This window comes from Panthera tigris, chromosome E2 (assembly GCF_018350195.1).
Source record: "Panthera tigris isolate Pti1 chromosome E2, P.tigris_Pti1_mat1.1, whole genome shotgun sequence".
Classification (NCBI taxonomy): domain Eukaryota; kingdom Metazoa; phylum Chordata; class Mammalia; order Carnivora; family Felidae; genus Panthera; species Panthera tigris.
The window spans coordinates 2749143-2888816 of NC_056674.1; the positions used below are offsets into that span (position 1 = coordinate 2749143).

Consider the following 139674-nt stretch of genomic DNA (forward strand, 5'->3'; position numbering starts at 1 on the left):
TACACAAGTCACAGTCCAAATGCTTTTTTCCCCTGCCAATCTGAATTGGGAAGAAAGGGGCAATTTTTACCTTCTTTTTCAATTGGACACTACAAGAAGAGATCTTGGAGAAGGATAATTTTCTCCTCTATTCATCTTGAGTTCTTGGTTGAAGTTCTGTAATAAATGACAGATTAACAAGAAAAAATAACACACATAATAACATGTATATCTCCCATACACATGGGAGAAGCTCAGGTATGAATGACTCAAAGAGAGTACTTAAAACTCAGGTTTATGTAGAATCTTCAACCAGGAACAATAAATTTGTAGAGGAATAACAGGAGAAAAAAAATGGTTTTAGTGATCCAAGGGCAACAAACTATAGGAAGGTAAATATATAGGATACAAAGGTAGATAAATGTAGATTCCTCTAGTGCTGTCTCTAGGCAGATATAAGGGTCTAACGTTGACTCTGATGGTTAACTTTTGCCCTCCCTGATAGAGAAGGGATGAGGGACACATTTGAACATTTATTTCCTGCTTTTAGGCAAATAGGGGAGGGTAGAATTTTGTATCTGATACTTAACTGTCTTTAGTTCAAATTAATCCTTATGTCAAATTGGTATAATTTGGGATGGCGTATTCTGGTTTACTTCGGCTTTAGTCTTTGTTACCTCTAGATTTTGAATCCTACTGAACAAAGTCTTCTTCCAAGAGGAAGCTAAACAGGAATTTATTCATATTGTCTTCTCATACATGTACAGTTAGTTTTCGTATACTTAGATCACTGATCCACTATTCTTAGGTATTGTGTAATAAATATAATTTTTCCAAATGCATACCAAGTTGTTATAGCACTTTTATGAATGAGCCTATTAAAAAAGTAAATCCCTCCCTCAAATAAGTAAGAAAGTAAATTCTCATCACATACTCCCTTGCTGGCAAAGATACCAGTATCATGTGAAAGGATGGGTATTAAAGTCCCTAGGTGGTAGCTACTTCAAAACTCACTGGACACAGGGGCTCCTGGGTGGCTCAGTCGGTTAAGCATCCAACTTTGGCTCAGGTCATGATTTCACCGTTCATGGGTTTAAGCCCCGTGTTGGGCTCTGTGCTGGCAGCTCAGAGCCTGGAGCCTGCTTCAGATTCTGTGTCTCCCTCTCTCTCTGCTAATCGACGCTTTCACTCTGTATGCATGTCTCTCTCTTTCTCTCAAAAATAAACATTAAAATTTTTTTAAAAAACTGAATACTTAAGATTTAGGAGCATTTAAACATCTTAAATTTAAATGGCAAAAATGAGTTGTACCAGTGTTTCTTGGCACATGGAAAAGTTCATCTTAAAATGATTGCATAAATCATCAACTTCTGGAGGGATGGACTTGGTTTTATTCCTTTTGCCACAAAATGAAACTCATCCCCCCCCCCACACACACACACTGAAGGAATGGCAATTAGTATTCCTGGAATATGGCTATGAAAAAATAATCCTTTTCATTTGTTCTCTTTTCTACCTATGACCACAGTAAATTATGATCTTGGTTTGATGACACTCTTGCATGGATGGAAAGAGGCATGGGGTTCTTTGTACTAACATCCTATGAAGAATTCCAGAGGGTAATTCTCTTTCTCTGCCCCTCTGAGAGTCAGCCATATTTCCCTCTCCTTTCCTAGATATCTCTTCCCTTCCTCATACAAAGACATTCTTGGGAGGTAGTGGTTAAGAGCTGGACTCTCAGAGTCAGGCTGCCTGCCATTGGCTGGGTAACCATTAAAGGTTCTTAACCACATTTGCCTCAGTATCTTACTCATCAAACTGGGTAACAATAGTTACGGGCTTATTGAGCTGTGAGAATCAAGTGAAAAGAGTCTAGACTAGGGTCTAGCATGGTGTATGTGTTTAATAACAGCCACATCATTACTACAGATGTATATTTCTTCCAATGGTTTCTCCAATTTTAGGATAAGGCAATCTCAAGGATTTAGAATGGCATCCTAGCACTTCTTATTCTACTTCTGTATTTAGGCACATTCTTCAACAGCACAGTGTGTGCTTATTACATGGAAATTATTTCCACACAAAGCTGACTCCAACCCGACACCTCCCACATCTCACCATCATATACCATATGTACATAGACACCTTTACTCATTTCCAACTTGGGGACCATACACAATTAGATTGACTCTAGGAGTGCCAATCTAGGCAAAAGCTATTCCACATAAACTTTCAGACATTGGTCCAGGTTAGATTTCTCAAACTAGAATTTCCAGAAGAACAGGTGATGTTGAGGGTGTAGACAGGAATGAAGCCACTGTAGACTATATTACATGCAACCATTCTAGTGCCCATAACAGTAGCCAATGTACATCTACCTTTCCCTGTATCATAGGTTCTTCTGTTAACCAATCTATACCAATCTACTTGAGTGGCAGGGTTGGACAATAGATACCTGGAATTTCAAGTTCTCTTTCACAATGTAGAACTGTTGCTAGAAAGTAGCTGCCCATGTAGGCACTACATTTCCCAATCCCTCTGCCTCCATATGGGGTTATGTGGCTTGGTTTGGCCAATGTAATTTATCTATAAAAATCTGGTGTCACTTCAAGGCAGAATGACACAAAAACAGGATACTTCCCCCACCCACTAGTGGAAAAGAGAGAAGTATCCATACATGGAGTATAGAGCCTCAAAATAGCGGGGAAGGGGGGGGTGTTGGACCATAAATCATATTAAGATGTATGCAATTAGCAGAACCCCCACTAGATTCTATGTGAGCCATGAAAAACCGTGCTAAATGTTAAGTTCACAGAAATTAATTATATAAGCTACCTTCCCTGATAACATCTTCATAACCACCTTATGTTGTAGGTACTTTTGTAACTTGAATTTTACAGACTTGAAAACTGAAGCATATATAACATTAAAGAATTTCAGAGAGTTACCCAGATGTTAATTGTTCAAACTTAATTAGAACTAGAAAACCACTTGCGTAATCAGTGCTTGTAACCACTATCTGCTGACCATGTTTTATTTCTCCAGGACCTTGGGGGCAGTGTAGAGAAGAGTCATCAATTCCTTGGTTGAGAATGGAAGCCTGAAGCACTACTAAGTCAGTCCTCCAAAAACAGTTCCTTCTCACAACAAAGAAGAACAAAATGTCCAGCTATGTCACAACTGTTAGTGCTATATTGGGCTTCACTAAAGCATCAATGCTGAAAAAGGGTGACAGGGTATGGTTCTGGGGCTCCAAGGTTGTATCAGAGAAATTGTTTGGTTCTATGTCTCGTGTTTTATAGGAATGTCAAAGATATGTCTTGACTGACCCATATTCAATGTTTGAGGCAGTTCGTTATTTTCAGAATAAAGACAAATGGGCCTCACAGCACCATGGGAAGGAAGGATCAGAAATACATAGCTCACCTTTTCCTCTGAATAGTAACTACCCCTGCTGAGGGCTCAGAGAACCCAGAGTATTAGGAACTTCCAGCCTATCTTGGTTAGTTAGGTGCTCTGGATTATCCATCTTCTTGTAACTTTTTTTATTTTGGAGTAATATATAACTGCTCCTTATCTACTTTTCCCCAAAGACTACATCCTTGTAGCTATAGTACAACATCAAATATAGGAACCCAGTATCACAAAAATCTATAGACCTTGAAGATTTAACTTTACATGAATTCATTTTTTTAATATGAAATTTATTGTCAAATTGGTTTCCATACAACACCCAGTACTCATCCCAACAGGTGCCCTCCTCAATACCCATCACCCACCTTCCATCAACCCTCAGTTTATTCTCAGTTTTTAAGAGTCTCATATGGTTTGGCTCCCTCCCTTTTTTTTCCTTACCCTCCCCCATGGACTTAAGTTTCTCAGGATCTACATACGAGTGAAAACATATGGTATCTTTCTATTTTTTGACTTATTTCACTTAGCATAACACTCTCCAGTTCCATCCAGGTTGCTACAAAAGGCCATATTTCATTCTTTCTCATTGCCATGTACTATTCCATTGTATATATAAACCACAACTTCTTTATCCATTCATCAGTTGATGGACATTTAGGCTCTTTCCATAATTTGGCTATTGTTGAAAGTGCTGCTATAAACATTGGGGTACAAGTGCCTCTATGCATCAGCACTTCTGTATCCCTTGGGTAAATTCCTAGCAGTGCTATTCCTGGGTCATAGGGTAGATCTATTTTTAATGTTTTGAGGAACCTCCACACTGTTCTCCAGAGCGGCTGCACTAGTTTGCATTCCCACCAACAGTGCAAGAGGGTTCCCGTTTCTCCACACCCTCTCCAATATCTATAGTCTCCTGATGTGTTCATTTTAGCCACTCTTACTGATGTGCGGTGGTAGCTCACTGTGGTTTTGATTTGTATTTCCCTGATGAGGAGTGACGGTGAGCATCTGTTCATGTGCCTGTTGGCCATCTGGATATCTTCTTTGGAAAAGTGTCTATTCATGTCTTCTGCCCATTTCTTCACTGGATTATTTGTTTTTTGGGTGTGGAGTTTGGTGAGCTCTTTATAGATTTTGGATACTAGCCCTTTGTCCGATATGTCATTTGCAAATATCTTTTCCCATTCCGTTAGTTGCCTTTTAGTTTTGTTGATTGTTTCCTTTGCAGTGCAGAAGCTTTTTATCTTGATGAGGTCCCAATAGTTCATTTTTGCTTTTAATTCCCTTGCTTTTAGAGATGTGTCAAGTAAGAAATTGCTGTGGCTGAGGTCAGAGAGGTGTTTTCCTGCTTTCTCCTGTAGGGTTTTGATGGTTTCCCGTCTCACAATTAGGTCCTTCATCCATTTTGAGTTTATTTTTGTGAATGGGTAAGAAAGTGGCCTAGTTTCATTCTTCTGCATGTTGGTGTCCAGTTCTCCCAGAACCATTTGTTAAAGAGACTTTTTTCCATTGGATATTCTTTCCTGCTTTGTCAAAGATTAGTTGGCCATACTTTTGTGGGTCCAATTCGGGAGTCTCTATTCCACTGGTCTATGTGTCTGTTTTTGTGCCAATACCATGCTCTCTTGATGATTACCACTTTGTAGGAGGGGCTCGAGTCTGGGATTGTGATGCCTCCAGCTTTGGTCTTCTTCAATATTACTTTGGCTATTCGAGGTCTTTTGTGGTTCCATACAAATGTTAGGATTGCTTGTTCTAGCTTTGAGAAGAATTCTGGTGCAATTTTGATTGGGATTGCATTGAATGTGTTGATAGCTTTGGGCAGTATTGACCTTTTAACAATATTTATTCTTCCAATCCATGAGCATGGAATGTTTTTCCATTTCTTTGTATAACTTTACATGAATTCAGATATGTGTGTATTTACGTGAAATTTTATTATATATGTAGATTCTTATCACCACAAATGTCTTCCTTATGACACCTCTTTATATTCATACCCACATCTCTCCCAGCCCCATCCATAACTCAGTGATCACTAATGTATTTAACATACTTATTTTGTGATTGAGAATTTTATATAAATTAAGCAATGTAGAATGTACCTTTTGATATTGGCTTTTTTCACTCAACATAATACCCTTGAGATGCTTCCAAATTTTTACGTATATCAATTGTTCAGTTTTTTAATTGCTGAGGAGGATCCCATGGTACAGATGTATCACTCTTTATTGATCTATTAAAAAGATATTTGGAGTGTTTACTCCTTTTTTTGCTATTACAAATAAAGCTACTATTAATCATACAAGGTTATTTATTTAGACATGTATTTTTTCAAGTATTTAAGAGCGACTGAATCCCAAGCAGGCTGCATGCTGTCAGCACAGTCTGATGTGAGGATCCAACTCATGAACCATGAGATCATGACCTAAGTCGAAATCAAGAGTGAACTGCTTAACCAACCAAGCCACCCAGGCACCCCAATTTGGCCATGTGTTTTTTTTCTCTGGGTAAGTGCCCAGGAATACAATTGCTAGTCATATGGTAAATGTATGTTTTTCAATTCTTCAAAAAGAATCTAAATATTTGGAGGGGCTATACCATTTTGTATTCCCACTAGCCCTAGATGAGGGATGGTCTTCAGAGGTATCATTTATTCACCAAAAATATCTCATGTCCAGTGTCATGCTTTTGAGTACATGGGTATTTGGTTAAGAAGAATGCAAAACATGATATATATCATAAATGCTTATCATCTTACTTTAGAGTTCTCATCCTATTTTTGATGGCATCCTTGATCCTATCATCCAACCCAGATGTTATTGACCATTCCTAGACTTCTTCCCATGTTTTTTAAAAAATTTAATGTTTATTTTTGAAAGAGCAGGGGGAAGGCGGGAGAGGAAGACATAAAATCTGAAGTAGGCTCCAGGCTCCAAGCTGTCAGCATAGAGCTCATTGCAGGGCTCAAACCCATGAACAGCGATATCATGACCTGAGCAGAAGTCGGACATTTAACTAATGGAGCCACCCAGGTGCCCCAGTCCTTCCTGTATTTAACATTTACCTCCATTTTTGACTTATTAGTCCATTCCTGGACTACCTTCATATTGAAGATTCGTTCTTCTATCTCTACCAAGTTATTTCTCCTTTTCTAGATTAACCTAAGTGGTGACAATACCCTTGCATAGTAAGTGTGATCCAGGTGATAGAGCCAGGTCATTTTCAGAAAATAAAGCCTGATTTACTCTTATTCATAAACCCAAATGTGGGGTTGAGGATATAGCTGCAACCTCTTCTAGCTCAATGGCTGTAGAATGAAATACAAAATGAAATATCTCTCTTGATATAAAGCTTGCAATCCAAACCAGTCTTGAGAGAAAAAGAACAAAGCAGGAGGTGTCATGATCCCAGATTTCAAGTATAATAATTAAAACAGCATGGTGCAGGCACAAAAATAGATAAATGGAAGAGAACAAAGAGCCCCCAAATAAATACATGCTTATATAGTCAATTAACCTATGACAAAAGAACTATTTTTAAAGAATCGCACTATTTTTAAAGAAATCCTAGAGCTAAAGATTGAACTGAAAAATTAAACAGAGGCGGTCAACAGCAGACTAGAGAAATCATTTTCCAGCTAACTCCAAGACAGGTCATTTGAAATTATCCAGTCAGAGGAGCGAAGAGGGAGGGAAGGGAGAAAGAAAAGGAATAAAAAGAAAGGGAAGGAAGGAAGGAAAAAAAGGATGGTGAAGGTTCCTTAAGGGACTTAAAGAATACTTCAAGGGCACCAATATATGCATTATGGGAGCACCAGAAGGCACAAAGAGACAAAAAAAGGACCTGAAGATTTATTCAAGGAAATAATGGCTTAACATCTCAAATCTAGAGAAAGAAATAGGTATCCAGATTCAGGAAGCCCAAAATACCCAAAGATACTCACAGTGAGACACATAGTAATCAAATTGTCAAAAGTCACAGGCAAAGGAAAATTTTGACAGTAGCAAGATCAAAGTGACTTGTCCCATAAAAAGGTAATACCAATAAAACCCTTAGTGAATTGTCAGCAGAAGCCTTGCAGGCCAGAAAAGAATGGGGTGATATATTCAAAGTATTGGATTAGGGTCAGGTCAGGTGGAGTCAAACAAGAATACTGTACATGGCAGTTGTGTATACTGAAAACTATTAAGCACTGATGAAAGAAAAATTGAAGACATAAATAAGTGGAAAGCTATTCCACGTTCATGGATTAGAAAAATATTAAAATTTCCAAGCCACAGAAGACAGACTCAATGCAATCCCTATCAAATTTCCAATGTCTTTTTTTTTCACAGAAATAGAAAAAAAACCCAAAACAATTCTAGCATTTATATGGAACCACAGAAGACCCCAAATATCCAAAGACATTCTGAGTAAAAAGAACAATGCTGGAGGCATTTCACTTCCCGATTTCAAATTACATTATAAAGCTACAGTTATCAAAACTGTATGGTACTGGCACAAAACAGAGCAATGGAACAAGAGAACCTGGGCGGGGGGGGGGGGGGGGCACCTAAGCATATACATTCAAATAATTTTCAACAAGTGAACTAAGAAAATTGGATATCCACATAGAAAATTAAACTGGACCCATATTTTACAGAATACACAAAAATCAAAGCAAAATAAAGACAATGAAACCCAACACCATAAAACTCCTAAGGGAAAACAGAGAAGAAGATCTTTGACAGTATCCATAGCAATGATTTTTTGATGGGACACCAAAAGAACAGGCCAAAAATGCAAAAATGAACAAATGGGACACTAAAAAGCTTCTGCATGGTGAAGACAATTAATTGACAAAGGCAATCTACAGATTGGGATGAAATATTTGTATACTGTATATGTGATAAGGGTTTAATATAAAAATATATAAGAAATCCTAGAACTGAGTAGAAAAAACAACCTGATTGAAAAATAGACCAAGGAACTGAACAGATTTTTTTCCAAAGGAGACCTACAAATGCACAACATGTATATGCAAAGATGCACAATATAACTAAAAACCAGGGAAATTCAAATCAAAGCCACAACAAGGAATCATTTCATACCTGTTAAAGCTGCTGCTTTATAAAAATAAAGATAACAACTATTGATGAGGATGTAGAGAAATTGATACCCTTGTATATTATCTTTAGGAAGGTAAATTAATGCAGCCTCTATGGAAAACAGTATGAAGTTCCTCAAAAAATTAAAAATAGAATTTTCATATGATCCAGGAATCGCAGTTGTGGGTATATATCCAAAAGAATTGAAATCAGGATCTCAAAATGATGCCTGCATTCCCATGTTCATTGAAGTAATATTGACAATAGCCAAGATATGCAAACAACTTAAACATCTTTCGACAGATAAATGGATAAAGAAAAAGTGGTATATACTTACAATGGATTATTCAGACTTAAAAAGGAAGGCAAGTCTGGATATGGGACAAGGTGGATGAATCGGAAGGACATGCTAGGTGAAAAAAGCCAGTCAGAGGAAGACAAATATCGTATGGTTCCACTTTTATGAGGTATATAAAAGAGTAAAACTTGGAAAAACAAAGAATGGCAGTTACCAGGGCTGTGGGGATGGACAAACTGGAAGTTACCGTGTAACAGATATAAACTTTTAGTTATGCAAGACAAATAAATTGTGCCTACACCTAACGTACTATATTATACATTTTTAAGTCTGTTGAGGTTTTGGGGGGAGATACTGGAGTAAGAGGATCCTGAGCTTACCTCATCCTATGGACACAATGACATAACCACATCTATGCAACCAACTCTGAAAGTGACCTGAAAACTGCAGGACAGATCTTCCACAGCTAATCAGAAGGTCACATTGAAAAGGGTGGAGGGTCAGAGATTCCATTGGGAACTAAAACCCCAGCACAACTAGCCACAGGTGGGAGAGACATCACAAGCATGGAGGAGTGTATCTGACCCCACCCCAGCTACCCCAGGCAGTGGGGACCCACACTGAGAAGCTAAGTACCCATAACATTTGGCTATGAAGCCCAGCAGGCTGACTTTTATTCAACATAGTACTTGAAGTCCTAGCCAGAGTAATCAGGTAAGAAAAAGAAATACACAATCCAGAGAGTGAAGGCGAGAGAATATTGTAAACCCTCTGTCTGGTAAGAGGTTAATATTGCATATGTATATGTATATGTATATGTATATAGCATATATATGTATATATGTATATATATAGCATATATATGTATATATATACATATATACATACATATGTATATATGTGTATATATATTGCACATATGTATAAATATATATAAATATATATATTGCACATATAAAAGAACTATAATAGAAGAGAAAAAAATACCCAATTTAAAAATGAGCAAAGGAACTGGATACATATTTCCTTAAATCATACACATGGCCACCATGTATCTGAAAAGATACTCAACTTCACTCATCATCAGGGAAATGCAAGTCAAAACCACAATGAGATATCACCTCACACCTGTTAGAATGACTATTATCAAAAAGACATGTGTTGGCAAGGATGTGGAGAAAAGGGAACATGTGTGCACTGTCATTAGGGACGTAAATTGGTGCAGTCACTATGAAAAACAGTATGCAGGATCCTCAAAACATTAAAATTAAAACTACCTTATGGATTTAGCAATTTCACTCCTGGGTTTCAATCAAAAAAAAAAAAAAAACACCTAAAAAGAAATAAGTTCGAAGAACCCAGTCACAAGAGGTTGAGGAGAAGATGGAGGTGTAGGAGGACGCTGGGCTCACCGCGTTCTACTGATCACTTAGATTCCACCCACATCTGCCTAAATAACCCAGAAAACTGCCATAAGACTAGCAGAAGGGACTCTCCAGAGCCAGGCATAGACAAGAGGCACACGTAAGAGGGTAAGAAGGGTGGAGAGGCGGTGCGCACTACACGGACTGGCAGGAGGAAGCTGGCGCAGTGGATGGGGCAGGCCACACTGCAAGGCAGAGCCCCCCAAGTCTGGTTTGCAAAAGCAGAGGGGCCAGACTCCATAAGTTCTGGCAGCCAGCAGGACTTAACATCTGGAACGTTAAAAGTCAACAGCTCTGCTCAGAGAGCGGGAGGACAAGAAGACACCAGGAGGGAGAGTTGTTGAGCCCCAGAAGACAGAGCTCAGCTCAGCGGGGAACAAAGGTGCTGGCCAGCACCATCTCCCTCACCCATCTCCCAGACGAAATCCCAAAGGGAACCAGTTCCCATCACTGAACTTGCTTGCACCGCACAAACGCCCAACGCTGTGCTTCTGTGGATCCATCATTCTGATGGGTCTGCCTGCCTTCCTCCCGGTGCTGCAGGGCCCCTCCCGCAGGGCACAGCAAAGCAAGCTGAACCTGCCCCTCCCGCCCCTGTGCACCTTGTGGATCCACCCCGGCTAATATGCCAGATCCCATCGAGTCAGCACCATGAGCCTGGCAGTGTACAAGTAGCCCAGACAGGGGCCACACCACTCCACAGTGAGTGCTGCCCCTGGGAGAGGGAAAGATAAGGTACACCAGTCTGACTGTGGCCCCAGCAGTGGGATGGGGGCAGACATCACGTCTGACTGTGGCCTGCCCACCAACACAAGTTACTCCTGACAGCACAGGGGAAGTGCCCCCACAGTTCCGCACCACTCAAGGGACTATCCAAGATGACGAAATGGAAGAATTCTCCTCAAAAGAAACTCCAGGAAGCAGTGACAGCTAAAGAATTTATAAAAAACAATTTAAGCAATATAATGGAACAAGAATTTAGAATAATAGTCATAAAATTAATCGCTGGGCTTGAAAAAAGTATAGAGGACAGCAAAGAATCTATTAATACAGAGATCAAGGGACTAAGAAACAGTCATGAGGAGATAAAAAATGCTGTAAATGAGGTGCAAAATAAAATGGAGGCGACCAAGCTCGGATTGAAGAGGCAGAAGGGAAAATAGGTGAATTAGAAGATAAAATTTTGGAAAAAGAGGAAGTTGAGAAAAAGAGATAAAAAAATCCAGGAGTATGAGGGGAGAATTAGAAAACTAAGTGATGCAATCAAGTGTAACAATATCCGTATAATAGGGATTCCAGAAGAGGAAGGGAGAGAGAAAGGGGCTGAAGGTGTATTTGAACAAATCATAGTTGAGAACTTCCCTGATCTGGGGAAGGAAACAGGCATTTGAAATCCAAGAGGCACAGAGAACTCCCTTCAGACATAACTTGAATCGATCTTCTGCATGACATATCATAGTGAAACTGGCAAAATACAAAGATAAAGAGAAAATTCTGAAAGCAGCTAGGGATAAACAGGCTCTAAACTACAAAGGGAGACCCATAAGACTAGTGGCAGACCTATCTTCTGAAACTTGGCAGGCCAGAAAGGAATGGCAGGAAATCTTCAATGTGATAAACAGAAAAAATATGCAGCCAAGAATCCTTTATCAAGCAAGTCTGTCATTCAGAATAGAAGGAGAGATAAAGGTCTTCCCAAACAAACACTGAAGGAATTCATCACCACTAAACCAGCCCTACAAGAGATCCTAAGGGGGATTCTGTGAGTGAAATGTTGCAATAAACACAAAGTACCAGAGACATCACTACAAGCATGAAACCTACAGACATCACAATGACTCTAAACCCATATCTTCCTATAATAACAGTGAATGTAAATGGACTAAATGCTCCAACCAAAAAACATAGGGTATCAGAATGGATAAAAAAAAAAAAAAAAAAACAAACCAAGACCCATCTATTTGCTGTCTACAAGTGACTCATTTTAGACCTGAGGACACCTTCAGATTGAAAGTGAGGGGATGGAGAACTACCTATCATGCTACTAGAAGTCAAAAAAAAAGCTGGAGTAGCCATACTTATATAGACAAACTAGACTTTAAATTAAAGGCTATAACAAGGGCATTATATAATAATTACAAGGTCTATCCATCAAGAAGAACTAACAATTATAAATGTCTATGCACCAAATACGGGAGCCCCCAAATATATAAAAACAATTAATCACAAACATAAGCAACCTTATTGATAAGAATGTGGTAATTGCAGGGGACTTTAATACTCCACTTACAGAAATGGATAGATCATCTAGACACACAGTCAATAAAGAAACAAGGGCCCTGAATGATACATTGGATGAGATGGACTTGACAGATGTATTTAGAACTCTTCATCCCAAAGCAACAGAATATACTTTCTTCTCGAGTGCACAAGGAACATTCTCCAAGGTAGATCATATACTGGGTCACAAAACAGCCCTTCATAAGTATACAAGAATTGAGATCATACCATGCATACTTTCAGACCCCAATGCTAGGAAGCTTGAAATCAACCACAGGAAAAAGTCTGGAAAACCTCCAAAACCGTGAAGGTTAAGAACACCCTACTAAAGAATGAATGGGTCAACCAGGCAATTAGAGAAGAAATTAAAAAATACATGGAAACAAATGAAAATGAAAATACAACAATCCAAACACTTTGGGATGCAGCAAAGGCAGTCCTGAGGGGAAGATACATTGCAATCCAGGCCTATCTCAAGAAACAAGAAAAATTCCAAATACCTAATCTAACAGCACACCTAAAGAAAATAGAAGCATAACAGCAAAGACACCCCAAACCCAGCAGAAGAAGAGAAATAATAAAGATCAGAGCAGAAATAAACAATATAGAATCTAAAAAAACGTTAGAGCAGATCAACGAAACCAAGAGTTGGTTTTTTGAAAAAATAAACAAAATTGATAAACCTCTAGCCAGGCTTCTCAAAAAGAAAAGGGAGATGACCCAAATAGATAAAATTATGAATGAAAATGGAATTATTACAACCAATCCCTCAGAAATACAAGCAAGTATCAGGGAATACTATGAAAAATTATATGCCAACAAACTAGACAACCTGGAAGAAATGGACAAATTCCTAAGCACCCACACACTTCCAAAACTCAAACAGGAAGAAATAGAAAACTTGAACATACCCATAACCAGTGAAGAAATTGAATCAGTTACCAAAAATCTCCCAACAAATAAGAGTCCAGGACCAGATGGCTTCCCTGGGGAATTCTACCAGACATTTAAAGCAGAGATAATACCTATCCTTCTCAAGCTGTTCCAAAAAATAGAAAGGGAAGGAAAACTTCCAGACTCATTCTATGAAGCCAGTATTACTTTGGTTCCTAAACCAGACAGAGACCCAGCAAAAAAAGAGAACTACAGGCCAATATCCCTGATGAATATGGATGCAAAAATTCTCAGTAAGATACTAGCAAATCAAATTCAACAGCATATAAAAAGAATTATTCATCATGATCAAGTGTGAGTCATTCCTGGGATGCAGGGCTGGGTCAACATTTACAAATCAATCAATGTGATACATCACATTAATAAAAGAAAAGAACCATATGATCCTGTCTATTGATGCAGAAAAAGCATTTGCCAAAATTCGGCATCCTTTCTTAATAAAAACCCTCGAGAAAGTCAGAATAGAAGGAACATACTTAAACATCATCAAAGCCATTTATGAAAAGCCCACAGCTAACATCATCCTCAATGGGGAAAAACTGAGAGCTTTTTCCCTGAGATCAGGAACACGACAGGGATGTCCACTCTCACTGCTGTTGTTTAATATAGTGTTGGAAGTTCTAGCATCAGCAATCAGACAACAAAAGGAAATCAAAGGCATCAAAATTGGCAATGATGATGTCAAGCTTTCACTTTTTGCAGATGACATGATATTATACATGGAAAACCTGACAGACTCCACCAAAAGTCTGCTAGAACTGATACATGAATTCAGCAAAATCGCAGGATACAAAATCAATGTACAGAAATCAGTTGCATTCTTATACACTAATAATGAAGCAACAGAAAGACAAATAAAGAAACTGATCCCAATCACAATTGCACCAAGAATCATAAAATACCTAGGAATAAACCTAACCAAAGATGTAAAATATCTGTATGCTGAAAACTATAGAAAGCTTATGAAGAAAATTGAATAAAAATACAAAGAAATGGAAAAACATTCCGTGCTCATGGATTGGAAGAATAAATAGTTAAAATAGCAATACTACCCAAAACAATCTACACATTCAATGCAATCCCAATCAAAATTGCACCGCATTCTTCTCAAAGCTAGAACAAGCAATCCTAACATTTGTATGGAACCACAAAAGACCCTGAATAGCCAAAGTAATATTGAAGAAAAAAACCAAAGCGGGAGGCATCACAATCCCAGACTTTAGCCTCTACTACAAAGCTGTAATCATCAAGACAGCACGGTATTGGCACAAAAACAGACACAGACCAATGGAATAGAATAGAGACTCCAGAATTGGACCCACCAAAGTATGGCCAACTAATCTTTGACAAAGCGGGAAAGAATATCCAATGGAAAAAAGACAGTCCCTTTAACAAATGGTGCTGGGAGAACTGGACAGCAACATGAAGAAGAATGAAACTAGACCACTTTCTTACACCATACACAAAAATAAACTCGAAATGGATGAAGGAACTGAATGTGAGACAGGAAACTATCATAACCGTAGAGGAGAAAGCAGGCAAGAACTTCTTTGACCTCAGCTGCAGCAATTTTTTTTTCGGCCCATCTCCAAAGACAAGGGAATTAAAAGCAAAAGTGAATTATTGGGACCTCATCAAGATAAAAACATTCTGCACTGCCAAGGAAACAACCAACAAAACTAACAGGCAACCAACAGAATGGGAAAAGATATTTGCAAATGATGTATCAGATAAAGGGCTAGTATTTAAAATCCATAAAGAACTCACCAAACTACACATCCAAAAACAAATAATCCAGTGAAGAAATGGGCAGAAGACATGAATAGACACTTTTCTAAAAAGACATCCAGATGGCCAACAGACACATGAAAAGATGCTCAATGCCACTCACCATCAGGGAAATACAAATCAAAACTACAATGAGATATCACCTCACACCAGTCAGAGTAACTATAATGAACAAATTGGGAGATTATAGATGCTGGTGAGGATGTGGAGAAATGGGAACCCTCTTGCACTGCTGGTGGGAATGCAAACTGATGCAGTCACTCTGGAAAATAGTGTGGAGGTTCCTCAAAAAATTAAAAACAGGATAGATAGGAAGATGGCGGGGTAGGAGGACGCTGGGCTCACCGCGTGTCCTGCTGATCACTTAGATTCCACCTACACCTGCCTAAATAACCCAGAAAACCACCAGAGGATTAGCAGAATGGAGTCTCTGGAGCCAAGCGCAGACTAGAGGCCCACGGAAGAGGGTAGGAAGGGCGGCGACGCGGTGCGCGCTCCACGGACTGGCGGGAGGGAGCCGGAGTGGAGGGGCAGCCTGCCGGCCAAGCAGAGCCCCCCAGTCTGGCTTGCAAAAGTGGAGGGGCCTGACGGACTGTGTTCCGACAGCAAGCGCGACTTGGCGTCTGGGAGGTCATAAGTGAACAGCTCTGCTCAGAAAGCGGGAAGGCTGGAGGACAAAGGAAGGGAGAGCTGCTGAGCCCCCGGAGGACAGAGCTCAGTTTGGTGGGGAACAAAGGCGCTCGCCAGGGCCATCTCCTTCGCCCATCCCCTAGCCAAAATCCCAAAGGGAACCAGTTCCTGCCAGGGAACTTGCTCGCTCCACGAAAACACTCAACTCTGTGCTCCTGCGGAGCCAAACCTCCTGCAGCGGATCTGACTCCCTCCCGCTGCCACAGGGCCCCTCCTGAAGTGGATCACCTAAGGAGAAGCGAGCTAAGCCTGCCCCTCCTGCTCCCGTGCACCTTGCCTACCCACCCCAGCTAATACGCCAGATCCCCAGCACCACAAGCCTGGCAGTGTGCAAGTATCCCAGATGGGCCACGCCACCCCACAGTGAATCCCGCCCCTAGGAGAGGGGAAGAGAAGGCACACACCAGTCTGACTGTGGCCCCAGTGGTGGGCTGGGGGCAGACATCAGGACTGACTGCAGCCCCGCCCACCAACTCCAGTTATACACCACAGCACAGGGGAAGTGCCCTGCAGGTCCTCACCAATCCAGGGACTATCCAAAATGACCAAACGGAAGAATTCCCCTCAGAAGAATCTCCAGGAAATAACAACAGCTAATGAACTGATCAAAAAGGATTTAAATAATATAACAGAGTGAATTTAGAATAATAGTCATAAAATTAATCGCTGGGCTTGAAAACAGTATAGAGGACAGCAGAGAATCTCTTGCTACAGAGATCAAGGGACTAAGGAACAGTCAGGAGGAGCTGAAAAAACACTTTAAACGAAATGCAAAACAAAATGGAAACCACGACGGCTCGGCTTGAAGAGGCAGAGGAGAGAATAGGTGAACTAGAAGATAAAGTTATGGAAAAAGAGGAAGCTGAGAAAAAGAGAGATAAAAAAATCCAGGAGTATGAGGGGAAAATTAGAGAACTAAGTGATACACTAAAAAGAAATAATATACGCATAATTGGTATCCCAGAGGAGGAAGAGAGAGGGAAAGGTGCTGAAGGGGTACTTGAAGAAATAATAGCTGAGAACTTCCCTGAACTGGGGAAGGAAAAAGGCATTGAAATCCAAGAGGCACAGAGAACTCCCTTCAGACGTAACTTGAATTGATCTTCTGCACAACATATCATAGTGAAACTGGCAAAATACAAGGATAGAGAGAAAATTCTGAAAGCAGCAAGGGATAAACGTGCCCTCACATATAAAGGGAGACCTATAAGACTCGTGACTGATCTCTCTTTTGAAACTTGGCAGGCCAGAAAGGACTGGCACGATATCTTCAGTGTGCTAAACAGAAAAAATATGCAGCCGAGAATCCTTTATCCAGCAAGTCTGTCATTTAGAATAGAAGGAGAGATAAAGGTTTTCCCAAACAAACAAAAACTGAAGGAATTTGTCACCACTAAACCAGCCCTACAAGAGATCCTAAGGGGGATCCTGTGAGACAAAGTGCCAGAGACATCACTACAAGCATAAAACATACAGATATCACAATGACTCTAAACCCGTATCTTTCTATAATAACACTGAATGTAAATGGATTAAATGCGCCAACCAGAAGACATAGGGTATCAGAATGGATAAAAAAAACAAGACCCATCTATTTGCTGTCTACAAGAGACTCATTTTAGACCTGAGGACACCTTTAGATTGAGAGTGAGGGGATGGAGAAATATTTGTCATGCTACTGGAAGCCAAAACAAAGCTGGAGTAGCCATACTTGTATCAGACAAACTGACTTTAAATTAAAGGCTGTAACAAGAAATGAAGAAGGGCATTATATAATAATTACAGGGTCTATCCATCAGGAAGAGCTAACAATTATAAATGTCTATGCACCGAATGCCGGAGCCCCCAAATATATAAAACAATTACTCACAAACATAAGCAACCTTATTGATAAGAATGTGATCATTGCAGGGGACTTTAACACTCCACTTACAGAAATGGATAGATCATCTAGACACACGGTCAATAAAGAAACAAGGGCCCTGAATGATACATTGGATCAGATGGACTTGACAGATATACTTAGAACTCTGCATCCCAAAGCATCAGAATATACTTTCTTCTTGAGTGCACATGGAACATTCTCCAAGATAGATCATATACTGGGTCACAAAACAGCCCTTCATAAGTATACAAGAATTGAAATTATACCATGCATACTTTCAGACCACAATGCCATGAAGCTTGAAATCAACCACAGGAAAAAGTCTGGAAAACCTCCAAAAGCGTGGAGGTTAAAGAACACCCTACTAAAGAATGAGTGGGTCAACCAGGCAATTAGAGAAGAATTTAAAAAATATATGGAAACAAACAAAAATGAAAATACAACAATCCAAACGCTTTGGGACACAGCGAAGGCAGTCCTGAGAGGAAAATACATTGCAATCCAGGCCTATCTCAAGAAACAAGAAAAATCCCAAATACAAAATCTAACAGCACACCTAAAGGAAATAGAAGCAGAACAGCAAAGGCAGCCTAAACCCAGCAGAAGAAGAGAAATCATAAAGATCAGAGCAGAAATAAACAATATAGAATCTAAAAAAACTGTAGAGCAGATCAATGAAACCAAGAGTTGGTTTTTGAAAAAATAAAATTGACAAACCTCTAGCCAGGCTTCTCAAAAAGAAAAGGGAGATGACCCAAATAGATAAAATCATGAATGAAAATGGAATTATTACAACCAATCCCTCAGAGATACAAACAATTATCAGGGAATACTATGAAAAATTATATGCCAACAAACTAGACAACCTGGAAGAAATGGACAAATTCCTAAACACCCACACTCTTCCAAAACTCAATCAGGAGGAAATAGAAAGCTTGAACAGACCCATCACCAGCGAAGAAATTGAATCAGTTATCAAAAATCTCCCAACAAATAAGAGTCCAGGACCAGATGGCTTCCCAGGGGAGTTCTACCAGACGTTTAAAGCAGAGATAATACCTATCCTTCTCAAGCTATTCCAAGAAATAGAAAGGGAAGGAAAACTTCCAGACTCATTCTATGAAGCCAGTATTACTTTGGTTCCTAAACCAGACAGAGACCCAGTAAAAAAAGAGAACTACAGGCCAATATCCCTGATGAATATGGATGCAAAATTCTCAATAAGATACTAGCAAATCAAATTCAACAGCATATAAAAAGAATTATTCACCATGATCAAGTGGGATTCATTCCTGGGATGCAGGGCTGGTTCAACATTCACAAATCAATCAACGTGATGCATCACATTAATAAAAAAAAAAAAGAGAGAAGAACCATATGATCCTGTCAATCGATGCAGAAAAGGCCTTTGACAAAATCCAGCACCTTTTCTTAATAAAAACCCTTGAGAAAGTCGGGATAGAAGGAACATACTTAAACATCATCAAAGCCATTTATGAAAAGCCCACAGCTAACATCATCCTCAATGGGGAAAAACTGAGAGCTTTTTCCCTGAGATCAGGAACACAACAGGGATGTCCACTCTCACCGCTGTTGTTTAATATAGTGTTGGAAGTTCTAGCATCAGCAATCAGACAACAAAAGTAAATCAAAGGCATCAAAATTGGCAAAGATGAAGTCAAGCTTCTGCTTTTTGCAGATGACATGATATTATACATGGAAAATCCGATAGACTCCACCAGAAGTCTGCTAGAACTGATATATGAATTCAGCAAAGTTGCAGGATACAAAATCAATGTACAGAAATCAGTTGCATTCTTATACACTAACAATAAAACAACAGAAAGACAAATAAAGAAACTGATCCCATTCACAATTGCACCAAGAAGCATAAAATACCTAGGAATAAACCTAACTAAAGATGTAAAAGATCTGTATGCTGAAAACTATAGAAAGCTTATGAAGGTAATTGAAGAAGATATAAAGAAATGGAAAGACATTCCCTGCTCATGGATTGGAAGAATAAATATTGTCAAAATGTCAATACTACCCAAAGCTATCTACACATTCAATGCAATCCCAATCAAAATTGCACCAGCATTCTTCTCAAAACTAGAACAAGCAATCCTAAAATTCATATGGAACCACAAAAGGCCCCGAATAGCCAAAGTAATTTTGAAGAAGAAGACCAAAGCAGGAGGCATCACAATCCCAGACGTTAGCCTCTACTACAAAGCTGTAATCATCAAGACAGCATGGTATTGGCACAAAAACAGACACATAGACCAATGGAATAGAATAGAAACCCCAGAACTAGACCCACAAACGTATGGCCAACTAATCTTTGACAAAGCAGGAAAGAACATCCAATGGAAAAAAGACAGTCTTTTTGACAAATGGTGCTGGGAGAACTGGACAGCAACATGCAGAAGGTTGAAACTAGACCACTTTCTCACACCATTCACAAAAATAAACTCAAAATGGATAAAGGACCTGAATGTGAGACAGGAAACCATCAAAACCCTACAGGAGAAAGCAGGAAAAGACCTCTCTGACCTCAGCTGTAGCAATCTCTTACTCGACACATCCCCAAAGGCAAGGGAATTAAAAGCAAAAATGAATTACTGGGACCCTATGAAGATAAAAAGCTTCTGCACAGCAAAGGAAACAACCAACAAAACTAAAAGGCAACTAACGGAATGGGAAAAGATATTTGCAAATGACATATCGGACAAAGGGCTAGTATCCAAAATCTATAAAGAGCTCACCAAACTCCACACCCCAAAAACAAATAATCCAGTGAAGAAATGGGCAGAAAACATAAATAGATACTTCTCTAAAGAAGACATCCGGATGGCCAACAGGCACATGAAAAGATGCTCAACATCGCTCCTTATCAGGGAAATACAAATCAAAACCACACTCAGATATCACCTCACGCCAGTCAGAGTGGCCAAAATGAACAAATCAGGAGACTATAGATGCTGGAGAGGATGTGGAGAAACGGGAACCCTCTTGCACTGTTGGTTGGAATGCAAATTGGTGCAGCCGCTCTGGAAAGCAGTGTGGAGGTTCCTCAGAAAATTAAAAATAGACCTACCCTATTACCCAGCAATAGCACTGCTAGGAATTTATCCAAGGGATACAGGAGTACTGATGCATAGGGGCACTTGTACCTCAATGTTTATAGCAGTACTCTCAACAATAGCCAAGTTATGGAAAGAGCCTAAATGTCCATCAACTGATGAATGGATAAAGAAATTGTGGTTTATATACACAATGGAATACTACGTGGCAATGAGAAAGAATGAAATATGGCCTTTTGTAGCAACGTGGATGGAACTGGAGAGTGTGATGCTAAGTGAAATAAGCCATACAGAGAAAGACAGATACCATATGGTTTCACTCTTATGTGGATCCTGAGAAACTTAACAGAAACCCATGGGGTAGGGGAAGGAAAAAAAAAAAAAAAAAGAGGTTAGAGTGGGAGAGAGCCAAAGCATAAGAGACGGTTGAAAACTGAGAACAGGCTGAGGGTTGATGGAGGGTGGGAGAGAGGGGAGGGTGGGGGATGGGTATTGAGGAGGGCACCTTTTGGGATGAGCACTGGGTGTTGTATGGAAACCAATTTGACAATAAATTTCATATATTGGGAAAAAAAATTAAAAATAGAACTACCCTATGACACAGCAATAGCACTGCTAGGAATCTACCCAAAGGATACAGCAGTGCTGATGCATAGAGGCACATGTATCCCAACGTTTATAGCAGCACTTTCAACAATAGCCAAATTATGGAAAGAGCCTAAATGTCCATCAACTGACGAATGGATAAAGAAGATGTGGTTTATATATACAACGGAATACTACTTGGTAATGAGAAAGAATGAAGTCTGGCCATTTGCAGCAACATATATGGAACTGGAGGGTATTATGCTAAGTGAAATAAGCCAGGCAGAGAAAGACAGACCTCCTATGTTTTCACTCATATGTGGATCTTGAGAAACTTAACCGAAGACCATGGGGGAGGGAAAGGGGGAAAAAAGTTACAGAGAGGGAGGGAGCCAAACCATAAGAGACTCTTAAGGACTGAGAACAAACTGAGAGTTGATGGAGGGTGGGGGAGAGAGGAAAGTGGGTGATGGGCAGGGAGGAGGGCACTTGTTGGGATTAGCACTGGGTGTTATATGGAAACCAATTTGACAATAAATTACATTAAAAAATAAATAAAATAGAAATAAATAAAATAAAAATAAAATAAATAAATAAATAAATAAATAAATAAATAAATAAAATAAAAACAAAACAAATGAAAGAACAAAAATTAAACCTGAGGAAATTTTCAAATATTTATTTATATCTTCAATAACTTTAAATTCATTCCATTTTAACATAAAAAATTTTATGTAGAATAACTGTTTAAAAAAAAATTCAGGGGTGCCTAGGTGGCTCAGTTGGTTAAGCATCCAACTTCAGCTCAAGTCACGATCTCATGGTTCATGGATTCAAGCCCCACATCAGGCTCTGTGCTGAAAGCTCAGAGCCTGGAGCCTGCTTTAGATTCTGTGTCTCTCTCTTTCTCTGCCTCTCCTCCACTCACCCTCTTTCTCCTTCCCTTCCCCCCATAAAAACCTTTTTTAAAATCATGGTAAATAGTATTATTTTATATTTTTACAAATCTCTTTAATGTCTAGCTAAATATAAGCCATGTGGATCCTGATATCTACTTCACATTCAATATATTGTGATATTTTGTTTTGGTTGAAGTGAATGAAAAATTTCAAGCCTCACACAACTATGTATCCAGTAAGACGAGGGGCATTTTAAATTTTCTTTTCAGGTAATTTTGGATAATCCTCTTTGCTATTACACCAACACTTGAAAAATGGTAACTTCATCATGGTTACTTAAAATGTAGAATTGGAAGTCAGATCAGTGATCTCTGTCAGGTAAAATCTATAGGGCTATCCTGTATTTGAATAGAATTTTTGCTCATGGACAATTATATGACATCTGTATTTGTCATTTGGAAAATATTATTTCACATAGTTATGCAGACCTTCTGAATGTTTTCATATTTTGTACAATATTTTTAAAGCTACTCATATTAATATCATCATTTTTCCCCTTAAAAAGTCAGTATTCAGAAAATACAAAGCACCGAACGGTGGATACAAGTTTTCCAGTTACCACTTTGGCTTGAAGACTCCAATTTTATCATTGGCAAAATAATATTGTCCATCGTTCTGCTTGAGATGACAGACTCCATTCATTTTCAAGTAAATGTGTGCCAAACACTTAACTCTGAATGACAATAGCCTGTTGGCAACTTATTCAAGTCAAAGTGATGTTCCATGAAAGTGACTAGCACTGTTCACAACTCAGTCATGAAGTGCTTTTCCTGCCTTTGAGAGACCAGGCTGACTAGCTATCTGGATACCTTCCATGTATGTTTGTAGGTCTCTCACCCCAACATTGTGTAGATGTCCTGTGCAAGCCAGGACCTTGTCCCTATCCCTGAAGAGCTCTGATTGATCAATTATCTGCATCCATTTCTGGATCAGTTTTTCAATGGGGCATGCACAGAAGGATTATTTTCCCCTCCTATGGGCTAGGTTTACCAGCTGTCTGAGGTGTGTGTGTGTGTGTGTGTGTGTGTGTGTCTCCATGTACTAGATGTTGGGGAGGCGAGACTTTGTTCTAGGCCTCTGATCTTTGTGTGGAATTGAAGTTTTCTTCCCACATGTAAGGACTTCAGATATGGCACTAGGTGGGTATGGGAACCTCAGGGGGCCTGGGTCAGCCTTCTGTTCAATTCAGTCTCTGTCTTGCCTCTCTCCATTTCACTCTGTTTGCTCTCTCCATGTCTGTCTCTCCATGTCACTGTCTTACACGCTTGCTCAGTCTCTTTAGCTTTCAATCTCTCTCTATCACTTTGTCTCTCCTCCCAATCTCTCTCTCCCTCCCTCCCCCCATCTCTCCCAATCTCTCCCCCTCTCTCAGTCTCTCCCTCTCTCATACTCACTCACAAGATGTTTTATGAGGCTCAAGTTGGTGACTCAGGTCACTGTTTGAGGGTGACTTGGTTGTATTGTGAGAGAAAAATTTGCATCCAGTGCTAGGTGGGTGAGAAGGCCTAGTCTCTGTCTATGCAGCTCCAAGGATGCTCAATGACTGGACTCAAGAATTCACAAGATGATAAAACTGGGAAGTTGGTCAGATGCTAGTACTGGTGGGATGGCCAAATGTCCCAACTAGACGGCGCTTCTGAGGGCTGAATTGGCCACATAGTCATCCCAGCAGTGGGACTGATGGACCAGAGATAGCAGTAGGTATGAAGGTTTGCTACAGGCAGACTTCAGACAAGTATGGTGAGGAGCACCCGGAACAGGAGTCCAACCAAGCAGGACTCCAGCATAGTGGAGAACCATGGCCAGGGTAGGCACGGAGCCTCCCTCAGCTCTGAAATTCTGCGGCCCAGGAAGTGGGTGGGGTCTGGGTGGTAAGTAGGACGGGACAGGATTCCTCTCCTCCTCAGAGTTCTCCCCTCACCCCACTGTCCCCCCCAAGATCTCCCTGGTACCTGAGCCCTGCATTCGGACATCTCAGCCCCTTCTCCCTCCATAACTTTTCTTCTTCTAAATCTTTTCATTACTAAACTTTTTGCTTTCCACTCCAGAGCCATGAGAACATTATCAGTATGTGGTCATTCACTCAGGAGGCCCATATTCTATTCTCCCATCTCCTTACATTTGCCACTATTTTAACATTTAATAAAGTTTATCTATTCTCAAAGAGTGTTTGATTACTGAAAAGTCACAAGATGGTAAGGTCACAGTCCCTGACAGGGTTGGGACACTGAAGGCCTGCCCTAAAATGTTTTCCAATTCCATCTGCTGGGAGATCCAGGGTACCCTCCATAGGCATCCCCTTTTGGATCAGGAGGTCCTCTGATCACCTGAGCACCAAGCTCTAGTTAAGAGTGTGGGAGATGGGTCCAGCTTTTTCCTATTGTTCTTCAGGTGTGCAAACAAGTGTTTTCTTTGTTTTTTTTTTTTTTTAATGAATTCCTTCTTTTCTCCACTGATTTGAGATCTTTGGAAAGAAATTAAGTGCTCACAGAATAATTGGAAAAGCTATTAAGAGGGCTACTTTTTAGTGTTCCAAGAATGATTTTCAGTGTAAAATGCAAATGAACAATCAGAACAAACTCTCCTCTGGGTCAGGTATTACAATAATTGATTCAATATCCTATTTGCAGCTGTCTGTAAAAATTACAAAGATAGAATCAAAAATGGGATGCAAGCTGTTGCAGCCACTCTGGAAAACAGTATGGAGATTCCTCAAAAAACTAAAAATAGAACTACCCTACCACCCAGCAATTGCACTACTAGGTATTTACCCAAGGGATACAGGTGTACTGTTTCAAAGAGACACATGCACTCCCATGTTTATAACAGCACTATCAACAATAGCTAAAGTATGGAAAGAGCCCAAATGTCCACCAATGGATGAATGGATAAAGAAGATGTGGTATATATATACAATGGAGTATTACTGGGCAATCAAAAAGAATGAAATCTTGCCATTTGCAACTATATGTATGGAACTGGAGGGAGTTATGCTAAGAGAAATTAGTGAGAGAAAGACAAAAATCATATGACTTCAATCATATGAGGACTTTAAGAGACAAAACAGATGAACATAAGGGAAAGGAAACAAAAATATACAAACAAGGAGGGGGACAAAACAGAAGAGACTCAAATATGGAAAACAAACTGAGGGTTACTGGAGGGGTTGTGGGAGGCGGGATGGGCTAAATGGGCAGAGGGGCACTAAGGAATCTACTCCTGAAATCATCGTTGCACTATATGCTAACTAATTTGGATGTAATTTAAAAATAAAAATAAATTTTAAAAGTACATGTACGGTTTTTTCAAAAGTTTGCCTTCTGTATATCTCTTTTTAATATGTAAGTTGATTTGAAAATATTTTTTGGAGATGTTCTCTAACACAGACCTTGTAATTTGACTTGGAATAAATATGAAATTTTTAATATGAATACTTTTTTAAAGGCAAAAACTCTAGGGGCGCCTGGGTGGCTCAGTCAGTTAATCATCTGACTTCAGCTCAGGTCATGATCTCACGGTTTTTGAGTTTGAGCCCCGCATCGGGCTCTGCGCTGACAGCTCGGAGCCTGGAGCCTGCTTCAGATTCTGTGTTTCCTTTCGTCTGTGACCCTCCCCCACGTGTGCTCTGTCTCTCAAAATAAATAAAAATGTAAAAAAAAAAAAAAAAAAAGAAGTTAAAAAAAAAGGCAGACTCTATTAAATATATTTAGGCATTACCCAGCCTTGAAATTTTTTTTCTCTCTCATCATGAATAAGACATAAATGTGAAGGTTGTATTTTTAGTAGCAGCTGCATAATTTCATTACAGATAGGTCTTTGCTTTTCCCTTTTATTTAAAATAGAAGAGAATGTTTTCTTTCCAAGCTATGAGTACAGTTATTTTATAAAGTTATTTTTCTCCATGTTATGAAAATACAGTAAAAATACATGAGTTATAGAGTGAATATCAAGTATCTTAGTTTTTAGTATAAAACTTTTATTGACGTATAACTTACATGTAATGATATGCTCAGATCTTAAATGTACCATGTAACCAACTTTTACAAATTTGTTACAAATGAATTCTTTCATGTAACCTACACCCCATCTACATAAAGAAATTTTCTGTCAAAAACAAAAAGATGGAATCAAAAAGCACTACTATCACTGATGCTGCACCCAGAGACCTTGGACTTGGACAAAGACATATTGCTGTAGGAAACACAACACCTTTTCATAGCTAAAACCTCAACAAATCAGGTATAGAAAGAACATGCCATAACATGAGTAAGTCCATCTACAACAAGCCCAAGCTAACATTATACTCAATGGCGAAAAAGTGAAAGCTTTTCCTCTAAGATCAAGAGCCAGACAACTGGGGGCACCTGGATGGCTCAGACAGTTAAGCATCCAACTCTTGGTTTTCGGCTCAGGTCCGCATCTCACGGTTTGTGAGGTTGAGCCCTGTATCAGGCTCTGGGCTGGCAGTGGAGCTTGCTTGGGATTCTCTCTCTCTTCCCTTTCCCCCCACCTCATGCACACACGCTCTCTCTCTCTCTCTCAAAATAAATTAATATTTTAAAATTTATTTTTATTATTTTTTTAACATTTATTTATTTTTGAGAGATTGAGAACATGAGCAGGGGAGAGGCAGAAAGACAGGGAGACACAGATTCCAAAGCAGGCTCCAGGCTCCCAGCTGTCAGCACAGAGCTCGATGCAGGGCTCAAACCCACGAACTGTGAGCCAAAGTCGGACTCCCAACTGACTGAGCCACCAGGTGCCCCTAAAAATGCTTAAAAAAGAACAAGACAACTGTGCCCACTCTCACCACTGTTATTTAATATAGTCCCAGCTAGAGCAATTAGGCAAGACAAAAAAAGAAAGGCATCCAAATTGAAAAGGAAGAAGCAAAACAGTCATTATTTGCAGACGACATGATCTTCTATATAGAAAATCCTAAAGACTTAACAAAACTGTTGGAACTAATCAATGGATTCACTAAAGTTACAGGGTGTGAAAACAACAAACAGTTGCACTTCTATACACTAACAGTGAAACCTCTGAAAAAGAAAACTATCCCATTCACAACAGCATCAAAAATAATAAAATACTTAGGAATACATTTAACTAGGAAGTGAACAATCCATACAATGAAAACTACAAGACCTTGATAAAAGAAACTGAAGACATAAACAAATGGAAATATATCCTGTGGTCATGGAAAAATTAATAAATTGTCCATACTACCCAAAGCCGTCTATAGAGTCAATGAAATCCTTATCAAATTTTTAATGGCATTTTCCCAGAAATAGAAAAAAATTCTTCAACTATGTATGGAACCACAAAAGACCTTGAATAACCAAAGCAATCATGAGAACGAAAAAGCCAAAGGCATCACACTTCTGATTTCAAAATATACTACTAAGCTATAGAAATTTAAAAAGTACATTACTGGGGCACATGGGTGGCTCAGTTGGCTAAGCATCGGACTTTAGCTATGGTCATGATCTTGTGGTTCGTGGGTTCAAGCCTCGCATCAGGCTCTGTACTGACAGCTCAGAACCTGGAGCCTGCTTCAGATTCTGTGTCTCCCTCTCTCTCTGCCCCTCCCCTGCTCGTGCTCTCTCTCTCAAAAATAAATAAACACTAAAAAATATTGTATGTACATTACTAGTATAAAAATATCCACATAGCCCAATGAGACAGAGTCCAAAAATAACCCCCCACATATATGGCCAGCCAATATTTGACAAGGAAACCAAGAACACTCATTGAGGAAATAGTCTCTTCAGCAAATGGCTTTGAAAGATTGGGTAAAAGCATGCAGAAGAATGAAATTGGACCCCTTTTCCAATCACAAAAATCAACTCAAAATCAACTTAACTTTATGTTTAAAGACTTAAACATAAGACTTGATGCCATAAAACTTTCAAAAGAATATGTAGGAGAGAATCTCCTCAACATTGGTCTTATCAATATTTTTTTTTTGTTTTTTAATAAGACTCCAAGAGCAAAAGCAATAAAAGCATAATCAACAAATGGTACCACCAACTTAAAAGCTTCTGCACAGCAAAAGAAACAACAAAATGAAAAGGCATCCTATTTGCAAACCATACGGGTTAAGGGGTTAATACCCAAAATATATAAACAATTCCTACATCTCAATAATTTTTTAAAAACCCAATTTAAAAAATGGACAGAGGAACTGAATAGACATTTTTCCCCAAAGAAGACATCCAAATGGCCAACAGGTACATGAATGGATGCTTAATATCATTAATCATAAGGGAAATACAAATCAAACCCACAAGGAGTTGTCACCTCACACCTGTTAGAATGGTTATTATCAAAAAGAGATAGCAAGTGTTGAGGATTTTGAGAATATGGAACCCTTGTGCACTATTGGTAGGAATGTAAACTGGTATAGCAACTATGAAAAACAATATGGAGTTTCCTCAAAATATTAAAAATAGAATGACAGTATGATCCAACAATTCTAATTATGGGTGTGTGTGTATGTGTGTATATATATGTGTGTGTATATACATATATATGTATATATACATAGGCATATATGTTTGTGTGTGTGTGTGTGTGTATCCAAAGGAAATAAAAAACAGGAACTTGAAAAGATATGCACTCCCATGTTTATTGCGGCATTATTCACAATAGACAAGACATGGAGACAACCTAAGTGTCCAACAGATGAATGGATAAAGATGTTGTGATACATATACACATAATGGAGCATTTCTCAGCCATGATACAGAAGGGAATCCTGCCATTTTCAACAACATAGATGGATCTTAAGGGCATGAATGCTAAGTGAGATAAGTCAGACAAAGAAAGACAAATACCATATGATGCCACTTATATGTGAAATCTAAAAAAGCCAAAGTTGTAAAAACATAGAATAGAATGGTGGTTAACAGAGGCTGGATGGTAGGGAAATTGGGGATATGTTATTTACAAGTACAAACTGAAAACACATAGATAAAGACGTCCTGGAGAGCTAACGCACAGCATAGTGATTATAATCAACAATCCTGCATTACAAATTTCAAAATTGCTGAGAGATTAGATCTTAATTGTTCCCACTATGAAGGAAGAAATGATAATTACATGATAGAGGTGTTAGCTAATGCTACCTTGGTAATCATATTGCAATATGTAAATATATCAAATTTACATGTTACACATCTTAGACTTGCATAATGTGTCAATTATATTTCAATTAAAGATATAACGATCATTGTGTATTTTATGTTAAAAAAAACTGGTAACTGGTGTTCAGGGAATGATTTACTGAACAGTATAATCATGGCTATTGTTGAAGCTGACTTCTATAGATTTAGATTCTTAATAGCCATTTTCAACATTCAAGAGTGGAAATTCGGAACTGTAGAATCCCTAAGGATCAGCAGTAAGAGACAAATAGTAGGAGAACATGAAGCCAAAGTATGAGAAGTATACATCAACCATAGGTAAGAGCCTACTAAAGTAATGATATAAAAAGCAAGAATAGAATTCAGCATGTAGAAGACAACAAAGATGGCCACCAGCATCACGATGGCGTGGGCAGCTCTGGTCTCTGGTGGGCATTTGTGGTAGCCTTTGCAGTTATGAATATACTGTATTTTCTGGTGGTGCCTGTGCAGGAGTGGCACCATGGAACCAGTGGAACAGACTATGAGCCCAATAAAGATGGAATCAGAGACGGACAACAAGAATAAAAAGCCTGGGGTGCCTGGGTGGCTCAGTCGGTTGGGTGTCCGACTTTGGCTCAGGTCATGATCTCACGGTTGGTGAGTTGGAGCCCCGTGTTGGGCTCTGTAGCCTGCTTCAGATTCTGCCTGCCTGCCTGCCTGCCTGCCTCTCTCTCTCTCTCTCTCTCTCTCTCTCTCAAAAATAAAACATTAAAAAAAAAAAGACAACTCCTGTAGTAGGTCCTATGGATGAACAAAACCATTTGCCTTGGGTATAGTTTTATGTGTCCTGTGAACCAGTGATTTTCACAGGAACATAGATATTAATTAAGACACTGGAAATCCAGCAGGTTCAAGAGTAAAGACCAAGGACCTTGGGGGCTCTTCCTCTGAGCATCATCCTCCCTGCTCTCCTGGGGAAGAGAGGGACACACTGAAAGGTGCTCAGGACCCAGGTGGAGCACAGGGAGGTGGTGCGATCCATTTGGCGGGTGTAACAGACAAGTTTACACCCAAAGGTGGACAGGGGTTGCTTTAAGACAAAAGATGCCATAGCATGTGGAGTCCCAGTGGAAAGAAGAGCCAAGAGATTGGCTATAGCCATGTGGGGGAGAATCATGTTGGGGAGCCTCCGCTGGTGTCCACACAAGATTGGAGATATGTTATGACATTGGTAAAAGACCCAACTCCAATCTATACCACAAAGATGGTTTTCAGAGCCACTTCCCCTGTGGTTCTTAGGATATTGTTCTGAAAAGACATTGTGAGCACTTCAGAGTGGCCTGGAGTGAAGAGTAGGCTCATTGGTGGCTCTTCGTAGTTCTATGACCTTGTAAAGGGATCCTATGGCTTTTCTTCTTCTGACAAGGGACATGTGACCATATTCCACAGGCAACTCAACCTGGATGACATACCACGGACACCAATTTCCCAATTTCACGTTATTACTTTGTAGTTATGTCTCTTTAGTTTCATGCTCCGACCCCCTGCCCAAATATAAAATCCATGAACGTAAGAAGCATGCCTGTCTTGGTCAAAAATATGGTTGACACATAATGAGTATGACATAAATGTGTACTTTGTAAATAAACATGTGAAAGGAGACAACAAGAATGTTACTGTAGGGTCTTTATAATTCATTATCATCCTGTCTGCCATTATAATACATTAATAAAGTTAAATGGAGGGGCACCTGGGTGGCTCAGTCGGTTAAGTCTAGCACTTCAGCTCAGGTTATGATCTTGCAGTCTGTGAGTTCGAGCCCTGCCTCGGTCTCTGTGCTGACAGCTCAGAGCCTGGAGCCTGCTTCAGATTCTGTGTCTCCCTCTCTCTCTGACCCTTCCCCACTCATACTCTGTCTCTCCTTCTCTCTCAAAAATAAATAAACATTAAAAAAAAGTTAAATGGAAATGCAAAAACAATACACAAATTATAAGATTATCTAAAAATTACAAGAATACACATTCAACTTCTGAGAACTCAGTATTATATATTAAAGCAATTTTCAAAAAAATCAGTAGTCACCTGAATACACAACATGTCCCTGAAACGTCCTCAGATCCGCTACTCAGTATAGAAAATATCCCTAGTGGCCAAAGAATTCTAGTTATTAATAATTCCACAGATTGTAACTTGTTGAGAAGTCTGTTCCTGGAGAGCTTTTTCAGCACACCTCAGTCCACACCAAAAAGTAAACACTACTCAAAACAGCCGATCAAAACATCAAGTTGTACACCTTCAGTAGAGACAATTTTGTTAGTCAATTATATCTCAGTAAAGCTAGTAAAAGAGTATCATTAAACCATTGCACACACAGATTGCTTTACATCTTCAGTAGTTTTTGAGTTCCTGCATTTTGTCTGACTCTTTAGTTGGTTCTGGATTTTTTTTTTAATTTTTTTTAAGAGAGAGAGCAGGAGGAGGGGAGGGGGCGCGAGAGGAGGGGAGGGGGCGCGAGAGGAGGGGAGGGGGCGCGAGAGGAGGGGAGGGGGCGCGAGAGGAGGGGAGGGGGCGCGAGAGGAGGGGAGGGGGCGCGAGAGGAGGGGAGGGGGCGCGAGAGGAGGGGAGGGGGCGCGAGAGGAGGGGAGGGGGCGCGAGAGGAGGGAGAGGGAGGGGGGATGGAGATGATCTCAAGCCAACTCCACACTCCACACAGAGCCCAACGAGGGGCATGACCCTGGGATCACGACCTGGGTTGGACGCACAACCGACTGAGCCAACCACGCGTCCTCGTTCTAGATATTATAAACGAGAATCAAAATAGGTACTTGAGCTCAAAAGCAACCATAGCACACATTAGGTGGTGCATTAAAATAAAGACTGATCTGAAGCTTTATGAGTGAAAAAGAAGACTCTGTTACCTACAACAGAAAAATAGATTTATTCCAAGAAAAGGTGTGAAGCCTTCTAAAAGCAATAATCCTAATTATTACTGCAGAATTGAGAACCCACTGTCAGAAGGTAAAATAAATTTTTAAAAATCCCTGAGGTACTAATCCTTCTTTCTCTAGGGGAAAATTGGGACCATGTTATGGAACTACTGTGTAAAAAAAAAAAAAAAACAGCACAAGAAGCCACACCATGAAAAGTTTGTTACCATCTGCTTTGGATTCACCCAGTTCAGGTCTTATCTCTTATTCCCCAGTCATCAATGGTAATTAATGGTGCTGGGACATGAGAACACAGCCTTGAGCTCTGAGAACCTGTTCCATCATTGGGGATATGGGAATGACATAACCTTGGGTCAGAGGCTTAATCTCTGAGTAGAGGAAGATTCCAAACTCTGCATCCTAGAAGCTCTTATGGTGTGTTATAATTATCCATTTATGAGCTTAATCCCACCTGGGGAGCATCACCCTCTGTGCATCTGTTTTCTCACTTAAAAGTAAAGTTTGGGTGGGGCACTTGGGTGACTCAGTCAGTTGAACACCCAATTACAGCTCAAATCATGATCTCATGGTCCATGGGTTTGAACCTTGCGTTGAGATCTGAGAGCCTGGACCCTGCTTCCGATTCTGTGTCTCCCTCTCTCTCTGACCCTCCCCCACTTTGTGCTCTTTCTCTCAAAAATAAATAAACATGAAAAAAAATTTAAAGACTATAGAAAAGTAAAGTCTGCATCAACACAGACCAGCGCTCGTAAACCACATGTAGATATGCAAGGTCAATTTCATGTCTGAGATCACAACAGGTAGAACAAAGTTCTCAAGTGGTGGTAGGAACTATTTTTATGACAGGTGTTATTTGTTCCCTTGTTTTAATTTCCTGCCACAGCGAGGGATAGGAGGGAAGAATAATAACATGGAAAATGCAATGAACAGATCAACTATACTCCAACACTCACACTATTGTGTGAGACTGGAAAATGAACCAGAGTTCATCTCACTAAAATTTTCTCTCTCCTCTTCCTGCACCAAGTTAAAGGTAGAAGGGCCCTTTTCTACTCATTTAGAGTATGAGCAATGCCCCCACGTTCCTCAGTGGATAGGTCACCAGACAGAGTCTCAATTAGAAGCATTGCCCCCAGAGCTCAATACAGACCAGCTAGACCTACAGATATCCTGACCACCTGCCCACAGCAGCAGATACACGTACCTCCATGCACACATGCAGAGTATCTGCCCGGAGATGTCCTAGGTTACCACCCAAAACACATCTTAACAGACTTGCAAAGACTGAAATTGCATCAAGTATCTTTTCGAGCCACAATGACATGAAACTAATAATCGGTAACAGCAGGAAACCTGGAAAATCCACATTTATGTGCAGATTAAACCACGCACTCCCGAACATCCAATGGAGCGAAGAAGAAACCAAAAGGGAAGCCAAAAAAATATTTTGAGACCAGCATAAACGCAAACACAATACACCAAACTTATGGGATTCAACAGAAACTGTTCTAAGAGGGCTATTTATAGGGATAAACGCCTACCTTAAGGAAAAAAAAGAGCTCAATAAACCACCTCACTTTATACCTCAAGGAACAAAAAAAAAAAAAAAAAAAAAAAAGAACAAATGAAGCCCAAAGTATGTAGAAGGAAGCAAATAACAAATAGCAGAACATAAATAATGAAACAGAAGCCAGCAAAACAATAGAAAAGAGCAGTGCAGCCCAAAGCTGTCACTACTTACCGCTGGCAGGGACACACAGGAGGACAACTGCATTTCTGGCCAGGAAGCCGATTACATTTCCAACCTATCTCGCCCTCCATCCCTTTTCTTACAGGAGCCAGCTGAACTCACTTCCCTAGAAAGAACCAGAAACGTGTTTTCACTTCATCACGCAAGGAACCCACGTTCCTCCTTCTCCTCCTGGATGCCCCTCCACCCAGCACCCCAAACATCTCCCACCTCCTCTAGCTGCAATGCACTCTACTTCACCTGCTCAGACACCTGACGGTCCTTTTCCATCACCACACCTGCTTCTTCTCTTCATCTCAAAGTGGGGCGTATCCCTTGCCTTATTTACTCCTTCATTCTCTCTCTACCCCTGCATTGAGCTTTGTGAGGGCATGAAGTATTCTCCTAATAGATGCTCCTGATAGATGCTCAAACCGTACCACCTGGACACGGTGAGCCACAATCGCAGGAGGAAAGACAGAACGCTTTCTGGTGTCTCCTTTGACTTACAATTAATTACCTGCAAATTCCCTGGCACGCCAGGGTGCTGGGTTTTACTGTAGCCTCAGTGACTCACTTTCCACATAACAAGACAAACTGCATGCCAGCCGGTCCTAAAAAGAAAGAAAAGACCCTGAAGCCCTATTTTTGCAACATTTCCGATGATACAGCTCCACTTTCACTAAAACAAAGTTTAAAGGCAAAAAAAAAAAAAAGAAAGAATGAATGAAAGAAAGAAAAAGAAATTTAAAGGCAGCTGTGTCTCTTGTGCCTACACTTTCTATTCCACTAGCTTCCTCATATTTTCCAGAATCTTTTTGCTTCTGTGACTAGGTGCATACAGTATATGGAAGCAGCCAGAGTTAACTGTGGTGCTGAGCCGGCAGAGGGGTGTGCACCCCATCTCATCACAGATGAACGCAGACCCTAGAGCTGCTTTGTAGTAAAGTGATAACGTAGAGCCCAGAAGAGCCTCCTAGAGGCATCATCACGTGCTGTGGACAACAGGGGAAAAGGCCCTGGATAGAGAGACACTGAGAGTTGTTTCACATGCAAGCCTCAATCTGTTCAGGGCCAATAAAACAATACCTTTTTTAAAAAATGTTTTCTCAATGTTTATTTTTGAGAGAGAGAGAGAGAGAGAGAGAGAGAGAGAGAGAGCATGAGCAGGGCAGGGGCAGGGAGAGAAAGAGACACAGAATTTAAAGCAGATCCAGGCTCTGAGCTGTCAGCATAGAGCCGGACATGGGGTCAAACCCACAGACCACAAGACCATGACCTAAGCCGAAGTCAGATGCTTAACCGACTGAGCCACCCAGGCGCCCCAAATAATTCCTTTTTAACAATGGGAAAGAGGGGCGCCTGGGTGGCTCAGTCGGTTAAGCGTCCGACTTCGGCTCAGGTCATGATCTCGCGGTCCGTGGGTTTGAGCCCCGCGTCAGGCTCTGTGCTGACAGCTCAGAGCCTGGAGCCTCTTTCAGATTCTGTGTCTCCCTCTTTCTCTGACCCTCCCCTGTTCATGCTCTCTCTCTGTCTCAAAAATAAATAAATGTTAAAAAAAAATTTATAAAAAAAAAAAAACCAATGGGAAAGAACTCAGTGACTCTGGTCATCAAGGGCTTGGCACAGATTCCAAAGAGACCAGGGCCTCCTCTCTCTTATGGTCAGGGACCCAAGGCACAGGATTTGCAATGAACCACACGAATCTAGTCTCACTCTGAGACACCCCCAACACACATACACACACACCCTCCACCCAGCTGTGGCACAGATGCAGACCCTCAGAGTGAGACACGGTGGGCATGTGTCCTGCCCAATGTTGGTGCACAACCACACCCTCAAGTACCTCTCTTGTTGGAGACCCTGCTCTCCTGGATTTTGCCCTGAACATAAGAAACCATTCACCTGACGGGTTTTTGCTCCAGAGTCTGTGCACAGAAGTGTCAGACAGGACTAGCCATAGTTATAGAGACAGGTTCCTAGACCTGATCTCCCCACACAGATGTCACCTGTTGTCTCGGTAACACTACCTGCATAGAACATCTGGGGTGTCTCCAACAGAGCATAAATTTTATCCCCAGTGCAAATCACCACCATCCTCTTTTCATGATTAAGGACAACTTCTGGCAATTAATGAGAAGATCCCCATGGGGGGGATGGGTAGCCAAACAGCCGGAAAATTTGTCTACATTCTCTGTGGAAAACTGTAGCTCAGAACCAGTTGTAACCTGGCATTAAAGGGATACCCAAAGGTGCATCAGGGAACATGATCAAGAAGACGTGACTAGTGACTTACCCATGAGCTGAACCCAGATACTCAGAGGCACTTCATTCTCTCCTCTGACCTTGGAATGTAGGATCCGCTTGGTTTTCCCACACCAGAGGCTGCTCCAAGGACGTAGCCTTGACAGAGTGATGTGATGTTGAAAACATCTGCACAGTACACATGCCTGAGCCCAGTTAATGCCTCTTTACAAACCTTTAAGGGTTGGAGAGCAGATGTGGGGATTCGTTAGTCTTGCTGCTGCCCAAGACAAGTCTCGTGTGTAAGTTCCTTTTGCTGTTAAAATGGCCACCTACTAACCTGGAAGTGCTTGCGTCTTTCTCTGGTCTGTCCCTGCCCTCTCTGTATGGGGGCCAGTTTCAGATCACACCAGGAAAGTCTCTACAGGACTCCCTTTGCTGGATTTCCAAGGGGGCGTGCTCCTCGGTGCTTTTTCAGCTTTCCAAAATACTGACCGTGATCACTGGGTCAGGGCTCTGGTCTTAACATGACTTTAAATTCCATGCTTCTTGCTATTTATGACCCTATGGCTTTCCAGTCTGGAAAATAGCCCATTTTCAAACCATCTTCCCCACGTCAAAATACGGGTATCCCTAATGCCCACATGACTCCAAAGGAAGATAATTTCCCTTCCAAGTAGCCACTCAGCCCTGCCTCCTGAGCCTCTCATTGTGCAACCAGACTCCCCTCCTGGATCATTTGCACAGGGATAAAGCATTCCTTTATCTATGCATTGGGCTTAGGGCAAAGCCATATAGGAAATATAATATGATAACAAAAGAATTCAGACTTCCAGTGCCAGCAACGCACCCTGTATCTGAAAGCCTGTAGTGCCCCCAACCTCTGGGACAACCTTACACCCCCTCCATGGATTTCCAACAGTCTTTTCACCCAGAAATTGTTCTTTTTTACCAGATTTTGTTTACTATCGAGTATGTCTTCGTGTTTTTTATTCTACTTTTAGGGCTAATTCTTTTTTAAATTTTATTTTAGAAAGAGAATGAGAGAAGACAAGAAGGGGAGAGGAGCAGAGGGGCAGAGGGAGACAGACAGAGAATCCCAAGGAGCCTCCACATTCAATGTGACACCCAACACGGGTCCTGATCCCATGACCCTGGGATCACGACCCAAGCCAAAATTAAGAGTCCGACGCTCAAGTGACTGAGCCACCCAGGCACCCCTAATTTTTTAAAGTAAGCTTCACCCCCTGTGCAGAGCCCCATGTGGGACTTGAACTCACAATGCTGAGATCAAGACCTACGCTGTGATCAAGAGTCAGATGCTTAACAGACTGAGCCACCCAGGTGCCCCTAGGGCTAATTCTCTAACACTATGTTTCACCCACAATATTTTATACCGGTTTGAACATTTATCATTTCAAAGAGCACTATTTAACATTTGCTCATTAAAATAGAAATTTTAATGGATGTTTTCAAGCACACAAGCCTGTAGACTCATTAACCACAAGCATTATAATAAAGATAATGACTATATAAGAGCACAGATAGAGCAGAAATGTTAAAAATGGCACCGTGGTTGATGTGATTAGATGTCTGCTCTGATTCATAAAATGTTGAATGACCCAACAGGTTGCTAGGAGCATAAGATCTCATAGCCCAGAAGTAAATTTGTATGCTTTAATAGGAAGGATAAACAAGCCATCTGTGGCCCTGTTGGTTGAGCCTCTGAGTTAACCTTAGTTCAGGTCACGATCTCACAGTTCATGAGTGCAAGCCCCATGTCGGGCTCTGTGCTAACAGCGCAGAGCCTGTTTGGGATCCTCTCTCTCTCTCTCTCTCTCTCTCTCTCTCTCTGTCTCTCTTTCTCCCTCTGCCCCTCCCCTGCTTGCTCTCTCAAAAATAAATAAAACATTAAAAAATATATTAAAAAGATAAAAAGCATAAACAAGCAAGTAATTTGTTACAGTCACTGTAAAGAGAACAGTTTCCCCAACAATTGTAGACCTGTACTTATCTAAGTTGACAGCAATGATTTGGGTTCTGCGGATGTTGATTTTCCTGTGGGAACATTTGATGTGTTCAGACCCTCTGCCTTCCCCCCTCAGTTCCCTTCACTTGCTTTCCACAGAGCTACTCCCATTTCGTTTTCCTTCTTACAGAGATGATGACTTTCAGAGAGAGGATTTGGTGTCAATTCCAGATACTTATATTATCCAAGTCATTTGCTTGTGCCACAGATTTGGTGATCTCCATGTATGCTTCCCCTGGTGCTTGAAGTGATGGGTTCTTTCAAGAGTTAAGGCCTCTGGTTCCAGTAAAATTGTGTGTGGAATCAAGAGAGAGACTGCCTGTCACAGCCACACAAAAATGCTAATCCCAAGACCTGTCCTTGGATGGTTCAAAGCAGCATATTTTGTAGACTGGAAAGTGCAGGATATGCAAGAGGGTGGAAGTCAGGGCAGAAACTGTCATGACTTTGGGGGACTGAAATGAATTCCCACCAAAAACAACTTTGGGCTTAAGTAAAGTGGGATCCTTCTGGATCTGGCCACATGAAAATGCCACAGAACTAAAAAAAACAAAAACAAAAGCAAAAAACAACTATCAAATAATCTTTCTCTATGGCAATTGCCAGTCAACAATACTCTAATTCCATCATTCTTCTACATTTACAAGTTGCTGCCAGACCCATCTATCTTTGATTGTAGCCTGTCCCACTCCAGCTCTGCAATCTTGGGCAAATGAAAGGAAAGAAGCCAAGGGTCAGTGTACAGTTTTGCATCCAGTGAGAAAGCCCTTCAGAAATTCGGGTGACACCTTCTTCTCTCCTCTTTCCCGTGTTCATCCCTCTCTTGCCATGTCCTTCCCCTCTCGGGCTGCCTTGCAGTTGGCAGAACTGCAGAGGTAGTAGGTAGAATAGAGTAGAGGTAGTAGAAGGAATCCTTCTAGAATGCAGGGCAGTGAGGGCAGGAGTAGGCAAAGCAACCATGTCGTTGAGTGTTTTAGTCACCACCAATCCAGGGACGCAGGTGGTGAGGAGATAGGAGAGCCATGTCAGGAACAGTAGCAAGAAACCTGCATTGCATGAGAGTGCTGGGGGGATGGGAGAAAGCAGACAGAGGACGCAAGCAGAGTAGTTACGAGATTGGGATCCTCGAGCATGTAAATCACGGTTGAGCAAATAAGAAATATATTGAAGTGAATGTAGCACAGCTTTGTCACTGTTTATAAGCAGAGAACAGAGAGAAGCTAGAATTAATCCTGGGGGTTGGTTTTGAATTGGAGTAATTCAAATGTGAGTAACTCATAATTCATTATGGACATGCATGTGTGCATGTGTATGAAACCTAATCATGAGCTTTTTGCTGGGAGGTCCCAGAAGGAATGGCATACTAGGAGCAATGTACAAAGATAAAAACAGGTCTTAGTGTCTAGCAACCAACCTCCATTTGAAGGCATCAGTATTCTTTGGTTAAATGATGGATGCAAGGGCTACATGGAAAACAGCACAAGATGAGCCTACAACGACTCCTTTTTTTAAACCGTGCAGCTATACAGATCTTCTATTGGCCAATCTGGGACTACATGAACATAAAAACAGATAAATGACTGTATCAGAATGCAATCTATTAAATCATACAAGAATTTAGGGATCCTTTTGACAGGAATAGAAGTGAATGAATGAATGAATGATTAAATAAATACATGGGGTGAAGGGAAGCCTCTTTCTTCAGTAGATTCCTACTAATGTTGAGGGCTGATATGAGAGAACCATCCTATTGTTTATTGATTCCCATGGGAGCTGTGACAGCTAAGGCAGGTGAGTATAAGGTGATGAGGAACAGCATATTAGGATAGTCTCAAGATATCTCCCCATTGGGGCGCCTGGGTGGTTCAGTTGGTTAAGCATCCAACTCTTGATCTCAGCTCAGGTCTTGATCTCAGGGTCTTGAGCTCAAGCCAGTGTTGGGCTCTGCTCTGGGTATGAAGCCTACTTAAAAAAAAATGGGCACCTGGGTGGCTCAGTCAGTTAAATGTCCAACTTCAGCTCAGGTTATCTCACAGTTCGTGAGTTTGAGCCCTGTATCAGTCTCTGCGCTGGCAATGTGGAGCCTGTTTGGGATTCTCTCTGCCTCTCTATCCCTTCCCCACTTGAGCTCTCTTGCTCTCTCAAAATAAATAAATAAACCTAAAAAAGGAAAGACATCTCCCCATAATGTGCCATGATGAGAAACATTGGGAAGAGGACAGCCTCTTTTCCAAGGTCCTGCTACCAAGGAAGTGTGAGCTGAATTTGGTCGTAAGAAGCCCAGAGAGACCCAGGGGAGTGTCATTCAACAGAACAAAACAGGGTGAGAATATAAAAGAAAGGGAAAGTCATCCTAACAGTTTGAGCCTGGAGAAGAAGGAAGAGACATGGGCAATGAAGCATAGCACACATTCCCAGTTGGGAATCCCAACCAGAAAGGAAAAGGAGATGTTTTTGATCTCTTGGAAAATTTGAGTATGACCCGTGGATACAGCAGTGGTGGTGTATCTACATTGATTTTCTAAATCAAAGGACAGAATATTGTTATGTAGTCATGTCTTTGTTTGAGGGAAAACCACACTAGTGAGTTTGGGATGATGTACACCTTGTATGTACATTGCTCTCAAGTGGGTCAGAAAAAAAAAGTGATAACAGAATAAAACACACAGAAATTAGTTGATAAATAAGTGTGGTAAAATGTTAACTATTGGGGTATCTGGGGAAGAAAGAAAATTACGTATATTTGAAATTATTTCAAATTAATAATTTTAAAAATAAAAATAATTCAAAGGCATTGAACTTCTCAATTTTTAAAATGAGATTGGATATTGCTAAATATTTTTATCATTGATCATATTTTATTACTTTTTTTCAAATAGACATTTTGTACAATAGGAAAAACAGCAAGTGAAATAAATATATATTTAAATAAATAAACACTGAAACAATTCACACAGAGCAAACCTGTATTCCAAAACAGCTGAAGGAGGTGCTTAATACTGAAGGAAAATTCTACCAGAGGAAAATACACACAAAAGAATTATTATCAGCAGAATTGGCAATCATGTGGATACATGTGTAATCTATACTATATTATAATTCCTTATTTTCTATAAGAGACAACTGGCTCATGACAGCAAAAAATAATAGCATTAATTGTGGGTAATAACATATGTAGAATAAAAATTTATAAAAATAATATAAAAATTATAAGATACATGGAATTACACTATTGCAAAATTCTTACATATTCTTACATATTCTGTGAAATGGTCACAGTAGTTCTCACTAGGATATAACATTTTGGAAAGCCACTTTATTTATTTTTATTTTTTTAATGCTTATTTATTTTTAAAAGAGGGAGAGAGACAGAGTGTGAGTGGGGGAGGGGCAGAGAGAGAGGGAGACACAGAATCCGCAGCAGGCTCCAGGCTCTGAGCTGTCAGCATGGAGCCTGACACGGGGCTCGAACTCATGGACTGTGAGATCATGACCTGAGCTGAAGCTGGACACTTAATGACTGAACCACCCAGGTGCCCTGGAAAGCTGCTTTAAAACAGCTACAACAACCACTAAAAATAGTTATACCTTAACACCATTAATTTTTTCAATCTTTATTTTTGAGAGAGATAGAAAGTGAAAGTGGGAGGGGGCAGGGAGAAAGGGAGACAGAAGATCCCAAGCAGGCTCTGTGCTGTCAGAGCAGAACCCAACATGGGGCTTGAACTCACAAACGATGAAATTATAACCTGAGCCAAAGTTGGACGCTTAACCAACTGAGCCACCCAGGCTCCCTGTCACCACTAATTTTTAAAAGGAACTATTAGAAATATCAGACATCCCAAAAAGAGGCAAAAGGAAAAACAAAGAAAAAAGCAGATGGGACAAAGACAAAATTAAGTCCCCAGTTTCTATATTTCAGTGGTAAACTAAAAAATCTGAATGACAGATCTACAGACGGTAGCTTTAACCCTCAATATTACTTTATCTTTTTTTAAGCGTATTTAATGTTTATTTATTTTTGAAGAGACAGAGTCCCAAGCAGTGGACGGGCAGAGAGAGAGGGAAACACAGAATCTGAAGCAGTCTCCAGGCTCTGAGCTGTCAGCAAAGAGCCCGACTCAGGGCTCGAACTCATGAATTGCGAGATCATTACCTCAGCTGAAGTCCGATGCTCAACCGACTGAGCCACCCAGGCACTCCTACTTTGTTTATCTGATCAATGAACTCAACCATGTAAAGAAAATCTGCAAGGTTCAAAGGCAAAGCAACCCATTGGACAACATTGATTTTCTGTAATACTACAGCATATTAGGGAAACAGGAGTGAAATACAGTAAGAAAGTCACATAGAAAATTCCTCCATCTGCCAGGTTTCTTACCTGCATCCATGAAATAAAGCCTCTGCCCTCCATGGAGTTGTATTTATCTACATAAATATTGGATTTATGTACCAATGTATGCCAGTGTGTCCGGCATGCCCACACTGAGATAAAATTTGCAGAAACACTTCGAATACTCCTGAAGAAAACAGATTCGTTTCAGCAGCTGCAGTGGTCAAGGGGGAGACATGTTTCCTCAGCAACTTTGTGTGTCCGTTTCAAGCTCATAATTTGCAGATTGACTTTGAGTTCTCTTGGTGCAACCCCAGTATCAAAGTCACCCTCTAAGATCACTGTGGATATTACGTTAAAAAACAGTGCTGAGTAAACGGTCACTGAATACAGTGATCATGGTAGTTATCAAAGCGGTCTTCTGCATATTTACATTTGATTTCTAACAACTCAAGAGTGGGACCTAGGAACCCCAGAATCCCGAAGGATCAGCAAGAAGGGGCTAAAAGTGGGGAAACATGAAGCCAAAATATTAGAAGTCTCTATCAACCATAGACGGAAATCTAAAAAGACAGTGACATAAAACGCAAAAATGGAATTCAGCACATAAAAGTTCACAAAGGTGGCCACCAGCATCAGGATGGTGTGGGCAGCTCTGATCTCCAGGGAACATTTGCGGTAGCCATTGGGGGTGTGAATATACTGTATTCTCTGGTGGTGCCTGTACAGGAACAGCGCCATGGAGCCACTGGACCAGATCATGAGACCAATAAATATGGCATCGGAGACAAACCACAGGATGACAGTGCCTGCACTCGGAGTTGAGGATGAGCAGAACCACTTCCCGAGGATGTCACTACTGTTTCCTGTGTCCTGTGAACCAGTGACTTTCACAGGAACATAGATATTCATTAAGACACTGAACATCCAGCAGATACAGCAGAAAGGATCAATGATCTTGGGGGTTCTTCCTCTGAGCATCCTCCACACCGCCCTCTCTGGGATGAGTATGAAGAACTGATGGGTGCTCAGGACGCAGGTGCAGCACATGGTGGTGCCGCGAGCTACTCTGTGTACATAATATACAAATTTACACCCAAGACTGGACAGGGGCTTCCTCAAAACAAAAGCCGCCATCTTGTGGGGAATCCCAGCAGAGAGAGGAACTAAGAAATTGGCTACAGCCTTGTGGGTGAGAATGGTGTTGGGGAGCCTCTGCTTGTGTCCACACAAGATTGGAGAGACATTAAAGAAGAAGAGAGTGACATTGGCCAGAGTCCCAATGCCCATCTGGAAAAGCAAGATGGTTGTCAGAGCCACTTCCCCTGTGGTTCTTTGGACATTGTTCTGAAAAGACATGGTGAATGCTTCAGGGCGGTCTGGAGTGAACAGCAGGCTGTGTTAGTGCTGGCATAAGGACTCTTCTTATACTTACATGACCTCATGAAGGGATCCTGGGCCTTTTCTCCTTCTGAAAAGGGAGACACAGTCATATCCTACAGGCAACTCAACCTTGAGAGCATGTCATGGACACCAATTCACAATTTCACGTTATTACTTTGTATTTCTGTTTACTTTTATAATCTGACTCTTCGCCAAAATGTAAGTTGCCATGAATCTAAGCACCATGCCTGCCTTGTTTAAAAAAAAAATGTGATTGACCCACAAAAAGTGTTAAATAAATATACACTTAGTGAATAAATGAGTGAGAGGAGACAGGCACATTGTATCCCTTTTAGAGTTCACAATTATCCTGTCATCATAATTCATTAACCTAAGATAATGAAGTAGGAAAATGCAAACCCATGTTCAAATATATAAGATAATATAACTCGTTAAAATTGCAAGAAAATCAACTGTCAGCTTTCGAGAACCCTTAACGTTATTCATCAGAGTGATTAGACAGAAGGAAAAAAATCAGTAGCCTTCTGAATATACAGTATGACCCTAAAATGTCCTCAGAGTGAACACACAATGTGATTTCCATGTCAAGTGTTGATCACAGTGACCAGAAGGAAGTTAGTTCCCATATGGTGTTAAAAGTAGACAGGGTGCCTGGGTAGCTCAGTTGGTTAAGTGTCTGACCTTGGCTCATGTCATGATCTCGTGGTTTGTGAGTTTGAGCCCCACATTGGGCTCTGTGCTGACAGCTCAGAGCCTGGAGCCTGTTTCAGATTCTGTGTCTCCCTCTCTCTCTGTCCCTCCCCTGCCCATACTCTGTCTCTGTCTCTCTCTCTCTCTCCAAAATAAATAAACATTAAATAAGTTTTTTTAAAGTGGTAAGAGTAGAAATTTTGATTATGGTAGGTAGTATTTTTTCCCTTGTTTTGAGTATCTACCACTACCAGGGATATGAAGAAAATGTATTACTATGTTAAATGGGAAGAACAGATCAGGTATGTTCCTCCAAACTACTTCTGAGACTTGAAAATTAAATATAATTCATCTAACATTTTTTCTCTCTCGATGCCACACACACACACACACACACACAATACAAAACAAAACCAAAAAAATGACCCCCCAAAAATCTCAGGAGGAATAAAAGAGGCAATTGCATCCTCTAGCAGGATTTCAGAAAGAAAAAAAAATAGGGTCATTAAATCATAATATCATTACGCCACAGACTGTTTTTCTCTCGGAATATCTGTTTGTACATGAATGTGTGTGTCAACGGATCTTATTAATGTCAGGATTTTGAAGTTATAACCCAAGCTCTACACATGAAGTTTCTACTTGTATATACACACAAGCCTAAAAATCGGTTAGGTCTGAGAAAATTAGCAGACTTTTGAACATGGTTAAGGTCAGTGGCTCTCCTCATCCAAAGCTTGGCTCAGAGCCCAACGAGATCCCCATCTTCTTTCTCTCTCCTTGGCAGGGACCCTAGAACACAGAGATCTGCAGTGAACCTCCCCACTGTAGTCCCACCCAGGGACACTCCCCAGCACATATCCACTAGTCACCAGCCCAGCCAGAGCACCTCTACAACCTTACTACACAAACCCAGTTTTGAATTCTTGTCCTATTGCAGACTCCTTGTCTCCTGGTTATTTCCCTGAGACTGAACATAAAGAAGCACTCACCTGGCTGGTCTTTGCTCCAGAGCTTTGTGCAGAGAAGTGTCAACCAGGATGAGCCATAGTTATAGGGCCCCTAGACCTGATCTCCCCACAGAGATGCCATTACCATGTCATGTGTAGTCTAGGTGACACTGCCTGCATGGAGAGTCTGGGGCATCTCTAACGAGAGGATTTCATCCCACTGCAAGTCTTTACAAGCCACTTCTGGTAATTAATGGTAATTTTCGGTAACTGGTGGGAAGTTCCTGAAGAGTAGCTGTTTCTATGTTCCCTGTGGAAAAATCTAAGTTCAGAGTCAGCATTGCCATCCATAGAATTGAAACTCAAGGCTGGGTCAAGGGTCTCTTTCATAATATCTCCAAATGGGCATTTTCCTCAATGCTCTCGTGTTTCCAGAATCGGGCCAACACCACAATTGGCTCAAACTGAGCATCTCTCTTTGATCTGGTACCTAGAGTCTCCTCTGACTTAAATACCACAATTCTTACCATTTATGGCCCCATGTCTTTTACTCCTGTAGAATATCCCACTTGAAGCTAGTCTATCCTGCTTCAGAATCCATGGGCAGCCCCAATGTCCATGTACCTCCACAGGAGGTCATGACCAGATTCCCAAATCATCCAGAGGGCACTGCTCCCTCGTCTCTCATCAGTCAACCAGGCTGTCCTTTATTTTCAGACTTTGCCCTGGGAAGAAGTATTCCCAGATGTACACACAAGATTCAGGGAGAAGTAATATGTAGGACAGATGGTAGGGTAGCATGAGATTCTTTAAAATCAAGGAAAAGGCCATAAAGCAAATAGAAAATAGGGCAAAACATTAAAGAGAAAATTCACAAGATAGATGAGAAGACGGCCCTCAATCCTATGAACGTTAATTATGGCAAGTCAATTAGTTGCTTTTCAAGATCGGTTTGGATAGTCTATATATATATATATTTTTTTTTTTTTTGCATTTTAACAATTTTAGAATAAGCTTGCCAATTTCAACAATGGCAAGAACAAATACAACACAAGTGGGAGGGAGTCAGGACTGAGATTTGTCAATGTATGGGGGCATAAATAGAGTCAAGGGATGTATGGGAAATCTCTGTACCTTCCTCTTGATTTTGCTGTGCACCTAAAACTGCTCTGAAAAATAAAGTTTGCTAAAAGTTTGTGGGAGGGTGGATGGGCTAAATGGGTAAGTGGCATCTACTCCTGAAATCATTGTTGCACCATATGCAAACTAACTTGGATGTAAATTAAACAATAAATAAATTTTAGTGGCACCTGGGTGGCTCAGTCAATTAAGTGACTGACTTCGGCTCAGGTCATGATCTCGCAGTTTGTGGGTTCAGGCCCTGTGTCGGGCTCTGTGCTGAACACTTGCTCAGAGCCTGGAGCCTGCTTCAGATTCTGTGTCTCCTTCTCTCTCTGCCCCTCCCTTGCTTGTCCTCTGTCTCACTCTCTCAAAAATAAATAAATGTAAAAAAAAAATTTTAATAAATTTGAAAAAATTAAAAATAAATAAATTTTTAATATTCAACCAAAATTGAGTTCTATATAGGGTCAATAAGGCATGAATAATTTATGGTAGAGGCAACAGAAAACCAGGCCATGTTTAATTAAGCAATGTATTTATGTATATTTGAAAAAGAAAACATTGGATTAAACTCTGTATATGCAAGTGAAAAAAAGAATACTGAATTTTCTTTTATGCTTATTATTTACTTTGAGAGGGAGCGAGAGGGTCAGAGAGAGAGAGGGAGAGAGAGAATTCCAATCAGGTTCCACACTGTCAGTGCAGAGCCTGACACAGGGCTCAATCTCATGAATCGTGAGATCATGACCTGAGCTAAAATCAAGAGTCAGAAGATTAACAAACTGAGCCACCCAGGTGCCTGAAGAATACTGAATTTTTTAAAAAAGCTGTTGGAGTAGCATATTCTAAAGGATAAGTAGAGGGGTACCTGAGTGGCTCAGTCAGTTGAGCATCCAACCTCAACTCAGGTCATGATCTCACGGTTCATGAGTTCAAGCCCCACATCAGGCTTGCTGTTGTCAACCTGTCAGCACAGAGCCCACTTCAGATCCTCTGTTCCCCTCTCTCTGCCCCTCCCCTGCTTGCACTCTCCCAAAAAATAAAGAAATATTTGAAAAAATAAAATATAAGTCGAGATTTGGAAATGTATTTTTATTATTTGACCACAAAACTGATCAAATCTCAATTTGCACAAACTAAAAATGGAAAGTTTGGGTGGATGCTGGATATAGGGACAGCAAATAAAACCTAAAATCTATAGACACATTCTACCATCACTTCTAAGTCAAAATTGTCAGAGGATTATGGTTCCTTCAAATCCAAGCGCCTACCTCCATCCCAAGACACCCACTAAGAAAATAAAGTCATGCTTTCCAAAGTGTTTATCCATTTAATGTATTCCTCTAAATACTGCAAGGGAGGGTGGGAATTTTAAAGATGGGGTGGGGACTTAGGCACAGTTGGCACTTATAAACTGAGTCACATTCCACCGTCATATCGCTAGGACGCTGTAAAGGGACAGGTCTGAGATCACAGCCCCCACCTCCATGAATTACAGTTTATAGGACAGGGTATGTCAGGATGAGAACACCCACTGTGACTGAGGAGAAGCCTTTGTGAGACATTTACTTGAGGTGTTCCCCATCAAGAGAGCACACCCCTGACCCTGTACTCTTCGTTGACCCAAAGTTGGTGGGAAATGGTCAGGTGGGGATTTTTCTCTTCCACAGTGGTCAGTAGCATCTGAGTCTCCTCATCAAACGCAGATTTGTCCAGCCTGGGAAAATGGAAACCACATTTTCTTGACTTCATGCATCATCGTTTGCCTGTCTACATCCCAGTGCTGCTTACCAATCCATTCTTTCCTAGAAGTGACTGGGAAAATCATTGTGAATGAGTGGAGAAAGGGTAGGAATGTGCAGAATGGGGTTGCGAATCATTCTGTTCCTCATCAGCATATCATCCAGGGGCCTGGCATATGGAGAGCACCCAAATATTCATTCTACAGATGCCAAATACATACACTGTACATGCAAATATCATGTTCAGAATAACACTGACTGCTACTCTTCTAGGAAAGTGCTTCTGGGTCAAAACTGCTCAGCCCTTTATAGACCCATCTGTCATGTCCACGATGAGGTTACATCTTTACAGGCAATACAAGGCAGGAGATGGTGTTTATAGGAAGGTGGCAGTTCTTACCTGGGCAATTTTGCCTCTCAGAGGACATGTGACAAGGTCAGGAGACATTTGTGTTTTACTTCAGGGAACGGATGTCATAGCTATTCTTTTTTCATTAATTATTAATTTTCAAATTATTATTATTTTATTGAGATACGATGGATACATAACATTGGATAAGCTTAAAATGTACAACATTGGTTTGATACATCTATATATTGCCAACTTAGCGTTAGCAACATCCATCATGTCACATTATTATAATTTCCTTTTTTTGTGGTGAGAACAATTAAAATCTTGGCTCTCAGCAACCTCAACGTTTCCACTTTTTATCATCATGACCAGAGGAAGGTGCTATGGGCACGTAAGGGGCAGGAAGAGGCCAGAGACACTGCTTAACATCCTGCAATGCACAGGATACCCCCATAGCAAAGGACCCTCCAACCCAAATGTCAGTCACGCCAAGAGTGAGAAAAACCTACTAACCTCACTCACTCTGAGGTGTCTCACCAACAAGGGAAATGGCGTCCACTCACCCAAGCCGCTGCAGGGTGCAGTCCAGATGGCACATGGCTTCACAAAGCACCACTGCCCCATCATGGTCCAAGCTAATCCAGTCCAGGTTCAGGTTCCTCAGTGATTTGCAGCCAGTGAGGGCCGAGGCCAGGGCTTCACAACAGGCAGTGGTGAGGTGACATATTTCCAGCCTGCAACAGGGAAACACAGCAGCTTTGGCAGGCCAGAAGGCACACCACTGTGAGATACCAATTCCACACCTCTGAGCAGGAAACTTTAGAGTCTAGACCACTGGTTCTCAACCAGGGCCATTGTGTCCCCTGGGGGACATGTGGCAACATGTGAAGACATCTGACACACCTGGACAGTGCTGCTGGCATCTCTCAGGTAGAAAGAAGCCAGGGATACAGCTGAACATCATACAGTGAACAGGACAGCCCCTTCCCCACCACAGCAAAGAACTACTCAGTCCCAAATGTCGATAGAGCCAAAGTTGCGTGAGCCCTGGCTTCACAGTATGGCATTTTGCTAATCAGATCATTCCAGACACACATGGTTTTAAACCTGCTTCCCCTAAGCACCACTAATCCTCCAGCCTTTCTTATTCTTGAAATGGGCAAGACTTCTCATAAAGATACTCTGTGACGCTCACCCAAGAGTCTCTACTTTACAGTTCGGATGCTTCAGAGCTTCACATAATTCCTTGACTCCAGCGTCTTGTATGTCATTGCTCCCTAGTTTCAGGGTCTTTAGTTTTTCATTGCAAACAAGAACAGCAGAGAGGTGCTTGCAACAAAGAGGAGTAAGGTAACAATCCGACAACCTGGAGAAAATACACACCACGAGATACAATCATGAGGTCCCATCTTGCACAGCTTAGCTTATTTTCAATTACGCATATGAAGGAAGATGTCCCCGAGTATTTCTGAGATGACGATGGTGATGTTTCCTCCGCCTTCCTGCCCAACATGCTGGGCTGTGATTCTGCTGCCTGTCTCTGCTCTCCCAGGGCCTCTGTACCTGTTCTTGCTGGTTGAATGCTCCTGCCCAAGTATCAGTGGGGTTACTCCCTCACTGCCTTCAACTCCCTGCACTAACATCACCTTTGGTGAGGACCTTTCTCACTATTTTATATAGCATCATGTCCCCAGTCTCTGTCCTACCTCCAAGCTCTCCACAGTATTTATCACCCACAGCATATGTATACATATGTTCATAAGTCTTATATAATGTATGCATATATTCATAAGTCTGTATGGACACATACACATGTATGGACATACCTAGACATACATATGTTATATGTGTGTGTGTGTATGTATGTATCTGTCTGATATATGTGTGTATGTGTTTCTGTGGTTCTCAAGCAGGAATGATTTTTGTCCCTCCCTCCTGCCCCAGGGGACTTTGGGCAATCTCCACAAACAATGTTGGTCTGCCATACTGGGAAAGAGGGTACAACAGCATCTAGTGGGTAGAAGCCAGAGATGGTGCTAAACATCCTATAAAAGATCCTACAGGACAGCCGGTCCCCACAATAAAGAATGATGCAGGTCAAATGTCATAGTGCTAAGATTGATAAACCATGATATATACACATATACTTGCAGCCCACACTCTTGTGTGTGTGTGTGTGTGTGTGTGTGTGTGTGAGATAGAGAGAGAGAGAGAGAGAGACCCCATAAAATTGACTTCCATGGAAACAGAGATATTAGAGTGTTTCATTTACTAATTCATCATCTTATCTACCCAGAAGAGTTTCCAGTGCCCAGTAGAAGCAATAATACTATGCCTCCTGCCATCATTTATCGATTGTTTGTTTTGGGTAAGTCATTGGTAATAGTTCTTTATGTGCACTATTCCCGCTGGTCACCCCAATTCTTTGACATGGGAAACATAATTATCCTCACGTCACACTGGAGGAGAGGTGAGGCATCCTCACATGTTCATTGGCTAGCCTAAGGCACAGGGGATTCCATTTCTGGCCTTCCTGAGGCCAGAGACCCAACTCCAGAGCAGTGTGTCCTACCCAAGACCTGTCAAGCTCTTTGGTCAAGACACACGTGAGTACCACTGGACACCCCTGCAAGTATCAGGCAGGGCCTTGCTTTTTTCAGCAGACCCCGTGATGTTCCCCCTTCCTGTTTCCTTTTCAGGGTGCTGATATCCAAAAAGGATACTCTGACATTCATGCAAATCATAGCCAGACCTACCACAGCTGCTCGATGTTGCAATTTGGATGCTTCAGTGCCTCACAAAGAGATGCCACTCCACTATCTTCCAGGAGATTTGACTCCAGATCGAGCACGGACAGGGATGTGTTGCACACAAGGGCTTGGGAGAGGTAGTCGCAGGCCACAGAGGTGAGGCCACAGCACATCAGCCTGCAAAGACACACACACACACACACACACACACACACACACACACACTCAACTTGTCAACCCGCTCAGGCTCCAACTGGTAACCTTTTCATGAAGCCACATGCAAGTTATTCCTCATACTCCAGACTCACTTGAGAAAAGTAAGAGAATTAGAACACCCGACAGCTGCACAAACACAGAAGCAAGAATGTGGGATCTGGAATAGGGCATCCCAAACTGGGCAACAGAATCTCAGATTCCAGCTTCAGGTCAGGTCACCACCGGCTAGGTGACCTTAGCCAAAGTCATCCCTTCTAGGGACTTGTGCTTATGTGGTGGAATGTGCTGGATGACGTCGTATTTAACATGATTTCTCTGGTTATACCCACTGTTGGAAATTTGGAAAGCAGCGGGAAGCCTAAGACACCAGCAGCTCACGAGTGAATGTTACCCCTTGATGTAGTGAATTTAGTTGATATTATGTTTGACATGTTTTTGTTTTGTTTTTAATTAGCGGTCAACATGTAAGAACCAAGAGATTTCACATGGAATTTCCTACCTCTACCTCCCACAGACAAGCCAGCTACCTGAAATTCCATGGCAGGTGGTCACGCAGCAAAAGACACACGGCGGGGAACAGAAACTCCCATGTGGCAGGGGCAGGCCCTGTCCAACTCACCAGCACCTCCACCCAGCCCCTCACTCACTCTGGTTGTTTGCCTGGGCTTCAGGGGACCCCTGAGCACGACCTCTGACAGGAAGCAAGCACAAGTCTCTGATAAACAAACACTGCTCATCTATGATGGATTTTTCTTCCCATCTTCTCGTGTTTAAGATCAGCCAATGGCACGTACTTCATACTTTTTTCAATGAAATAAGTATTTTGAATTTTGAAACTTCACTGATACGTATTTTGAAAATTCATTAATACGTTAATGGTTGCATAAGATAATCTCCAGTGGCTTCACTACTGTATATATTTCCTAAATATCTCCACTTGTATTCTTTATACTTTCTGCCATTTTAAGTTATATTGAATTACTACCTTGCCTCAAATTTTTTTTAATGCTTTTTTAAGGCTTACTATTAAGACTCTTCATTTCACTTTATTTGCTAACATACTTTGCAAAAAACCTCGACAAATTAATACTCCCAATCATTGTATAAATCTGTCCATTTGGCAGAATCCTGGCCAAGTGGAATATATTTTAAATTTTTGAGCATTCGTTATAAAGAGCATTATTTTGTTGAACATTTTTACTTTTAAAATTACTAGTGACATTTGTACATGTTCAGCAGTCTTTCATTAAAAAAGTTTTTTTTATTGAAGTATAATCAACATACAGGGTTATAATAGCCTCAGATGTACAATAAAATGATTCAACAATTCTGTATATTAATTACTCAGTGAGCATCACGGTAAATGTATTCTTCATCCCCATCACATAATTCATTATTTCACCCATCCCGCCACCTACTTCCCTTCTGGCAACCACCAATTTGTTCTCGGTATTTAAGAATCTGGGGTCACCTGGGTGGGGGTCACCTGGGTGGCTCAGTCAGTTAAGCGTCCAACCTGGGTCATGAATTCATGGTTTGTGAGTCAAGCGCTCCGTCGGGCTCTGTGACAACAGCTCAGAGCCTGGAGCCTGCTTTGGATTCTGTGTCTCCCTCTCTCTCTGCCCCTTCTCTACCACTTGTTTGCATGCTCTTACTTTTTCTCAAAAATAAACAAATATTTTTTTAAGAGTCTGGCACTTTCTCTCTTTTTTTCATTCATTTGTTTGTTTGCTTTGTTTCTTAACTTCCACTTTTTCTTTCTTAAATAGGCTTCACGCTCAGCATGGAACCCAGCACAGGGCCTGAACTCACAACCCTGAGATCAAGACCAGAGCTAAGATCAAAAGTCAGATGCTCAATCAAATGAGCCACCCAGATGGCCCAAATTCCACCTATTTTTAAGGAATACTGATTATGGTGTAAAAATAAACAAATAAACAAACAAAAAAACCGTGTTAAGTGATGGATCTTGAGGAACCCTTTAGAAAACTACAGCCCATTTGAGAGGCACCTGGGTGGCTCAGTCTGTTAAGCATCAGGCTTCGGCTCAGGTCATGACCTCACAGTTTGTGAGTTTGAGCCCTGCATTGGGCTCTGCACCGATAGCTCAGGGCCTGGAGCCTGCTTCGGATTCTGTGTCTCCCTCTCTCTCTGCCCCTCCCCCACTCACACTCTGTCTCTGTCTGTCTCTCTCTCTCGAAAATAAATAAACATTAAAAAAATTTTTTTTAAGAAAGAAAAATACAGCCCATTTTAATTGCTGGTCATCAAGTACATGTTAATTCTACTCATTGTATAACATCAGCCACTTATTACATAGCCAAATGTTTCCACCTTCCCATATGTCATTTCTTTCGTACCCCCAATGGTTTTTCCTTCTAATCTTTATAGATCAAAGTTGGGGGGGGGGGTTCTTTCTTTCTTTCATGGTTTGGTTTTAGTGTTTAATGTTCCTGGAACATATTTCACTGTTGATTTTCCTATACAGTCTAGAATGTCATCTCAGTGGTAGTATTCTTTCCCTTTCCTGTCTTAGATGCCACTGTGTGTGTGTGTGTGTGTGTGTGTGAGTGTGTGATGCACAGGCCTATGTGCACACATACATGCATGTGTGTGCACACAACACAGCTGTTTCTGGGTTGCTCATGCACAGCCACGGATTTGGCGTTCTTGCACCTGCCCCCACATGGAACCACCACGACATTCCACGTGATTTAACACTAAGTTTCCCATGTGGCCTCACTGGGCAAACAGGGGTCCCACTCTACCGCTGCCCTAGCCAACCGCCCACCACAGAGGAAGCACTCCACTGTGCATATTTGCAGCATGAGAGAAATGGCAGCTCTGGAGGGCCCCAGTAATAACCTAGAACGTGCAAACCTTGCTCCTAAAACGGACCAAATGAATGCCTTGTCTTAGATGTTTACACGCTCCCTCTCCCCAGCACCAATTGTATCTAAGGCATGGTCCTTGTTCACAATAACAAGGATTTACTGGGCTCTCAAGTAGACACGAGGTACCTAAGGGTGGGTCTCCAACTCTCGAATTCAACCTCATGGTGCCGCTATGGAGGAGGTGTTGTACCAGCTCCATTTTACTGACAGGGCAACTGAGGCATGGAGAGGCAGTTCTGACTATAGACTCTGTGTTCTGCAGTCTCCCTCAGTGAGCAGTTGATTACCTCCGCTATTGATGGGTCCGCATGTACATGTCCACAGTCTCCCCAGAGCCCACTTTCCCCAGATGGACTCACAGCAGTGTCTCCAGGGCACAGTCTGGGTGCTTCAGGGCGTCACACAGCATCAGCATGCCTTCATTCCTCAGAGGGTTTTCCACCAGGGACAGAAGCTTCAGCTTCTTGTTGCAGACCAGGACCGAGGCAATATCGTCGCAAGCTTTTGCTGTGATGTCACACCTCCCCAACCTGCATGTGAGACACATGTTGCAGGATGTGACCACAGGTTCTGAGCGGCCACGGACCATATCCCAGCTTCCAGTCTTACACCAGCAAATCCACCATCTACATTCCAGACTTGAAAAGCACAAATGTGGCAGGACCCCTGGTTGGCTCAGTAGGTTAAGCATCCGACTTTGACTGAGGTCATGATCTCACTGTTCATGAGTTCAAGCCCCACATAGGGCCCTGTGCTGACAGCTCAGAGCAGGCTGTTTCAGATTCTGTGTCTCCCTCTCTCTCTGCCCCTCCCCAATCAAATTCTGTGTGTCTCTCTCTCAAAAATAAAGAAGTATTTAAAAATTTTTTAAATAAAATAAAAATAAAAGCACAAATGTAATTACATGACTCTATTTATTTATCCCTATTGCTTTCCACTGAAGTTAGGAAAAAATCTGGAAACAATCAGCAAAACTAAAAGGCAACCAATGGAATGGGAGAAGATATTTGCAAATGACATATCAGATAAAGGGTTAGTATCCAAAATCTATAAAGAATTTATCAAACTCAACACCCAAAAAACAAATAATCCAGTGAAGAAATGGACAAAAGACATGAACAGACACTTCTCCAAAGAAGACATCCAGATGGCCAACCGACACATGAAAAACTGCTCAACATCACTTATCATCAGGGAAATACAAATCAAAATCGCATTGAGATACCACCTCACACCTGTCAGAATGCCTAACATTAACAACTCAGACAACAACAGATGTTGGTGAGGATGCAGAGAAAGAGGATCTCTTTTGCAAGAGAATGCAAGGAAATGCAAACTGGTGCAGCCACTCTGAAAAACAGAATGGAGGTTCCTCAAAAAATTAAAAATAGAACTACCCTACGACCCAGCAATTGCACTACTAGGTATTTACCCAAGGGATACAGGAATGTTGTTTCGGAGGGACACACGCACCCCAATGTTTATATCAACACCATCAACAATAGCCAAAGTATGGAAAGAGTCCAAATGTCCATCAATGGATGAATGGATAAAGAAGATGTGGTATATATATACAATGGAGTATTACTCAGCAATCAAAAAGAGTGAAATCTTGCCATTTGCAACTACATGGACGGAACTAGAGGGTATTATGCTAAGCGAAATTAGTCAGTCAGAGAAAGACAAACATCATATGAATTCACTCATATAAGGACTTTAAGACATAGAACAGATGAACATAAGGGAAGGGAAGCAAAAATAATACTGAAAGAAGGAGGAGGACAAAACAGAAGAGACTCTCAAATATGGAGAACAAACAGAAGGTTACTGAGGGGTTGTGGGAGGGAGGATGGGCTAAATGGATAAGGGGCATTAAGGAATCTACTCCTGAAATCATTGTTGCACTACATGCTAACTAATTTGGATGTAAATTAAAAAAAAAATCAGAGCCAGTGGTTCTCAACAGGGGGATGATTTTTTACCCCAGGGGGACATTTGTCAGTGTCTGGAGAAATTGTTGGTTGTCACAACTAGGGAGAGGGGTGCTGCTAGCATCTAGTAGACAGAGGCCAGGGATGCTGTTCAACATCCTACATTGTTGTGGACAGCCCCTCTTCCCACAGCAAAGAATGATCTGGAGCTCAATAAATCTGATTGTCTGTCAATAGTTCTAAGGTTGAGAAGCCCTGGTCTGAGCCTTAATGCAGCTGAAAAGAGCATCTTGTGGGGGCACCTGTTTGGCTCAATTGGTGGAGAATGCAATTGTTGATCTCAGGGTTGTGAATTCAAGCCCCCTGGTGGGTGTAGAGATGACTTAAAAATAAAAAATATTTTTTCGGGGCGCCTGGGTGACGCAGTCGGTTAAGCGTCCGACTTCAGCCAGGTCACGATCTCGCGGTCCGTGAGTTCGAGCCCCGCGTCAGGCTCCGGGCTGATGGCTCGGAGCCTGGAGCCTGTTTCCGATTCTGTGTCTCCCTCTCTCTCTGCCCCTCCCCCGTTCATGCTCTGTCTCTCTCTGTCCCAAAAATAAATAAAAAAAAAAAACGTTGAAAAAAAAATAATAAAATAAAAAATATTTTTTAAAAAATAGGACATATCATAGGCTAGAGCGGCTTTCTCAAATCTCAGCACTATTGACATTTTGAACTGGAAAATTCTTTGTTGTGGGACCTGTCCTGGATGTTATTGGATGCTAAGAGTAGAACCCCTGACCTCCACCCACTACATGCCTGTAGCATCCTCCCAAGGCAATGATGACCATTGAAAATGTCCAGATGCTGACATTTTCTAAGAGAAAAAACTGCCCTCTGTTGAGAACTAATGGTCTGGGGGGAACCTGATTTGGGGGACCTCAAACTGAAGTCAAGATTACAATTGGTCTGCCCCAAAGAGGCAAAGTTTCCCTCAGTAAATGTCTACAAATGACCCCTGGTTTCCTAGATCTGTTCCCCAATTCTTATGCTAATGTGGAATATTAAAACCCTGTGCAAATGGCCTAACATGAAATGGAGCAAAATACTCAGGAATTTTCTAAGTTCCCCATCACTAGAGAGAGCTAGAGTAGAAAAAAAAAAGTCATGATATGGAAAGAGTTCAAATGAGGAAAAGGATCTACAGAAAGCCTGTGTGTTCAAACAACTCATGCACAGAATGCACCTCTCTCTCCTGATGGATCTCAACCAAGTTACAGTTAACCAAGTGTATGTGAATCTGTCAATTACATTTGCAACTTTTCCAGCAAAGAAGAGACTCTGAAGCAGGGGAGAGAAGAGCATATTCTCCAGGTGGGTTTAATGAGTTGGTTCTCAATTACACCCCCCTTTTTCTTTCTGCTATAAAATGGATTGATCCTGTCTAGAAACCACCCAACTATGGTAGGTAGGGGCATCCCAGATAATTTTCAAGAGGAAGAAATGATCTGAGGCAAATCGCTTTCCCTCTGGCTTCCATGTTGTCACCAACCAGATTGACATAAGTACACTTGTGGTCATTGATATGATTTCTCATTTTAAGTGTCTATGAATATCTTCAGGGGAAAAAAATGGAGTTTTGGTTTTGGCATAGGTGGTTGAGGACAGAACCAAGAAGAGGAAGGTAAGGTGTCCACGAGAAGTAATCCAAGTGACTACCAAAGGAGGGAAAGCTGTAACAAGCCTTCTGAGAGGTCTGAAGATCGCTCTTCTGAGGTCTGGAGAGGCTGAGATGGAAAATTTACCATGTAAGAGACAAAAGACTGATGCAGGAAAGAAATGGGCACATTCCACGGAAAATTCCATGCTGGACAAGAAACATCACTGAGTGCGGACAAGCCGAGACTCACATCAGCTGTTCCACGATGCACACAGGGTGCTTCAGCGTCTCACACAGCTGCCTGACGTTCACAAGGGAGAGTCTAGTGCCGTGCAGGTTCAGGCATTTCAGATAAGGGTTGTGAAGAATGGCCTCAAAGAAGTCTGGGCCATTTCCAACATAAGATGCAAAATTATACCTAGAAAAAATGTGGAAACTCATGCAGCAGAGTCCAAGCACAAAGGAAGATACGTCTTACACAATTCCTCCCACCTGTCTACCATGCTTAGGCTCACAACACTGTAGATATCCCGTTGCTGCCACCTGTAAATTCTCTCTACCTGGGGTTTTCAGACAGCAGACAAACACAGAGGCTCAGCTGCTCGGTTCTCTCCTTTCTTGCTAGTCCCTGCATGCCCACACACCACCGTCCATACTGGAAGGGAGTGAACCAAACTCATCCCATATTAAATTCTAAGCACCGTCAGGATGGGGACACGATGCTTGTGCATCTTTGCACCCACAGGTCCAGGCCGGAGCTTGACATACAATGGGGATGCACGTATTTGAGTTAACTCTCCAAGAAGAACCATGTTTCCCAAGGAAAGGATCCATTTGTTTAAAAACTAAGGTTTTGGGGCACTTGGGTGGCTCAGTCGGTTAAGTGTCTGACTTCATCTCAGGTCATGATCTCGCTGTCCATGAGTTCAAGCCCCACATCAGGCTCTGTGCTGACAGCTCAGAGCCTGGAGCCTACTTGTAATTAATTCTGTGTCTCCGTCTCTCTCTCTGCGCCCTCCACTCACTCACGGTCTCTCTCTCTCTCTCTCTCTCTCAAAAGTAAATAAACATTAAAAAAAGAAGGGGGAACCAATGGTGGCCACCCACCCCGGAAAACAAAGCACTTCCCCATTTGTGCATGGAAACTGACCTATAGTGGCTGGGGACCTACCCTGTTGACCATGTTCAATCCTAAAGTCCCCCAGTTTGCTCACAGTTGCTTCTTGTCAATAAAATATTGGTATCAAGGAAAGTGCTCCCCAAATTTTTCTTGAGCCATTGGATTGCGGCTCTGTGCATTGGTATTTCCCAAAAAACCCAGAGTAGAAAGGATGAAACTCAGTTGTTTACAGGTCAACATCCAACCTACCCGAACTTTTGGAGTTTACAAACAGGATGAGCCAGGGCTTTCCAGAGAATTTCCAGGGAGGGCTCATCAAACATACAATTGTCCAGATCTAACATCTGAAAGTTCTTGTTGGCCGTGAACACAGAACAAAGGTCCTTCCAGAAGGAGAGCTTCTCCTCGTCACTGTGGGAGAACAAAGACCGTGACTCTCCAGTGGCGCAGTGCAACTCAGCACATTCTCAAAACAGGCAGAACACCATCCCCAGAGCCCCCAAAGCTCCCCCAAAAGACACCCGGGCCTGAACAAGGAGAGGGAAGGCCAGGTTGGCTGAGCTAACAGGTCAAGTGGCTAAGGAAAGGACCCTGAGGCCAGAGCAATGGGAATCAAACCCCATTTGAACCACTTATTAGCTAAGTGACCCTAGACAAGCTATTCAGTCTTATTCAGCCTCCTTTTCTTCCAGCTTTAGGCAACAATACCTGACTGTTGTATGAATGAAGGTTGAGATTTGGTGATCCATCAGTGAAACAGGAAACTACATCCAAAAATATGAACATATAGGTACAAAATAAAGTCATGGAGATGTAATGTACAGCATGGGTGTGACTACACTTAATAATACTGTATTACATTTTTCGAAGTTGCTAAGAGAGCAGATCTTAAAAGTTCTCATCATGGGGCGCCTGGCTGGCTCATTCCATAGAGCGTGCAACTCTTGACCTTGGGGTTGTGAGTTTGAGCCCCATGTGAGGTGTAGAGTTCACTTTTAAAAAGTGCACCTGGGCACCTGGGTGGCACAGTAGGTTAAGCGTCTCTTAGTTTCAGCTTAATCATGATCTCGAGGTTGGGGAGTCCAAGCCCTGCATCAGGCTTTGTGCTGACAGTGCAGAACCTGCTTGGGATTCTCTCTCTCCTCTCTCTCTCTCTCTCTCTCTCTCTCTCTCAAAAATAAATAAACTTTAAAAAATAAAAATAAGAATAAGTTGTGCCTAGGTGGCTCAGTCAGTTAAGCATCCAACTTCAGCTCAGGTTATGATCTCAGAGTTCACGGGTTCAAGCCCCACATCAGGCTCTGTGCTGACAGCTTGGAGCCTGGAGCCTTCTTCGGATTCTGTGTCTCCCTCTCTCTCTGTCCCTCCCCTGCTCTCACTCTTGCTCTCTCTCTCTCAAAAATAGATAAATATTTTTTATTTACTGTTTAAAAAATAAGAAATTTAAAAATTAAAAAGTTCTCATCACAAGAAAAATTTTTGTAACTATGTGTGGTGACAGCTGTTAACTAGACATATTGAGGTGATCATTTGGCAACATAAAAAATTACTGAGGGGCGCCTGATGGCTCAGTGGGTTAAGCATCTGACTTCAGCTCAGGTCATGATCTTGTGGTTTGTAGTCCGAGCCCTGTGTCAGACTCTCTGCTGTCAGTGCAGAGCCTGTTTTGGATATCTGTCACCCTCTTTCTCTGCCCCTCCCCTGCTTGTGTTCTCTCTCTCTCTCTCTCAAAAATAAATAAACATTTAAAATGTTTTTTTTAAAAATACTGAATTATGGGGTGCCTGGGTGGCTCAGTTGGTTAAGCATCTGACTCTTGATTCAGGCTCTGGTCACGATGTTGCAGTTCATGCGTTTGAGCCCTGTGTTGGTCTCTGTGCTGACAGTGCGAGCCTGCTTGGGATTCTCTCTCCCCCTCTCTCTTTCTCTGCCCTCCCACCCCCAACTCTCTCTCTCTCTCTCTCTCTCTCTCTCTCAGTAAATAAATAAACTTTTAAAAAAATACTGAATCATGAAGTTGTTCACCTGACACTAATATAATGTTATATGTCAATTATACTTCAATTTAAAAACTAAAAACCAAAACTGCGACTGTGAAAAGTCTCTGATTGCAAAAGCCATGTTTTTTACATGTAAACATCCATGGAGGACCCATTGGGAACTAAAACAAGATACAAGTATGGTGTGTGTAGGGTGGGGATAGGGGTGATTAATAGAGGGACTCACTTTGTGATGGATCCAGAGTCATCTGAAAAGACATTTTCTATAGACAGGTGAAGTTTCTGCAAATTTTGGCAATGTTTCATACAGAATGCTGATATTACCAATTCTTCAATGTTACCAATGTAAATATCAACTTCCTCGAAGAAATCCATCACCTGTCTTACAAATTCTTTCTCATGGGTCTCAAACAAACCGCTGAACAATTCCTGGAAATTCACCACAACCTGATTAGTGTCACACTGACTTAAACTTTTAAGGCATTGGGTTATTTCCTGCCTTATCTCTTTGGACAGGAGAAAACCAAAGGATGTCTCCAGCATGTTGGTTATTTTTCCAGTTGAAACTCCAAACAAGAATGTTATCATCTGGGACAAGTGGCTCTGGACCTGACTCACACCTGCTGTTACAAGCTGGGTCACACTTCCAATGGCCGGGTCAGGATTGTCCTCGGGTTGTTTGAGCAGATAGAACATGGCAGCACAAAACTCTTGGATGCACAAATGCATGAAGGTAAAACAGTCGCCGTTCCTGAGAAGGAGTCTCATGCCCACCCACATCAAGGTATCGGACTCAGATACCCCACTCCTCCTGAGGTCCCCATGGCAAAACACAAATGTGCGCGTCCATATTCCCTCTGCAGCCAAGGTACACAGGCCTTTCAGTCGGGCTCTGCTCTGCTTGGGGGGACAGTTTTCATTTCTTGACTTGAATACATTAATTAAAAAGGATGCATACAAAGAAGTGGTGCTTTCGGACGCAACCTCAAGGTCTTTTCCTTTCTCCAGCTGCCATTTCATACAAGTACAGACCAGCCAGCATACAAGAGGATTATGGCAGAACATACAGAGCGGGACGTTGTCCCTCACAAAACTGAAGGCTTTCATTGCTTTGCTCCTCTCGCGGAAGAAATGGTAGAAATACAGCTTCCTTTCATGATGAGAGAATCCTGGGAGGACTATGTATTTTGGATGCTGCAACAGGAAATAATATCTTCTCATGCCCACTGTTCCCAATGCGACAAGCAGAGAAGACTTTGGAAGCATTTTTCTCTGCAGCAAACTCCTCACGATAATCTGCATTGGCTTCCGCTGCTTCTGGTCATCGCACAGCTGAGTCGTAATCTCCAAATCAAACTTGAGTTCCTCAAAGCCGTCCATGATGAACAGGATTCTCTCTGGCTGGGAAAAAATGTCCTCGACCGGCTCTGAAGACTGAGGCCAGTCCCTGGAGATGAGCTCCACTAAGCTGGTCTCTGCAATGGCATTCATTTCACAGCCATTGAGGAAGAAGATAAATGTGAATCTGTCCTTCCAAAGGTTGCCCTCTGCCCATTCCAGTACGGCTTTCCTCAGAAGGGTGGTTTTGCCAATCCCTTCTGGACCTTGCAAGACCACCGTGGGTGTGGGCTCTCCAGCCTGGCTGGCAGGATATGCAGCCTTCAGGGTTTCATACTCATTCTTTGTGGTTTCTTTATAGAAATCACTGGGAACTGGAAGGCAGGTTTCTTTCTCCCATATGAGACGGAATTTTTCTCTCATGTGATTTCTGTATGGGTTTGGTTTATCTGCGTAGACAGGGGTAGAATACCAGATAGTTAAACAATTTTTTTAAAAAGTGCATTCATTCTTTGACACCCAGAATGATCCCTAGAGATTTACTTGAGCACCTGTATGAAGACTACGGTATGTCCATGGATGGCCAGGCTAATTAACTTAGTTTTTATTAGGACCATAAGCTATCTCAAATCACGCCCATGTAAGCACCTAGCCCAAACCAGAAGCCTATCTCAGAGCTACAAGGCAATATATTGTGTGAATGCTTCAGAGTCACATTCAAAACCTCCCCAGTGAAGAATCCCATAACCACTATCATTTACTGAGTGTCTGCCAGGAACCAGGGCTGAGAATGTTACTATGGTTACTATGTCTTTCATGTCAACAACCCATCGAGATTTGTTCTACTCCCACTTTACCCAAAAAAATCAGAGAGGGAGAATGTGTCTCTTGATTAATTTGCGCTAGTGAATAACTATTAGGGTCAGGTGCCTGTCGCACATCTGTCTGATTTGAAACCATAAGGTCTAAGCTATTTCTGTTCTGACATGCTGACTGCAGGTTAATTTCAGAAACACACCCCTGAATCATCATTCTTCCAACCCACCCTTACGATGCACCTTCCATGTTCAAGGCAACACATTACAGGAGGTTAAATAAAATGACAAATGTGGTCAAGGACCATAGCCTGCATTGGAGAAATCTACACCACACTAGGGGAGGTTCTTCTGCATGTTTTCCAAGCAAAGGGCACTGATGGTTTTGTCCAAGGATATAGGACTAGATAACATTCTTGGAATGTAGCGATGGCCCTCCTCTCGCTGGGGCAAAGGAAGATTTGTTTCTAAAATCAGGTGTTTCAGGGCATGTGGGTAGCTCAGTCCGTTAAGGATCCGACTCTTTCTATGCCCCTACTCAGAAGGAAGAAGCTATGGAAGATGAGAGCTTCTACCTTCAACAACCTTAAAGATTTAAAGGTCATAATTGTCCGGGAGGGATATGACAAGACAGTGTAAAGCAGGCTGAGGGCAAAACACAAGATAGCACTGCCCTCCCCCAGGTGGGACATATGTGATATTCCTTGGACACTCCCAGCTACCCAAAAACAAGAAAGGACAAAAAACAAATGGTGAAACTGATAACAGTCTCCACCAGTTTACCAGAAAAAGGCAATCCCATCATAGCCTAAAGTCCAGGAACTCCCTACTGTCTCAATGTTAATGCCTTGCTAGAGAGAAAAACAACCTTAGCTTGACAACAGCTAGGCCTCCAGTAAGTCTGTAGCATGTGAAAGTCTCTTTGGAAACTCCCCCTAGACTTTATCTCCCTGGACTCCATCAACAGTGCCCCCCACACTTATAGTGCAGCTCTTCCTGCCCATGGGTCCTGTCCCCGTGCTTTAATAAAATCACCTTTTTGCACGAAAAGAAAAAAGAAGGGATCTGACTCTTGATTTCGGCTCAGATCATGATCTCACAGTTAGTGAGTTCAAGCCCCATATCAGGCTCTGCACTGACATTGCGGAATCTGCTTGGGATTCTCTCTCTCCACCCACTCCTCTCTCTGCTCCCCCTCTGCTTGCGCACTCTCTCTCTCAAAATAAACAAACTTTAAAAAATAATAATTAAAAATGTTTTCACAATAAAAACGGATGTTTCTTTCCCCTCTGGAGAAATTTAGACATGTCTCTCGCTCCCTGGAGACTTGCCAGGGTAATAAAGCTAGTGTCAGTCCCTGGAGGGCAGAGGGCAGGGCTGTCAAGGGGTGTTAGGTAAGGTCGGGATGTCTGACTCTCCAGGCTCCTCAACTATGTCTCAGATCTATCTGAGCCCACCTCCAAACCCTCCCTCCGCACCCCCAGGGAGACTCAAAGGACAAAAACTAATGTGAACATAAATCTCATTTCCTGTTATTCAGGGAGCAATGAATCTTCTAAATCCATCTGGGCTCATTCTGTCCTCACGGACCACATTTATGGACATGTGGCACGCTGGCCCAACAGCAGCTTGCTGCCTAGGAATTGCCGTGGCAATTGACAGTCCAGCCACTGCATGATGGGTCCGCAACCCAGGAGACATGCCTTGGTTCAACTACTGTGCATCGTGAGACTTTAGGACTACTATAATCCATCTGAATCTTGGCTTACTTACCAGAATAGGAAGTCTACTCCCACAAGTAGATAAAAATCAATGAGAGATTAACATGTAAAATTGGGCAAAGCATCCTGCAACTTTGAGTTACTGTATCAAAGGTAAATTTTAAAAAAATGACTTTTCCGGCAATAGCCAAAGTATGGAAAGAGCCCAAATGTCCATCAATGGATGAATGGATAAAGAAAATGTATATATATATATATATATATATATATATATACACACACACACACACACACACACATACACACACACACACACACACACACACACACACAATGGAGTATTATTCAGCAATCAAAAAGAATGAAATCTTGCCATTTGCAAAAACATGGATGGAAGTAAAGTGGATTATGCTAAGCAAAATTAGTCACTCAGAGAAAGATACATATCATATGATTTCACTCATATGTGGGATTTAAGAAATACAACAGATGGGGCGCCTGGGAGGCTCGGTCGGTTAAGCGTCCGACTTCAGCTCAGGTCATGATCTCACGGTCCGTGGGTTCAAGCCCCGCGTCAAGCTCTGTGCTGACTGCTCAGAGCCTGGAGCCTGTTTTAGATTCTGTGTCTCCCTCTCTCTGTGACCCTCCCCCGTTCATGCTCTGTCTCTGTCTCAAAAATAAATAAATGTTAAAAAATAAAAAAAAAAAGAAATACAACAGATGAACATAAGGGAAGGGAAGCAAAAGTAATATAAAAACAGGGAGGAGGACAAACCATAAGAGACTCTTAAATACAGAAAACAAACTGAGGGTTGCTGGAGGAGGGGTGAGTGGGGAAATGGGCTAATTGAGTGATGGGCATTAAGGAGAGCACTTGAGGGGCGCCTGGGTGGCTCAGTCGGTTGAGCATCTGGCTTCAGCTCAGGTCATGATCTCACAGTTTGTGGGTTCAAGCCCCGCATCGGGCTCTGTGCTAACGGCTCAGAGCCTGGAGCCTGCTTCAAATTCTGTGTTTCCCTCTCTCTCTGCTCCTCCCCCACTCATGCTCTGTCTCTCTCCTTCAAAAACAAATGAAAACATTTTTTAAAAATTTAAAAATAAAAAAAAAGGAGGGCACTTGATGTGATGAGCACTGGGTATTATATGTAGGTAACGAATCAATGGGTTCTGCTCCTGAAGTCATTATTGCACTATATATTAACTAACTTGGATGTAAATTTTAAAAAAATAATTTTTTTTTAAATGAAAAAAAAAATGACTTGTCTGGAGGCACCTGGGTGGCTCAGTTAAGCAACTGATTCTTGGTTTTGGTTCAGGTCATGATTTCATGGTTTGTGAGTTCAAGTCCCACGAGGGGCCCTGCACTGATGGTGCGAAATCTCCTTGGGATTCTCTCTCTCCCTCTGCCCCTTCTCCGCACGTGCTGTCTCAGTATCTCTCAAAATAAATAAATAAACTTTTTTAAAAAAAGAAATACTTTTTTTAAAAAATGTCTGACATTTTGTCTCTCTCTTTTTTTTTAAAGAGTATCCTTCCAGCAGAGGGTGTAAATGAGCCATCAATGAGTCAAAAAATAACTGATTTGGAAAAGTGTCTATTCATGTCTTCTGCCCATTTCTTCACTGGATTATTTGCTTTTCAGGTGTGGAGTTTGGTGAGTTCTTTATAGATAAATTATGGAAAGAGCCTAAATGTCCATCAACTGATGAATGGATAAAGATGTGATTTATATATACAATGGAATACTACTTGGCAATGAGAAAGAATGAAATCATGCCATTTGCAGCAACATGGATGGAACTGAAGGGTATTATGCTAAGTGAAATAAGTCAGAGAAAGATATCACATGTTTTCACTCATATGTGGATCCTGAGAAACTTAACAGAAGACCATGGGGGAGGAAAAGGGGGGGAAAAGTTACAGAGACGGAGGGAGGCAAACCATAAGAGACTCTTAAAGACAGAGAACAAACTGAGGGTGGATGGGGGGAGCTGGTGGGGAAGAGGGGAAAGTGGGTGAAGGGCATTGAGGAGGGCACCTGTTGGGATGAGCACTGAGTGTTGTATGGAAACCAACTTGACAAATTATATTTAAAAAAAAAAATAACTGATTTGGGGGCACATGGGTGGCTCAGTCGGTTAAGCGTCCAACTTTGGCTCAGGTCATGATCTCGAGGTTCGTGAGTTCAAGCCCCACGTCGGGCTCTGTGCTGACAGCTCGGAGCCTGGAGCCTGCTTCGGATTCTGTGTCTCCCTCTCTGTCTGCCCCTCCCCTGCTCGCGCCCTGTCTCTCAAGTCTCTCCCTGCCTCTCAAAAATGGATAAGTGTTAACAAATAAAAATAAAAAAGAATTAAAAAAAAAATAACTGATGTCAAGTCAGACCTGTCCCTGCTGAAAAAGTCATCTAACATGAGGAAATGCTGTTGGGACCACGGTTTTCCCATTTGTAAACCTCAGGATAGTGGTGGGAATAAAAAGATATTAGGCATCAGTTGCACTTTCTGTAGTGCCGGGGACATAAGCTCTCTCTGATTATTTCCTAATGTTAGGATTCTGCCTCGTCCCTGGAGCAGGTCTAGTCAAAAGGACAGTCAACTACCATAATGCAACTCTATCTCAGCACACCTGGTGATGAACACCTGACCCAGAGCATCCCTCGTAAGAGCACGGGCTCAGCTCCCGACAGGAAAATGGGGAGACACCCCTTAGATGAACAGGACACTACCCGCCCACAGGCCATCACTGGCCCATGCATGGCCAGAGTTGCCTTACAATTCCATGACCTCCAAGGCTCCCTTGACCCACAATGCGTTCTCAGCTGATGGAGAGTAGCCACTAATTTAATACTATCCCCTTCATTCTCACAAGGTTCTAGTGAACCAAGCTTCTTCCACGGGTCCCTGCCCCCTTCATCCTCCCACACTTACTTCTGATCTCTTCCTGAGCCTTTGTCCAGAGGTCACGCCGCTCAATCTGTAGAAACAGGTTCAGTGTCAGCTCCCATGCCTGCTTTCCTGGGTAGTGTTTGCCCAACAGCTTTGCTACATCTTCTCTTGAAGCCTTCTTTAACTCAGTCCATGGGATTGGCTTGAGCTCAAGTTGCAGAGGTTCTTGCTTGAGGAGTTCCTTAAATTTCCAGAACTCTTCCTTTCTGAGCTCCTCTAGGTACCACAATAAGCCAAAGTCCGAGAAAAAGGATTCAGCCATCTTGCCCTGGGGTTGTGAACTTGGAAATCTCCAGAGAGAAAAAAATTCTTCAAAAACAAGGAATAAGTAGTACCTGAGGGAGAATGATGTGATTACAGAGATAAATCTGCAGTTGAGAGTGGCTTAAAATTATTGATAATCCTGCTGGGGCACCTGGGTGGCTCAGTGGGTTAAGCATACGACTATGTCAGACTCTTGATTTCGGCTCAGGTCATGATCTCACAGTTCCTGAGATCAAGCGATGAGTCAGGCTCTGCACTGACTCCCAAGAGTCGGCTTGGGATTCTCTCTCCCTCTCTCTGCCCCGCCCCTGCTCGCTTTCTCTTTCTCAAAATAAATTTAAAACATAAAATAAAATAAACTCTGGGGCACCCAGAGTTTCCTCCCTCTTTCATAAATCCCCCTTGCTAAAATTCTGTTTTTCATATCTCTCCCCAGGTCATGTGCATCTCACAAGTCAGAACCGACAGACCAACCGAGTCTGAGAAATAGCTCTCTGGTGTTTTCACCCTTTCTCCTTAGTTATCTGATACGTGAGGTCCTCCAATTCTCCATGTCCCCGGTTACATTTTAGAAATACAGGGGGCCCCGGGTCAGCCTGAAGAGTCCCGTTCTGTCACCTAGAGTTGGGGGTGGGGGGAGGATAGACAACCTCTCTGTGACCTAAAATGTTTGTCACATTGGTACATCCTTGCCAAAACTAGGGGGCAGGGCTTGAGCATTTCTGGTACCCCTCTACCTGGTTCTTTATGCACACCAGATCTACACTAAGTGCTGAAAGGGGGAAACGAGGGGCGCCTGGGTGGCGCAGTCGGTTAAGCGTCCGACTTCAGCCAGGTCACGATCTCGCGGTCCGTGAGTTCGAGCCCCGCGTCAGGCTCTGGGCTGATGGCTCAGAGCCTGGAGCCTGTTTCCGATTCTGTGTCTCCCTCTCTCTCTGCCCCTCCCCCGTTCATGCTCTGTCTCTCTCTGTCCCCAAAATAAATTAAAAAACGTTGAAAAAAAAAATTAAAAAAAAAAAGAAAGGGGGAAACGATGGAAAAAAGAAAGATCAAGGAGAAGACGTCCTCACCCAATCTGGCCCCTGGTCCTCCTGGCTGGTCTCCATCAAAGAACAGCTGTGGAAGCCACACTAAAAGTCTGTGCCTGAACTTTGATTGGCCATAAAATCTCTCCTTCCCCATTGGCTGGCATGACTCTTGATCGTCTACACTCTGGAGGTGATGGGAAACCATTTAGGCGTGTTCTCTCCACCTCAGGTGTGAGCAATCTTCCTTCAGGCATTGCTGATAGCCGCTGACTGATGGATTTTCTGATGACACTACTAATTACATCCCCCTGTATGATATAACCGCCGGGCTTTTGTGGGCAATCTTCTCCCCCAGGAGCCACTCTCTCCTGATCTGAATATCTGACTTCTGCTGTCCCATCATCTTGTGCAAGTTCTTAAACTTCCACAACACCACCTACAATGGGGAGCATCTACAGATGAGGAAACCGATGAGTATTCTCGAATAACTCGCCAGGGATGGAAAAGGCAGAAGTTAGATCTTACGAATGTCTTTCTTTTTATTACTGTGATAAGAACACTTAAAACGACACCTGTACCTTTAACAAAGTCCTCAGTGCACAATACAGTGTTGTTAACTGTAGACACAATGTTGCAGAGCACAGCCCTAGAACTCACTCATCCTGCCTAACCAGAAGTTTATATCCCCGGAACAGTAACGCCATCCTTGCCCTTCCCCCAACCCTCAGAAACCACCAATCTACTCTGCTTCCTTGGGTCTCTTTTAGATACCCCATTCAAGTGGAATCATGCAGTGTTTGTCCTTCTCAGTCGGTCAACCGACTGAGCCACCCAGGCGCCCCCAAAGACGTCTTCTATCTGGACTTTCATAGAGGGTGTTGGCCAACCATGCTTGGAGTATCAGATGATAGTTTATTTTACGTAAACACATGACTCCAGTCTGGGTACTGAAAATCAAGTCTACCAGCCCTCCTACAGGGGAGAGTTGACTTGTAACAAAAGTGTTCCGGGGCGCCTGGGTGGCTCAGTAGGTTAAGTGTCCAACTTTGGCTCAGGTCATGATCTCACAGTTTGTGGGTTCGAGTTCCCCATTGGGCTCTGTGCTGACAGCTCAGCGCCTGGAGACTGCTTCAGATTCTGTGTCTCCCTCTCTCTGCCCCTCCCCTGCTCGTGCTCTGTCTCTCTCTCTCTCTCTCTCTCTCCCTCTCAAAAAATAAACATTAAAAAAAAATTTAGAGGGGCACCTGGGTGGCTCAGTCGGTTAAGTGTCTGACTTTGGCTCAGGTCGTGATCTCACGGTTCGTGGGTTCAAGCCCCCCATTGGGCTCTGTGCTGACAGCCCAGAGCCTGGAGCCTGCTTTGGATTCTGTGTCTCCCTCTCTCTCTGCCCCTCCTCCATTTGCAGTGTCTCTCAAAAAAAAAAAAAAAAAAAAAAGCATTTTTAAAAAAGTGTGTAGATAGCCAAAGCAGATAGTCAAAGCTTTGCCAATAACAGCTCAATGAGTGAGTAAACTCTCTCCCTCTAGCTACCTCAAGCCATCCTTTCTAGAACTCTGCAGAAGTTCGAAAGCAAAGCCATTGTTGGGTTCCAGATTCACCTCTCCTGTTGGCTGCTTCTGTCTTTGGGCCTCCAAAGGTTACAAAGGACGCCCCCTTCTGGTGGGAAATGCACAAACAACTGGCCCTCCACTGGACACTCTCTCCTACCCTCACCCCTTGGGCACACCCACCATGCCTCTCTGATCTGGTTTATTTTTATTTCATCCGAGCAGAAGTTGGAATTTCCCACCCAGGCAGAGGTTATATTACTCAGACCACACCTATTAAGGGTGTGGGTGAGAACTGAGAAACTATGTCCTACCCCCATGTAACAAACTTATTTAGTTGTAAGCCCTTTTGATACCTAAAGTGATAAAATGTCTTATATTCAGATAAAGAAAATGAATAAAGCCTACTCAGAACATTCTGTAAAGCCTCGTCAGTGAACAGAATCATTTCCTCAGACATGTTTTTCTCTATGTTTGCAGAAATTTATTTTTAGAGGTTCATTAAACAAACTAGAAACTATCTGGGATGCCTTGTTAGGTCAATGAGAACATTCCTTTGATTCTTTTTTGCCATAAATATTGCCGCAAATAAAAGATACTGAAAGTTTTTTGTTCTTACTTAGTTTGAGGGGAGGAGGGGTAGAGAGAGACGAAGAGAGAGAATCCCAAGAAGGCTCACACTGAGCCCCGAGGCGGGGCTCGATCTCATGAACCGTGAGATCATGACCTGAGTGGAAATCAGGAGTCAGGTGCTTAGCCAACTGAGCCACCAGGCGCCCCAAAAGATATTTAAATTTTTTTTAACGTTTATTTATTTTTGAGAGACAGAGAGAGAGAGACAGAGCGTGAGCAGGGGAGGGGCAGAGAGGGAGACACAGAATCCGAGCTGTCAGCACAGAGCCTAATTTGGAGTTCAAACCTACAAACCGTGAGATCATGACCTGAGCCGAAGTCGGACGCTCAACCAACGGAACCACCCAGGCACCCCTTAACTTTACAAAATTCTAAAACTCATGTATCTGTAATAGATTGAAATGATATTCCACTGTGACCATTTTTTTTCCCCTGTTTGATATTTTATTTGTCTGTTTCGCATTTTCTACTTGCTTATCTTGGGTTTGGAAACTTTCACAAATGAAAAATTATTATTTATATGAGGAGGAAAACGGAGGCATTAAAATAAAGAACAAAGCTCAGTGGCAGTAAGCACCTTACAGAACAGTGAGATTCAACACAGGATAAAGTAAGACCTTGATTGTCCTGGGCTTCAGGCCGTCAGAAGTCTGGTGAGTATCCTTCAATGACATTGTACTACGCGCAGTTTGTGACATCCCCAAATCTGTTTTTCAAAGCTCTCCTTCCTTTTCCTCATGTGAAATGTAATCTTTACACCCGAGACATGTATCACAAATACCTTGCATGTACTCTTAATGTTTCCTTTTTACCATGCCTTACCAAAACTCAGAGGAATTTCCCGTGCTTTTACATGTGATTTAAAAAGCCATTTTTCTGGGGCACTGGGTGGCTCAGTCAGTTGAGTGTCCATCTGTCTTCAGCTCAGGTCATGATCTTATGGTTCGTGGGTTCGAGCCCCACGTCGGGCTCTGGGCTGACGGCTCAGAGCCTGGAGCCTGCTTCAGATTCTGTGTCTCCCTCTCTCTCTGCCCCTCCCCCACTCACTGTTTGTCTCTGTCAGAAATAAACATTAAAAAATATTTTCTTTTAATCCGGGGAAAAAAAATGAAAAAGACAAGATTGACTTTAAAATTTAGACTTAATCATTTAAAGTTTAAGTGACTAAATCAAGTGTAAATGATCACAGTTCAAGCATTAAATGACATTGTGCGTCATTCCTATGCAATGATGTGCCAATACTCTGCTATTTAATGTCAAAGATCAAGGCCACGGTACCAGCTTTCACGAGCGGCTGTCTCAACAAGGAAACCTGAAGATCGACACACGAGTCTGCGGAGAACGATTCTAGGAGTGTTGCATCCACACGACTCCTGAAACAGAATGCTATGGGCACCAGTGACAGTCACAACAAAGTTTATTGCAATGAGAGGCAAGGCCGACCGATCTAGACCAACACTCTTGATAAGAGTGCAGCCCGGAACAGCTGGGGTACAGAGTTTTTAAAGCCAATCACATCGTTTTATCATTACCTGGGAACAGAACAGAGAAACAGTTCCCAGATGAGTTAGAAACAGTTGCCAGATGAGTTAGAAACAGTTGCCAGATGAGTTAGAAACAGTTGCCGAATGAGGTGTTTATTTTAGACTTTCTGCCGCTAAGTTGTGACCGGTGGATCTCCTTGACCTTGTCTCTGATGCTCTTTTCTTTGAGCTTTTGTTTCCTTCCTTGGTGAAGCCTGATTTACAAGAGTATGAAGCCGTGATTTACCGGAGTAAAAACAAGGCTGTTATCTTTTGACCTTCAGTGTCAGAACAAAGCTGTTATTTTTCAAGCTAAGTGTTAGCCCTACGCTACAATTTAACCCTTACAGGAGAAGGGTTTACAAACCGTCCTGGGAACACAAGGTAGAGGAAAGATTTGTCTTGGGACCAGAGGAAAGGTCCCGATAGGAAGGAACAACCAAGGGGCTGTGACTCTCTTGGAGTTGCGCCAGATCAAACATGCTGAAGTATTTCCACGCTGAAGGAAGGATGGGACATCACGTACCTGTGAGTTTACACTGCGGTGATTTTAAATAGTCTTGTGAAGAGCAGGCAGTCAAGGTGTCCCGAGGCATCAGCAGGCATAGACGTTTGCTAAACGGAGCCGCCTAGCAGCAGGGGAGTCCCGGGCCTCTCCAGGTTGTCTGGGAAAGTAGGGTGGAGGCAGGAAGCCTGCACCAGAACCGAGAGGCACAAGGGGGCCTCCTGGGGGTGGTGGCGAGCTGACCCGAGTCAGGTTTTAGAATTACTTCATTTATCAGAGGTTGTTAGAAGCCTAAGACACTCACAAAGCAAATCTTGCCCAGGCTTTTTATATATGGAGAATCAAGGACAAAATAAGTAGGAGAATATTTAACAAAAACCAAACCCCAAATTTCATTGCGAAAATCTATGTGTTTTATATTTATGTTTATATTTATATTTATGAGCTATTTGTTATGACTCATCTTTATTTTTTAATTTTTTTTTAATGTTTATTCATTTTTGAGAGAGAGACAGAGAGTCAGAGCGTGACTAGGGGAGGGGCAGAGAGAGAGGGAGACACAGAATCCGAAGCAGGCTCCAGGCTCTGAGCTGTCAGCACAGAGCCTGACATGGGGCTCGAACTCACAGACGGCAAGATCCCGACCTGAGCCGAAGTCGGTCGCTTAACCGACCGAGCCACCCAGGTGCCCCATGACTCATCTTTAATTTCAAAATATTTTAAATGATTTTTCACACAATTTACTTTTTTTTTTTTTTTTTTTTTTTTTTTTTTACTTTAAATGTGCAGTAGGGAGCCTGGGTGGCTCAGTCAGTTAAGCGTCCGACTTCAGCTCAGGTCATGATCTCACTGCTCGTGGGTTGGAGCCCGGCTTTGGGCTCTGTGCTGCCAGCTCTGAGCCTGTTTTGTCCAGATTCTGTCTCCCTCTGTGTCTGCCCCTCCCCTGTTCATGCTCTGTCTGTCTCTCTCTCTCTCTCTATCTCTCTCTTTCTCTCTCTCTCTCAAAACTAAATAAACATTAGAAAAATGTTTTTAATGTCCATTAAAGACGGATGACAAGAAGGGATTTCTTTTCTCTAGTCAGTGATTGGCTGTAATACGGAGGGTCGGTGGGGGGGGGGGGAGGGGATCTCCTACGAGGGGATGATGTGCAGCGAAATTCCATTTCACCTTACTCTGGACCACAGTACAACGTGATTACTTAGCGACGATGTTGTTCCTCTGTCAGCTTGGACCTATATCTCCTCAGGAGCAGAAAATGTGGTCAAGGTGAAGGTATGAGATCCATTGCTAATGTTGAAATAAAATAATGATTTCCAAAGGAGAAGCCTCACCAGGCGCAGGTTGGGGTCCCCGTCCAGGACAGTCCCCGTCACCGCCCAGAGTCCCAACTCCCAAAGACGAGTCGACTTTCACACATGGGGAAACATGTTATTTGCAAAGGCCACGATCCCACTCATGGCTGGTCCCCACCTCCCCGGTGGTGTCTGAGATGAACCCAGCAAAGTCCAGGGCACAGAGTGCAATACTGAACTCTCGCGTGCTTTATTGGAATCGGGAGGAGACGCCCCATGGCACACTCCTGGGCCATCAGCGATGACTGGGTCGGGGTTTCTGTGCCCCAGGCAGGGTCGTATCCACTGTGGACAGAAGGAAGCACTTCCACGAGTGGGCAGACCCCGTGGCCCAAATGCCCCCGATGCACTTCATCCGGTCTATCGTCTGTCTGGCTGTGGTTGCCAAAGCTTTGCCGCAGAAATCTTTCCTGGCTCCGGAGCCAGGACTGAGTTAAAGCCTCGTGTTAACTGGACTGAATTGTTTCCCAAATCCGCCGCTCAACCACAAGTTAGAATTACAGAGATTTCTTTTCCCCGCGAGTCTAAGAAAAAGAGACAAGATAATGTTAATGCCGTCAAGTATCTTGTGAGGAAACAAAGAGCAGACTTGGGGGCCTTGCTGCCCCGTCCCCTCGCCATCTGCACGGGTCTCCCTTCAGGCTGGGTCCCGGGAGGGACCCTGAGGAGGAGGTGTGGTTAAGAACCCGCGAGGCGGGAGAGCAGGGATGGCAAACGTGGGCTGGGGGACGTGCCTCAGTTTCCATGAGAAGCGATACGGACGCCCGGTAGGCGCCAGCAAGGGATTCTGTGGAAGTGAGCAACCGAATGATACTTAAGGTAACCACATAGACACAGCCTAACCCCCTCCCAGCCCCGCTGTCTCCCACTTTCTCATCCTGCCCCTTAATCTGTGATCAACACGGAGTTCTCTAAACTGCAAGGGACAGCTTTTGCACGTGACTGAAAAGAAATGCCTCCTCCTATGTATCTCATCTCTGTTGTGATGGAGCACATCCCATGGTAATGTTGTAAAACATCTTCAGTCTTTGATTCTGTAAAGAACGTGAAGCCAGACCTTCACGGGCTCACTTGTCGTCAGGGATGGGCTTTGGGGTTTGTTTACAGAACTTTTTTTTTTTAATGTTTATTTATTTTTGAGACAGAGAGAGACAGAGCATGAACGGGGGAGGGGCAGAGAGAGGGAGACACAGAATCCAAAGCAGCAGGCTCCAGGCTCTGAGCTGTCAGCACAGAGCCCCACGTGGGGCTTGAACCCACGAACAGTGAGATCATGACCTGAGCCCAAGTCGGACGCTCAACCGACTGAGCCACCCAGGCGCCCCTGTTTACCGAACTTTTTTTTTTTAATTTTTTTAACGTTTATTTATTTGTGAGACAGAGAGAGACAGAGCATGAACAGGGGAGGGTCAGAGAGAGGGAGACACAGAATCAGAAGCAGGCTCCAGGCTCCGAGCTGTCAGCACAGAGCCCGACGCGGGGCTCGAACTCACGGGCTGTGAGATCATGACCTGAGCCCAAGTCGGACGCTCAACCGACTGAGCCACCCAGGCGCCCCTGTTTACCGAACTTTTTTTTTTAAATTTTTTTAACGTTTATTTATTTGTGAGACAGAGAGAGACAGAGCATGAACAGGGGAGGGTCAGAGAGAGGGAGACACAGAATCAGAAGCAGGCTCCAGGTTCTGAGCTGTCAGCACAGAGCCCGACGAGGGGCTTGAACCCACGAACCATGAGATCACCTGAGTCGAAGTCGGACGCTCAACCGACTGAGCCACCCAGGCGCCCCATGTTTACCGAATTTCTAAGCAAGGGTCCTCACGTTTGTGGAGAAAACACTTGTGGAGAAGTGGCCGTGACCTAGTCCGTGTGATTTGGGGAGAGACTTCTGAGTGGGCTTAACCATTTGTGTGGACCAAAATGGGGGAATTCACCTTCATGACCAAAACTATTTGATGGGGCGCCTGGGTGACTCAGTCGGTTGAGCACCCGACTTTGGCTCAGGGCACGGTCTCACAGTTTGTGAGTTTGATCCGCACGTCAGGCTCTGTGCTGACAGCTCAGAGCCTGGAGCCTGCTTTGGATTCTGTGTCTCCCTCTCTCTGCCCCTCCCCCACTCCAGCTCTGTCTCTCTCTCAAAAATAAATAAACATTACAAAAAAAAAAAGAAAATGTTAAAAAAAAACTATTTGAAGCTAGCCTCATTCATGTATAGGGATCAATAAGGATGACATACCTTTAAAAAATGTTAACCCTAACCCCAATTCTTATCACCCACAGAGGAAAGATGCAACATTTGTCTAGAATGATCCCGAGGCAACCTTGTGGTCTTATCACATTAAAAGTAACACTTTGAAGTTAACCTCCTTTGTTTTCGGTGGCCTCTCTAACAGAGAAAAGTCCCACGGATGCTAGAACTCATCCAATTCTGACTGGATTAGAGGGGAGGAAATGGGTGGGATGGGCGGGGAGCAGTGCTAATAAAAAGCCCCTCCTGGGAGATCTCACTTCAGAACTGCTGCTGGGACAAGACCTGGGGCCAGAGCAGAAGAGGTGCGTACAACCTTCTTATTTCCCAAGTGTCTACACAGACCTATAACTACGGAGGACAAACGGGCGGTTGCCAGGGGGGTTGGGGTGGAGGTGGGAGGCACGGGTGAAGGGCAGAGGGGGGTCCCGGCTTCCAGTTAGGGAGTGAGTCACGGGGAGGAAAGGCAGGTGCAGGGAACATGGTCAGTGAGCTTCTGACAGTGTGGTCGGGGGACCCTCGTGCTGAGCCCAGCGTAACTACAGACCCGTCCAATCACTATGTTGTACGCCTGACACTAACATAACTTTGCGTGCCAACTGTAGCCAATTTTTTTAATTTTTTCAAACTTTGGGGGCACCCGGGTTTCAGCTCAGGTCACGACCTCACGGTCTGGGTGTTCGAGCCCCGCATCGGGCTCTGTGCTGACAGTGCGGACCCTGCTGGGGATCCTCTCTCTGCCTCTGTCTCTGCCCCTCCCATGCTCACGCTGTCTCAAAATAAATAAAAAAAAGAAAAAGAAAACTTGAAAAATATTAAATATCTACAAGAACTCATAGGAGAAAGCAAAGTCTCAGAAGGGAGCGATCGATAAATGCAGCCGGTGCCGTCTGATACCAACTCAGTGCAGGCACAGCGTGTGCTCCTGGGGTCCTGGGCCCCTCTGAAGGGAGCGGCAGGCAGAACCTAGGTTCCCCACACCTTGCAGATTCGGGAGGGTCGCCCCGTGCTGGGCCAGAACGGAGCTTGGCCAACGTAGACGTGGTGAGCAAAGCCCCAGCCACTGCTGCGGCTTCTGTCCTGTGCAGCTGGGGTAGCTGCTAGGGGTTGGGGAGGGAGTGGGGGGGGGGGATTGAGGGGGATGGGGGTGGGGTTGCAGGGGGAGGGGGATGCGGTCCTGGCTGCCCAGGAGCTGACCCACCTGTGGAAGGGCAAACTCCTTCTCTGGCAGCCTCACAGACAATGAGGCAAATCTAATCGACCTTAGCAAAATGTAAGCCTCCCAGCATGAACTGGTTTCTGGAAGTTCTGCATGAGAGGGTATACACACTCTGTGCGTCTCGTCGGGTCTTCCCCGCTACGCGCGTGCGTGTCTCACGCTCGCCGCACTTTTCTGTGTGGACAAGCCCCACCCGGGGTGCTCCTAGCCAGGGGTGGCTGGCCGGCCACCAGCTGAGACAGCTCGGGTGCGGTAGGGCCCCTCTCACCACCCACTTAGGGCCTGAGGGTGAATCGTGTCCTTCATCCCGTCCAGCATCTTAAACCTCAGAACCCAAAGGCGGTGAGTCCCGTATGTTTGTACGTGTGCGGGACCTTTGCCGCCGGTTAGTAGTGACTGCAAATCCCCGCGGGTGTAAAGGGGAGAGTGGCCCAAGGCCTCATGGAAATTCCAACGTGCACGTCTCTCCCCAGACAGGGGCCATGGCCGAACACTTTAAAGAAGTAAGCAGGTGTCTCGTGTGCCTGGCTTACCTCGAAACGCCCATGTACCTGAAATGTGGCTACGTCTGCTGCCTGCGGTGCCTGGATTCGCTGCAGAGGGAGCCCGACGGGGCGGGCCTACTGTGCCCCTCCTGCTCCGTGGTCTCTCAGAAGGAGGACATCAGGCCCGGAAGCCAGCTTGGGAGGCTGGTTGCAAAGATCAAGGAGTTAGAGCCCCAGCTGCGAGCTGTTCTACGGATGAACCCAAAGATACGCAAGTTCCAAGGTACAGCCTGTCCCCACACGTAAATGCCCTGGAAGACGCAGCCTGCCTACCCGTTTCTTCTAATGTTTTTTTTTTTTTTTTAAGGTTTATTTATTTTTGAGACAGAGGGAGAGCGAGTACGAATGGGGGAGGGGCACAGAGAGAGGGAGACACAGAACCTGAAACAGGCTCCAGGCTCCGAGCTGTCAGCACAGAGCCCGACGCGGGGCTCGAACTCACAAACCGTGAGATCACGACCCCAGCCGAAGTCGGACATTTAACCCGACTGAGCCACCCAGGCGCCCCCTGCCTACCCATTCCTTAAGGGGATGAGCTGAAACATAGCTTTCCAAGGCCCAGTCGTGCTTTCCTGGAAGTACAGATTAGCGCCGTCTATGAGAAAACAATTTCAGCTTCCGGCCGTGGCCTGCACCCGAGAGGAGTCACGCCTGACTCTCTCCCAAGCCAGGGTTACCGTGGACTCTCACGGCTCAGCTGCGCATCTAACGTGCTCAAGGATGCCAGGAGGGACCTCCCAGGCTCCTCGGAGCTCACAGAGCCCTTGCTCCTCCTGGCTCTGTCCCGGCTCTGTCCCGACTCCCCTGTGCTAGGTCCTGAGGGGTGGCGGGTCCCGTGGGCGTGAATGGGCTGTGAGGAGGGTGCTGGGGTGGGCACGCCAGCCCACAGCGTCGTGCCAAGGACGCGGGTCTCTGTGTTCCCGGAGTTTACTTCCAGCTCCTTGCAACCTGAATCTGAGATGGTGAGCCGTGTCCCAGAAACGTGACCGGTCTCGACACGTCCCCTGTGGCGGTCAGAGGGTCTGGGCATCCTCCAAACACCTGTGTGCTGGGACGCCAAGTGCAGCAGTTGGTGTTCGGTCCAGAGGGTTTATTTCCGAGGCTCCTGGCTCCACCCATGCGGTCACCTGGCCTCCCTACAGGGCAAGCCAGAGACGTGGGCAGCACCCACAGTCCTTTTCCTCCCACCCCCTGCCCCTCTGGCACTGCCCTGTGTCTATGTCACTGCCAGAGCCCAGCACGTCCCCACTGGTGTCCACGGGGGTCCCTTCCTCTGCCTGGACTGTCCAGAGTTCACCCGTCTCCTTCGGGACCCCCAGCCTTACTCCTCTGTGCGATTACGACCCCAGGGAGCAAGGGCCCGGGATGCACTTGTCTGCTCAACATCGGTAGACGAGGAAGGTACCGGCCAAGACAACGAAATATGTGAAAAACTTGCATATTTACTGTTATTCTGCACTAAGTGCACTAGTTTCCGTCCTTCACACATTCACCTGATGCCTGCAGGTCAGCAGGGCCCGCACTACTTTGCATGATAATTTGAGACCACGCCGCCCGGCGTCTTCGGTCGGATCACTTGGTGTGAAGAGAACACACGCTAGGAGTCAGAGGGACTAGTTCCGAGCACCGTCACCCACTCTGTCTATAAAGTCGACCTCCTCAGGGGCCAGGGAAGTTTCCCCGGGGCAATTCCGAGCAGCACGGAGCAGAGGGTGAAGGGGTGACCGCGGCCGAGACGTCTGGGCCTTTGCAGCAGACGTGCAGAGGGCCGCCGGGCACGTGTGCTTGCTGACTGGCTTCTCTCTCTCCCACAGTGGACGTGACCTTGGACGTTGACACGGCCAACGGCTACCTCGTCATTTCTGAGGACCTGAAGAGTGTCCACTGCGGGTGTTCCAGACAGAACCGGACGCCCCGGGCCGAGAGATTCGACTATGCCCTCTGTGTGCTGGGCTCCCCTGGGTTCTCCTCTGGCCGCCACTACTGGGAGGTGGACGTGGGGACCAGCAAGGAATGGGATGTGGGTGTTTGCAGAGACTCTGCTCATCGGCAAGGGCCGGTTCTGCTGTCCTCAGAGTTTGGCTTCTGGACGGTGGGTCTGAGGACAGATCTCTTCCAAGCCGGCACCATGCCTGTGACTGTTCTCTCGGTGAGGCCCCGGTTACACCGCGTAGGGGTCTTCCTGGATATGAATTTTGGCACCGTTTCCTTTTACCACGTTAGCGACGGATCCCACATTTTCACATTCACTGAAATTCCTGCCGCGGAGACGCTGCGTCCGTTTTTTGCTCCTGGGAATCCGACCACGGACCGTCAAGAAGTCCTGAGAATCTGTCCTGTGAGGAGCCCAGGCGTTGCCGGCAACCCCACGGGTTCTGGGCAGAGCAAATGAACCTCCGATACGGAACATTTGTAGAGAATTCTCGTGTGCTCACAGCCGGAGCCGGGAACTCTCCTGCCAGTTACGTGCGTGGTGCAGACGTGGCAGGAAAACACGCGACGGCTGGTGAATCCTGAACGCTAATTACATCAAAGCATTTAAGCGTCAGCACAGTTGTCTCTCTGGGGACTTGTTCCTATTTCTGTTCCGATGACTGGGTTCTGAGTTTTCAGATCAGTTTCTGAGTGTTTTTTATTTTCTGCAGTATTAACTTAGTGTGTAATGGAGGTTATAAACGAAGTAAAAACTTGGATGTGACCCAACGGGTTAATTGACTTTCTAGGTGATGTGTGGACCAAGACCTATGTAAAGAGTAAAAATGTGCGTGTGTGTGTTTTCGGCTTTACTCAACCGCTGAAAGGCACACATTCCTTTCAAGTGCACACCAGTCTGGGAACGCGGGAAGGAGGCAGATAGGGCCGTCCAGAAGGTGGCAGCCTGGCATCACGGGGGCTCGGATGCACTTGGTACCACCGGAGTGCCAGCTTAAAGCAAGAGGTTCGCCCCTGGTCACTCTGCATTGGGCTGCACGCCCCCCCCCCCCCCCACCCCGGGTTTCCACACACAGCGAACATACCACTGTCAGCCCAGGGAGGTTCTTTGCGGGCAGGGGGCGGGGCTGTCACCCCGGCAGGATCCACCCCTTTCCGATACAGCGCCATTTTTAACATTTCCTTTTTGTGTGCCGAAGTCATCCTACTTTATTTTCTAATGTTCAGTTATCGCTGCCTAGTTAGGGCTAGGCTTGGAGTGACGGTAAGTGAACGGGTGAGAACACCCCCAGGTGACTGACACAGGGCCTCTCCCCCTGCAGTCCACTCCCCTTGGAGAGCACCGGACGCGGTTAACTGTTACAGGGCCCCGCATCAACGCAGGCTAGCACATCCCCCGGCAGTAGAGGGGGCCACCCGTGTGCAGTTCTCAGGAGGGGCCTCCAGGGTGCCGAGGATGAGGGGGGCCGGCCCGGTACAGCCAGGCCGGCATCAAAGGGTTGGCAAGCAGGTTAGAGCACCGTTGTCTAGAGTCGTGTTTGCTCGAAAGCGTCCAGAAGACGCGTTTAAGAAGGAATCATTAAATAGAACTCTGAAATTACAAATGTGCAAACTAAAATACATGAGTGATGAAAAACAATTAGCCTTAAACACAGAAAGAAAAAACAGAAATACTCAGTAGGAAGCAACAGAGGGCAGAGACCTGGCCCACGGCAGGCGTGTCCTTGTCCCAGGGGCTGGGGCCCGACGGGCCTGCAGGGCTGGAAGTCACTCAAAGCACAAGGCCGTGCAGGGAGCTAACTTTCCTCAGTCGGCAGTAAGTACACTAGGCTCGCGGGCCAAGTGGTGTCGCCCACACGTACGTACGGCTGCCTGTGTAAGCGGCAGCTGCCACAGACAATAGGAAAACAACAGCGGCTGTGTTCCAATAAAACTTTATTTACAAAAATAAGCAGCGGCCGCGGCCGTAGTTTGCCCACCTGAGTTGGGGCGTCATGCGCTGACTGCACATGGGTCCCGTGCAGCACAGAGCGGGGCGTGTGCACACTGAGAGCGTGGAAGGGGTGCGGGGTCCCGTGTGCCGGGCCAGGCGGCAGGGGGGCCAAGTAGGTCAGGATTCTGCATCGAGGGCGGACGAGTTCTGAAGGGGAGGTGAGGCAGAGGCAGAGGCTGGCCGAAGCAGGCTCTGTGTCGAGCTTCTAGGACACAGGTGAGAGGCGGGGACACCGAACGCAAGGGAGCCTGAGCGCTAGCAGCTAGCGCAGTGGGCCGCGCGAGCACACGTCCTGAGACGCGGGGGGGGGGGGGGGGGGGGGGCAGGCCTGTGAGTGGGCGGGGCCTCTGCCTCCATCTTGGCCTCCGGTGCCTGGGGCCGGTCACAGACCTACACACTCCCCCACAAACAAGCCCCGGCCGGCCTGTCCCCTCCGGCCCTGGCACAGGTGGCCCAAGGCCCCTGCAGACACACCCACCGGGACCCCCACCAGCCCCCACAACATTGGGGCCGGAGTCCGAGCGACTCGCAGGAGGAGGAGGAGGAGGAGCAAGCCAGTGAGGCAGGAACGGCCGGCCGGGCTCCTCAGCACTCAGGTGGGGGCCGGTCACCACAAACCCGGCGTGCAGGCCTAATCAGGGGTCGGGGCTCTTAGAGGGACGAGGCGGGGGCACCGGGGCTTTGGAGCTGACGTGCGTTCATACCGAGGGAACGAGAGGGGACGTGCTAAGTGCTGCGGCCGCCGTCTGGGGACAGACCCTCAGGACTTCTAGACAGCAAACCCAGGTCGTGTTTCTGTCTCCCCCCGCCCCTCCCCGCCCCATGGAAGGAGGGTCCAGCCCGCCGGGTCCCTGGAGCCCCGGGAAGACCAAGACCGGGGCTCGCCCACCTGCCCCCGTGCTCCCGGCACCCCAGGCCCTCCCTTCTCTGGGTGCTGAAGCTGCCGCTGCCCCGTGCATTCAGCCACCGCGCCCCTCGACGGCAAGGACAGAAGTCCAGCCGCCCTGCCGGCAAGCTCACTCCCGCTCCGCCATCTGTCTCTGACCTGCTGTCCCCGTGGCTGTCCCCGGGGCTCACAAGCCATCCCCTCATGTCGGCCGCCTCCTTGGAGTGTGAGACACAGACAGCCCTCACCACCATGGGAGAGGGACCCACGGCAGGGCGGGGGGGGGGGGGGGGGGGGGGGGGGCGGGGGGCGGAAGAGCAAGAGCTCAGACCCGGTGTCCCTCTGCTCCGGTAGCAGCATAGACCACTGCCGGCTGTACCCGGATGGGCATGCGCACTGGTCACAGCACGGCAGCACCGCCGCGTGTCACGTGCACCCCGCCGTCGTCTCAGGAACCCTCACCTGCTCATCCACAGCTCACCCAGCCCTGCAAGACCCCTGACCCCCACGTGGGGTCCAGTGGCCGCAAGCATGTGTGAAGCGCCCACACCCAAGAACCTCATGAAGCTCTCCAGCCCCGAGTGGGCTGCCGCCCACGGGGACTCAGGCACCCCCCACGCCCCAACACGGCCGCCCACAGGAACTGACGCCTCCGGAACCGACACTTGTTGAGACGCACCGGCTCTCAGCTGCCCCAAGGGGCAACAAAGAGGCCCAGAGCCCTGGGTCCCTCGGGGGAGGGGGTTGTGTGAACCACGGATGGGAACTTGGGGGAGTGACACCCAAGAGAATTGCCATTTATTCCCGAAGTTGCCAAAATTATCACCAAGGATTCACCAAGGGGTGCGCATAGGGACGAGGAGGCTCAAACACTGATTGAGGGGCCAGTCAGGAGTTGGGAGGGAGGGGAATGGGTGGGGGACCCCCAGCTGTCCCTCCCCTTTCTAATGCCACAGGAAAGGGGTCCTCCTCCGGCCAGCACCCCTCCCCATCCCCCATGTCACGTCCAGTTTCTCTCCGGGGAGGTGGGGTGGGGGACATGGAAGAGGGTGTAGTGTGAGTGGGCCCCAGGAGGGGAGGGTGCTGGGGTGGGGGCAGGGGCCCCCCGCTTCACATGCACTCACAACACTGGTCTCCCAGGGAGCAGAAATGGGGGAAGCCGGGCCAGGCCAAATCCCCCTCCCTCCTGGATTATAGGAGGAAGGGGTTAGTGTTGGGGGCTGGGGGGCCTGGGGGCATCATGGGGGGCAGGCCAGGGCCCCCACCAAGGGGAGAGATGTATGTCGGTGGTGCTCCGGGGACCGGGGGCACAGGGCTGAGCCGGAGCTGGTTCAGGGTGAGCGTCGCAGGGGGCGCGGGCTGGAAGGGGTTGGTGATGGAGGGGCCGGTGGTCGGGGCTCCTACAGGGAGAGAAGAGAAGAGGAGACAGCAGAGCAGAGTCAGGGGCCTGCCCAGGTAGGAGGTCAACGGGTGGGATCCGTCCGGGAGGCTGGCACTCACCGCTTGGCAGGAAGGGGTTGGAGGCCTTGGCTCCTGGCGGCGTGGGGCCCGGCCGGCTCACCAGTGAGTCGAGGTCCACGAGGGCTGCATTAGGCCCCAGGAATGACTCTGGCGTCTTCCGCGTGGGCGGCGGCGGGGTGGGGGCAACCGCCGGCGGGGGGCTCCCCACAGCCTCGGCCAGAGAGCCTCCGACCCCACTCATGTCGAACGCCCCGGGACTGCGTGCGGGTACCTCTCCAGCGAGCAGCTCCAGCTCCCCTACAAGGAGCCAGAGAGGGGTCAGGGGAGGGCGGGCAGCGGGGGCCTCAAACCGGGAGGCCCAGCCCAGCACCAAGCCAGGGGGACCCACTCAGGGAACTCCGGCGGACAGTCTCCAGGGCAGAAAACTACCGAGGGACGTTCACACAATCCCACAAAACCCCACTGGCTCCAGCATCCGTCCCCAACAAAAACATCACGGCGGAGAAGCACAATGGCCCCGCAGACAGGAGAGCATCTGTGAGCCTGACTGCTTGTTTCTGAGATCCGAGAATCCCCCCTGCTGCTGGGAAATGCACGAAATCGGCAGGGAGAGAGGAAAACAGACCCGGGAAGGTAGCAAACCACGGACGGACGGGGGACTGGACTATAACCTCAGGGGGCCCAAGGGGAGGGAGGGATCCCTGGTGCCCGGCCTGCCCAGTCAGTCCCAAGAATTCCTGCTTCTGCTTCCCGGGTCCGCTTCAGGCCACTGGCGCAGGGAGACGCATCGGCGCCTCCCGGGGACAGGCTCAGTGCCCTCCCAACACCTCGCACAGACGGGATGTTCTCCAGACACAAGCCAGTCCAGTCCGTGCCGGGAAGGGAGGGACACAAGAGCCAGGACGCCCAAACGCAAGGTACCCCAAAGACGGGACGCCAGGTGGGGAAGGCGCTGGGCGCTGAGGCACCAGCGGCCAGGCCAGGGGGGCGGGCCCCCGCAGTCACCACACTGCTGGTAATGCAGGACACAGCCGGCCGGGCCCCCAGAAACACCAGAGGAACATTCCAGGGACACAGAAGTCAGAGTTCGGAATCTAGGGAAGCTGCAAAAACACAGTTCCTTATGCTACTTCTGCAGCTCTTCGGAGTATGAAATTATTCAAAACCAAGATCAAACTTTCTTTTGAAGACGTTCAGGATCAGTTATAACTGCAATGAGAGGGTCTGGGTGCCGGCCCACCCAGCCCAGAGGGTGGCTCACCCGTGCTGCTCCCGGAGGTCGGCAGGGCTGAACGCAGGCGGTCAAAGTCCGAGAACTCATCTGGCTCCGCGTCAAACCCGACGGCTGTGGGGGTCCAGGATGCCCACTCAGCTCCCCATGGGGACCCACCTCCCACTCCCCAGCCCCCGGCGCTCCAGAGACCAGACACCCCCAAGCTCCCCCGCACACCCGCCACACCCTTGGGCCCCGTCAGCCTGACCCCAGCACCCACCCAGTACCTGTGGTGCCATTGGTGCTGGGCTTGGCAGGTGACCCTCCCCAGGGGTCCGAGAAGGCCGGGGCTGGAGCCCAGGGATCAGAGGCTGGGGGTCCGCCTACCGGAGCCCCACCTGAGTGAGGAAGGAGGTATGTACGCGGCTGCTGGGTGGATGGTTTACCTCTGAGAACCTGTGCCCACTCCCTCCAGCCTCAGTTCTAGGCCCGCACCTCCCCAAAGCCTCGCCCTGCCCTGCCGTGTCCTGGGACGCAGCTGGGCACCCCAGCGTGGGCCCACCCCCAGCCTTTCCTGCCTCGTCCCCACGAATGAGCCATGGCTACACACGCTGTGGGGCCTCTGCCCACGCGTCCCTCCTCGGCCGTGAGGCCTCTGGGAAGCCCCCAAAGAGCTCCCCAGCTGGGTAAGGCGGTATGGCTCACCCAGACCTGCCCAAACCCCATGGCTCCCTTGAGACCCCCCAGGGCGTCCAGCCCCGTCCCAGCCCTCCTGCACCCAGCCTCACCAGCCACCCACCCTGGTTCCACTGCAGCAACCTCTCTACCCCGCGCCCCTTGGCACCCCGCCACGGTCCTGCAGGCTCCCTCACGCCCACTCCTCTGGGCTGTTCTATCTGACCCCCACAGCCACCCACTGTACTGCATCTGTCCCAATCCCTAAGGCATGCCTGGGATCACACACTGGATGTGGGGCCAGAGCAGGCAGGCAGCCAGCACTCACCATCAGAGCTCCCCCACGGGTCAGGCGTGGGCCCCTCTCCAGCTGCAGGGGCCTGGGTCCCACCCCAAGGGTCAACCGGGGGCCCTGCAGGGGCAGCAGGCCTCCAAGGGTCCCCGGAGGCTGGTGTAGGGGCCGGACCACCCCAGGGATCAGCAGCTGGAGGGACGGGGGCCCCTCCCCAAGGGTCCGACGTGGGGGCAGTCATGGGTGCAGCCTGGGGGCCTCCCCAGGGGTCCGTGGCTGGTGGTGGAGCCGGGGCCGTGAAGACGTCAGCAAGATCCATGAGGGAGGACTGCAGGGTACAGAGGAAAGAAAGCATATGAGGCCCGAGCAGGCTGAGCCTGGGGACTCCAGGGGTCCGGGAGGAGGGCCCTGGGGTGGGGGGGGGTGGGGGGGGAACGGCTGCAGAGCAAGAGAGAAGCAAGAGCCAGGTGCTGTGGCCATGAGACTGAAGAAGGCAGTCTCCCCATCTCCCACCCACTACACCCCTGCTGTCCGCCACCCCCACCACTCAGCCCTCCCCAGTTCCCGCCAGAACAAGGAAAGCGACCAGAGCCCAGAGGAGCCCACCCCAGCCCTGCCCATGGGAGGCCCACTGGGGTCGCCCACTGAGTGTCAGGTGATTATGGGTCACCCTGAACAGTCCTGGCCTCAAGCCCAGCACACGTCCCAGGTCACCTGGAGCATGCTCCGGGCTTCCAGGGCTGTGTGTGTGTGTGTGTGTGTGTGTGTGTGTGTGTGTACGCGCTCACAGGTGCTCACCCATAGCCCTGGAAGCCTGGAGCACCTGTGAGCATGCACACGTGCACGCACACACACACACACCACACACACGCACGCACTCTCACACAACGACCCTGTGTCCCAAGAGCACACGCCTCTCTGGACAAGGAGGTGCCCCACCTCCCACAGGACAGCAGGCACAGGCCTGGCGCCCCCTTCCTCCAGGCTCTCGAGAGGTGGGGCATCAGGGAGACCCTCCGGCTGAGGCTAGCCCAAGCAGGCTCCTCTATCCAGTGCCCTGTTGTGGCTGCGGGGCCAGCTCTGGCCACCCGGCCACCCGCCCTCCACCTGCCCATCAGGAAGGCGGCTACCCTCCAAGGCCACCATCCTTGAGGCCGGTCCCACAGTGAAGACACTCGGGACACCCAGAGCAACCCGAGTGAGGCCACGGAACGAGGCCGGCTTGGATGCCCAGCCACGCAAGGGACCCTGGCCTCGATGTGCACGGCCACGCCTCGTTCACCCGTGAGGCCGAGAGAGGCGGGATGAAGAGCACAAGCTGAACTGCCAGCAAACATCACGTCTGCACTGGGGGACTGGGGCCCCTGGAGGTCAGGGACCAGCCCTGTGTCGCTCGCCCGCTGACCCTCGGTGTCCCGGGTGCGGGAGGACGCTCAGGAGGTGCCTGGGCACACGTGCGCCACCCCCTTCCTGCCCGATCAGGCCGGTGCTCTCACTGTATCTCGCTCTGGTCTCGCTCAGCTACAGGCACCGACCGGCACTCGAAACATCTCCGTGGCGGGGTCACACTCGAGCGCCCACCAGCCCCCACACGTCTCCACGAGAAAACGGTTCCCTGCAGCCACAGCCGCAGCCGCCTAGGGCCCCGCCCAATGCCCCGTGCTCACCTCCTCCTGGCCACCAGTCTCCCTCCTGCTCTCCTCTATGGCCATCTGAAGCCTCAGGTCGTCCCCACGGCGGATCCGCTCTTCCTGTTTGGGTCGTGGAGGCAGGCGACAAGGGAGGGTCAGAATACGAGCGGCACGGCTGCCCCCCACCCCCGACCCAACAAAGGTGACTGAAAATTAAAATGGGATGTGGACGATGTGGGAGGGGAGGATGGGGAGGCCCGTGCGGTCTGGGCTGGGGACACGGGCCTGGCCAGGCACTGCTCTGACAGGTTCGGGAAGCGGGGGCCAGGCGTCTGACTCTGCAGTGTCTGCTGCGCTGGGTGGAGGTGACCAAGGCCTGGGCTGTGGCACAGGGGACGGAGTGGCCACAAGGCATCTGCTTCCCGTGCTGCGACTGCACCGTCGGAGGACCCACCTGACACGTGTGTACGGCAGGGGCAGGGCTGCTGTGGGGCGGGCAAGGGGGTGCAAGGAGTCGGGGACCTGAGGAGGGTCTGAGGGGAGCCTAGGGAGGGGAGGGGGCTCTTCTGACCTTGTCGTGTTCCTCACGGCTCAAACTAAGGGCCAGCTGGAGCTGGACGTCGTCCTCAGGGCCGCAGGATGGGGGCTGGGGGAGAGAGAGTGTGAGGGGTCCAGGGCAGGACACGAGGTGGGGGGTGGGAGAGAGAAAGAACGAGGGAAGGAGAGAGAGGGAAGGAGAGAGAGGGAAGGAGAGAGAGGGAAGGAGAGAGAGAGAAGCAGGGAAGGAGAGAGAAAAGGAGGGAAAGAGAGAGAGAGAGAGAGAGAGAGAGAGAGAGAAGAAGAGAAAGACGGAGAGAGAGGAAGAGAGAGACGGACAGAGTGTGAGGGGTCCAGGGCAGGACATGAGGTGGGGGGTGGGAGAGAGAAAGAACGAGGGAAGGAGAGAGAGGGAAGGAGAGAGAGGGAAGGAGAGAGAGGGAAGCAGGGAAGGAGAGAGAAAAGGAGGGAAAGAGAGAGAGAGAGAAGAAGAGAGAGACGGAGAGAGAGGAAGAGAGAGATGGAAAGAGTGTGAGGGGTCCAGGGCAGGACACGAGGTGGGGGGTGGGAGAGAGAAAGAACGAGGGAAGGAGAGAGAGGGAAGGAGAGAGAGGGAAGGAGAGAGAGGGAAGGAGAGAGAGGGAAGGAGAGAGAGAGAAGCAGGGAAGGAGAGAGAAAAGGAGGGAAAGAAAGAGAGAGAGAGAGAGAGAGAGAGAAGAAGAGAAAGACGGAGAGAGAGGAAGAGAGAGACGGACAGAGTGTGAGGGGTCCAGGGCAGGACATGAGGTGGGGGGTGGGAGAGAGAAAGAACGAGGGAAGGAGAGAGAGGGAAGGAGAGAGAGGGAAGGAGAGAGAGGGAAGCAGGGAAGGAGAGAGAAAAGGAGGGAAAGAGAGAGAGAGAGAAGAAGAGAGAGACGGAGAGAGAGGAAGAGAGAGATGGAAAGAGTGTGAGGGGTCCAGGGCAGGACATGAGGTGGGGGGCGGGAGAGAGAAAGAAGGAGGGAAGGAGAGAGAGGAGGAGGGAAGAGGAGAGAGAGAGAAGGAGAAAAGGAAAGGAAACGGAAACAGAGCCAGGACGGACAGAACCAAAGGCACAGACACGGTCACCCAAACCGGTGAGGGACGGGCAGAGACAGAGCAGAAAGACTAGCAAGGAAGGAGCCACTCGGGACAAACACCCGAGTAAAGGGGACGAAAGTGGTCAGGACGAGGACACAGGAAGACCAGGTGGGAGGGCCAGCAGAGAGCGGGCTGGGGGTGGGGAGAGAGAGCACACAGGCCCTCAGGAGGTGGGGGGGGCGGGGGCTGAGGCATGAGATGGGATGAGAACGGAAGCCAAACCCCCAGAGTCAAACTGGCACGCCCGGCCAGGCCCAGTACCTGGTCGGCCTCCTCCTTGCTCATGGCCAAGGCCAGCTGGAGCTGGAGCTCCTCCTCCCCGCTGCTCTGTGGCCACGCCTGCTCCGCCTCAGGTGGGGGCCCCGAGCCCACGGCTGCTGAGGACGCTGCGGTGGGGAGGGGCAGTGAGACCCGGCTGGACAAAGAGAAGGGACCACACAGCCCAGGCGGGGGGGAGGGGAAGGCTTCCTTTCCGGGGGGGGGGCAGACTGTGAGCCAGGTTTGTCCAGCCCCCCCTCCCCCCACCGGGGAGAACAGGGAATAAGGAGCGGGGGGGGGGGGGGGGTGTCAAGGAAGGACAGCCCCGTGGGCCCAAGAACAAAAGCCAGCAGCAGAGGGAGGACGTGCGGGAGCCTCAGAGCCCACGACCTTGGTTCCCGAGCTGCGTGCCCGGGGTCTGCTCAGAGCCCCAGGGCACACCGGTCTCCAGGCCCACGTGCTTCCACGGGTCCAGGGCTGCGTGGCTGGGACCAGCTGGGTGTCGGGGGAAGAAGAGAACCTGCACCCTCGGCCCCCACCCCCACCGTGGGTGTGGCTGAGACAAGACGTGACCGGGAAGGGGGTGACTACCCAGAAGGAGGCACGGACAGGATGCAGGGCCTAATTTTGAGCCAGGGGAAGCGCCCACCTGCCTGCTGCTCGCAGCTGGCCCCTCACTGTCGGCAGGCCCCCCAGAGTGCCTGCCGTCCCTGACCTCAGACCTCCGGCAACCCCCTCCAGGTCACTCCTCTCCGTCTTCGGCACTGCCCGCTCTCAGGCAGGGGCACACCTGGGCCCTCAGGCGGCCCTCGGTTAGTATTTGCAGGTGAACAGGGTACCTCTCAGCTCTAGGGTCCCACAGCGAGAGGGAAGGGACACAGGAGTGCAGAGGAGGCTCACGGCCCGTCACCCCTCAGATGAGGACACAGAAATGATGGCACGGGGCGGGGAGAGCCCAGCGGCTGGGCACGGGGTGCCTGGCAACGACAGGAAGCTTCAAGACGGACGGGGGTGGGCCGGGAGGGAGCAGTGAGGGCGCAGAGGCGCGGGGGGCTCCCGAGGCAGGCCTCACCCGTGGCGGTCTGCGCCAGCTTCTCCTTGGTCTTGAGCGCGTGGGCGCGCTCCTCCCGCAGCCGGTCCTCGTCACGGAGCAGGGCCACCAGCTGCTTGGCCTTCTCACGCACGTTCACGCCCTGGTCCTTGCCATCACGGTCCACGTACTGGAAGTCCTTGAGCGTCTGCACCGCGTACATGTTCTCCTTGCACTGCTGGGACACGCGCTCCGAGCCGGTCTTGATGAGGTACTCCATCAGCGTCATGGCCTTCGGGGCGGAGGGCACACCGGTCACACACACAGCGGCCAGGATCCCAGTCCCGGCGCCAACCCTCACGTCAGCCGCACACGGACAGACACGCGCGGCCCGGCAGGTGACTACGTGGCCACGAGAGAGGACGCAGCGTGGCCACGTGCAGCCACTTGGAGGGACCCCACAGACACCAATGAGCACGCGAGGCGGGCGTCCCCGACAGGCACATCCACAGAGGATGTGGTTCACAGGAGATTCGGGGCTGCCGGGGCTGGGAGACTCTCGCTGGACACGGGATCTGTGTGCAGGTGACGAAGACACTCCGCACCCAGGCAGCGGTGGTGGTCGCCCAACCCCGGGCCGGTGCTCTGTGCCACTGAACCGCACACTTTACAAGGGTGAACCGTACGGCACGGGATCTGTGTGCAGGTCAGTAAAAATCCAGAAACGGGGAAAAGGCAGGTATGGTCGCTGCAGCCCCTCCCAGGCTTCCCCGAGCCGAGCAGACCCCACTCTATTTCTCTGAAACCACAAAAATACGCCTGTTAAGTCACGTTTGACAGCACCCAGTGCTCGGACGGCCAGACTGGTTTCTCTCCCGTCCTGTCCGTCTGGAACGTGTGTCATTACCGCCCGTGTAGAGCTTCGTGCCTCTGCAGACAAGGAAGCGACTTGCTCGTCGAGGTGGGAAGGAGGGAGGGAGGGAAGCACCGGGCCCGCAGGGCCTGTTGAGGCAGGGCTCTCTGCAGGGCACTCGTGCACTGGGACAGCAGGAACAAAGGGACAGGAGGAGGAAACACCCTGTGACAGCTTCTGCATTTTAAGAGGTAAGAACAAATTCTCTTTCCAACAAGTTAAAACAAAACAGGGGAAGAGAGACTCTGGTCGTCGGACGACAGCGCACCTTACAGTTTGCAGGGGACTCCGGGGGCTTCCCGGAGCCCCTGAAGGTCACCCAGACCACTGCAAAGCAACAGAGAGAGGACCTTCTGCTTCGGCTGAGCTGTCTGAAGAGCTACGCGATTTGCCAGGGAACCCCCGCTGTGGGGGCTTGACGTCTCCCCAACCTTCCTGGGGAGCCAAACCTGAACCTCACAGGCTTCCTGAAGGTGTGTGAACGGTTATTTACACCAGTAATCAGAGGTTAGTCTTTAACCAGCCCTCGAGGTGTTTACGCATCACGGTAGGAGGGACAGGGTGGAAGGCAGGCTCCCAAGGTCCTGGGCCAGCCGCGCTCTGGAATTCAGCTTTCCCGGGTTCAGACCAGAAAGGCCACACGACACATAAAACAGATCTCCCAGCAGACGGTCCCACCAACAGTCAAGCTACCCGAGGCCCACAGATGGCAGACAGACCACCTCCCCTCAGCCTGGGATGGGACTTGCACCCAACAACTCACAAAAACTCGTTTTCAAAGCTCTGGAGCTGCAGTTGAATGGCCTGTGAACCCAGAAAGAATCCAAACACCCCACGGGTAACACGCATACGTGTGAAGCACAGCGGGCCCGTGGTGCGGGAGCAGCACGCGCACAACAACGTAACGTAAACACGTAAGTGGATGCCACACACGCCAACCTCCCAGATGCGGCCGTGAGCAACATACACAGGCGCAAAGCACCAGGAGCATGGGTCCGTGGAAAGTTCTAGAACAAACGTGGCAGACAGAAGGCAGGACAGGATGCTGCTGGGGGAGGCGGGGACATCCTCTCTCTCTCTCTCCATCGGGATGGTGGCTACACAGGTGTGCGTACACGTGAGCACTAACCAGGCTGCACGCTCGTGATGTGTGCCACAACAGAAAACGTGAACCTATTCTTAAAAGTAAGCAACTGGACAGGCCAATAGTCCCAATAGTCCCTGCTAATTTTTGAAACAGCTTGTTCCTGGATCCCCCAGGACACCAGAACACGCATCAAGGAGCCACACGGGGTACCTAGGCACTCAGTTGGTTGAGCGTCTGACTCTTGGCTTCGCCTCAGATCATCACCTCGCGGTTTGTGGGTTCGAGCCCCGTGTCGGGCTCTGCACTGACAGCACGGAGCCTGCTTGGGATTCTCTTTCCCCCCCCTCCTCCCCTGCCTGTGCACATGCACATGCATTCTTGGGCTCTCTCTCTCTCAAAATAAATAAACTTAAATAAAAAATCATTGTTTACGAAAGTAAAAAAACAAAAAAAAACAGGAATCCACAAACAACTTCTCAAAGGGCCAGGTGCTAGATAACCCAGCTTTTCAGGCCACATGGCCCCCGTGCTATAGGGGAAGCAGCCGCAGATGAGCGGGCCTGGCCACGACAGATAGAGCTTCACCCACCAACACAGGTGGCTGGCCAGATTCAACCTCTGGCCCATAGTTTGTTGACCTCTTGTTTTAAAAGATAAAAACTGAGAGGCACCTGGGTAGCTCAGTCGGTTAAACGTCCAACTTCAGCTTAGGTCACAATCTTGCAGTTTGTGGGTTCGAGCCCCACGTTGGGCTCTGTACTGACAGCTCAGAGCCCGAAGCCTGCTTCAGATTCTGTGTCTCCCTCTCTCTCTGCCCCTCCCGTGCTCGCGCTCTCTCTCATAAACATTAAGAAATAAGTAAACATTTAAAAGATAAAAATTGAGACCCTGCATTCCTCGGAGCAGGGAGGTGACACAACCCAGTCAAGAGAACGGGTTCCAAGGCTCCCCTCCCACCCCTTGCCCCCTGGGTGGCCCCAAGCCTCTTTGTGCCTCAGTTTCCTCACCTGAAAAGTGGGGACAGGAAAAGTACTTCGTGGTTCTCTGCCTACAGCAGTGTTTCTCCGGCTGCACTTGGTCCATGAGCCCCAGTGAGCTTCCCTTGCAGTTTCAAGAGGCCCTCCAAATCCCATCCCCTCCCTTCACCTCCACACAAGGGCTCACCCAGACCCCCCACCCCTTCCCTGATTCTCAGCTAGACAAACGCCACCCAGTCCTTCACAACAAACCACCAAATATCGGACCCAACATGGGGTCCGTGGAATTGAGACCCCAGTCCGGGTTTGTCAGGGTGGGTGTGAGAAAGAACACAGCATTTGCAGGTCTGAGAAACGAGGGAGCACCGTGCCCTGGGGCGCAGCGCAGGTCCCAGCTGGAGTCCATGAGACCGGGGACCTCGGCCGCCTCATCTACCACCACAGACACAGCAGGCCCTTGGCCAACGGTTCCCCAAACAAATGTCGACAAGAGGACTTGCCTGAACCTCGCTCTCCGGCTCCCACCCCAGCAGCCGGACCCTCACACGCAAGAACGTCCACAGGCCGCTCTGAGCCCCACTGCCGGGAGTGGGGGCCGGCCGCCCGTGCCAGCCTGTGCCCACCGCCGCTTCTTGGCCCAAGGGGAAGATGCCAGGCCCCAGACCAGTAAGCTGAAAAACCGCTCACGGGCACTCCCCAAAGACACGTTCCCTTTGACCAAAGCCTCCAATCTGTCTGTTCGCTGGGTGAGGACGCGCACATCTGCCACCAGGAACCAGTCAACAGACCACTTCTGTGGTGGGCACTGTGTCCACGTTTCTCAACGTGACACCTGCGTGTGTCCTTCCGCCCCAAAGTTCCAGTTCTAGAAAATGGCAAACATACAAGGGGATTCGCGGCGGTCTTGTTCACAAAAGCAAAACGTCACAGATAGCTTAACGATCCGTCACCAGGCAGCACTTGTTGAAAAAGTAAAAAAGGGAAGAAAACAAAGTAACGCATCTTTTATATCCTAAAGAGAAATGACCTCTGAGATGTGGCTTCACCTTCCGTTTTAAAACTGGGGTATGATTTACACTTGCTACAACCCACCGTTCTCCACTGCAGTCCTGAGCCCTGATAATTGCACATGGCCACGTATCCGGCGCTGCAGTGGTACTGCGGCTCCACGGCCCCCCAAACTCCCTGGTGCCAGGGGACATGTGCACACAGATTGTTCCGGAGGAGAAACAGAAGCGGGGGACACCAGCTGCCTCCGAGAGGGACCTGGGCTCTGGGCACGCAGAGGGACGCACACCGTGCACCTGCCTAGGCCTTCTGTGCGGATGAATCTTGCAACTATGCCACGTCTTGAAGAAGTTTAAACCCTATGACTCAAAACTCCTAAGACCCTTACCCGTTTGCTGCCTTCGTTAGGTGAAAAGGAGGGCGGGAGGGAGAGAGATTCACATAAACACCCAGAACTCCAAGTCCTCGGGCACACCCCCGCCAGAGCCCCGCGCGCACGCCCGCCCGCCCTCGAGCACGCGTGCGTGTGAGGGCCGGGCTGCAGGCCCGGGCACTGACCTTGTAGACATGCCGCCAGTTCTTGCCATGGTCATTGAGCCGCTTCCAGATCATGCTCATGATCTCGGAGAAGGCGACAACGTTGTAGGTGAGGTCAGCGATCTCAGACATGAGGGAGCTGGATGGGCCCCAGGGGTCGTTGCTCGTGGCTTCTCGGACCTTGATCTCGGCCTCCGAGTAGTTGTGGACTATGTTCTTCATCTGGCGCCGCAGCGACGAGGTCGACATGGCGGCGGGTGATGGTGAGGGTGGTGGGCCCCCCGGGATGTGGCGAGACAGGGGCGACTGGAGGAAAAGACAGCAGCAGGGGCTGGGGGTCACCGCATCTGAGGAAGAAAGGCCCTTTAGAAACACAATTGGGACCTGGGGCTGTCCAGCCTGCAGCCCCGCCCTCGTGGCCCCCCACCCCCACCCTGGAGTCAAGGACGAGGTCCTAACCATAGCCTAGAAGGCTCTGGCCCTCGTTAACCCCCATCTTAGTCACCAGGTCCATCTTTCAGTTCCTCAAACATGCCCAGCTCCTTCCTGCTTGGGGCCCCTGCTCAGTGAGGCAGGGTGTGCAGTGATGGATCACAGACGGGACACCGCAGCTCGGTACTTCCGAGCCCACTGCCCTGGGTGGGCCAGGAACTTCCACACCTGTTTTCTCCCCTGTAGGGTGGGGTTTTGTTCCACAACCCAGGGGGCTAAGAACCCGGCGCGTGGGCAGTGCACTATAAACGTGGGTGGTGTCACGAGATGGTCATCCTGCTCTTCCTCAGCACCCAGGTCACTCCTCGTCACCCCCAGGGCTCTGCTTAAGCTTCCCAGATGTTACACACCCAAATGCCACAGTCATGGTTCCCTAGGGGCCCCATCAGTATTTTATACCCGTGGGTCTGATTCTGTGGCTGAGGCCAACCCAACAGCCCCATGGGGACAGAGACCACGTCTCTGGGGACAGCCGTCCCGGAAGAGCCATTCAACAAACAGCTGGGAAGAAGGGAAGGAGGGAGGGCTGGAGTGGAAGGGGCAGAATCTGTGGCAGAAACAAGGACACACAGGGAGACCGCTAAAGGGAATGGAGCAAGAGGCAGGGAACGCCAGGGGGACAGGCGTACCAAGGGTGGGGGGGGGGGGCGGGAGGCTCGGGGAGGAGAGATAAGGATGAGCCCGGCTGCCCACTGGGTCTGAGCCGCATGCCAGGTGCTCGCTGACCAAGAGATGCCCATTATTTCAACACCACCAGCGGGGCTTTCGGAGGCCAAACAATTCAGCCCAGGTCACACGCTAAGCGCGGCAGCACAGACTCAACCTCTGGCTGCTTGGACACCAAAACCTATACTTTTAAACTAACCCGTGTTGAGAGCAAGATGACGGGAAGGAACAGAAGGGCGGGAACCAGGTGGAAGGTGACGATCACAGCAAGCGGTGGCACGAGCCTTACCCCGTGCTAGGCATTCTTCTCCATGCTTTACACACAGTGACTCAATTAATCCTCCCAACTCCATGATTCACAGCACCTCACGGGGGGAGGAAACTGAGGCACAGGAAGAGAGACTCCCCTGCCCTGGGACACAGGCCTCACCCTGGCTGCAGAGCAGACTGAGCACCTCGGTCCACATCCACTCCAATAAGCCCTCCCACAACCTACCTACGTCCTGGGATGGCCGGCTGGCCCCAGCTTTGAATTCCAGCTGGAGAGCCCAGGCACAGGGAGGCAGATGTGAGGCGGTCAGGGGGCCCAGCAGGCCAGCTGGATGCACCAGGACAAAGAGCTGATGTGACCAGCACAGAAGAGACAGAGGGAAGGGAACAAGACCAACAAGAAGAGAAAGAGGCACAGAGAAACCCAGGCAGAGACAGTACTCAGAGACCGAATCACAACCAGAGACAGTGAGGCGAGACAACGAAGAGAAAGGATCAAGGCCCTAGAAGGAAAAGAAAGAGACCGCGACCCAGCACTACAAACTCATCAAAGAAAGAAAAACTAACGCGTGAAACAAAGAACAAGTAACTTGGGCCCAAATCCTGGCCATGAGCTACCAGCAGAACAACCTCCTTGAGACTCAGTTTGCTCAACTCTGAAAAGAAGGAAAGAATTCCTACCCGGCAGGCTTGCTGATTAAATAAGATGGGTACATAAAGTGCTTGGCGCCCTGCCCGCAGATAGTAGGGGCTCAGTAACGCTGCCTGCTATTATCAGAGAAAAAGAACATTTCCAAAGGGCCGGTAAAGGAAAACACACTACTTTAACGCTGGGTAATTACACTAAACTGTGTTAGAAAAAACAGTCCACGAAAGCGCACGCATGCTGCTCAGAACGAGAACAAGTTTTTCAACACAAACGGACTCACAAAGAGAAGTATTAGATCGAGTAGAGAACGAACGATATGGCAAAACCCTCAAGGGGTACTCAAATGACTGATGTCAAACATGTGCTGCGGGGAGCTGAAAACCTGTAAGAGCGGAATGCAGGGGTCCCAGCAGTTGACTGCGGGGCGAGCTGCTTCACTGCTACCGCCTCCGGGAACACGCACAGCGACGCCAGGATGCAGGAACTGTGAACGACCCTAACTTTAAACACTAGGAAGCGGAGGTTTGGAAATGAAAGAAGTCACCTGATAACCAGTACAGGCTGGCCAAGGAGTGGGCCTCGATTCTACAGCCCGGCTCTCGACCTCCCACCCCTCTGGAGACTCCAGGACCTGGGGGAGGGGGCAGATTCCAGACCAAGGAGCAGACGCGCAGAGGGACCTCGGGGTCGGGGATGTGCGCGAGGACGATGAATGGGAAAACGGAGGGGAGGAAGATGCACAGAGATGGGGACTAGGGTCACCGGGAACTGCAGACACGGAGGCCCAGAGGAAGAGAGGAGGCAAAGGGGGAGAGGGAGAGGGAGAGGGAGAGGGAGAGGGAGAGGGAGAGGGAGAGAGAAAGAGACAGCGGCACGACCACCAATCCTGAACACCACACACCGACACTGACAGGGGTCGACACACGGGGACCGGCGCCCAGTGGAAGCGCCACAGCGGACGCGGGCAGCGCCGAGGCCCGGGCGGAGGCCGGCGGGATACGGACCAACACAGACACCGCGGGGTGGAAAGGCGCGGGCGCCGACACACAAAGGCCGCGGTGATGAGCCAGGGGCCGCACGCGACGGACGCCCGAGCGCCCCCGTACCGCCGTACCCCGGCCCGCGCTCACCTCGGCCTCTCACGCCGGGCTCCGGGGGGTCATGGCGGGCAGCCCCCTGCCCCGCTTGGCCTCGGTGTCGCGGGGCGCGCGCCTGGCCGCGGGCGGCGGACACGGAGGCGCACTCGGGCGCACGCGCGAACGCACGGAGGGCCGCACGCCGACGGCCCCGCCGCCCCGGCGCCCGGGAGGGGCGCAGAGAGCCGGGCGGGGGAGGGGAGCCGCCGAGCGGACGGGAAGCAACCGAAGGAGGCGACGGACCGGAAGCGGAAGTGGCGGCGCGCCCCGCCCTCCGCGCCGCATTTGGCCCCGGCGACTCGGCCCACAGGGAGCCTGCGCAGTCGCCGCTTCCGCGGCCCCGCCCGCCCGTCTACGTCACTTCCGGCGCGCGAGCGCCGTGGCCAGACGCGGTTGCGAGGCCTTGGGGACGCCCTTGAAAAGAGTGGAGGCCTGAGAGAGTCCCGGCCGGCAAACTCGGCCGAGGGAGGTGGGGGAGGCGAGGAAGGGGCCGGGCCGTGCCCGGCCCGCGAGGCCACACCCCCGGCACCCCGCGGTGCTCTAGGCGCCCCCTCTCCTTGCCCAGCGGGCGCACACGCGGAGCCCCGCCCCCAAGCGCCTGCCCCGGGCAACCGGCCACGCAGGCGGGGGTGTGCCCTGCAGGGCGCGCCAAGGGCGCCGGGGCCGGAGGGCAGGGACAGCCAGGCGCCCGCAGCCTAGGGCCAATGACCGGGGTGGGGGCGCGGGGTACACACACCGGACACACAGCAGCTCCGTAAAGTAAAATACAACAAAATGTTTAATGAGCAAATTCGTCTTAGCAAATATGAAACTGCCACAGAGAGGAGAGGGACGGGGCCACGGGGCTGGGGCACAGGTCGGGGAAGACTAAGGAGAAGAGAATCAACTACGTAAGAAACCGGGGAGGGGGGGCACCAGGGAGAGGACCAGAGGCCAAGAGGACGGGAGCTGTGGTCCTGGAAAGGGAGAAGGCAGGGCTCTGGGGGTCGGACAACAAAATTCAAAATAGTTTGGCCATAAAATATAAACACACTATGTTTCTACGGTGGGGAAGGGGAGAAAGAGGGTAAAAGGGAGGAGAGGCTGTTTTGGGGAGGGGCTCTGGGGGTCCTACCCCGCCCTGCTGTGCACCCCCTCCCCATCCCGACCCCTTCCCTCTGTGTCTGGGTGCATGTATCTGTGTGGGCCTGTGCGCGCACTTCCCCAATTCCCCTCCCCACCCCAACCCCCACCCCACCCTAATTGCTGCCATTCCAGTTGCTGCCGGCTGTCATTCGGCTGTCACTCCTCTGCCCATCTTCTTCAGAGGGAGAAAAGAGGGGGGGTGGGAGGGGGAGCAGCCCCCAGCCAGCCCTGCCCCCACCCTCCCCCTCCACCTCTACCAGAAGTCCCGGCGGTGGTAAGAGTCGGGGTCACAGTATTTTGTGACAACCACTCTGTTGGCGAACTTGCGACCCGTCAGGCCCTGCATGGCTTTCTGGCAGTCAAACACAGAGGTGAACTCCACGAAGATCTGCGGGGATAAGAGACCGGTTGTGAAGGCAAGGTGGCCTTTCAGCCTCCAAGGACAAACTGACTCAGAGCAACCAGCCAGCATCTACCCAAAACCCAGAACTCCACAGGAGGGAGAGGGCCTCACTACAGGTTTGGGAGCATTTGGCCAACATCCTGCAGAACCCCAGGATCAAAGAGGCATGCAGAGTGAGAAAGAACAGAGGGGAGCTACAGTCAAGAGTCACATGGGACACCTGCATGCTCGCCAAGGAAAGAGGTGACTTGTGTGGAATGTCTTCCCTGTACCGGGCACTGCGCCGGGTGCTCCCCAAGCTCCCCCCAAGGGCCATGTTCTCCCCAGAGGACAGATGAAGGGAAGCTCAGAAATTAAGATTCAAACCCAAGGTGATAAAAAAAAAAAAAAAAAAAAAAAAAAAAAAAATCCCAGATATTTGACCCAATGAAGTTTCTCATCTTGTTTAAACCACTTTACAGGAAGTGGAGGGAGGGAGAGTATAATACCAGCCTAATTCTGAATATGGGATTCTGTTAATACAAATCTGACCTATTGCTTCAACAAAATGGCGGGGGGGCAGAGACAATTATGTAGAACTGATAAATTTCGATAAAGTTTTATTAAACAAAATGGCATGAATCCTTGTTTGGATCCTTAAACAATATAAAAAAGTCTTTTGAGACGGTAAAGGAAATCTGAACACAAACTTAAATACATCCTCAGGATAATTTTGTTACTGTAATAACAGTATTGTAGCTTCATTAAGATTTTTTTTAGAAATGATCTGTTAAAACGTTTAGAGCGGCACTTCTCAAAACCAGCTTGTGTGTCCCCAGGCGACATTCTGCAATGTCTGGAGACATTTTTGGTGGTCACAAAGGGGGATCCGATGCTACCATCTAGGAGGTGCTTCCATTTACTGGGTGGAGGCTGGGAATGGAGCTTAACATCCAAAAAGCACACAGCACAGAACCTAAAGCAAGTTTTACCAGGCCCCAAATATTAATAGTTCAGATATTATAGAAATGCCCTTGTCACAGGTAAAATTTGGAAATCTGCTTTAAATTATCTTAGGGAAAAAAAAGGGAAACTGGGAAGCTAAATATAGAAATTAAGAATGACTAGATATGGATAACCTGAAGCTGGGTGATGGAGCATCACAACGCTGCTATGTATGCTCAATACAACTTAAATGATGTACTATATACGCCACTACGATAACTCTACTCTTATAAATGTTTGAAAAGAACGAAAAGTTTCAAAACAAAAGAGGCAGGATGATCCCAGAGACCAGCCAGGTCTTCCCATTCATCCTTCCCACAAGTATTTACTCCACCTCTCAAGCGCCAGCCTCCATTCCAGCATCTGTCCTAGCACTGACTGCAAAGGACATGCGGGGAGTGGGTGTTTCTGCCACACAGTGAGGACCGGGCAGGAAAACGGGAGAGGACATAATGCCCATCCGCCCCCTCCCCTCACCCAAGCCCTATCGTCCCTTGGCCCCCGGATGCTCTTTCCACTGCTTCCTGGGCAAGTTCATCCAGCTGACACCAAAACAGGGATCAGTATGTTGACGACACCTACACTTCTATCAGACCTCATGCCTGGGACGAAGCTCTGTCCTGCTCACAGCTTCCTACACATCTCCGCTGAGGTGTCAACCTGCCCATCGACACTGACCCCCTCCCCCACAAACCTGCTCAACCCCCTCCCTTCCTTCTCACCTGCCAGTTCCACCCAATCACCAAAGCCACAAGTCTGAGCCTTTTACTGGACTCCTCTTCCCCCTGCAGCATAACTCAAGTCAGTGGGCATTTACAGGTAATGTGCTTCTCAAATCCACGGACTTATTTCTCTCCGTCCTCCTGATCACCATCTTTCACCGAGCTGATCACAAGCTGTTAGCTGCCAAAGCTTCAGAGATCTTACCACTATCCCTTCTGCCCCCTCCAAATTCCCAGGCTGTGGAGTCCAGCCCTGCAGGGTAGAGGAGGTACCGGCTCTGTAATCCCTAGCCATCCCTACCTTATTCTAACGAACCGTCTCCATGTGCCAGGCCACAGACCACAGTTGGGACCTTTCAAAGGCTTCCTGCTCACTGCAGAGAACACCCAACATTCCTCTCGGGCCGATTTGCCACCCTGGGCCTCAGCCCCCAATCCCATCTGCTTTATTCTGCTCAGGCTACACCGGCCTGGTCACTGTCCCCAAAGATACCAGGAGATCTATGCTCACTGGGCTCCCTGGCCAGGACCCTACCTGCCTGCTGGGATAACCTAGTGTCACTTGGGCCTGCTTAATACCGCCTCTTGGCCTCCAATCTCAACACTGCATCCAGAGCATTCCTCCTCCCTTCCCAGGTACCACCTAAGGTGGCAGATATGTTGTCTGACAAGGCTGGCCCCAAGGACTTGGCCAGCTAAAGCCTGAATCACTAGGTGAGTGGCTGGATGAACCTAAGTCACCCCCTCTTTCATGCCTCCCAAGGAGAGCGGAAGGTGCAGACTCCTGGCAGGGGGCCACAAGTGACATGCCTCAGTGGGCTGGGAAATGTGACTGTATGGCCTGTGTCCTCTGAGGTAGGGCCCAGAAGGCTGCCGTGGGAGTCCAGAGTCGCACAGGGAAGCTTAGTGAGTACCTGGCACCCAGGAGACACAAGCGTGCTTGCTGCTATTGAGACCAATGGTCAGCACTTTTCTCCCCACTGCACAGACAAGACCAAACCGCTTGCGAGAGATCATGAGACAGACCGAAGCTATGACAGTTGCAGGCCACACTCCCTGGGGACCCCACACCATGCGGGGAAAGGTGAGGGGAAGGGTGGGCACGCACGCACGCACACGCACGCACCTTTCCACAGCCGGGCACCTCGACGCCGTCCACAGGCCGGGGGATCTCAATGGACTTGACGAGCCCATACTTGCTGCACTCATCCCGCACGTCCTCCACAATCTCCTCGTACTCCTCGTCGTCCAGCAGCTCCTCAGGCAGCACCATGTTCATGAGGCACAGGACCTCAGTCGGGTGGCCGCCCATCTGCACCTGGGAGCTCATCAGGCCTGGCACTTGCAGGGTCACGGGGGTCTGGTTGATGGTGCTCTGTGGGGCAAAGGGCAGAGCAGTCACAGCCAAGGCCACACCAGCTGCCCAGAGGCCTACCCAGGGAAAACCAGGCCCTGCCCCTGTAAGGCTCAGGTGCCCACTCAGCACCACCAAAAAGCCAGAGCCAAAGACTTAGAAGGACCTCCTCCCAGCCCCACCCACCCCACCCCACCCCCAGGTGTCCCTCTAGCCAATGGAAAATGACGTGCCGGGGGGCTCACCAGCGTGGCATTCTTGGCTCCCACACTTGCCCTCTGCACGAGCAGTTTCTTATCCCCCAGCTGCATCCCGTTCAGCCCTGCGATGGCCTGTGTTTGAAGGACGAGGGGTGGGGGGGGGGGTGCGGCGAAGAGGTGCGGGTTAGGGGCCAGGAGCTTGACACCTCCCCACAAGCCCCAATACCCCAGAGCCGGGCATTGGTGGGGGAGAGGGGAAGGCAAAGGGGTCAGAGCTTGGAAAGAGCCAGAACCGAGGGTAAGGGCTCAAGTCCCCCACGCAGGGCCCCGCTGCAGGCCGGCCTCCTCCCGCCCATCCAGAGGAGGGGAGACCAGTGTGGACACAGAGCAAGGTGCAGGGCAAGGACGGACGAAGCAGCACCAGGGGCCCGGGGCTCACCTGATCTGTAACGTTGATGTCCACGTACTCACAGAAGGCATAGCCCTTGGAGAGCCCCGTGGCACTGTCCTTGACCAGGTTGAAGGCCTTGAGAGGCCCGAACGATGTCAGCAGCTCTTTCACCTGAGACAGGGCCGCAACTCTGTCAGGGCTGGTTTGGGTAAAGGCTGGGAGGGGAGCAGTCAGGAGGCGGCGAGGGGTCTACCTGGTCATCATTCAGGTAATTGGGTAAGCCCCCGATGAACAGCTTGTGGGCAGAGTCCGGGACCACGGTGGACACAACTCCTGGGGGAAAAGGGGAGTAAGTAGGCTTTGGTCCCCAAGGCAGGAGCTTTACCCAGCACACAGGGACAGGCCCATTACGCCTGTTGTGGTGACAACAGGCCCACATCCCGCAATCCACAAGCTTACCCCAGGCATAGCAGCCCAGCCACGGCTGACAGAAACGGGTCTCCCACACCTGCCCAGCCTCCGAGCGCCCCAACAGCAGCTCTCCTTGGGGCGCGTGGCGGCACGACAGCAGACAGCCCCGGCGGGAGCCCCAAAGATGCAAGCTCATGTCCCAAACCCGCCAACCACGGCAGGTCATGTCTGCGCTCATCCCACGGGCACACCCACCCCCCTTCCACATCTCTCAGGCCACAGCTCCACCCCCTTCCCTACCACCCGATGTCTAGCTCAGGTCTCCAGCTCAGGTCTCCGGCTGACCCTCGGTCCCTTCCTCTGTGGTCCTGCACATTTCACGACTACAACAGCCCGGCACTGTCACACACAGCAGACCAGGGAGTGCCTCGGTGAGGCCTGCTGCTCAGGGTCCAGGGTCCACGAGGGCAGGGACGTGCCCAGTTCACTCAGTACCCAGACCCTGGAGCCCAGGAGGGCTGTCACAGTGCAGTCACACCAGCAGAATGCCTTTAACGACCACTCTGCGTCTACCCCAACCCTACCATCTCCACTCGTCTTTGGATTCAGGGGCCTGCCAGGTGGCTCAGCCCAGGGTCCTAACACCTCCCGGAGGCTCCCATCAGGCGTGAGCTACCCAGGGCTTGAAGGAAGGGAAACACCACCCACCCAGCCTGACCGGTTCCTGACTTTCCAAGTCCAGACCCTCCCTCAATGGCTGCATGGCCTGGCCCTCCTCTGCAGTCCACACCAAGTGGCTGCGCCCCACTTCCTCCTGACCTGGGGAGGGACAGGGGGGCCTCAGACCCAAAGCAGGGTGTGCCCTCTCCCACCACCCCAGCCACTCTGACCACCAGAGCCGAGCACCACCAGGGTGTCCGAAGGAGGATAAGCAGAGGCCACAGGCCAGGCCCTGCACATCAAACTCGTGAAACCCGATGCCTTGATGCTCTCCAAAGCCGTATCGCAGCAAGACGCGACAGACTAAGGCACAGGAAGGAATTAGTCCCCTGCAGTCGCCCAGAAAGAGGGGCCTCCAAGCACCCCCCCCCCCACCCCCATCAATCACGACCCCACAGGTAGCTCTCAGCAAGCTACGGGCTTTGCCTACACAGGCACCACCGCTCTGACCGACGGCAGACAAGCACACCAGCAGGAGTCTCATCACCCCAACAGGGCAGTGCCAGAGCCAGGGGAGCCTCAGCCATCAGGCCCAGGCTGTGCCAGGCACCCCAGGGAAGCACAGAGTGGCGAGGGCATTGGGGATGGAGGCTCAAACCCAGGATGCAGCCCCAAGTGAGCCTCCCTGAGCCTTGGTGTTCTCATCTATGAACCAGGGAGAAACCTCACACCTACAACAGAGAATGGCTCACAAGGCCCACCCCTAAAACGGGGCCTGAGGCAAGGCTGGCCAGGACCAGCGAGATGCCAAGGTCCCAGTGGCTGCAGACCCCGTGTGGACAAAAGTTCTGAAGCTGGGCAGAAGGACTCACGCGAGGGTAATGCAAACTGGGAGCCCAGGTCAGTCCTGGTGCCCAAAATCAAGCCCTCGACAACATCCCCTCCCAACACAATGGGCAGGCTCCTCCCTGATCACACAGCCGCTTCCCTCAGAGGGGCCACGGGGCACTCCCCTCTCATCCTCAATCTTGAAGCCTCACCTCCTCCCAAAGGCCATGCTGTACCAACGACCAAGCAATCCTTTCTCGTGCACTTCCTCCTCAGCAGAGGGACCCTGCTACATGCGCTAACCACAGAGCCTGGCAGAGCAGGGCCCTGCTGAGGGAGCAGGTGCAGAGGCAAAGCCCCACTGGCAGGAGTCCAGTGGGGGAGAGCACCAAGCACAAAGCCTGGCAGCGGGAAGGTGTGGAGGGCCAAACTGAATTCACAAACTCAAAGGGTTCTGTGCTTTCCTGCCTCCAAAGACAGCTCTGGCTCTCCCTGCCGCCCCCCCTTATCTTAAAGGACAGTCAGGACCCCACATCAGCCCTGAACAGCTGGGCCTGACTTTGGTGGGAACGAATTTAACGTTTCATGACTCCAGGTGATGCATATTTACTTTCAAGTCAACACGATTCCATCAAGACAAGGAAGTCACTTTCCAGGTTCCTGAATTGTTTCTCTTCCAACCACAAATACCTGAACTTTATCAAACACTTTCCCCTTTAGCCTCTTTATATAATAAGATTGACTTACTCTCTTCTGAAAAGCAAAGATCAAAACGTGAACCTCACCATGGAAAAAGCCCGAGCGGAGGATGCTTAACCTGCAGACAGATTCACACTTCCTGCGACGTCCCACTACCCGCCCAGGCCCCTCTGGACAGGCAAACCTCAAGTGAGAAGATCCACGAGTGACCCTTCAGCTGTTTAATCACAGCAACAGCCCTTCCATCAAGGGGAAGACCACCCCGAGCCGCTGTCCCTGGACGGGAGATGTCCACTCCCACAGGGTGAAGGACACACGCAGAAGGCAGCACAAGAAGATGGCAGAGTGACGACTCTGGACACAAGCCAGGTCCCCTGGGAGACCACTAATCATGCCCTTGCCTTGCTGGCCTTCTGAGATGGGCTCACAGTCTCCACAATGGCAACAGGCAAACCTTTCAATGAAAAACCAGGCGACAAATATTTTCAGTCTGTCACACAGTCCTGACACAGGATCTCTGTCACCCAACTTGGCCACTCCAACACAAAAACACAGATAATAAGCAATGAGTGGGCTGGGCTATGTGCCAATAAATCGTTAAAAAACAGGCAGGGGGGACCTGACTAGCTCAGTTGGTACAGCATGTGCCTCTTGATTTCAGGTGCATGAGTTTGAGCTCCACGTTGGGTTTGAAGCCCACTTTAAAATTTTTTGTGTTAGTATTTATTCATTTTTTTGATAAAGACAGAGCACGAGTTGGGGAGAGGCAGAGAAAGAGACACAGAATCCAAAGCAGGCTCCAGGCTCTGAACTGTCAGCACAGAGCCCAACGTGGGGCTCGAACTCACGGACCGTGAGATCATGACCTGAGCCAAAGTCAGACGCTCAACCGACTGAGCCACCCAGGTGCCCCAGGAGCCCACTTTATTTTATTTTTTTTTTTTAATTTTTTTTTTCAACGTTTTTTATTTATTTTTGGGACAGAGAGAGACAGAGCATGAACGGGGGAGGGGCAGAGAGAGAGAGGGAGACACAGAATCGGAAACAGGCTCCAGGCTCCGAGCCATCAGCCCAGAGCCTGATGCGGGGCTCAAACTCACAGACCGCGAGATCGTGACCTGGCTGAAGTCGGACGCTTAACCGACTGCGCCACCCAGGCGCCCCGGAGGAGCCCACTTTAAAGAAACAAACAGAAAGCTACGTGTGGCCTCCTACCTGTCACCTGCTGACCATGTACTTACTATAGGGCTGTCACAAATATTAACACGATCCACAGCCTACTTGAGGCAGAGCCTGACGCAGCAGGCAGCAGCAACCGGTTATAAAAATATAACACCCTGAATTTACTTAACAAAAAAACAATATTCCATAGCTCCACCTGGGAAACGGTCCCACAGATGCGTGCACAAAAACAAGGTCATCAGGCTGTGCATTTAGAGGGCATCAGCATGTGTCATGCGTCGTTTCTTGAAAGAATTAAAGAAATCCACTGAATTTACCAAATTATTACAGCGGAAGACACTGGAGACAAGCTGGGGAACCAGCCTCCAGTCCTGAGGCGCCTGCCAGCCTCCCTGGGACTCCAAGTCCCTGACTCTGCCAAGAGTGGACCCAATTTCTAAAAGGTGTCCTTCGGTGCAAAGCCTCGGCCAGCTGCTTACTTGCTCCCCACCCAGAGCACCAGTGCTCACCTACCTTTCCTGGGAGAACGCCAGGGGCCTGAGACGACAGAACTGGCTCCCCCAAGCCCACAACACTCCCACAGAGGCCCCAATCCTCACTTACACCCGTCTGCCCACAGGGGCCCGCAAACAGCCTGGAGGTCGAGTCAGGCCTGCTGTCTGTTTCTGTACTTCCCGCTACTGCAGGACCCGTGGGTATTTTATGAAACCAAAACGTTGCCGAGCGTAACTGATAAAGGATGTGGCGCACAGCGAGGCCCGTTCAATTAGGTATCACAGGAGGCTGCGTGCAGACTACACCATCGCCACAGAACAGTCGTGACCAAAATGTACGGCTCACGAAACCAAAAACATTCACTCTCCGACCCTCTGCAGAATAAGCTTGCTGGCCCCAGGTCTGCCGTGCTCTCTACTGACCAGGACCGGACACAGCTATGGGGCACGGCCCGGAGCACGAGACTGAAGAGAAACTAGGACCAAAATAGGAGGGAACACCCAGATGCCGACCTCACACTGGGAACTCAATTGCAAACCGCTAACCTGCTTGTGCTCACACTGACCTCCCAGGTCCCAGAAAAGGAACGACAGGACAGGCAGGCTGCAAGCCCCTCACCTCCCTCGACGCCTCCCACGACCCTGGCTCTGCCACTTATGAGCTGTGCATCCTCAAGCGGGGAGGACACCAAGCTCTAAAGGTTTGGGGAAACGGATGAGAAGCACTCACACCACTTCCCAAGCAGCTCTGGCTGGGTCGGGGAGAGAAGGGCGGACGAGTCCCCCACTCACCAGGCACGTAGACAGAGGGGTTCTCCGACATGCCAGGCAGGGGCTGGTAGTCATGAGGCCTGCGGATCTTCAGCGACTGGCCTTGGAAGATGATGCCATCAAAAGCCATGGCCTGGGTGGTCTCATCCACGGAGCGAAACTGCAAGAGAAGCGGGTGGTGAGGGTCAGGGAACCCAGCAGACAACAGCCTGCAAAAGGGCCTAGGGCAAACAAGAGCTGCTACAGAGCCACAGGGACCAGGAGGAACACACACTTCCCTGAGCCCACCGTGCACCCAGCTCACCTCCAAGAAAGCAAAGTTCTTGTCCTGGTTAATCTGCACAGCCAAGACAGGGTTGCCAGGGGCCTGGGTCAGCCCCCCAAGGCGCATCTGGGCGTTGAAGAAATCCATCATGGCCTCCTGCAGAGGGAATAGGAGACAGGGGGGGGCGGGGGAAGGGAGGTGGAGAGAGGAGGGGAGGGTGAGAGAGGGAGACACAGACGGGTTTGGGGGTGAGGGGAAGGGAGGGGGTGGGGAAGGGTGGAAGAAGGGAGGGAACAGTGAAATAGAAATGGGGGCAGAGAGACCAATAGTAGGAACAGAAGCAGTAGAAAAATGGGAGAACAGGGAGGAAGGAGGCAGAAGCAAGAGGACAGCCAGAGGCCAGGAGCGTGGGGCAGGCCACAGGGGCCCCAACCAGAGAAGAGACGTCATTCAAGAAAAGTGCAGGGAGACAGTGACAACAGAGAGTAAAAAGCACGAGATAGAGAGAACAGAAAACGAAACGTAAAAAAAAAAAAAAAACCGTCCAATAGCGACAAGAAGAAAGCAGTAAGGAAGCAAGAAAGAAAAACCCAGCAGGGACACAGAGCACCAAGTCAGAGAAAAAGAGGAGTGAAGGGACAGGGACAGGGAAGGTGGAGGAGAGGAGGGCAAGGGTGGGAGGGCGGGCGGGAGGGGAGGAGAAAAGAGTGATGTGGCGGGATCTGGCCCTGGAGTCCGGGGGCTGCTTTATCAAACGTAGCAAAGTGCAGGTTGAGAAAGTCAGAATGGACCTTACTTGCCTTCGACGACGGTAGCAAACTTTTTGTTGCTACGAGGGATCTCAGCCCCACAATATTTCACTTTAAAGAGAAATGGAAACAACTCTTTGATCTCGGGATTCTCGGGGTGCCATGGGAAGGGGTTGGGGAGAGGGGGAGGGGAGAGGAGCGGTGGGGAAGGTAGGGGAGGTCAGGGCCATCAAAAACAAAAGAGCAGCGACCATGGGAGGGACGTGGGGAGAGGATGGGAACAGGCGGCAGAGAACCAGAGACGTGTCAGAGAAAACCGAGGGGAGCGTGCGTCTGTGTGTGTGTGTGTGTGTGTGTGTGTGTGTGTGTGTGTATGCGCGCGTGAGAGTCTCCCTCTCTGTCTCTCTCGAAACGGACTCGTGGATTTTCGTAGGTTCATTATGTGTGTGCTTGATCCCTGGGTTGCTGGAGGAGGTTGGGAGAGGGGAGACGGGAGAGGGGAAGAGGAGGGAGGGAGAGGGCCACCCCCAGCCCGGCCCCTGGCTGGCTCAACTCCATCGGTCCATCTGGGAGGGGGCCGGGGGGCCTTGCAGGAGCAGAATCTGACCCGTGCAGGTAGGGGGAGGGAAGGGGGGGGAGGGGAGGAATGGGTACGGGAATCGGGGAGAGGGTAGGGGCAGGGAAAAGGCAGGGGGCGGGCAGTACCTCAGTGATGCCAAAGGGGATGTTGCCCACGTAGAGACGCCGGGCCTGTCTGGTCATCTGGCTCCCGACCACGGGCACCGGCGTCGGGGTCACAGCCAGGCCGTCAGGGGTCATGGTGGGGAGAAGGGCGGTGGCTGGAATCTGACCCGCGGCTTCAAGAGGGGAACAACAGGATTAGATGGCAACAGGGCAATCCCCTACACCCCCCACCCCGTTCAGGGACCACCGCACACCTGGGAGGGCGGCTCCACATGGACCAGTCCCACCGAGGCCTCATCCAGGCCCCCAGCACCTACTCCACGGGAGGCTTCAGAAAGGCAGAAGCCAGAGAGCCCAGGGCACGAACCTCATCGTCCCTCACCACCCCACCCACCAAGAACAGGGTCTGTTCTCTCAACCACCCAGCAAGTTAAAGTAAGGAAGCGGCGGCCCCAGCCCACCTTGCATGGCCTTGTACTGCATGGGGGTGATGTGCTCAAAGCCAGGTGGCGGTACATCCCAGTATTTACGGACCTTCTTCTTCTTTTCGTGGCGGGGGGAGCGACTGGGAGGGCGGGAGGGGAGAGTGGGGCAGGACAACCTCAGTCTGACCAAAGGTGGGCCTGTGAGCCCCCCCAGGCCCCCCAGCCCCCCACCAGCAGTGCAGCACTCTCCAGAAGGGAGAGGATCTGGGTCAGGGCCGCGCCCAGGCCTGGGGGAGGTGCCGGTCTCAAGGCAGTGCTTGGGCCAGGGCTGGACAAGGACAGGGCAGGGTTCAGGGGGGAGAGGGCAAAGGGAGGGGACGTCGGAGTAGAAGGGGCAGGAAGAGAAGCTCACATCAATCCACCGTGCTCCTCTTTAGCGCCTCTGGTCAAAGGTTTGCTGGGGGGTGGGAGGGAAAGGTATGGGGAGGGGTGACTGGGGACCCTTGTCTTCCCCACACGCCACACCTCCCCAAGGGCTCCGAGCTCCAGGGCTGGGGGCAGGGCCGAGGTGAACAAGCAACAAGCAGGCCCCCTCGGCCCTGCCATTCCCCCCAACCTCCCCATCCCAGGAAAGAGGAACTACGAGAGAAGGGCCACACAGACCACTTTCTACTTGGAGAAACTGAGATGGAACGAAGCAGAACTTCCACCTGCCCACCCTTCCTCACCTAAGGGGACAGAGAACAAACAGGGGACCCTGGGAAGGGGAAGGGAAAAGGCATTAAAAGAGCAGAAGGCAGCTAAAGGTGGGGGGGGGGGGGGGAGGAGACGCTGCCCCCCCCCCCCCAAGAACTCCCTGTTCTCAGAAGGCAGAGCACAGGCCTCAGAAGACCATCCCAAGAGAACCACAGAAAGACAGCAGGGGGCGAAAAAGGAAGGGGCCCTAGGAGACAGGGGCTGGGGCAGCCCTCACGAAGAAGGAAACAGTCGATGCCCTGACGCTAGACTCACCTCCAAGAACCTACTGCCCCCACCGACCCATCAGAAACTAAACTCTAGAAACAACTGAACTCGAGACAGACAAGCCCCAGACCCCTCCCCCAGACACAGAGAAGAGCCACAGAGGCCCAGGCACACCAGGTACATGTGCAGGGACACCCTACACCCACGCTAGCCCACCCCCACCTGTGCCCAGCCAGGGGTCCCCCAGCCCTGGTACCTTCGCCGCCGCCTGTCCCGGGAGGCGCTGCGCTGGTCCCGGTTGCGCCGGTCGCGGCTCCGGCTCCGGCGCTTGCGGTCCCGGCTTCGAGAGCGGCTGTGGCTACGCTTCCGGTGCCGGTTCTCCTTGTCTCTCTCTGGGCCAGGGGGAGGGGGAGGAGACTGAGCTGAGGGAGGACACGGCCCAGCCCACCCGCTCACTGGTGGCTATGCCCCAAGCCCCAGGGAGGCCACCCCCAAGGGGAAGGGATTCGATGGAGGAGGGGAGATAGCAGGCTTCCTGGGTCCACAAGCGAATCCAGGGACCTTAGGGGACCAAGGGGACGGGAGCTGGTTACCTGAGGGGAGAGGGCCTGGAAATGCCCCCGGGGTGTAAGATACCTGAGGACGCTCAGGAGGAGCTGGGGAGCCAGAGAAGACAGAGGAGGCTGGCTCCTGGTCCCCCTCGAGGGCTGAGGGGCCTGACCCCAGGGTCGTCCCTGAGAGGGGCAGGGCTAGAGGCTGGGGAATCAAGAGACCCAATGATGTTTTCCTGAATGAAGGAAACTGGCGACCCCTCAGGAAAGACCTCCTCAACCAGCTGGCACCCACAGCCCCACCATCAGGCCCCAGGCACCAGACAGAGATCTGATAGCCCCACAAAGCCAAGACACCCAACAGTCCCTTCCCAACCAGCTGAAGAATACAAGAGTCCCTCCTCTAGGGAGGTGCCCCTTCCTGAATTTGGGCTAAAGAGGAGGTGCCAGGAGGAGTGTGCCCTGCCCACTCCGGCCCACTGCCCCTCGCAGGCTGGCATCCCAAACCACCCCTACCTGCCCATTGTCCCTCAAAGCCAGTACAAGAGAAACCAGGGTCCAGCCCCCAGTTGGCTCATACTTTTCGGGTGGCGCCTAGAACAGAGCACAGCCTTGCCTGTAAAACCAGACACCTCTGCTCAACAGACCTCTCACCTGGGAAGGAGGTGCAGGCCCTGTCACAGTATATTTCCTCACCCTTAGTTCAAAGACACCCCGGACTCCCCAACTACCCATGTCCAGGGACAGAAAAAGGAACAGACAATAAGGACAGGGCGTTAAAGTGGACTTTGGCCTCACCCGTACTACTTTATACTATACGCTTCTTCAGACAATTAAATATGAACTTTCTGTAGATTGAGTGTCAATTCCTGAACCACTCAGGAAAGGTGCTCCTTCCAAGCACCTCAGAAAACACACAGCAGCAAACACCAGAATGCTCCTGAGAGCAGGCTCCGTACTTAGTCCCACTTGCTCTCGATCCTCACCACTGCTTTGAGAAAACACTGTGGCCACTCAATAGGAAAAATGAGGCACAAGGAGCTCGTGTAACTTGCCTGTGGCCAAAAAGCAACAAAAGAGTGAAGCCTGAATGTGAACAACGTAACATCAGCAAGTAGTTACCAACACCTGGGCACACATCTTAACACAAAGCAGGCAGAACTCACTAGGGTCTGCCTAGAACCACTAACGACAACATCATTAACTCCTTGAAAACTTAAGAAGTAAAAAAAAAAAAAAAAAAAAGACTGGAAGCAACACGAAGTAGAAGACAAACACGGAGGCCTGGCACTGGGCACAGGGAGGAGCTGTGGCCTTGGACCGCTGGCTTCACGCTTGTAAGAGGAGCAGGGTGTGAGCCCCAAGCACTTTTCCTGCCGCTGAGGTTCTGAAACAGACAAGGAGGCAGAGGGACCAACAGGAAATGGTGATGCCTGCAGGGGTGGCGGCTGAGATCAGACAAGGAACTTGATTCCCTGGAGACACAGGTGCGGCACACACAGGCAGGGGCTAAAGCTCAGAGGCCGGCCCACAAAGACAAAGATCCACAGGCAAGGCAACACGTGGACAGAGTTTCCTGCCTCCAGCACGAGAAAAGGAGCTTCGCCGCTCAAAATGCTGTGGGCACATTGTGGGAACAGCTCCACTAACCCAGGGGACATGCCAGGGCTGCGAGCGTGGCCTCCCAGTGCCGGTGGGGACACCCAGGGAGAACCCAGGCAGCACACGCACCAGCACCTCGCGGAAGAACTCAATCAGCTCCACCTGGCCGCCCGGCCTACTGCAACTTGGCCTCGCAGCCAGCCAGTCTCAAGAGGCGTTTCAGCTTTTTGCCTTACCAACGTGTATAAAACCCCGGAAAAACAACCCAACCTTTCCTTAGACAAAGGTTGTACCTACCCCAAGTGCGGGAGCACCTGGCAGAAAACATCTGAAAAACACCTTTCCCTGACGGTGCCAGTTGGGAGAGTGAAGACACGCCTCTCTCCTCAGTATTACACTAAGGACGTTTTCACAATAGAAGAGGCGTCACTTACTAGGCACTTCACGCATGCCAAGCCACACGCCACACGTTGGTACACGTTTACCCGCATTTAACCTCAGCTCTGCCTCTCACCAGCTGAAACCTGGGAGAAGTGTTTAAACTCTTTGAGCCACTTTTCTCGTCTGCAAAAGGAAGGAAATCATCAGCATCACATGGCGATTACAAGGATCCATTTAGAAAAACTACACAGGGCTTAACAAAGTGCCTGCCAATTGACAAGCGCCCAGAGTTTAACTATCAAGGATTGTTACTACCATCCTCGTTAATTCCAAAATCGCAGTGACAAAACAAAGAGTCAACGTACAAACCCCGACAAAACACAGAAATACGGAGGCAGCACAGCTGCTGGGCAACAAAGGTGTCCGAACCCAGGAACGCCCAACTCCAAAGCCCACATCACGTAGAAACAGACACCCCATGTGCGCTCTCCCCAGACGCTGTCTCCTAGGCCAGCCACCCCCGACCGACTTCTGGACAGGGTTCGCTGCGCCCCCCGTTCAGGCCTCCCAACGCGGGCAGCTTCTGCCTCAAGCCCCCCACCTTCGCTCTCAAAACGACCTAAAGACAGGACGAATTTTTGCAGCGCCTAACGACTGTCGTCGTCCGGACGTTCTTGCAGCCCCTGTGCTGCTTCGCACCAGCACGACCCCACGCCTTGCTAACTCGGTACCACCGGGGGCAACGTCCCCCGCCCTCATCTCCACGGCGACCAGATTTAGGAGGCTTAATCTGTGCCCTGAGACTGGACCGGACACGGGGGCCGCTCTCTAGCTGGGAGGGGACGAGACGCAAACACCCCGCGACCGTCGGGACTCCCAGAAGTCCCGTGTCGGAAGGACGCACGCGTGTCCTCTCTCACGAGCGACACCGCGTCACGCTTGCCGATACCCGGGCGGGGACCCAGCCGGGGCCCACGTGAAGGGGGTTAGCAACCGCCATTTTGGAACAAAGGGGGCGTGGAGACCCGGGCCGCTGGCCCGGCCGGAAGCGGAAGTGCCGGGGCAGCGGGAAAGAAAGGAGGCTTTGCGGGATCTGATACCTGTAATCTTTCAGTTTAAAAAAAAAAAAAACAAAACGGAAAAGAAAAGAGAACGGGGAGTCCGCGAGGGAACACCCGGCGGGTCCGCGCCGCCTCCGCCGCGGACCACGTGGGGTGTAGAACGGCGCGCGCCGCGCATGCGTCCAGGACCCGCGCCCGCCGCCCCCTCCTCTCTCCTCCCCTCCCCTCCAGCGCGCGGCGGCACGCCGGGTGGTCACGTGAACCAGGCGCGCGCCACGGAGCGGTGGGGGGGTGCGCAGCGCGGCCCTGAAAGGAGGGGGAAGAGAGGGGGGGAAAATGGCGGGGGACACGGAGAGAGGCCCGGAGCCGCCCCGCCCGCCGCCCCGCGCCCCCAGCGCCCTCACCTTGCTTATTTTCGTTGAGCTGCCGCTCGAACTCGTCGAAGTCCGACATGCTGAGGCGGCCGCGTAAGGGCCCTGTGCAGCTCTGGCCTCGCCTTGCCGCCCGCCCGCTCTGGCCGCTTCGGCTACTTCCGCCGCTCGCTTCGGCTACTTCCGGCCGCCGCCGGCGCTCCGCCGCCTCCTACCTAATCAAGCCCGGGCCGCCCGCCCCGCCCCGCCCCGGCTCCGCCCCTCACCCCGCCCGCCCGCCCGCCCACGAGGTGTCCCTCCCCCCTGCCCGAGCCTGGCTCCAAATAGCGTCGGCTATTTCCGGACCGTAGAAGAAATCGGGAGCGGCTGCTTCGGCTGATTCCGAAAACACCCGAAGCGAGGATTTCACCGGCTTCCCAGGCTATCGTAACTTTTCGGAAACTAGCTCCTCAACGTTCGGGTGTTTCCGTAGGTCCGCGCGTACCTCTGCGCCCAGCCCCCCCCCACCCCAAGGGTTCGGCTTCTTCCGACAATTCAAACCGTCCCAGTCTTTGGCTGCTCCAGCAGATTTCCCCCGCTCTTCTCCGCTGACCCTATCGAGCTACTTCCAACAATCAACCCTAACCGTGCGGAACTTCTGCACTTTCTGTAGATTTCCAGCACTCGCTCTCGGACCCAGCCAGAGGATTAAATCCTATGCCAAGGTTCGGCTCTTTCCGGACACTGCACTCACTCGCTCCTCCCCGGCCGGAGAACTTCGGCTCCTTCCGCCACCACTTCGGGAAGGCCTCACTCCCGGGAGACAGCTTCGGTTTTTTCCGGCGACGCTTCGGCTCCTTCCGGCTTCGGGAAGAGAAAAGGGAGGGAGGACAGAAGCGAGGTTGGTCAGGAGAAGGGCTACAGAAAAAGGGCGGAGTCCCGGCTCTCTGCACCTGGCTCTCCGGGTGGGGAGAGTGGAGGAAAAGAAGGACCGATCTCGCGGAGGGCCTCAGAAGGTTGCGCGAGACAAAAGCTGCCAGCGAGGTGAAGGGTGCGCGCGGCCGCTGCGGAGGTTGCCAGCGCGGCTTTGTGCGCCTGCGCAGGTGGAAGAGGAGGGGAGCGAGATGGCCTTCTGCGCCTGCGTAGAGATCAGTCTGAGGCGAGGTTTCTCACTGTTCCGGGAGGCAAGTGGGTTCCAGAGCCCCTAGCACGCGTGCGCGAGGCTTTCCCTTCCTCCGGGAAGGGTACCGAACTCCAGACCGTTAAGCAAAGCCGCTCGCTCCTGGTTGCTGTGGCAACCGCGTCAGCGCACTTGCCCCCTTCCGCAGCGCAGGCGCAGCAGGCAACGTAGGGGGCACTTCCGGAAGGCAGTAATCTAACTACCGCCTCCTGGCGGGCGGACGCAGGAGCCTCCGCCCGGATGTGCAGTTTCCCCCTTCCGCGGTCGCTCCTGCCAGCGGTCATTGAGTCCACGTCTCCTGCCCCAGCGCCTCTAGTCGAGATAGGCCCGCGGGTGGTGTTGACGCCTCCCTTCCCGAGCTCTGCCCCTCCAAGTTCCCCGGGGCACAGCTGCTTTTGCTCCTCCCGGCCCTCCCTCCGGGGGTGCTAATTACACCCTGTCTCCCCAACCTCCGGGTTCCTGCCTGACCGCCCGCTCCTCGTAGCTCCCCGTAGCCCCCGTCACGGTCTCCGAGGCAACGGCCACCCCCTCCAAGAAGAGACCGGGCCTCCTTTATTCCAAATTTTATCTTCTCTCTTTAATTTAAATTCTCTGAATAATTCTTTCTCACGTAGACTCGGGGCAGTCCGGGATGCGGATGGGGAGCTCCTGGCAGAGTGGGCCAGCCTCTCCTCGGGGCTGAGGGTTGACACGGGGTATGTACAGGGCCCGGCCCCGCAGAGAGTCTCGCAGTCCTCCCACCCCCTCCTCCACGAGGAAGGGCCCGGTGAGGGCAGGACGGTGCAGCTCACGGGGGAGGAGTGCCCACGTTCAGGAAAGCGCAGACACCGACCCCCTGGGCAGTAGCTCTTGGGAGACTGGCTAACTGGAACTCCTCCCCAGGGGATGCAGAGGAAAGGGAGGATGCTAGGAACGTGAGAGGCAAGGAGGGAGTCAGATCTATATACAAGGGACCCGGGGCAGGAGTGGGGATCTGCAGGACGAGGGGAGGCGCACGCAGAAACACGCCGCCCACCCCCCAGGCCCTCTGGAGGAGCACACCACTCATGCACACGCTTGCCACTGCCACGAGGGGCAGAGGAGGGAGGGACGTGGGGGCCGAAGGGCGTGTCCCGGGCCAGGTGGGGCAGAATCACCGCTTGAAGCGGTAGGTGATGGGAAGCAGCAGCTTGCTCTTCTTGAGGGCCTGCACCTTCTTAAGGGTTTCGTCGTCCAGGGCCAGGAAGCAGCGGCGCGAGTACTCGAGCAGGCGCTCCTTGGAGGGGTCGAACTCGCCCACCTCGGCCAGCTTCTCGGGGGCTACGATGAGAAGCTCTGCGATGGGTGTGGTCAGCGCCACCGTGTTGCGATCTACTCGGTGGTGCTCGAAGGCCCGAGACATGCTCTTCAGCTTCTGGAAGGTGCCCAGGATCTTCTTGTATCGGCAAAGGACACCGTCTGCATCCTTTACTGCAGGGCCGGGCCGGGGCACAGAGACAGACATGAGAGGGACAGAGGTGGACACAGGAGGCAGATGGGGCAAGGGCAGGTGGGGAGCCCAATACAGGAAGAACTACAGAACAAAATGGGAATCAGGACGAGGAGCAGCTGGGAGCCATGGTGAGACAGTGGCACCAGGGGAAAAGGAGGAGCCTTCTCCCCTCCCCATGTTACTGATGAGAAGCCTGAGGCTCAGGGCAGGGTGACCCCAGGAGGCAAGGCCGGTGTGGAGGGACTGCAGAGCAGGACCCCACGGGCAGGCTGGGACAACCAGGCTAGGGGAGAAGGGAGGGCCTCCCGGGGCATCACAGCAGGCCCCTCCCCCCATCCCTGCTCCTTGCTCACCCCGCTGCCTCTCCCGGGCCTTGGGCTTCCCGAAGCGCCTCCGGCCAGCACTTCCCTTCTGCTTCTGCCTCTTCCTCTCCACAGCACTGCCTTCTTCAGATGCTCCGCTGAGCGAGGAGGCCGCAGACTCAGGGTCTGAGGCCTCACCCCCAGCCCCACCCCGGCCATCCCCTTCAGCCCGCCTGGGCCCAGGCTTCACCCGGCAGTGGTCCTCTGGAGAGAGGTAGAGAGAGAGGGACACATACACATGAACTTCCAGAACAGGGGAGAGGAGGCAGGAAGTCCATCTGCAAGGTGGAGACAGATGTCACACCACACACAGGTCCACAGGAGAGGGGGGGCCTCAACCAGGGCTGGAATCCCCAAAGAGACAGTGCATATAGATGTTGCAGTCTCCACCAAGATGGCTGAGTACAGCGCAGGCGGTTGGATTTGGGGGCAGAGATCTTGAGTGGGGCATGGGTTCATGCTCCTCTGACTCCAACTTGACAGCAAGAAGTCTGGAGGAGGAACTGAGAAGACCAAGACAGGACCTCAGGAGAGTCTCTGTGGGACCTCCAGAAGAGTAGACTCTAGAAATCCAAGAAGCAAGACCCTGGCTGGGGAAGAGGTTTCAGACCCTGAGAGAAACCCCAGGCTCTGGGTCTAGTGCGCTGGGAAAGTCAGGCACCCACCTTCACCTGGACAGTGTGAGCATCTGAGGCTCTGATGCAGGGGCCACCACCACAAGGTGGGCTGGGGGGACATCCGGTATTGGGGTTCTCACCAAGAAAATCCAGAGGCCCTTGGGCCAAACATCCTAGATAGGTTCCCATCAGCAACCCAGGCCACAGGGAGTTCCAAACCAGAGAGATCCTCAATAACACAGGTGTTGGGAGGGGGGGGAGGGGGGGAACAGACCCCTTGCCCAAAGTGTCAGGTGTGAATCACAGGGGAATACGGGGTCCTGCGAGGAAGCCAGTCAGGAGCTGAACATCATGAGGAAGGGAACAGAAGTTGTCCTCTCCAAAAATAGGAGCTAAATTTTGGGAAAGGAAAGCCCTGACTATCTGGGGCAAGGGATGGCCACAGGGTCTTGCCCATCAGCAGAAGCAGGAATCAAGCATGAAGGAAGCTGGGCTTGGGGTCCTGGAGACCACCACGAAGTAAGGAGGAGATAACGATGCCAGCTCCCCACTGGGCCACCAAAAGGAAGGGTGTAGGTGAGGAGGGTCCCAGATCCCCAGGAAGGGCCGGAGCTGGGTGTCAGGGCCTGGGGATGGGACAAGGGACTAGATCATCAGGCACCTCACCTGCATCCATGCGGGCAGAGGAGATAAATTTGTCCAGCTGACAACGCAAGAAATCCCTCTCTTCCTCCAGGTCCTCGATGCGTTTCTGTAGCCAGGAGTTCCTTTCCAGGGCCATATGCAGCTGGGCCCTGACCCCATTCATCAGGGCCACAGTTGGGGACGCGGCTTCCGGAGGCTCTAGGGACAGCGGGGAGGCTTGGTCACACCCCAGGCCTCAAGGGCCCTGCACCCCAGCTGCCTGGGGTCCCTCCGAGCCTGCCCTCCAGCTCACCCTCGAAGTTTCCCCGAGAGGGGCTCAGACTGTAAAAGATCTGTGGGTCTAGGTGGGGCGTCTCATCGAAGGGGATGGAGATCTCGAAGGCCTCATCGTCTTTCTTCACTGGAGGGGAGAGGCCAGGGGTCACCCCAGGGAAGGCCCCAGGTGCCTCGGACCAGCCCCCAACCACAGCAGCCCTGGGGAGGAAAGGGCAGGGATGGGTAGGGCAGCAGTGGGACCAGGGTCGGGGCAGGGTCCCAGCTTCCTCACGTGTCCTCCTCCGGCTGTTTCGGTCATTCATGGCGCGACCTCCGGCGGACCCGGGCAGCTAAGCGCCTCAGGGGCACTGGACAGAAACAGCAGCCACAGATGGAGGGACATCCCGCGGGAGGTGGGGCCCAACTCCTTAGGGCTGGGGAAATGGGGGTGCTGAAGGCTGGGACTCCTGGGTCTGAGGGAGGAGGGGACCCATACCCTCAGGACCGAGCGGGGACACCCGGGGTTTCAAACTCCAGGGCTCCCAGGGAATGAGGGGGCTGGGGACCCAGACCCCGGGCTACTGAGGGAAGGAGGAGTGGGTTCCCCGCGGGGTCGACAGAGCGGACACATCCTGGCCTGAATGGGTCGGACCCTCATCACGGGTCACCTCGGGGCCAAAAGAGGCGAGAGGTGCGGGGGGGAGGAGACCGTGCCCCAACTTCCAGGCATAGGGTGGGGGTCCGGCCCACGCGAGCGCCTTCCCACGCCCCTCCCCCGCACTCGTGTGGGCGAACAGGGCCCCTCCCCCGTGGTGGAGGGGGCGGGGCGCGTGCGCAGTGCGGGGGAAGGTCACGCGTGGGGATGCGCCCCCGCCCCCGCCCTTTGTCCCCCGGGTGGGAGGGGGAGCGATGTTGCCAGGGGGTCCCAGCGGGAGATGCGCTAGGCCGCGGGTGCTGATGTGGCCACCATCCCCCCGCCCGCAGGTGCCCGGGGTCGGAGGGGCCAGGCCTCGCGCTCACCCACCCGCGCGCGGAATCCGGCCAGGGGACCGACGGCGGCGGCGCCCATGCCCGGCGCCGGGGAGCGTCTGCAAAGTGTCGCGGGGAGTGGAGGGAAGCGCCCACCCGCCGCGGGCGGGGCGGCAGAGGCCCCGAGTGTAGGGGCGGGCTGGCGAGTCGGAGGGGCGGGCAGGGACGCCGGCGCTCGCTCGGTCCTCGGGTCGTTGCGCTTCTGCGGGAGTCTCCGGCCCCAGGTGAGGCCCGCCGTTTGCGGCAAAGGTCCGGGCTGCACTTGCGCGACGGCCCCTTGTCGCGCTACCCCGCCCTCCGCGAAGCCCGGGCAGGGAACGTCAAGAAACTCCCAATTCCTGGAGAGCAGCAGGCTCCGGGGGTCCCCGGAGTGGATGGCGAAGCACGGAGTGGGGCCCGGGAAAGGGAAGGAGACAACCAGGAAAGTTGAAGCGCCGGGAGAATCCTTTTAAACGAAACCCTGGGAACTGGCCATATGGATCCCCTAGCCCGCCACTTCTCCCACCGTGTGTGCACCACCATTACAGCCCGACCACACGGTTCCCAGGCCGGGAGGAGGGGGGGGGGGGGGGGGGAGGGGGGAAGGGGGAGGGGGGCGGGGATCTGGAACACCACCACCACTAGCACTGTGGTAGTGATTACGAGCTGGTTTTGGAACATTCCCACCCAATCTTGGCCGCTCCTCCCCCAAACCCCACTCAGTTTACTCACCTGCAAAGTGGGGAGATTATGATCCCTTTTAGGTTCGTTGTGAGGATGTACTGATAGGGTGCTGGCAAAACGCTCAGCCCAGGGCCTGGCCATAGTCTAGGCCCAACAGCGGGGCGCTGTTAGTGTTATTTGAGGTCAGACAGTGGGAGGCTCTTTCCCTCTCTGGGGAGTGGAGATGGCTAATTTGTTCTTCCACCCAAAAAGAGGTCGGAAGAAGAAATGAGGCCCAGCACAGTGCCTGGCACAAAACAGACGCGCAAAGAAAATTCATTAAGAAGGCAGATGTTTATTCGGCTCCCAGCCTCTCCTCCCAGTCACCAGTTGCTACTGGACTTTTCATTTTCTTTTTCTTTTTTTTTTTTTTTTTTTGCTACTGGAATTTTGGCCAGCTCTATGAGACCAGGGCTGTAACCTTGCAGAAGGAGAATTTAAAGGTCTGCACCATTTAGAAAGCTGTGGCCACACTCCTCTCCTACCTGCTTCACATCATAGATAAACTGTAGCCTAGGTCAAAACGTCCAGGGGGAGTTACCTGCCCTAGATAGGTATTTTGCAAACTACAGGTTCATGGGCAGGGAATTCAATATAGTAGAATGGAATTAGCAAAAAGGAAAAAAGTTAATTGCATGTGGCAGAGATTTAAGTACTGCTGAACTTTTGTTGCACATATATTTTGTGTATGTTTACTGGGTTGCCATATAAAATGTGTTTCTTACAGGAGATCCTAGCTTTAAGGAAAAAAAGGTTTAACAACACTCTACCTAGATGACACCCATTGTGAGGGGTCAAGCTAGGACTGATCCCAGTGCAGAAGGCCAACGTTCCCATCCCCAGCCAGCCAAGCCAAGCACTGTGCGGATGCACTTGGGATGACCCAGGTGAAATGCTCAGCCCAGCACCTGGCCACAGGCGACGCTCAAGATCCGGGGCGCTGTTAGTGTTATTTGAGGTCAGGCAGTGGGAAGCTCTTTCCCTCTCCGGAGAGTAGACATGGCCGATTTGTTCTTCTGCCCAAGAAGAGGTGGGCCAGGCACTTGCTGAGTCTCCCTGCTGGGCAGCAGGCAGGCCAAACCGCTGTGCCCAAAAACAAATCTCAAGTGCTCAAAATGGGAAAGGTGTTTATTGGGTGTCCAGTCTCAAGTCCTGGCTGGGGGTTGCGAGGCAGGTCTGGGGCCCCTTCCCCCAGCATCAACAAGGGGGCATCAGGAAGCTGATGCAGATGCTTGATGGCTCCCAACCACGATTTTCAGGCTGGAGGATTTTCACACATAGCACTGTCTCCTGGGCACCTGGTCAGGCTCAGCCTGAGGCCGGAGCGCTCCACCCTAGGAAGGTAAGGTCTCCTTTCCACCTTTATCTCCAAAGTATCCAAAGGCTACTCAGGGGCTCCTCCTTCAGGCAGGGCTTGGCCTTTGCAGGAAGTGTGTCTGTGTCTGTGTCCAGGGCTGCAACCCAGCCTTCCGCACTGGCCACGTGTCTGAGGGCCACAAGAGTCCGGGCTCCCCCCAGAACCCCATGGCACCTGGGGTACCCGGCAGCCCGGCTCATGGATGCTTCCACCGAGTGTGCTTCTGCAGGGTGTTCTGCTCCATAAATCGGCGCGGGCAGTGTGGGCACTGAAACGGGCGCTCCCCCGAGTGGACCCGGCTGTGCTGGGCCAGCTCACCAGCCTCACGGAAGCGTCGAGGGCAGAGCGGGCAGCCATGGGGTCGCCCGCCACCAGCCCGGTGAATGGAGTGGTGCCGAGCCAGGTGGCTGGCCCGCTTGAATGCCTTCCCACAGGTGTCACACTCAAAGGGCTTCACCTCCGAGTGGGTGATGCTGTGTCGCTGCAGGTATGACATGTACTCGAAGACCCGGGAGCACACGGGGCAGCTGTAGCACTTTTTCTGAGCTGAAGCCCCATCTGCCCCGGGCTCTCTCTCAGACTCCTGGTCCACCAGCACGGTGTACGGGATGCCCTGGGTGTCAATAAGCAGGTAGTGGTTGGGCCTCGGAGGGGAGGAAGGCTGGGGAGGTCCTGTGGAGGAGGAAGGTCCGGGCTCTGGGGACCTGCCTGTCCGAGAAGGAGGGGCCTCCATGGCCTCTGCGGAGGGAAGCGCCAGGGGCTGCGGGCAGGGGGGCGAAGGCAACACCAGCATCCGGAGGGGTGGCTGAGGCCTGGGGGACGGGAGAGAGGATGAGATAACACAGACGAGGGAAGCTCAGGGGCACCAGCTCCGTTCCTTCACCTTCTGTGTGCCCTGCCCAGAACTTCTGCACCCCCCAGCCTCCGTCACTTCTCCAGTCCTTCTGCCCTGGACTCTACGACCTTCTGTGAACCTTCTACCGTCTCCGTCGTAGGAAAGGCTCTTCTGTCCTGTTCCATCACCCACTGTAAACACAGGCACAAGCAGGTCCTCGCTCTAACTTCCCTAGTCGTACCCTCCTCCGGTCACTAGGTGCCCCTCTACTCCGGCCACCCGCAGGGCTTCTCTACTCCCCCCGACCCCCCACCCCGTAGACCTGCAGGTCTCTCCTTCTCTACGCTCCTGACCCAGGTCTGGGTGTTAGCCCATCCTATCACTCCGCCCAGGAATGTTTTCTACCCATTCTGTATTCGCCTAAGCTCTAAGGCCCCCAGGTCCTGACCCACCGTCCAACAACCTCCCTGGACACCCCTGAGCCCCCCTCCCTTCCTAGCTCGGCTACCGGCAGATTCTCTCCAGTCCACGCCCATCCACTGCCTGCCCCCCCGCCCAGGTTCTCTCTAGATCCTAGATCCTAGCGCTCTCTAGGGCTCCACCCCCGGCCCGCGGCCCGGCCTCCGAGCCTTTCTCGGCGAGCTCGCGGCCATGCCCTCCCGAGCCCCCGCGGCGGCCCCGCCCCGTTCGGCGCACAGGTCCCCGCTCCTGGCCCCGCCCCTCTCCGCGGCCCGCTCCCTGCTCCCTCCCGCCTCCCGGCCCCCGTACCCGGTGCAGCAGCTTCTCGGGTCCGGGCGACTCCGGAACGGCCCCGGGCTACCCCCGTGGTCGCAAGTGATGGCGGGGCGGGAGCCTCTGGGTGTCCCCCGGGAGCTGGTAACACCGGTAACAGGAGAGAGGACCGGGGCCCAGAGAAGAGGGTCCAGGGGAGGAAGGTGGGGGCGGGGCGCCTGGGGCCTTCGGGAAACGGATCCGGCCAGAAACACACGCCGAGAGGAAGGTTCCCGGGTGCTAACGGTCCGGGCCGCCCCCTCCCACCCTGCCGCCCATCCGCCGCCCCTCCACACACACACGCAAATAAAAGCCCTAAAGTGGAGTGTGGAATGTTTATTGAGTAAGGGGTGAGGGTTGTGGGTGGGAAGGGGGATATACAGAAACGAGCCAGACCGCGCCGTGCTCTTTTGTCAAATCTTCCGCGCAGACAACCGTTCACCGCCTCGGAGGAGCGGAAGCCCAAGCCTCAGAGAGGTCGCGTCACTTGCAGAGGCTCACACAGCACAGCTGGGCCGGAACCCAGCTCAGAGGCTGGCTCCCAGGCCCAGGGAGGGGCAACGACTTGGTCTACATCACACAGCTAGACAGGAAGGTAAGGAAGGAACGGTTTTTCTCCCCTTGGACAGATGGAGAAACCGAGGCCCAGGGTAAGGCAGTAACCTCAGAGAGGCAGGGAGCGTGTGTGGGAGCGACGCTGTGTGGCTCGCGAGGCCCGGGGGCCCGGGTCGGGGCCTCAGTGCAGGCGCACGTGCTGCGCCAGCTCGGCGGCGTCCTGGAAGCGGCGCGGGCACAGCGGGCAGGTGTGCGGCGGGCCTGCGCGCGCGCGGTGCGTGGCGCGGTGCCGCGACAGGTGGCTGGAGCGCTTGAAGGCCTTGCCGCAGGCGCCACACGTGAAGGGCTTGAGGTCCGAGTGCGACACGCGGTGGCTCTGCAGCCGCAGAGGGCTGGCAAAGACACGAGCGCACTCCGGGCAGCTGTAGCCCTTGCGCGGGCCGGGTTCTCCCGGCGCCGCCTCGCGCTGGGGCGGGCCCCGGGGCTCCTCCTCCAGCTGCACCGTGTAAGTGTAGGGGACCCCGTTGGCGTCGATGAGCAGGTGGCGGCCGAGCCGCGGGGGTCGGGGCCCTGCCGCCGAGGATGGAGTGGAGGAAGGGCCTTCCGTCTTGGGGAAAGGGGGAGCCTTGGGGGGCGGTGGGTCCATGGCCTCTGGGGAGGAGGACCGAGGGTGGGGCGGCCGAGGCGGCAGCAGCAGCATCTGGGGTGTCAGCTGGGAGCAGTGGAGGGGAGAGAAATTAAAATCGCCGCTTCCTGGAGGAAGTGTCCCCATTATTACTGCTTGTCATGCCCTCTGCACCACTGACCTACCTCTCCTGCAAAACAGAAACCGACTCTAGGCCAGACCGCGTGTTCCATCAAGCCGCTTCCAGGACACCTCCAACTGGGCCGGGCACATCCCTGCCTCTCTCCTCCTGCAGCTTCCTCTCAGCCCCCGAGCCGCACCAGAGGCCTCCATCCCGCCCCTTGCCTTCCCCGCAACTCCCCCACAGCCTGCCGGTCTCCAAGTCGGCCTCCTGTCTTCACACCTCCGTGGCCTCTTTTATTTCTAACGGGTCCTCTCTCCTCTTCCCAGGCCCAGGTGGGGGCACCAGGGTCCCTGGAAGGCCTGCCCACCTCTGGACACGCCCGTGGCCTCGCTTCGCTCCCTTTCTTGGTGCGGGTCCAGAACGCCACTAACACAGTTCCCAGCCTTCCACTCTGGGCTTCTCTACGGTCCTGCACTTAATCTCCCCCACCCCCAAGTCTCAACGCCCTCACCCCTGCCTAACCCATTGTCTGCAGTTCGTGTACACATCCCTAGGACGCCTCGACCGCCTGCCTCCTGTGCGCCCCACACCCTGAACCCTGCTACCATCTAACCCCCCACCCCCACGCCCCATCCTTGTTTGTTCTGTCTTTACCCTTCAGGGCCTCCTCCTACTCCCCGCTGCTCTGACCCGGGCCCCCGAGCCCCCTTCCCCCTCCTCTCCGTGAGCATCTGGCACCTCTGTTACTCCATCCCTGCAGCCCGCTCCTCTGTAGCCCCAGCGCCCAGGCCCTCCGTCCCCCTCGTCGCCGCACCCTCGGGGCCCCTCTCTCCCTCCGGTCCCCCCGCCCCGGGCTCCTTCCCGGCCGCGCCCCACCCCCACTCCACCCCACCCCCGGCGCGCCTGCCCCTCCCCCAGCCTCGCGCCGTCCCGGAGCCAGGCTCCTCCCTCCGTCCCGGCCCCCGTACCCGATGCGGCGGCCTCTCGGGACCGGAGGAGCGGGCCGAGGTCCCGGGCGGCCCGGGCTTCCCCTCGCGAGTGCCGGCGGCGGCGGGACCGAGACTTCCGGGAGCTCCGGGCCGGCGGCGCCGGGGACGCGGGCGCGGGGGGCGCGGGCGCGGGGGCGCGAGGGGCGGCGGCGTCGCTGGAAAAGGGCACCCTCCGGAAACGCGCACGCCGCAACGAAGGTTCCGCTGGCCGTGAGCCGGCGGCTCCCAAGGCCCGCTTGCCGTGAGCCCCGCGGCTGCGGGCGGAGGGCGCGGGCTCCACGGAGACAGCCCCGCCCCTGCCCCGGCTCCCCTCCGCACCCGACAGGAACTGTCCGGCTGCTGCGACAGAGATCAACTCATAAACCGTCTAGGCGGTCTGTCTTTGCCCGATGTCCCTGAAGGAAGGGGCGCGCCCAGGTCTGTTCTGTTGCCACTGGGCCGTCCCGCCTGCGCCCCCGGCCGGGTGATGCAGGGAGTGGAAGGAGGGGGTTTCTGTCCATCGGGTAAACGGGGAGACCGAGGTCCAGAGGCCAGCCATCAGAATGTGGCACAAGCCACTACTCTCCCACCCAGCAAATGGGGGAAACCGAGGCCCACAGAAGACCAGATGTCACCAGTGACAGAGATGAGGAGCTGGGGCATTCCCCACTGGGCAGATGGGGAAACCGAGAGCCAGAAGGCCAGAAGTTGCTGAATGTGGAGTTGGAGAAAGGTGGCTCTTCACGTCAAGTTGAAGGGAAGTTGAGGATTGATGGTGCCTTAACAAAGCGTGGTGCCAAGGGGGAAACCGAGGCCGGGCTGCAGGGCCCCGGTGCATGTGCGCGTCGCCACGGAGAGGGGCCAGGCAGCACAGCCCGCATCTGGAGCTTCATGTGGTGGCACGATAGCCGCATGTGGGGCACCCACAGCTCGTCCTACAGTTATGCAGGGAATTGTCAAAGAGCAGGGAAGCGGTGCGGGAGACAGGGGACAGCAACAGCAGGGCGGGGTAGGGCACAGTGGAGAAAGGGGTGTTATTGCTGTGCCCAGCCCCAGGACCTGAGGGAGGTGGGAAGCGGGCAGAGCTATCAAAAAAGAAATTCCTGACCTTCGTGCTGCCCAATGGGACAGACACTAGACGAGTGGAGCTACTGTGCCCTTGGTGTGGCCATTGTGGCTGAAGACCTGAATTTTAAATGGTATTTCTCTTAATTTACATCTAAATAACCACACGTGGCTAGTGGCTGCCTAGTATGGGGCAGCCCCTGAGCCACCCTCAACCAGTTGGAAACTGGAGACCAGAGGGCCAGAAAGGACTCACAGTAGTATTCGGTTTGGACCACATGCTACTTTTCAGTGTTTTACTAGGGGCAACATTTAAGAAGCCAGAAAATGTACACACAAATTCATAATTCCAGGCACACTTGGAAAAAAAAAATGTCTAGGTGTGGCAATAAGCTGGAACTGAGAAAGTATTCTTCAGAAAACCTTCCAGAAACCCCCAAATGCCCCAACATTTGTGATATTAGGCTAAAATTAAAGACCCTCTAGAACTGTGCTGTCCAAAACAGCAGCCACCTGCGACACATAGCTTTTGGAGGCTTGACAAGTGTCCGGGCTGAATTGAGGTGTGCTGTAAATAAATGCAAGGCACCCAACAAATTCTGAAGACCTAGTTCCAAAAGAAAAGATTATCAACTCTTGCACAAATGACTTTTATATTGATTACATTTGGACATGAGAATACTTTGGACATACTGGTTTAAGTAAGGTATGTTATTAAAATTGATCTCACCTGTTTCTTTTCACGATTTTTAATGTGGCTCACATTCTGTTTCTACGGGACAGCGCTGTCCTGGAGATTCTTCCCCTTGTGATTTCACAAGGAGCCAGGCAGTAGGGACAGTGGAGACCCTGAACTGAGGGCATGCCTGGTTCAAAGGGCAACGACACTGTCTATCTACACCAGAGTTTCTCAACACTACTGATATTTGGGGGCTGGATCATCCTTTGGTGTCAGGGGCTGTCTTCTGCATTGCAGGCCAACATGCCTGGCCTCTGCCCTCCAGAAACCAGTAGCCCCCTCCCTCATTCCCACCCCCCTCTTGTGAGGGCAGACATGCCAAATGTCCCCCAGGGCAACACTGATTCTGGTCTACACAGACAACCACCCAATGAGTCTCCTGCCCAGATCGCCCTTCTGAGTTTTAGACCCATATAGTACCTGCGTCCATGAGAACCGCACCACCCCACCCCACGCCCATCCCTGGAAATGACAATGACCAACATTTACTGAGCCAGGACTGCGGCGCTGGCCTTTGCTAAGTGTACTGCATCCTCAGAGCAGACCTACGAGGTAGGGGTTGTGAAGATGCCTTTCATAGATGGGGTAACTGAAGCTGGGCAAGATCATGTGATTGGCCTGGGTTCATACTGTCCTCAGGACAGTTCCTGCTTCTGCCTGACTCCACCAGTCAGAGCTCATGACCATTGTCTGCAAGGAGTTCACACCTCCCCACCACCACCACCACTACAGCACTGCAAACCAGTTTGCCCCCTGCTTACAGTGAAAGCCCCCCACCCACCCTCTGCCTCCTCCAGCACCCTCTTTTTATGGCAATAGTGCAACAATATATATTCTTTAAACCTACAGAATAATGTCATCCCCTGATTTAAAGCCCCCTCACTGCACTCAGAAAACCCGGAAACCCATCAAGCACAGTGCAGCCCCCAGCCTCTCCCATGTCCAGGACCTTTGTTTGCTGTTCTTTCTCTCTGGAGTGTTATTTTTAGCCCCCCACGAGGATGGACCCTTTCTGGTCTCTGCTCAGATATTTCTTCATGGAAGCTTTGCTGTGTTTGAGGTCAAACTTGTGTGACCACATCCCTCACGCTGGCATTTGAGGCCCTTCATGAAGTGGCCCAGCCGCCTCACCTCACCCTCCAGAGCTCCAACCGCACACAGCACCTCGCAGCCCTCTGACCAGACCCCGAACTTTTGTGGCTCCCGATGCAAAGGCTCATGTGTTTTCTTGACCTAGAACTCTTCCCCTTCCCTCTGCTGGCAGCCTCCTCCTCGGTCTTCCAGAATCCTGTGCGTCCTGACCTCCTATACGCCCTGCTTGTCAGCTCCAGGAGACTTCTTATACCTCGTCTGCTCGGGACCTTCCCTGGCTCCACCCGGCATTCCAGGCCTCTCCCCGTGTGCCCCAGCCACCCTGACCAGTCAGCCGCACCGAACCATTCTTGGTCCACGCTTCACATTTTGGAACGTTGTGTCTCTGCTGGTGCTGACTGTCTGGCATTTTCACCCCCCTTCTGCTAGCAAGTAAATCCCTGGCGCTCAGCAATCTCTCCCACTTCATCTGCAACCGATTCCTCGTGTCCCCAAACTTCCATTCACACAGCACATATGCGGCCTTGCTAAATCCTCTTAGTAATCTGGTCAGGCAGACCCTCCACTGAGCCTCAGGAAGGGCAAGAGGCTTACATCAGGTCTCCAGCCCAAGTGACAGAGCCGGCACTCACACCCGGTGTCCAGTATCCCCACTTCCCTCCCCAGCCTACAGTCTGAGCCCTGCCTCCTGCAGGAGCTGTTCCTGGACCAATCTCTTCTCAACGTCTACCATCCATTCCACATTATCTTGCATTCCCTCGCGACAAGCCCTTCTCCCCTTTAGGAATAAAGTGACTGCCGAGCCTGTGCCTCTGGGCCAATTTGGGTCTTAGCAATCCACTCACCAGGCTTCCTGCCCTCCTCTCTGCACCCCATCCCAGGTCCCCACACCCTCCCTCACAAGGCTTCTCAATTTCCAAGGCTCATTGGAAATGAGCCATTGGGGCCACTCTGTCCCACGCCCCAAGACCGTTAAGTCGCCCAAACCCTCACCGCTCCATTGGGCAGGATCCTAACAATGCCACATCTCCTGCCCCGACCCACTGCTCCGAGCCTTGGCCCAGCCATCCTACCCTGGTGTAGTCGACAGTGTGGGCTGCAACGATGAGTTCCAGGATGCTTCCAACCTCCCACGCAGAGGGAGGTGTGCCTAAGAAAGCTCTCTGGCCAAGAACTCACACCCACAAAGGAAATGTCCCTACACCATTTGGGTTCCAGCCCGACCCCAGCAACCTAAGAAGACTCAAAATTCACACTGATTTGAGCCTGTCTCAGCAGGCCCCATGAGTTGCCACAAATAAGGAATGGAGCAGTACGTGCTGCCTTTGAACGGTACCTCACACTTGTAGCTCGCCTATGAGACTTCCATCCCATTTACAGATTGGGAAACTGAGTTCCTGAGCGGGACAGTGATCGATCCCAGGCGACAAAGGGGGGTTGTGGCGGAGTCCGGGATCCAACAAGAGGCTCCCGCCTGTCACCCCTGACCAGAGCTGGCTGGGGGCCACAAGCCATTCCGTATTTCAGGAATTTGGAAACTGAGGCTCAGGTCACACAGCAAGCCTCTACCATCTGTACCAAAAACAAGAGGTGCTATGGAGCCTCCGTGGCCTCTCCACCGTCCCGGAAGTTCCTTCCGGCCTAGTCGTCCCGGACGTACGGGGCCGGCTGCCGGGCATCCTTCACACTCGCCGACAGAGCCGGGCAAGCGAGCGCGACGCCGCCCGAGCGGGTGCGCGACGAAGGCTTTGACGCGCCGTGGCTCCTCGGGTGCGCGCAGCTCTGGAAGAGCCGGATCACGCTGGCGGGGCCTGGGCTCTGGCTTGGGGGGCTCCTCCCTGTGCTCGCGTAGGGCGCACCCCGGCGGTCCGAGAGGGTCCGAGGCCGCCGGGGGCGCAGGAAGAGGAGAGAACCCGCTGAGCGGCGGGGGCCACCCCGAGGAGAGCCGGGGCAGGCCGACCTCAGGGCGCCGAACCTGGGGCAGGACGGACGGAGTTCGGAGAGTTCTCCCTTCGCAACTCACCGCCTCTGAGCCTGTGCGGCCCGCGGCCCCGGGCCCGGCGCCCCGAGCCCGGCCGCGCGCCACCCGGTGCCCCACAGGTTCCTCGGCACCGCCCGGCGCCCCGCACGGTGGGACGAGCTCCGGGGGCCCCCCCAAAACTGCCCGCCGCGCGGGGGGGGGACGCGCCGGCAGCGCCGGGCCCGCTCCCGCCGCCATGTGGCCGGATGGCGCCCCGGAAATCCGCCCCGACCGGAAATGATCTCCCCAAACAACGGTTCCGGCGGCGCAGTGGGAAACGGCCTGAGAAAAGGGGTGTTAGTGTCTCCGTTGCCGCACAGCAAAGACCGAGGGCCGGAATTATTCATGCCCCGCGGCGGCTGAGGAAACCCAGGCCTTGACACTTAACACCTCACACGGTAAGAAAATAGTATTCCCCCTGTGCAGCTGGTAAAACCAAGGCCGGAGAGAGGTCGTCACTGGCCCTGGGTCACACGCTTCTCAGAGCCAGTTAGGGTAATGCCAGTTCCTCCATAGGTCTGGAGCGCTGGAGGCAAACGACCCCCAGATCTAGAGCACACCTGAACTCTGGGCCTCCACCCGCACAGCCAGCAGGGAAGCCCTTCCCTGAGGAATACTCCCGGATCTGCTGGGCCACCTCCTGGGAAGGTCAGGGGTGGGCAGAGGGGGCCTGCAGTCCCACCCCAGCTGGGTGAGTCAGTGCTGGCAGAGGTTGCTGGAGCGCTTGAAGGTCTTTACACAGGGGCCACACACTTAAGGCCAGAATACCGAGCGTGAGACACGTGCTGGTGGCGTGGAGTGCATTCTTACAGGTTTGCAAGCACACCAGAACCCTGGGGGGACTTGGCCCATCTCCCTTTGCATCCTGAGCTGCTTCCTGCACCCACAAGACATGTGGGGAGTACCTCATGGAAATCAATAAGTAAATGACTCCTTGGGTGTGGGGGCACAAGTGAGGACAGAATAGGTGACCCACTTGCTCTGGTTTGGGATGGGTCCCAGGACTTTCCCAGTTTCAAAACTGAGAGGAAGAAACAAAGACCAAGACAATAAAATAGATGTCCTAACAGATTTGGCAAAACATTACCATCTGGTTGAGGACAGGGAGTAGAGAATTCATTGGTGATTTACAGAGGGATTATTGAAGCCAGAGAGTGAACTCCCCTGTCATAAATCGCGCCCAGTACAGAGTTAAAACCCAGGGTCCCTCCCTCTTGGGTGAGGCCTATGGGAAAAAGATAATTCATCACCTTACGAGGTGAAAGCATCTTTTTCATTATTTCTCCTGCTTTCACTACCTATAGACGGCCAGCACACCTCAAGGTTGGAGATCATTCAGTTTGGGATAGAACAACCCAGAAAAGGATGCTGCCTTTTCTAGTAGAGATGCCAGAGCCAAGCTCTGCAACTGACATCTCTCAAGCTGGATGTGGAAGAGCTGGGGAAAGATTCCCGGCACACTGCTCACTGAAGACATCAGTTTTAAGAAACAATCATCAAAACTAAAAGGCAGCCTATGGAATGGGAGAAAGACATTTGCAAATGACATATTTGGTGAAAGGTTAGTATCCAAAATCTATAAAGAATGTATCAAACTCAACACCCAAAAAACAGATAATCCAGTGAAGAAATGGGCAGAAGACATGAATAGGCACTTTTCCAAAGAAGACATCCAGATGGCTAACAGACACATGAAAGATGCTCAACATCACGCATCATCAAGGAAATACAAATCAAAACCACACTGAGATACCACCTCACACCTGTCAGAATGACTAAAATTAACAACTCAGGAAACAACAGGTGTTGGCAAGGATGCGGAGAGAGGGAACCCTCTAACACTATTGGTGGGAATGCAAATTGGTGCAGCTACTCTGGAAAACAGTATGGATGTTCCTCAAAAAATTAAAAATAGAGCTACCCTATAACCTGGCAACTGCACTACTAGGTATTTACCCAAAGAACACAGAAATACAGATGTGAAGGGGCACATGCACCCCAATATTTATAGCAGCATTATCAACAATACCCAAGCTATGGGGACAGTCTGTATACCCACTGGTGGAGGACGAGAAAAGATTTGGTGTGTATATATGTATGTACATACATACATATATACACACAACAGAATATTACTCAGCCATCAAAAAAAAAAAAAAAAGTGAGGGGCACCTCGATGGCTCAACTGGCTAAGCATCCGGCTCTTGATTTCAGCTCAAGTCATGATCTCATGGTTCATGAGATCAAGCCCCACTTGGGCTCTGTACTATCAGCCCAGAGCTCGCTTGGGATTCTCTCTCCCTCTCTCTGTCCCTCTCCGGCTCGTGCTCTCTCTTTCTCTCTCTCAAAATAAATAAACATAAAACAAAAAAAAAAGATTGAAATCTTGCCATTTGCAATGACATGACTGGAGCTAGAGTGTATTATGCCAAGTGAAATAACTCAGAGAAAGACAAATACCATATGACTTCACTCATATGTGGAATTTAAGAAAATACAGATGAGCATATGAGAGGGGTGGGGAGAAGAGAAAGGGAAACAAACCACAAGAGACTCTTAACAATAGGGAACAAATTGAGGGGGGGGGGGGATGGGTTAGATGGGTGATGGGCATTAAGGAGGGCACTCGTTGGGATGAGCACTGGGTGTTGTATGTAAGTGATGAGTCACTAAATTCTACTCCTGAAACCAAGATTGCACTGTATGTTCACTGACTAGGATTTAATTAAAAATTTGAAGACAAAGGCATCAGTTTTCTGTCCCTGTCAATAATAGAGACTCAGCTTCCCCTAATGCACCAGGATGTGCTTCGCCTGCTCCCTAGTAATCCTGAACCACCAGCGGCAGAAGGAACACTTATAGGAAGCCTGATTACTTGAAGACCTTGCCAGGAGCCTCACAGATGAAGTTCCAGACACCCAAGAGGAAGAGGCCATGAGCCTGGAGACAGAGAGCATTCTTGAAAACCTGCAGGCACTTAGGATAGCTGAAAACCAGGTGGGAGTCAGCTCCCTTACTTCCAGGCTGTCATCAGGCTTCTCCACTCCCACTGTGTATATGTAGGTGTATGGTATGTCCTTCTGGTCACTGAACAGGTACTGGCCTTGACTCAGAGCAGGAAACGAGCCTGAAAGCCTGGAGAGAGGGGAGAAGGGTGTGGAGGAGGAGGGGGGGGGGGTGCAAACTCAGGGAACGGGTACTGGTTGAGGACATAAGCCTCCGCGATGAAAACAAAGCCATGGGCGTCACTGAATCCAGAGGAGAAGCTAAAGGAGGAAAAACTGCATTAAGTGAAGGCACGGAGAATTAAGCTAAGGGTTGTGGTGACCAAAGACCTTCTCTGCACCCCCCCAGTCTTGGCTTACCCATGTCATCCTCCATCCTCTAGTCCTTAAACCCCCCATCTTGACAAGGGGCTGGGGGGTTTTCCGTGGCCCTCTGTGCGCCAAACGCTAGGCTAACTGTACCACTTCTCCGCGCTGCCAGGACTCACACGGGCCTCCTGCATCTATCAACCGATTCCTACCGGTGTCCTTATGCTTCGGGGCCCCTGCTCCGGGGAAGGGAGAGGGGTGCTCCCAGGTTCTCGGGAGGCGGCCCAACTGAGTCTTTTAGGAGCATGGAGCCATCGACTCAGACCGGAAAGGAGGGGAGCGGTGTTCACATGAAAACTGTCTGGGCGGAAACACACGCCCTCCAAGGAAAGGTTCCAAACGCCTTTTGTTCGATCAATCGCTCACCAAATATTTGTCAAGTGTCTCCTCATGTCAGCTTCTGGGGATAAAAGTGAGCAAACCAGATCGAAGTAGTCCGTCCCTTCGTTCCCTTTAGAGGCGACAAATCTTATTTTTATTGGGCACCTGCTGCAGCAAGGCGCTCTCGTGGGCCTCGTGGGGGCGACAAAGACCAAAACATTGAACCTGTCACCGCCCCCGCCCCCCCCCCCCCCCCCAAGCGACCTAAGCACGTGGAAGCAGTTACGGATGACAATCAGGACACTGAAAGCATCACTAATGGATCTTATGTAGGGGAGACTGGAATTTCAAAGGTCCTTTAGTGTCTCAAACTCAGCCCTACCGTTTTGCAGAGAACACTGAAGCCCAGAGAGGTTAAGTGAAATGTTGGTCACACAGCAAGTGGACGCCAGAGCTGGGATGGCAACTCAAAGTTGGGAGTCCATACAATTTCTCATCCCATTATGTTCATTCTAGGGAAATTGTTCCATGGCCCCTGAGAGGTACAAGGGGTGAAACTAGAAAGTTCAGATTGTAAATGGGAGCTTCCTCCGGGAAAGAGTTCCCTGAGTGTGACGCAGAGAGGTGGATCCTGGCCAAATACATGCCAGCTGTGGGTGTTGGCAAGGAAAAACCAGAAGGCAGGACCTAGACTCAATGCTAAGTGTTTTGAAGGATTAAGCATTCCATCATGATTCTGTGGCAAACTTCAGATTTTAATCAAACAGTTTAGCAATGATAGGATCCCAATTGAGTCTCCAAACAATCAGACTCCAAGTCTCTCCGGGTGAATCTGAGAAGCATTGTGTGACAGCATTGGCCATTTGGTGACTCCGTTTCCCCCTTTGTCATGTAGAGGCCACCATTTTTTGTTGTTGTTTTAATACATGTAAGACGTAAATTACACAAAGTACACAAGCCTTAAGGTTACAGATCAGTGGATTTTTACATGTATTCGTAGCAGTATAACCAGCAACCCAGAGAGAGCTCCCCAAAATGCTTCCTATCAGCCATTAATCCCCAGGGAGGGTAACCACTTTTTATTTGTTTCTTTTCTTTTGTAAATGTGTATTTTTGAGAAAGAGAGAGAGAGAGAGAGAAGGGGAGGGCAGAAAGACAGGGACACACAGAATCCAAAGCAGACTCTGTCTCTGAGCTGTCCCCACAGAGCCCAATGCAAGGCTCAAACTCACAACCCATGAGATCATGACCTGAGTCAAAGTTGGTCGCCCAACCAAATGAGCCACCCAGGCGCCTCCACTTTTTCTGATTTCAATTCCAAAAGACTGCGTTGGCCTGTTTTTAAACCTCATGTAAACAGGGGCACGTGGGTAGCTTGGTTGGTTGAGCATCTGACTCTTGATTTTGGCTCAGGTCATGATCCCAGGGTCGTGAGATCAAGCCCTGAGTCAGGCTCCGTAATGATTGTGGGACCTGCTTAAGATTCTCTCTCCCTCTCCTGCCTCTCCCCTGCTTGCACATGTTTTCTCTATAACTTAATTTTTTTTTAACATTTATTTATTTTTGAGAGACAGAGAGAGATAGAGCACAAGCAGGAGCACAAGCAGGGGAGGAGCAGAGACAGAGGGAGACACAGAATCCAAAGCAGGCTCCAGGCCCTAGGCTGTCAGCACAGAGCCCTATGCGGGGCTCAAACTCACAGACCGCGAGATCATGACCTGAGCTGAAGTCAGCTGCTTAACCAACTGAGCCACCCAGGCGCCCCTCTCTCTATAATTTAAACCTCACGTAAATATAATTGTATTGTACCTTTTTGTGACTGATTCTTTCACTCATCAATATCTCAGCCACACTGTTGTTTTCAATAGTCCCCTCCGCCCCCCACCAATGTTGTGTAAGTTCTGCTGTATGGCTATCCCACAATTTCTTTTTTTTTCTTTATATATATATATATATATATATATATTTTTTTTTTTTTTTTTTTTTTTTTTTTTTTTTTGAGAGGGAGACAGAGTGTGAATGGGGAGGGGCAGAGAGACAGGGAGACACAGAATCCGAAGCAGGCTCCGGACTCTGAGCGGTCAGCACGGAGCCCGATGCGGGGCTCGAACTCACAAACCAGGAGATCATGACCTGAGCTGAAGTCAGAAGGATGCCCAACCGACTGAGCCACCCAGGTGTCCCTCTTCTTTTTTCTCTTTAACTGTCAA

The 139674-nt window shown here is 49.7% G+C and overlaps 8 protein-coding genes and 1 pseudogene across 18 annotated transcripts; 1 reads left to right on the top strand and 8 right to left on the bottom strand.

Annotated features, from left to right (window-relative positions):
- Positions 1 to 29793: 29793 nt before the first annotated feature.
- On the bottom strand, positions 29794 to 30882 carry LOC102957100 (annotated as a pseudogene).
- A 12413-nt stretch (positions 30883 to 43295) lies between these two features.
- On the bottom strand, positions 43296 to 44204 carry LOC102949292 (vomeronasal type-1 receptor 1-like). Its single transcript, XM_007080612.1, has one exon. The coding sequence runs from the start codon at positions 44202 to 44204 to the stop codon at positions 43296 to 43298; it is 909 nt and encodes a 302-aa protein (XP_007080674.1).
- Positions 44205 to 48230: 4026 nt separating this feature from the next.
- NLRP9 (NLR family pyrin domain containing 9) lies at positions 48231 to 68736 on the bottom strand. Its single transcript, XM_007080636.2, has 9 exons — positions 68457 to 68736; positions 61882 to 63442; positions 59911 to 60066; positions 58786 to 58953; positions 55325 to 55495; positions 51862 to 52032; positions 50301 to 50471; positions 49669 to 49839; positions 48231 to 48728 (listed from the first exon to the last, which is right to left on the bottom strand). Exons 1-9 carry the CDS (start codon positions 68734 to 68736, stop codon positions 48596 to 48598), a joined length of 2982 nt encoding a protein of 993 aa, XP_007080698.1. The 3' UTR covers positions 48231 to 48595.
- Positions 68737 to 73818: 5082 nt separating this feature from the next.
- On the top strand, positions 73819 to 82104 carry RFPL4A (ret finger protein like 4A). 3 transcript variants are annotated; one of them, XM_042970277.1, is made up of 4 exons: positions 77862 to 77881; positions 78565 to 78620; positions 79269 to 79563; positions 81155 to 82104. In XM_042970277.1, exons 3-4 carry the CDS (start codon positions 79278 to 79280, stop codon positions 81730 to 81732), a joined length of 864 nt encoding a protein of 287 aa, XP_042826211.1. In that variant the 5' UTR covers positions 77862 to 77881; positions 78565 to 78620; positions 79269 to 79277; the 3' UTR covers positions 81733 to 82104. The 3 variants fall into 3 exon arrangements, with proteins under 3 accessions (XP_042826210.1, XP_007080675.1, XP_042826211.1); XM_042970276.1 differs by lacking the exons at positions 77862 to 77881; positions 78565 to 78620 and adding an exon at positions 73819 to 73997; XM_007080613.2 differs by lacking the exon at positions 78565 to 78620 and having other exon boundaries at positions 77816 to 77881.
- A 2828-nt stretch (positions 82105 to 84932) lies between these two features.
- On the bottom strand, positions 84933 to 100352 carry EPN1 (epsin 1). Of its 2 annotated transcripts, none has more exons than XM_042968101.1 (11): positions 100097 to 100352; positions 96911 to 97236; positions 92410 to 92659; positions 91341 to 91465; positions 89995 to 90069; positions 89460 to 89543; positions 87829 to 88120; positions 87113 to 87223; positions 86874 to 86957; positions 85652 to 85909; positions 84933 to 85551 (listed from the first exon to the last, which is right to left on the bottom strand). In XM_042968101.1, exons 2-11 carry the CDS (start codon positions 97136 to 97138, stop codon positions 85343 to 85345), a joined length of 1716 nt encoding a protein of 571 aa, XP_042824035.1. In that variant the 5' UTR covers positions 97139 to 97236; positions 100097 to 100352; the 3' UTR covers positions 84933 to 85342. The 2 variants fall into 2 exon arrangements, with proteins under 2 accessions (XP_042824035.1, XP_042824036.1); XM_042968102.1 differs by lacking the exon at positions 100097 to 100352 and adding an exon at positions 98544 to 99768.
- A 510-nt stretch (positions 100353 to 100862) lies between these two features.
- On the bottom strand, positions 100863 to 117621 carry U2AF2 (U2 small nuclear RNA auxiliary factor 2). Of its 2 annotated transcripts, none has more exons than XM_042968103.1 (12): positions 117412 to 117621; positions 113669 to 113804; positions 112862 to 112906; positions 112486 to 112589; positions 112046 to 112197; positions 110631 to 110747; positions 110348 to 110486; positions 105535 to 105614; positions 105330 to 105452; positions 104924 to 105022; positions 104463 to 104711; positions 100863 to 101615 (listed from the first exon to the last, which is right to left on the bottom strand). In XM_042968103.1, the coding sequence occupies exons 1-12, from the start codon at positions 117458 to 117460 to the stop codon at positions 101481 to 101483; spliced, it is 1428 nt and encodes a 475-aa protein (XP_042824037.1). In that variant the 5' UTR covers positions 117461 to 117621; the 3' UTR covers positions 100863 to 101480. The 2 variants fall into 2 exon arrangements, with proteins under 2 accessions (XP_042824037.1, XP_042824038.1); XM_042968104.1 differs by having other exon boundaries at positions 104936 to 105022; positions 117412 to 117619.
- Positions 117622 to 119621: 2000 nt separating this feature from the next.
- Positions 119622 to 123207, bottom strand: CCDC106 (coiled-coil domain containing 106). Of its 6 annotated transcripts, none has more exons than XM_042969638.1 (6): positions 122912 to 123207; positions 122180 to 122255; positions 121925 to 122032; positions 121654 to 121830; positions 120362 to 120574; positions 119622 to 119986 (listed from the first exon to the last, which is right to left on the bottom strand). In XM_042969638.1, exons 2-6 carry the CDS (start codon positions 122208 to 122210, stop codon positions 119670 to 119672), a joined length of 846 nt encoding a protein of 281 aa, XP_042825572.1. In that variant the 5' UTR covers positions 122211 to 122255; positions 122912 to 123207; the 3' UTR covers positions 119622 to 119669. The 6 variants fall into 6 exon arrangements, with proteins under 6 accessions (XP_042825572.1, XP_042825573.1, XP_042825574.1 ...); XM_042969639.1 differs by having other exon boundaries at positions 122180 to 122321; XM_042969640.1 differs by having other exon boundaries at positions 122908 to 123207.
- A 1521-nt stretch (positions 123208 to 124728) lies between these two features.
- On the bottom strand, positions 124729 to 126846 carry ZNF581 (zinc finger protein 581). The gene is made up of 2 exons (XM_042970278.1): positions 126579 to 126846; positions 124729 to 125787 (listed from the first exon to the last, which is right to left on the bottom strand). The coding sequence occupies exon 2, from the start codon at positions 125766 to 125768 to the stop codon at positions 125172 to 125174; it is 597 nt and encodes a 198-aa protein (XP_042826212.1). The 5' UTR covers positions 125769 to 125787; positions 126579 to 126846; the 3' UTR covers positions 124729 to 125171.
- Positions 126847 to 126902: 56 nt separating this feature from the next.
- On the bottom strand, positions 126903 to 129012 carry ZNF580 (zinc finger protein 580). Of its 2 annotated transcripts, none has more exons than XM_042969657.1 (2): positions 128854 to 129012; positions 126903 to 127848 (listed from the first exon to the last, which is right to left on the bottom strand). In XM_042969657.1, exon 2 carries the CDS (start codon positions 127834 to 127836, stop codon positions 127318 to 127320), a length of 519 nt encoding a protein of 172 aa, XP_042825591.1. In that variant the 5' UTR covers positions 127837 to 127848; positions 128854 to 129012; the 3' UTR covers positions 126903 to 127317. The 2 variants fall into 2 exon arrangements, with proteins under 2 accessions (XP_042825591.1, XP_042825590.1); XM_042969656.1 differs by lacking the exon at positions 128854 to 129012 and adding an exon at positions 127947 to 128732.
- Between the last annotated feature and the right edge of the window lie 10662 nt (positions 129013 to 139674).

What these genes read in the sequence shown, in the direction of transcription:
- U2AF2 (XM_042968103.1), bottom strand. Translation starts at nt 117,460, where the DNA reads ATGTCGGACTTCGACGAGTTCGAGCGGCAGCTCAACGAAAATAAGCAA. An exon ending in CCCCTCTGTCTACGTGCCTG is followed by an intron (nt 105,615 to 110,347) that starts GTGAGTGGGGGA and finishes CTTTTCCCCCAG; the next exon opens with GAGTTGTGTCCACCGTGGTC. An exon ending in ATTACCTGAATGATGACCAG is followed by an intron (nt 105,453 to 105,534) that starts GTAGACCCCTCG and finishes GCCCTGTCTCAG; the next exon opens with GTGAAAGAGCTGCTGACATC.
- LOC102949292 (XM_007080612.1), bottom strand. Translation starts at nt 44,204, where the DNA reads ATGTCTTTTCAGAACAATGTCCAAAGAACCACAGGGGAAGTGGCTCTG.
- ZNF581 (XM_042970278.1), bottom strand. Translation starts at nt 125,768, where the DNA reads ATGCTGGTGTTGCCTTCGCCCCCCTGCCCGCAGCCCCTGGCGCTTCCC.
- CCDC106 (XM_042969638.1), bottom strand. Translation starts at nt 122,210, where the DNA reads ATGAATGACCGAAACAGCCGGAGGAGGACAC. An exon ending in AAACAGCCGGAGGAGGACAC is followed by an intron (nt 122,033 to 122,179) that starts GTGAGGAAGCTG and finishes TCTCCCCTCCAG; the next exon opens with TGAAGAAAGACGATGAGGCC. An exon ending in CTCTCGGGGAAACTTCGAGG is followed by an intron (nt 121,831 to 121,924) that starts GTGAGCTGGAGG and finishes CGCTGTCCCTAG; the next exon opens with AGCCTCCGGAAGCCGCGTCC.
- EPN1 (XM_042968101.1), bottom strand. Translation starts at nt 97,138, where the DNA reads ATGTCGACCTCGTCGCTGCGGCGCCAGATGAAGAACATAGTCCACAAC. An exon ending in GCAAGGAGGAGGCCGACCAG is followed by an intron (nt 90,070 to 91,340) that starts GTACTGGGCCTG and finishes TCTCTCCCCCAG; the next exon opens with CCCCCATCCTGCGGCCCTGA. An exon ending in CCCGTGGGGGAGCTCTGATG is followed by an intron (nt 87,224 to 87,828) that starts GTGAGTGCTGGC and finishes TTCCTCACTCAG; the next exon opens with GTGGGGCTCCGGTAGGCGGA.
- NLRP9 (XM_007080636.2), bottom strand. Translation starts at nt 68,736, where the DNA reads ATGGCTGAATCCTTTTTCTCGGACTTTGGCTTATTGTGGTACCTAGAG. An exon ending in GGCTCAGGAAGAGATCAGAA is followed by an intron (nt 63,443 to 68,456) that starts GTAAGTGTGGGA and finishes CTGTCTACGCAG; the next exon opens with ATAAACCAAACCCATACAGA. An exon ending in TGCACCCTGCAGCGGCTTGG is followed by an intron (nt 48,729 to 49,668) that starts GTGAGTGGACGC and finishes CCATTTTCCCAG; the next exon opens with GCTGGACAAATCTGCGTTTG.
- ZNF580 (XM_042969656.1), bottom strand. Translation starts at nt 127,994, where the DNA reads ATGGAACACGCGGTCTGGCCTAGAGTCGGTTTCTGTTTTGCAGGAGAG. An exon ending in GTTTCTGTTTTGCAGGAGAG is followed by an intron (nt 127,849 to 127,946) that starts GTAGGTCAGTGG and finishes CACTGCTCCCAG; the next exon opens with CTGACACCCCAGATGCTGCT.
- RFPL4A (XM_042970276.1), top strand. Translation starts at nt 73,950, where the DNA reads ATGCTGAAGTATTTCCACGCTGAAGGAAGGATGGGACATCACGTACCT. An exon ending in GGATGGGACATCACGTACCT is followed by an intron (nt 73,998 to 79,268) that starts GTGAGTTTACAC and finishes GTCTCTCCCCAG; the next exon opens with ACAGGGGCCATGGCCGAACA. An exon ending in AAAGATACGCAAGTTCCAAG is followed by an intron (nt 79,564 to 81,154) that starts GTACAGCCTGTC and finishes TCTCTCCCACAG; the next exon opens with TGGACGTGACCTTGGACGTT.